We start from the raw sequence: 137,468 nt of genomic DNA, 5'->3' as shown, positions 1-137,468 counted from the left end.
TCCTTTGTCTTTCTTTTAAAATAATATCGAAGTTTGTTTTCGCAGCTAAATACATTACGAAGATATATATAACAAAAATCTATGTTGGTGCATCTCTGTTTATCTTTGATGTAATAATGTCAGTTCCGTTAACCAGATAAGTTGTTTAAGTTTTATCTATTACAGATTTGTTCAAATATTCTGAACTTATTTAACTTTGTACTCATCTCCAACTTATTTTTAATGCACCATCGATTTCGAGGACAGAAGCGCTATTAATTCAACTAGTAATTCTTTTCTGTATCCTTGACTTGTAAGCATAGCACAGTGGAAGTAGGGACGTTTTTAGGTTTGAAAGAGTTGGTTTCAAATCTGGTGTAGTGAAAGAATGAAGCCTCGGATTTTCAACTGAACATAAGTTAGCCACTCTTATACGAAGGCAGACGAAGTTTCTTTCTCGAAGTTCGGTTTTTTTTCTCCTTGCGAAGTATACAGATTGGTCTGAGATCGAATTCAGTAACACTGAAGATTATGATTAATGACCCTATGATTATCCAAAAACTGGTTTTTAAGAACCACATTGCTCTGAATTGCACATCAATACTCAATGTCGAATACACAGAAGAAGAAGAAGAAATGACTTTGGCTATATGTACTTCACTGTGTATATTTTAATAACCAGGTATATTCAGTGAGTAAGATTTAAGTATTCTCTCCCTCCCCCAGCTAATAGGCACGTTAATTTTTTACTTATTCTAATGGCATGATCACAGTGTCATCCCAAGATAAAGCAGATCTGCTGCACTAACGAAACCAGCAGATAGCTCCAAAATTAAAAAGAACAGTTCATTTTATTTCCTGCAGTCGTTCAACAAAAAGAAAGAAACAAGAAGAATTTTGAGTAATTGGACAAACAAGCCATTGGATATTGGTGGTATATTTCCTGTTGTGCTAAAAACTTTTGCTCCAGAATTAATACCCATTTTTTATTGAGTTTTAAATTTTTTCCTTCTCGACTGGCTCTGCCCTACAGCATGGTAACAATATTCAGTCTATTCGAAAAATAAAATGACAAAAATTAGCCAACAAAGTATTGTCCCTGTTCTTAGTTCAGGTCTCTCAAAAATAATGGAGTTCATCAACAGTCAGCAACTTTGCTATCTGGAGCTAAGCACACCAGCCAATTATTGACAAGCAATATGGTTCCTAATCAGCAGTAGCCTATTTCATCATCCCACAATCCACATTTAATAGACATGGAAAGGTTTTGTAGAAACTGATATGGTAAATTTTGATGCTTTCAGGGCATTCGATTGAGTATGGCGCAGAAGCTAGCTTATCAAATTACCATCGTGCGGTGTTCTTTTTCTCTTTGCAATTGGGTCGAGTTTCTCTCTCTCGTCCAGAGAGAGAAACTCGACCAGTAATTGATACTCTTTACTGCTCTCTCCTTCCAGTACCCAAATATTCTTTCACTAACCTCCAATCCTATCTATTCCATACAATTCTTTGCTGATAACAGTACATTTTATATTCCTCTTCTTATCAGAAAGCTTGTGGAGCACAATAATTAAAAGCTTCAAGGTCTTCTTCTTGCTCATGGTAATACCTCGATCTTTAAACACAGAATTCTCTTCCTGGGCTAACTTACATCTCCTGTCTTTCCTAGCACAACCAAATGTCAGCAGTAAATTCATCCTACTAAAATAGTCTTCTTCAATTCAAGGCATTACTTTATGCATGTACAAATGCTGACGGTGTATTACTATACATATGTTTTATACTTAAAACATAAATATGCCAAATCTTAGAATACCTTCCTCACTTTTGAAGTGGTGTCAAACCTTCTTACTGTTGCTTGATGCTATCAGTCCAATTAGTCAATGACCTCCACCATAATCCTACTCCTTTATCCAAGAGTGTATGGTTATGAGCAGCTACTTATCGAACTACAAACTTACAGAATGAACCAACTTCTCTTCCAAATCTTTCATTCAATCCACTTCTCTTTCTTAAAACATCCACTCTCACTATCTCTTCAAAGACATTCAGCTATTGTACTGTAATGTATTCATTAACAACAGAAGTCACAAAGTACTTTATAGATTTCATCTGATTATATTCGTCATATTTTGTGTTCATTTCCTTCATAATCTAGATATAATCACATGGAGCAAAAGCATAAAAAAACACTTAAATCAACATTTATAATTACATAGGTGAGGATAGAATTGAAAAGTCTCTCTCTCTCTAAAAATTAGTAAGATCTAATTTAAAAATTTGACGATTTTGACGATTGAGTTTGAGTGGGCAGTTCAAAGTCTGCACTGGTAGTCAATCAGTAATAGCTGACTCCCAAGACTTTTACTAAATTTAAGCGGCATTCAGCCAAGAAACGGCAAACAATTGCTTCCAATTTGTTATTCCTAACCATAACACTATATTTGTTGTCTGAGAAATGTGGCTTCTGTGGTCTATTTTTTTTATTTTTAGTTTACGGGACAAAACACGTGTTTGAAAAAAACTCGATTATCCGTGCCAAGGATAATCTAACTCGGGATCCAGTTGAAGAAATGGCTTACAAAAAGTCAGCGATTAGAATTGAACTTAAATCGTTCTTCGAACGACCTAGTGCTATGGTCTCAAGTTTTACTTCCATTGAGCTACACAGACTTCCAAATGTAACGATAATCTTCAAATCCGGAAAGATCTAATCATAACAAAGCACTCCTCTCCAAATTTTTAATCACATTAATGTGATAAAATAAAGTTTTTATATTTTATTTTATCTCTTTACTTTTGCGAATATAAAACTTACAGCTTGCAAATCATAAAAAATTAGAACCGTATTACAGAAAATGCGAATAACTCGTAACATTTAGAGAATTTTTATAGACTTAAAAATGTCAGTTGGGTTCATGTTAGAACTAAGAAGCAACCTAATTTTTGAGTGCGCTGTGGAACACCTTCTTGCGCAAACTAGTGGCAATCCAGGGCCAACTGACTTAAGCAAGAAAAGCTACTTTACATCACATGACGATTTGATTGAACAACAGGAATCCAATTACGGTAAATCTTGAGTTGACAGACCTACCAACACGATCACTTTCCGTTTGTGGCTACTTTTCCATGAAATTGGTAGATATTCCACTGCTCCAAATCATACATTCTGCTAGCTCACTGTCTCTTTTAGGAGAAAGCAAGCTTTTCTGAGAATCAGGTGCTGTTTTACATTGCATTTCACGGCTCTGTCCATATGCCAATTCAATATCCTGTCTTAATTTTGGAATTTTCTGCAATACAGAAAGTTTATAGGAAACGTTTTCACATGAAATGTAAATGTTTTGAGAAGAAATTTGGAGATATTACGTACACTTCTCTTTAAGTCAAACGCTTTGTGTTGACGACACACACACAGTGCCGTAACGAGGGCGTGGCGAAAGAGGGACCAGCCACGGGGCAACTAGGTTTGGGGCTTAAAACGTAAAAAATAAAAATTAATACATAGATATAAAAGTCCGTTATTTTATATTGTATTTTTAAATTTCGGCAATACGCCGCTTTAGGCACACAAATTCTGCAACAAACCGCAACTAATTTTGATGGAGTTAATAGTAAGTATTTAACATATGGCATTTAGTAAAATTTAACTTGTTACTTTGAAATTTTTCAAAAGTTTGCCGTTTTTGGTTTAGGGGGTGCAAGTTAGACACGTGCCACAGGTCCCTCGTTACACACACACACAAATATTTTCTTTTCGATTATTAGATGCATGTTGCCAACCAAATACTGCAACTGAGAGAAACATAAACGAAAAAATTGAGCTCCGACTTACTGTTGAGCTTGTGAAATCTGCAGAAAGTACCGCATGCTACCTGTAGGTTTCAACAAAAAGTCAAGCAACAGTCAATTGTTATTTCACCTCCGATAACGAAAAATTTGATAACTATCCAGTGAGTCGAGTGAAAAACTAATTCAACATTTCTTTCTGTCCTTTTTTTTTTTTTTTTCAAAATCAGCTGGATAATGGATAATGTTATTGTATCTTATTATTTTTTCTTCATGATGAAGCCCACCGCATTTTTCGGAAACGTTTCTAATTATCTGAACTGTCACTGTCCCAACAGTTGGATTGGTCGGGATCTTTATCTTTGTCCACCTAAATCTTTCGTTGTTTAACCATTTAGATTGCCGGAGTTCGTATCTCATGAAAGCGTAAATGTTCTTGCGCAAAAGTTAATGACATGGAAGTAATTCATTTGAAGAATTGTGGGCGCTGTACACTACCACATTCGAAATGACTATCCAAAAATAAAGAGAACGCAGCAAATATTATTAAGATGCACGAAAATGCATAGCGAAACAGAAGGCAGTCATTTTGTGCTACTATTATAAGGGCTTTATAATTGCTCATGTCTTAAAATATGCTACTTTCTAATTCAAGGAAAATTTCAAAGACGATATTGAAACATTTTATCCTTTTATATACCATGTTTACCATATTTAATATTGTAATTCTGGCAACTCGTGAAGTATTCCCAGAAGCCTTCTGGAAATCTGCATATATGCGCGTGGGTGATTTTGAAACAGGTGTTTCTGATGTTCTGAGCATATTATTATTATTATTTTTAAAAAAAAAATTATTACATGATACCTCCAGGATGTCCAAAAGCTCATCGAGGGAGGTCACCTACTCTACTCCGTCTCCATCAGCTACAGTGAACCTCATTATATACACCAACGCCATCTACTGCCCACCACCACTCATATTTTTATAGACAATCACAAACATCCATGCCCAGGGCAGGATTAGAACCCGTAACCAGATAAGCAGGACAGCAATTACGTTAACCACTCGGCCAACCAGGCTGGCATATTATGAGTGATTGTAGTTTTTCAACCTTGTCGCTAAGTTACATATGGTGTTATTCTTTTATAAGTACGCCCGCAAACTTAGACCACTTAGTAGGTCTCTACTTGACGACTTGCCAAGAATAGTCGATTCATGCTGAAGGAGAGAGAGAAATGAAGGACGTACGAATTGGTCGCCAACACGCGAAATCATATAGATAACAGTTTCCAACTGTTATACAAGCAAAATCGTTACCGCTTTAAAAACTACAATGATCATAAAAGAGAAGTTAATTTTCCGACGTGTAATAAAAAACAACTCATCCCACAATACGGACTGATTACATTTATTATCGGAATGGATTTTCCTCCTGTTGACATGCGCAGAAGTGTCGAAGAGGCTCGTATCTGTGGGCGTGCTATAATGTTTACGAATAAACAAAGCATTAACTTTTAGGCTTTGTTAACCGTTTTATTTTTTTTTTTTTGGTAAATAACACAGTCGTTCTAAGCCGGGTGTGCAGTAAAACTGACTCTTATTACAAGAGTTATTAAGTTCGATATTTGACTTTTTGTAACTCTGAAACTAGTTCATAGTTCTTGGAAGTTTTTTCACTTGGCTATGTTACTAATTATATATTGGGTTTTATCCTTTATCCAAGTGTAAGTGTAAGCAACCAAAGTTTGCGCCTGAAGTACTGTACTTTCAGGACTGGGGCAACTCGAGGTAAAGGTGGTGTAAGTTCTCATCACTTGCCTTAGTATCTCCCATAATGCAAAGCACATCTCCTTACGGACAAGTATAATGCTATGCATTAAGGGAAGGGTTACTACCCAGACCGGTTTCGACCTTTATTGATTGACCTTTGTTGAATGAGACCTCAATAAAGTCCCAAACCGGTCTGGGTAGTGGCCTTTCCCTTAATGCATAGCTTTATACATGTCCGTACGGAGATGTGCTTTGCATTATGGGATATACTAAGGCAAGTGATGAGAACTTACACCACCTTTCCAACGAGTTGCCCCAGTCCTGAAAGTACTTCAGGTACAAAGTTTGTTTGCTTACACTTCGATAAAGGATAAAACCCAATATACAGTATAATTAGTAGTTCGTAGTTCATTATTGCCGATCTATCATTTTTCTTGGATGGAAGTATTTAGCACAACACCCTGCCAAACTTGAAACGTTCAATCTAGTTAATAAAAGAAAAATATAAGATGCCTTGAAAATAGCAAAAAACATTCAAATAATAATCAGAACGTTTTGTTTCTTTTTTATCTGCTCCACTCCTCTGACACAGTAATACAGGTTGCATTATTCAAGTGATTGCGACTAAATCTGAAGAATTCTTGTTTTCTACGCTGCTGAATTGATTTCTAACAGATTTTATTAAAACTCAGCACGATCTGACCAAATATATAAACACACACACACACACACACACACACACACACACACACACACACACACACACACACACACACACACACACACACACACACACACACACACACACACACACACACACACACACACATGCCTATCCGGTTTGTTTACGAACACGGTTTTAGCATATAGTCGAAAATCCATCCATTTATTTCAATACAATGTAGCATTAAAAGACGCTACGTTTTGAAAAAAAAAAAAAAGTGTCGAATAACAAGCCCTACCATCTCATTAAATGTTTTTATATTATTAATATACTAAGTCAGACATCCAAAAGTTCTAATTTTTAAAATAAAGATCTCTGCGTGTTTTTTCTTTTTCAGTTTAGTATGAAGTTTAATGATGTACTCTCCATACAAATTATTTTTTTAGAGGCAGCTGATACCATAATGGGAAAATCTCGCAGGATACTCAAACCTTGGATTGTAGAAGACATTTTACAACTATGCGATCGAAGGAGAACCTTAGAGTCCACTATAAACAAGGATAACGATAACAGAGATAAATATAAACAACTGAACCTGTAATAAGAAACGAAATCAAAACAGCTAAAACCAACTGAATCCTGAATGAATGTGGAAAGATAAAGAGAGGGCTACAAAGACACAACCTTAGAAGCGTTTTCCAAATGATAAGGAGATTAACAGGAAATCCTTCACTAACACAAATTGGTCGTGGATGAAAATGGAAAACTTTTGAGTGGAAAGGATGAAATCTTGCGGCGTTGGAATGATTACTCAGCTTACCTTTTCTGAAAAGACAGTAGCCTTAATAATCCAAGCCTTAAAGACCTAATACAATGGCATTGAATGAAGAATATTTCCCTATTTTAAAAGAAGGAGCAATTGGTTCTTTGAAAGTAGGTTTTCCCCTACTGAATCAACGCGTAAAGATTGGCGCACTTCTGTTCTGATTCCTAATCCTAAAAATGGAATAGTACGAAATGTAGTAATTATACAACTATCAGTTTAATCAGTCATCCGAGCACCATTTTCCCCAAAATCTTACTCTCTAGGATTGAGAGGAAAATGGAACTTATACTTTCAGAGAACCAAGAAAATTTCCTAAAAACAAAACTACAATAAATTATTTATTTACGCATTTCACTGGAGAAAAAAATATACTGAACATAATAAAATACTATGTCACAGTTTTATAGATGTGCAGAAGGCCTTCGATTCAGCATGGAGAATAGGGGACCAGTTCAGAGTAGATGATAAAATAATATGCCTAATTAAAACTCGTTACCGGAAATGTTAATAGAAATTAATGGCAACTCTAACAACCCTTTCAAATGGAAGTGGTGTGCCTCAAGGCTGCATACCTTTTAGCGTTTATTTGCAATATATAATAAACTTAGCATCGGAAAAGAGGTATTGGAATTACGGTTATTAGGGAAAAAAATCAATAATCTCAGGTTCGCCGATGGCATTGACTTAAATAGCAGAGAATGAACATCAGTCACAAGATTTAACAGAGAGAGTTTCTAAGGCAATTAGTGATTGTGGATTAACGATCAACATTCATAACATCCAAAAGGATGTATCCAGGCAAAAAGCCTATGAAAATTTCAGTTAGTGATAAAAAAAAATTGGAAATAAGTAGAAAGATTCACGTACTGGGGAAGCGTGCAACACGAAGATGGCCATTCTAAACATGACATTAAAGCACATTGCTAACGCAACTGTTAGGTAAAGTTGGAGTTTAATTTTTCTACTTATTTTCTTGCAAAATTAAAATTTTTCTTTAAAATGTAAATATTCGGATTAATTTTTTCACTACTGTACATTCAAAATATGAATCAAAATAATGATTCATAAGGCATGCGTATACGAGCTCTTTGTGTCTTGGTCGCAGCTTAAGACGATTAGATAAAAATAAAAATCATTAATTAAAAAAAAGGATTACTGCATGCATTCTGAGGGATTTACGTTCGTACGATATACCGTAGTGTTTCACATATATCAAAGAAAAACGATCAAATTTGAAGATGTGGAATGGGGGATTTTTATTTGGTTCCAAGGAACTGTACCTAGTGGCAATAGCGTGAGAAGCAAGACCAGACTTTTTGGATTGCAAAAATGTAATACACCTCGATGTTCTTTGATTCTAATAAAAGCAAAACAGACAAAATAGCAAAGATGGCATGGGGAGGGTACTTGATAGACACCCAGTAAGGAAAAAGTGGTAATGCATTCTTTGTAGATGGTAGGAAGGAAGAAATTATCGAGCTGGTGCGAAAGAAGCATATTAATTCAATTTAAAGAATCCTTGCTATTTGATCCGAGGTTCCTTTAAGGTAGGGTATTGAATTCTTTCCACATCTGACTATAGTCTGGTAGAAGGATGATCATTATCAATAATTTTTTGAATGGTAGTTTCGTTATATCCATTACACATCAGATTTCTTTGGAACCATACAAAGACTCTTCCATCAAGTTCAAATTTGATCGTCAGTAGTAGTCCGGTCACTATAAACCAAATCAAGATTAAGATAAGATAAGGATTCGTGCCGTGATTGATCGAACACTATGAATCAGATCACGATCAAGATAAGGATTCGTGACGTCATTGTTTGATAAGATCAGTGACATCATGAGTATGGAATGCTTGGAATTTCGCTGGAGGACACATCTGTCTGTGACATCACATTGTATGTTTTGGTTCACGTATGGAATTATGGGTAATGGTTAGAGATAAGATTGAGTATGGAATCATTTCCCAGGGTGACATCACTCTGGGAAATTGCATTGACGTCACACTGTGTCATTGATTCGAGTGTGGAATTTTGGGTGATGGTTAGAGTATGGAATCCTGGGTAATGGTTAGAATATGGAATTCTGAAAAGATTGAGATGTAGATAAGATAAGTAATGTCACATTGTGTGTTTCGTTCAAGTGTGGACTTATGGGTAATGGGTTTAGCATGGAATTCTGAGATCTGCTCTTCTGATCCCAGTTATTGATGCTGTCAAGTTTTGTTCGCTTGTGGCATTATGAGTAATGGTTTTAGCATGAAATTCTGGGTGATGTTTAGAGTATGGGATGTTTGGAATTTCCATGGGGGGGCCATTCATCATCGACATGAGTTGTGTCTTTGGTTCGAGTGTGGAAATATGGGTAATGGTCAGAGCATGGAATTCTGGGATGTAGTGGTATTTGTCAGTGACATGAGATGAGCTTTTTGTTCATGTGTGGCATTATGGGTAATGGATAAAGATTGGAATTCTGGGAGTATATTAGGCCAAGTGATGGGATCTTTGGCTCGATTGTGGAACTGTGAGAAAATACAGTATTTGTCAATAAATTGCAGTATACATTTTCTAAAATAATTAACTATAGGATATCAGTGGTGATCCCCAAACACACACACACACACACAGACACACCCACACTTTTTTTTCTCTCATTTTTTTCTTTTGTCAATAGGTTGTATTTAGACATTTTCTAAAATAATTATCTACTGGATATCATTAGTGTCCCCTCAAACACACACACACACACACACACGTCTTTTTTATTTCTTTCATGTTCATATTTTCTAAAATATTCCCCATTTACTGGATATCACTGGATATCCAGTAAATCCAATTAATTACTGGATATCGGTGGTATCCCTGCACCCCCATCAAACACACACACACACACACACACACACACACACACACACACACACACACACACACACACACACACACACACACACACACACACACACACACACACACACACACACACACACACACACACACACACACACACACACACACACACACACACACACACACGATCTGCAGCCTGAAAGAATGAACTGCATAAAATAAACTGAAAATGCAGTTCATTCTTGTTTCTCATACGTTTCTGTCCGTTTCCTTATTATTGCAACATTCACACTGTGGCTCATGGCTATATTTTCCGATGGTTGTGGATGTTCTCTACTTAGTGACATCATGGGAAGTAAATAAATTCATCGCTATCCTCTTCGGTTAATTTCACACTGTAGTGTGACACATTGCACAAAGACTTGGTAATTTATTTGCACTCGTAATGTTTTTTTTTCGCATTCAAAACTAAACAGAAATTAAGACTTTAAACTTAACAAGTGTCCGAGAGTAGAGTTACCATTTTTCTTGAAAACAATATGCTGCATCAATGTCAACCATAAAAAAGAAAATTGTAAAGAAACAAAATGTTTATCTTCAAATAAATATTTATCCATTTTAATTGTAAAATTCATATTTTCAGAGCAATGAAGTTTCTCTTTTTTAAAAAAAAAAGATTGTGTCATTTTTATCAGTTCAGAGAAATCTGAGCAATTCACATCTGAATTCACTTTTATTCGAAGAGACGTTTACAGTTTTACGTTAAAAGTCAGATTCGATCAGCAGACCAAACATTGTCATTCAGAAAAACAAACTCTTTCAACTGGCGTTGTTGATCATGGCAAGCAAGAAATTCATCAGCTTTTCAAAGTTTTGACATTCACAGCCATATTGTTTTCATCATTTGGAATACAGCAACCCGAAAATTCGGGTCACCCGATGTAGGCTTTGATATGCTTCTATTTTTATTTTTTTTATTTTTTAATATTTTTTTTTTGTTCAATCTGATTGCTTGTTTTTCTCTATTTTACTTTTAAATCTTGCAGTAGTATTTTATAACTGAAACTCCGCAAAGAGATTGCTATTTCAACAACTGAATTTTCGGAAGTAGAGAGATATATAATTAACAAATTTTGAGGATGCATCAACATCTGGCCACTGAAGCTCAAAAATCCCGACTTCATTGTATTCATGAAAACTGCTCTGCAGCTTTGAGCCTGCTTTCCCACATTTCTTAATAAGAAATACATTTCTCGTAAAAGTTCAAAATATGCTTTTCAAAATCTACTTTTGTATGTTTCATTCATTGACAAACAGAAACTGCTATTGCATGCAAAACTGTGGGAATGAACTTATTGTCCCTTCTGGTTATTAATTTTACGTTCGATTCCTTGTGCTTCAAAGCTACTTCTGTAGCTGAAATTTTAATTTATTTTATTTATTTATTTATTTTTATTTTTTTTCAAAATGTCGTATTTTTCTTTAGCATTAGTAAGCTTAACTAAAGGAAATGAGGCAACAAAAGCTTGGAATCTGCGTTAGCGTTTTCTTATTAGAAGCTTCTTTTGCCAGATTATTTCCACGTAATGTTAGCTGAAATATATTGGAGTGTTTGAATAAAATTGTACAGTTTTCTATGTGGAAGCAGTGAAATTTTTTAAATATAAGATCTTTTTTTTTTATGAGATATAAATGTGATACAAATTATGTAACTTGGTGTTAAAGGGCAACTAACATGCAGATTTCTCTGTCGGATGTTAGAAAACAGGAAACTATGATTTTATGCCACCTTTCATTATTTCCTTTTATTAATTATTGTTGAATAATTCATGACTTAAAAGTGATTAATGAAAACAACAACATTTTAATGATATCATTTTATTTAGTTAGAAACAAATTCAAGAAATCACTAGGGAATTAATAAGCAGGCAAGTACTAAACACAGTCATAATTGCAAGTGAACTGATATTGGTCAATGCCATAAAGAACCATGTTGGATTTTAATCTCCGGATTCAAACAACAAAATGGTGTAAGTAATAATAGTATTCACGATCTGAAATAATAAATAAATAAATGGTTAATTATCTAATTAATTATTATTTTATTATAATGTTAATTATTAATACAAAATATCCTAGATACAATTCTAATTTGGATTCAATGTCATTGGATGAAGGATATGGAGCAGGTTGAATGCTGTTTCGAGTATTTTCGAGAACCGTACGGTATCTCAGTATGTACTGGCCTGCTATTTGCGAAGTCATCATTGGATTATCCTGAAACGATGCGACACTTCATTCAGCGCTTTCAGTCCTCTCTTGTCCCTGCGAAGGTGTTCAAGACCGGCACCTTTATACTAACAGTGATGTTTTCACATACTGATACTAGGTAAAGGCGTAATTTATTACACATTTACCTGCTAAAAGAATTCTAATTTATATATAAATAAATAAAATAATATAATACTTATATTATTTTATTTATTTATATACAAATTAGCATTTTTTGTTTGTTTGTTTGTTTTTTTGTTTAGCCATTAGGAAAAAGAAAACCAGGACGTCCTCTTAAACGATTCAACGATGACTTCTAAAGCAGGAACAGGCCATGTTAGGCACATCAGCTTAAGCCCACACTTCAGCTTAAAAAGCCCACATAAAATTTTCCAGCTTTTTACATTCACTTCAAATCCAAGGTAAATCTACTCTCACGACAAACGACTTGTGAGACTGCGCAATGATGCACAGCGGGAAGTTCCCGAAGAATATGAAGAAAATTTAACCACTGATAGTCAGCCGAAAGAGATTTCACAGAAGCAATTTGAAAATATTTTTCGTGCAATCGAAGTTTTTAAGCAGCAATGCTTAGAGGCTGACCCCGGTGAAGAGAGAAGCAGTAAAATTTGCAGAAGAGTAGAAGAGGCAATAGGACCATACCGTCGGTTGTATGAAAAAAAGAAACAAAATGCCCGCCCGCATTAGCTCAATTCTTTGTTAAGTAGATTAATAAAATTTATATTCTGAATATGTTTTATTGTTTTTCAGCTTCATGGTTTTCCTTTAACTAGGCCCTGAGACATACCTTAATTCTTATATAAAAAATTAAGGTTCAAAAAAAAAAAAAAATTGAGGAACGAATTATACTTTTTCCCATAGGTTATTGTCTTCGATTAGTGCTTTTCGATTAATGCGCCTGTTTTAAAGAAGCATTAGGCGCACTAATCGAGGAATTGATGTATTGTGGCTTTTTACTTATCGTCTTTGACAGACTGTTTATTTGATAACAGACCACGGACTTCTCTTTATAAAATCGGGTTGAGTTAGCTGCGAGGCCTTTATTCCTTTTTTTTTTCTTCTTCTTCGTGATTTTCTCTAATTCTTTCCTTTCTTAAGTTTCTCAAAATAAGATAGCAGGAATATAAAAGTTTGTCTGCAACCCTGTCTGTTGAATGCCGATAAAAGAAGAGTACAAAGGCTACTTACACTTGTCATAAGAGGAAGATCCAAATTGAAGAAAGACGATGCCGTAAATGCGGGCTGGTTCTTTTCATCAAGGGATAACATGAATGTCATTATCTGAAATTGAAAATGCAAACGTAAATCAAATCATATTCATGAATTTTCCTGCTTTATTATTGTTGTTGTTATTTCGGCATTCTATTAGCCCTAAAGTGGTGACAGTATTCATACCTTTGCCACTCTGCAAACAAATATCTAATTGTGGATGTGTTTACCTTTTCTAGCCGCTTCTTTAGCCAGTTTATCCGCTGTCTCGTTTATTGCTACCCCAGCATGCGCGTTCACCCAACAGAACTTGATTTCCAACCTCTCAAGAGCGAGATTCCAAACCAGATTTCTTTTCTGTTCTATTAATGCTAGTTGGTTGTTTTGTCTTTTTATGCCGTCTACAGTGATTCTACTGTCATTGTAGATTGTTGCTGTTTTTCGATGAGAGGTATTCAGTTCTAATTCCCGGGGATACGCAAGTGAATGAACTCTAGCAAGTTGTTCTTCTTGGTTGTTAGAACAGAGAGGATGCAGTCTGGAGCAGGTTCTTGTATAATGGATTGTCTGTTATATGCAATGAAAGAACAACCAACGTTCCTTTCTGTTTTACTTCTGTCAGTGTATATACTGTATATGGAAATCTTAATATATGTTATCTTCGCTGAGTGAGACCACCTACTGTAGCGAAGCGCACGTTCGTAGCAATTTGGATGAATGTTAGAATTTTGTTATGTTTTCCGGAAGTGACTTCCTTCATACATAAGAGAGAATTCTTGTATTTTGAGGCAGCGCGGTGCTAGAGCTGCAAAATCGCAAGCTCCCTCAAAAGATATTGTCCTGTATCCTTTAATTCAGTATTTCCCAACGTTTTTTGGATAATGTCCCACCTCAACGCTTCAAAGATTTTGATCTCCCCCCTCGCAGACAATGGTGAGTTTTTGAGTATATCAGTAATGAGTGACGAATTCAACATCATTTTCTAATTGGTCCCCAAAATATTTAAATTTCCCTCCTGTGGGGCATACCTCCACGTCAAGAAACACTGCTTTAATTACACTTATGATTATAAAGTGTAATTAATTAGCCCTTATTAAGAAACCAGTAGTGCTTAAAAAAATAAACTTACCCCGGAGAAGAGGAGTCCTAAAATATAGCAGCAGTTCTTCCAGAAGATAAAGGAAATACCAGTGATCATTGATGCAAAGGACTGTGATTATAAAATAATACTATTTACTAAATATGAACACTTATACATAACTTGATATGAGAGGACTTCAAAATCTAGTCAAAATAGCAGAATTCACAAGCGAATCAAGAATATCATTGAGATGGCTTCATCCATTAATTGATGAAAGCTTCGACTCATCTCACTGCAGGTTGTCTAAACATTTAGCTATACTCTACAATCTATTATACGTGACTGGCACTTATCCCAATGCGCTCTAGTAATCACATAAAATCCTATTCCAAAAAAGGAAGATAGAAGTCTACCGTCAAGATACCGACATCACCGCCTCTCTAAAATGATGGAAAATATTCAAATTCTCCACTAAAGTTTACTCTTAGTTTACATCACTCACCAATGAACATGTGCGATAGAAAGGTCGGGCAAAACTTGTGCTGTCGCTCTTGACATTTCCAGGGCATTTGATCGTACTGGTATCGAGGCCTGCTGAACAAACTGCCATCCTTTGGTCTACCGCCACCTGCAATTGGGTTGCTCTCTTCAGCTGGTTGTTCACTGTATGTCATGGTGGATGACTACCTTTCTTCAAGCCTCACCACAATCCAGGTGTACCTCGAGGCTGAGTCCTATCATTTACGGTCTTTTTCCTGTACGTAAATGTCAAATTCTCAATCACCACTAATCCACTTTTGTTGGCGATAGCACTCTTCATACATGCTACTCGTTTTACAAACCGTGTGTAGACATCGCAAGCTTCAAGATCATCAGCAACCAGTACTTTAAACATTGCTCTACTTACTCCTTCAATGGAGCGAGGAGAACCTTTGTTTCGCCCAGAGCTGCCAAAACACAGTTCTGCATTTTCTATCGAAAAAGAGATCTCAGTTCCTCTTCCCATTATTCTCTGAAATACACAAATCACCAGAGAAGATTGGATCTCTCTGCTTGGACTGAAATTTTCTTCCGGCCTGTGTTGCCTGGCGCAAACATATCCCATCTATAGCTTCCTCAGCATCCAAAATAAAATTAAAAAAAAGAACTAGCTATCTCTTTCGTTCAAGACATACTGTTTTAATTTACACGCAACCAACTCTTAATTATATATAAATCCCAAATTCACACATTTAGAATACTGCTCACATTTTTGGGATAATGTGCCTACTAAAAGTTCGCTTAAAATCGATAACGCAGTCCAGAGGCTCATAAATGATCCTTCTCTTACAAATTCACTTGTACCTCCATCTCACGGACGCATTGTTTCAGCACTGTGCCTATTCTATGGATACTTCCATGGTCACTGCTCCAGCAAACTGCAACCTTCATTCCTTCACTTTCTGATGCACCTGTTAATACAAGAAGAGCAGCTCCCGAACACCCTTTACTGTGCACCTGCAAACACACCGAACCTGCTTCTCTTCCTCCTTCATTCCATCTAACTCCGTCGTCTGGAATAGTCTTCTGAAAGAAGTACTCCCAAACGACTACAACCTGTAACTCTTCAAATAAATGAATAAATAAAATGTCAATAAACTTCTTTGTCGGTCTTCACCTGCATCCCACATACGGCACTGATGTGCTAATAAGACTTTTAATTTCTCGAATATGGAATCAATATATATATTTAAAAAAATATTATTCAGATTGATAGACTCTACCACTTCATAATTAATAGCCCTGAACATTTTCTTTCCATGATAAAAGATAAGCACCTTAAAAAAGACGATGTCACAGAAATTTCGATGTTACATTTCCTTCTATCGTTCCCAATGAAGAAGTAATAGCACTACTGGAAGATAAATTCCGAGAAAAAATGTGGCACTCTTAAACACCCCAAATTCAGGTCGCCTTGTGTACAAGGACATTATCTACATTCAAAACCCAGACCTACCAATGGGAAATCCTCATTCTCCTGCTAGCAAACTTCTATTGTATATGAAACATTCTAAGAAAGGGCTATGGGAGCACTTATCCATTACGACCAAGAATCTGGAGAAAAAAAATCCACTGATGATGTTCTCTTTATATAGATTTATGGTAAAGACACTAATCAACAGTAACAAATATTTACATGCCCAATCTCTATATTATTAGTTTAGTCTCTCATTTATTCTCGCAAGCATCATTTTATTAAAAGACCATTTTAATAGGTTTGAAGCCGGTTGAGGTAGAGATGCGAGAGAAACAAACAGGTTTCAGTAAAGGGAAAGGTACAAGAGATCAGCTCCTTTGCCTTGGGCACCGGACTTGAAGGTTGCACTTGCGATTACAACACACTCTAGCGGTCTAAAACTATAAACACGTTTGTTACTTTTGGTCAAAGAACTGTCCTGAAAAAAATCAGTCTCATTACTTAACGGGCACACTGTTCCGTCATATAAGTTATATTCCTTAAAACATATAAATAGTATATATATATATGTGTGTGTGTGTGTGTGTGTGTGTGTGTGTGTGTGTGTAGAAAGTTTTTAACTTGGGTATATTATGTATTCAAGATACCAAGTAATTTTATATAAACTTGGTTTTTAATCCTATTTCCCAAGTGAGCAAACAGACAAGTAAGTCAAGTTTACGCCTGCACGCAGTGCAAGACTGAAGCAACTCATGGTGGTGGCACTCTAGATAACTCGTGGAAAAGGTGGATTAAGCTCTGATCACTTTCCTTATTTTTAGTATTTTTCCCTTAATGTAAAGCACGTCCCCTTGCGGAGATGTATGATGCTATGCATTAAAGGCAATGGTCACTACCCATACCTTTTTCGACCTTTATTGAGGTCTCGTCAGTGAGAGCCAGACCTGACAATGCTAAGGTTGAATTAATACACAGCTTATGAATTCTACCTAAACGAATTGTCAGAAGGTGCTTAGACCTTATTAAATAAAATCCCATGATGAGAGATAGATGTAGACAGTTTTTTAACTTGGGTATGGGTAGTGGTTCTTGCCTTTAATGCATAGCATCATACATCTCCGCAAGGGGATGTGCTTTACATTAAGGAAAAAATACTAAGGATAGTGATCAGAGCTTAAACCACCTTTACCACGAGTTGCCTAGAGTGGCACTACCATGAGTTGGTTCAGACTTGCACTATGTGCAGGCCCAAACTTGACTTACTTGTCTGTTTGCTCACTTGGGAAATAGGATTAAAATCCAAGTTTATATAAAATTACTTGGTCTCTTGAATATATATATATATATATATATAGATAGATAGAGAAAGTTTTTTACCTTGGATATAATATACGTTAAAGATACCAAGAGATTTTATATACTTGGTTTTAATCCTTTTTCCAAGTAAGCAAAACAAAGTTTTGGCGTGAAATATATTCACGTCTGAGCTACCTTGTATATAGAGGCTAATGACTTCATATCGCTTGCCTTAGTATCTATCCCATAAACCATAATGCAAAGCATACCCCTTTTCAAGCGTATATAATGCAATGCATAATGGGAAGGGCCATTACCAGACCGGTTTCGACGTTTATTGAGGTTTCTTCCTGGGAAAAGGATTAAAACCAGGTATATATAAAATTTCTTGGTATCTTTAACATGTGTGTGTGTGTGACAATATTTATTATATTTTGGCATATAGGAAAGTAAGCATTATGCTTATGTTCAAATATACTTTTTTATAACTGAAGTAGTATTAAAATTGTTGATCTTATGATCTTACAACCAAGAGAAAATGGAGAATATTGAAGGCTAGAGATAGCTGAACATTATTTTTAAGTTTTACTAAGTTAAATCGCTGAAAATTCTAAATTTAAATAACTTAAAAATTAGTTTCAAATCTGAGCTGTCCGTGTGTTTCAGTTTACAAACCTGAATGTGGTCTTCCACAGGCAAATTCTGAACAGCCAACTTTCCCAACAGTGAACGAGTTCTCCATGCCTAAGGAATAACAACGTTTGATTATAATGAAATAAACAAGAACATGATCAAGAGCGATGTAAAAAATATTCCATGTTTAACGAATTAACTAATATATTGAAAATATTTTTAAGAACATCAAAAATTTTGTTACACAAGTGCTAAATTTCATTGAAATATTTTTGGTGACATGTTCTTCTGTTTTTAGTGAGCAGATTGGATTTTAAAATACCTAACACACACACACACACACACACACACACACACACACACACACACACACACACACACACACACACACACACACACACACACACACACACACACACACACACACACACACACACACACACACACACACACACACACACACACACACACACACACACACACACAAACAAAAGCATTAGGACAGATTTTTAGCATTATGTATAAATATGCAAAGAATATTCTGTAGAGTATGACAGAGTCAACTGCATGACCTGATAGAAGAAGAAACGTTTATACAATAGTCACTATTGCTTCACTTCCAAGTCAGTAATCAAGTATTGCGCTACAAAGTTATGGATACTCCACTGAATGTCTATAGGTAATGGATGATTTTCATTGCTCGATGTGAGACGAAACTCTGCTTACGAGAGGACCGAACTGCTTTGAATACTATTATTTGATCTCCAGTCAGAGGTTCCGGATAATCTAATTCCTAGCTCATCCACAGCTAACGGACGTAAGTTTTCGCATTTTTGCATGTGAAATTGTCATGAAAAATAATAAATTCCCAAAATTTGTGAAAATTCCTAAAATTTTCGTAAAAGTCAGTATGCTTAAACTTACTGTTGGATAACTACTAACTTACAGTAATCAGGCTTTGAAATTCTTGAAAGGAAATTATATTCCGGTTTATATCTTCAATCCAAGACTCAACTAACAAAAACCTGAAGCATTATAGTCGTACAGGTAATCTACAGTAAAGACACTTCATCAGCAAGCTTTGTTCATGGAGTATAGCTTGGAGGTAAAGAATAAAAATAAGAATATAATTCCTTTTCAAGTATAATTTACTTTCTAACCAAACTAAAAAGAAAAAAAAGAAAAGAAAAGAAAAACTTGCTAAAATTAAATTCATTCACTTGCACATTAGTTTTGTACTATAAAAAATTATTATAAATACTATATTATTTAACACTTTCATTGCCAAGCTGAAAATTGGAATTTCGTGTGGTGGCCAAATTATTTTTATTTTTTTATTTAGTTAGCGGCGATAACGCGTGATCGGCCGTTTGGTGAGAACTCGCACTGCGCGATATCGCGTGATTGGCAATGAACGTGTTAACTAATATATTGATTGCAGATCGGTGTAAGTAGTATATAACATTCGAAAAAATCGTAACCAAATGAATATTGTTAAGTTAAATTTAAATCATTGAGATTTTATCATTGATAAAATAAAGCATAGCGTAAACTTTATCAGTGGCGTTGATCACGTGGAATAAAAAGTGTAACGTCAAAATGTGAAGATCATACTAAAATGTAAAGGGTAATTCTAGAAAAAAATAATCAGCGAATAGTATTCCTTTATGAATAATATTTCAGGTGATTTCTCCTGAAGTACAATATATATAATTTTCATCATATGAAGATCATTATTTTTGAAGGGTATCAACATTGACCTTTATTTCTACAATAAACAGAATTTATGCCAATACTTGTATATGTAGGTTTAGCAATAAATGATTTTTGAATAGTTGACTTACCCTATATTATACTTACCTCTTTCTGCATTTTAGCAATTACGATTGCAGGCATAAAAAGAAGCAAATACGATAGCCATATATACATTGCACTTCCCACAAGTAACCACATGGGTACATTAGTTCGAACCACTTGATAAGTACCCAGACAACATCCAATTGTGTCTCCCACACAAATATAAAGCAATGCGGGAGAGGTTGCTTTGCAATATTCATTAACGAGTTTGCAACAATCCAAATAGAGCAGACGAAGTTGGAAAATATTGTATGGATAATCGGAAGGCTCTGAGTTAGAGGTACACGCCGCTATGCAAGTCAAATGCTTAATTTCAGAATTAATGCGACGAAAGACAATCTGAAAATACTTTGAAAAAAATATCATCCAACTCGGAAAATAGATCCAGTCGGTTAAAAGTATACCGTACATTATGAACACTAATGCACCAAATATAAAAATTCGTAATGGACTGTTGAGAAAGTTAGGAAACGAGTGAGAAGATCGCAAGTGATTCGTCGTGTGTACTGATTCATAAATCATGGAGGGAAAAAGAGACAAATAAAGCCCTACAATTAGCATTGCATATATTTTCAGCTCCTTTCGATCAATAACCGTCAAGGAAGCTTGCTTCATATTCTTAGTGCATTCTTGCAAAAAATGCAGAAATCGTTTCTCTTTTACAAAACCAATCGTCCTGACCAAAAGTGAAGTCATTATTAAATATGCAACCGCGGCATAATAGACACCAAGAATCGTTTTGCGTTTTGGATCTTTTCGCAGAATGTTGCCTTTCTCGAATAACACTGCGTAACTTTGAACAGCTATAAAACAATACATTGATATCGCATATAGCATCTGAAAACTGCATCTTTTCACCTTCATTTGAAAGATATTGTTAGAACGAAGTCCACTTAGCGTGGAAATTCCCACCAGCAGGTGTACTGCCGAAATCATTCTAGAACCAGGAAGAATATTCTCGGGAGGGTCTTCCAAATTAATTATTTTGCCGGATTGCTGAAATACCTTCACCTTCGTACTACGATCACACTTGCTCATCTTAAATCGTCGAATTTAATAGGAAATAATATTCAGAAAGTGGAGAAAACACGAAGTGTATAACAAATGAATACAATGAAAGCTCAATAACTTTTAATTGGAAGAAAATTCAAACTACGATTCTGTTACTGGATCAGCGTGGAAAGCCGTGTGGTCACTACAAGAAGGTTTTTCCCGTGTTCCATGATTATATAACAGAACAATAAACTTGTTGCTAGGAGACACTATTACAGTATTATCGACTACAACAGCGACGTTCTGTGGGCAGTACTCTATAATCGTTTTCTCCCCCCCCTAATCAAATGTTATATCATTATTGAAATTTGAGGATGGTGATACATTAACAGTATTAAAAAAAGTTTTTTTGCAAAATAAAGAATATAATATGAACACTTGGGAATTTAATTTGGATCTCGCACAGAGGATTAGTTTTAAATGATGTTATGTTTTAGGACAATCTGGAAATGTGATTTTTATTTATTTATTTTTTTTGAAGTGGATATGTGTGGGAGAGCAGAATATCTCGTAATCTCTCTCTCACACACACACACACACACACACACACACACACACACACACACACACACACACACACACACACACACACACACACACACACACACACACACACACACACACACACACACACACACACACACACACACACACACACACACACACACACACACACACACACACACACACACACACACACACACACACACACACACACACACACACACACACACACACAGGAATTTTTTAAGAATAGAAATACTGCACCTTTAACATCAGAAAAGTCGTTAGGCTAATACCGCTCCTAGGCAAGCAATATTTTGCCGCGTGTAAATTAAAGGAATATGTAAAAATAAATAAATAATAAAGTAACGATAAGAATATTAACATAATATGATTTTAATAATCAAACAAATTATACTCAATAATAAAATAATAAACACAGAAGACAATGCAAGCAGCTTGCAAAACATTCCTGTCTGAATATATTATCAGAGCGATATTGTTATCATCATCATCATCATCAGACCTCCATGGAGTCAAGTATCTCATCGTGGGAGGTCCCACTATTACACACACACAGTACCTTAAATATAATTGCTGTCTCCGCATCCACAATACTCTCAGGTAATGCATTTCACTCCTCGCTTCTTTGCTCACACGCCCTTTATACAGCTTCCACAAATGACCTGTTTTCCCATTGTTCTTCCCCATTCATATTATCATACGAAGACATAAATAAAATTTCTATACAAAATACACAAATATTATTTTGTTCACGAGTGGTTATATTATACTGATTGCTTTATTAAACCAACTTAAATACTTAAAATAACACATCAATTAATAAAACAAAATATACCCAGATAAATATGTGAGGATTTCGGTTTTTGCATTGCCTTAGTTGCTTAGTGCAGTGCTTCCCAAACTTCTAGATGTCAGGGCCCCCTTTGCAAAAATTAAAATATTTCACGGCCCCCCCCCTCGAAAAAAAAATCGTAATAGAGAGATATATTATTATTATATTTATTGTATTTATATTCAATACAAAACACACACAGCGAATATCGCAAAAATCAAATGCATATATTACATTTTTTGCCTCTTACCGTTTGGTTCTGGAGACGATGCGGGCTGTTCTGGTAAAATATGAAATACTGTCCTTTTTTTTTTTTTTTTTTTGAGTCTGTTTCTGCTTCTTCTGATTGTTCGCGGGAATTTTTTTTTATTTTTTATCAGCCACTTATCCATCTCAGGGTTACATTTTTTAACGTAGAATAGATCAAATAATATCACCACTTAGCGATACTGGCACACCACAGACTGATAACATGAAATTAGTGAATATTACCTGAATAAGGGAACCCCCAAACCAGGAACATTTTTCTCTTTTGTGACTTTTCTCCCTTTACGGTAATTAAGCCTAACTCGAAACAGACAGCAAAGGCAGGTTATTAAAACGTGCATATGATCGGTGCGGTATTAACAAAAGATCGCGCAACCGAAAGATAAAAGCATAGCTGACAATTGAGTTGAAATGCTAACTCTCTTCAACCGAATTCCATATGTGAAACTGCCATAACATTCATTATATATATATATTACTTAGTTTTAACACTTTTACGAATTTTAGCACGTTCGGTTGAATTTTATTGCTGCCTTGGGAAATCGAACTCACACACACATCTAAGTAATAACAGTAGTTTTTAATTAGATACTGTGTTTGCCCATGCAACATGTGGTTTTGTTTCAGTCTATATATACAGCATAGTTTCTGTATGAGGGGACATGTGATTCATTAATTGGTGTGTTTTTATCCCAGTTGTCTCTAACTGCACTATTTGTTGAGAAATATATTACACAGACTCCTCATACCTTATTCACTGGCATAATAAAAGTACTTGTTTTTATTGCCTCTGCGGGAGTGCGTGTTGTTTACCACTGCAAGCGAGTTACTATTTCCCCACATGAACTTGTTTAAGCTTTTCTTTTTCATGTGTGAAGTATATGCGAATCTTTTATTGGTAACAGAAAACTAGCTCGGATGACAGTGATAATATAAAACGAGTTTTGATATGTATATAAAGTCAATATCAACAGTCTCTGATTAGGAACCCGTGATGAAAGAGACAGGAAGATTTGGAGCTTCCCTGGAGAGCATAACCACTGCTTTGAAATTAAACATATGAATTAGCAATATTTACTAACGGCTGGAAGCAAAGTTTGTAAACCAACACCAATGTGTGAATTTTTCCATTAAAATATAAAAAATAGCAAAAAAAGAAATAATAAAATAATAAAAGTTAAATACGTTTGTTTTAAAATAAAAAAATCTACTTAGTCTTAAAACATTTTAAATTTGTTTTCATTATTTCACGGCCCCCCTCAACAAAACCTACGGCCCCCAAGGGGGCCGCGGCTCACAGTTTGGGAAGCGCTGGCTTAGTGGATGCGACGACACTGTTTGGAGGGTACTTCAATAGTTTTGCTTTTTAGCACTTTAAATGTTTAGTTGACGTACCTTTTTCTTTCCTTCCCCATCAAGCCTGTTCATGATGATCATGTAGATTTTTGAAAAATACAAATCAATTATACATAAAACGAAATAGAAAATATAAAAACAATATAAACCTACTAGTTTCACCACAAATACTTGTGGCTTCTTCTTGGTTACAAGGAACAAAAAATACAATAAATAACTAACGTAAACCACAACATTTCTAAAATACATAAAAACACTTGGGAACAGTTGCAATATATAAGTTGAAAAGAACCACGTTGAAGAGATCTGCAAGAGTTTGCTATTGTGTGCAGAAGATGTTCTAGCTGAAAAGTTAAAGTTTGACATGTAGGAAGATGTAATGAGCGATTTCAAAATTTAAATTTAAGGTTCGAGTTGTCTTCTCTGGTGTTACTGATGTAACACCAGAGAAGATGTTCTTTATAAACCCAAGGATGTTTGTAGAAATAGCTGTGGTTCTTTAGGCGAGTGTAATAAACCTCATCAATGTGGGATCTCTTGCGATAAGTCTTTTGACTTCGTGGAGACACAATAATAATAATAATAATAATAATAATAATAATTTTTTTAAAACATTTTATTATGTCTCAGTATAAATTACATACAATAATAATATTTACAATATTTACAATAAGGATTATACAGAATTTTTGAATTTAGAATATACATAATAATAACAATAATAATAATAATAATAATAATAATAATAATAAAAATTTATTTATTTTATTTATTTATTTATTATTATTTTTTTTTATGTCTCAGATGAATTGCATACATAGTTGCTGTAGTAATTATATATATATAATATTTATAACGTATTACAAGTGTGTATAACAGATACTTGCAAGTTAGTAATTTTCTTCCTCGAAGCTTAGCTGAGCTTATCTGAGGAAGATAATAGATGACAGAGGGTGGTGGTTTCATGGTTGTGTTCCTATACTGGTCACAAGCCAGGTGCTGATTTTACTGTTTGTTGGTACGTGCTTGGAAGACTTCGACTGCTATTACAGTTTAACTTTTTTTTTCTTTTTTTTTGTGCAAATAGGGTTGGATTTAGACATGGTGTGTTTGTTTCTTTGTGTTCTTGTAGTGATAGTTTTTGAGAGTGGGGTTGTCATAGGTTTGTGTGTGTGTGCATGTGTGGTGGGGGAGAGAGAAACAGGAATTGCTCTAATTTTCATTCTTGCTATAATATTTATATAGTGCCTGTTTCAGCTCTCTGTATGTTCCTAGGTTTCTGTTGTTGAACGCCAGTTTGTTTATCATGTCAGGTAAGTAGAAGTTTCGGGTGGCTTTGCCATTCTGATTGTTGTACTTATATGTTATGTAGTTTGTTGACTGTGGTCTTGTTATTTGATATGTTGTTCTGGTTACTCTATATGTTGGGCTGTAGTAGTGTTTTAACATGACTGTGTAGTAGCAGAAATGTTTCACCTTAAATATTTTGTGTTTTGTCCGTGCTTCCTGCATAAGAGTGGGTTGTTCCCAGAATATCAGTTTTATCATTTTATCTTGCAACCATTGTAGCCTGTTAAGTCTGTAGTCTGCGCAGAATGCGTATGATGTGATTGCATATCTTAAAATGTTTTCACATAATGCTTTATAGATTAGTATTTTTATGTGGGTTGGGGCAATGTCTTTAATCTGTATAGTTTGCTTGCCATTATCCTAAGCTTGGTTGTAGGTAGTTTGTATGGCTATTCCAACTTTGATCAGCATCGAAGGGAAGTCCAAGGTAGCGTGTTGTTTTCACCTGTGTGATGGGTGTGATTTTAGGTTCTGCACTTTGTGTATAATAATAATAAAAATAATAATAATTTTTTTTATTGTTCTTTCAAATATTTACATATGTACAATGATCATCTATTCAGTATATTATTTTACAAGGTTCAGCACTTTGTGCTACATATAATGAGATTTAAATAGTAATAATGATAACAGTTTTTTTTTATATAACAGTCATAATAATAATTTACAATTATATTGTTCAGAGTTACATAAGTTGTATAATATTACATGTTGTGGTTTACTATTATTTTTTTTTCAAGTTTGAAAAGGTGTGATTATACAACAGTATTTACACATATGCAATCTGAATATTATGTGTCCTTATTTTCACAAACATATGGTGTAAACTCATGATTTACTTTTAAAATATTTTTTTTTTTACATTGCATACATTTGTCACAGTTATTATATACATTACATACATTTGTTACAATTATTATATACATTACATTCATTTGTTTACATATGGTACATTACTTACATTTGTTTACATATGGTACATTACTTACATTTGTTTACATATGGTACATTACTTACATTTGTTTACATATGGTACATTACTTACATTTGTTTACATGTGATATTTACATTACGTACATTGGTTTACATATAATACATACATTGGTTTTCTTGTGATACATACATTACATGCATTTGGTTACATATGATACATCTTGGATGAGAACTAATTTTTTTTTCCTTTCATCCTCGAAGCTTAAATGTAAGCTTATCTGAGGATGACACCAGTTGGTTATTATGTATTGTTTTTTTTTTGCTGTGTTAGGATGCTACGGAATCTATGATTGAGAAATTCGCGCGCGCGCGCACTCACACGCACACGCACACAAACACGCCCACCCACCCACCCACAATAATTTGGAATGTACTGATGCGCCACTGAACTGGAAGCCTGAGCGAATATATTCTGTTTCATTAAGTTCGTATGGTATTTTGGGTGCGTGTTTCTTGTTCGTAGTATGTCCTTAGAGCTCTTTTCAGGCTATTGCAGTTTGTAAGGTTTCTGTATTCAAAAGGTAATTTGTTTATCATGTCTGGGATGTAGAAGTTTCGCGTGGCCTTTCCGTAGTGATTATTGTATTTATATGTGATATAATTAGTAGTCTGTGGTCTTGTTATACGGTATGTATTTCTAACTGTCCTGTAGTTGGCATCGAAATAATGTTTCAGCAAGGCTGCATAGTGACATAAATGTTTTGCTGTCAGTATTTTGTGTTCTGCCATTGCAATGTTTATAAGGTCGTGATTTTCTCTTTGTTCCCAAAAGATCAGTTTTGTCATTTTGTACTGTAGCGACATTAATCTATTTAATTTGTTGGGTGCACAGAAAGCATATGTTGTTATAGCGTATCTTAGTATATTTTGGCATAGTGCTTTGTATATTAGTGTTTTTAGGCGTATGAGAACTATGTCTTTTAATCTGTAGAGTTTGCCACTTATTGTTCGGAGTTTGTTGTGTAGATGTTTTATATGGCTATTCCAGTTCATATCTGCATCGAGGTAAATTCCAAGGTATCGTATTGTTTCAACCTGAGTGATTGTAGTGGTTTTGCTGTTCTGTGTGTTTTTTGTGTTGGAAAGTGGATGTTAGATAGTTATATATTTGTTATCAACTGGTCGAGTCAGTGGATTTCTGAATATTATTAATTTTGTCTTTTCTGAGTTTAGGTGTACGGAGTTTTTCGTGAGCCAGTCTATGATCAGATTTATACCATGTTGCATATTTGTTTGGGCTATGCTTGCGTTATTATGGATGGATATTATTGCTGTATCGTCTGCGTACTGGAATATCTTACCTTTGAGTGGTAACTGATTAATATCGTGAGTGTAAATGTTGAATAGAGTTGGGGAGAGTACAGCTCTCTGTGGCACTCCACAGGTTACTGGTAGCTCTCTGCTTCGGTTTGATCCGATACGTGTGATATGCTTTCTATTTTGGAGGTAGTTTGTAAACCACCTGTGAAGAGGCCCGTCTATTCCAACGTGCCTCAGCTTTTCTAACAAGGTTTGATGTGTAAGTGTATCGAATGCTTTGGTTAGATCTATAAAGACTACCATGGCTATTTTGTTTTTGTCTAAGGCGGTATTAATTACCTCTGTAAAGTCTTCCAAGAGAGATGTTGTTCCCTTATTTTTCTGAAAACCATATTGTTTTTGGGGATAATATTAAAGATCTCAGTGTATGGTGTGAGTTTCTTCAGTATGATCCGCTCCATAATTTGATTGATAATTGGTACTGTTGCTATAGGTTTGTAATTGCTGATTAAATTTCTTTTTCCTTGTTTGTATATGGGTGTAATTATGGCGGTCTTTAGCATACTTGGTATCTGTCCTGTTTTAAATATTTTATTTATTAATTTTAGTAGGATAGGACTTAAACTAGTTGCATGTTGCTTTATATCTTTAGGTCTGATACCATCTATTCCTGGGCCTTTGTTTGGTTTGATTTGATGTATTGCTGAGAGAAGTTCTGCTTCTTTTATGGTTGGGAACCATAATGTCTGTTTTGATCGCGGTCCAAATGGAGGGTCTCGTTTTGTGATTGGGGGAATATTTCTGTGAAGTTCTTGGATGGAGTCTGCAAAGTATTGGTTAAAGTCATTTGCTAGTTGTTGGATAGGTTTTGCGTCTTTCATGAAGCTGTGTTTTATGGTTTCGGAGGCAGTGGTGTTGTGAACAGAATCTAGCATCTCATTAATCAGATGCCAGGTTTGTTTCATGTTGTTTTGTGCGGAGGTTAGTTTGTCTCTGTAGTAGCTTCTTTTTGCATTTCTGATTTGTGTTGTAAGGCGATTCCTTGTTATCTTATATTCAGTTTTTCAGGTTGTGTTATTTGGATATCGCTTTAATTCTTTCCATAAAGCGTCCTTTCTGTGTATTTCTAGGATTAAGTTTTGTGTTATCCAAGGATTTTGTGTTGTTTTTGATCGAATTCGGACTTTCTTTTTAGCTTTCTTATATATTTCCTCCAGTGTGAGTTTAATGTTGTTGTATAAGATATCTGCTGAATCTGATGCCAGGTGTTCCCAGTCTGTTTTTCTTATTTCGTGGTTGACTATTTCTTCGTTTATTATTGTTTTCTGTCGTTTTCTTCTGTGGGACATTGCATGGGTACTGTCTTGGTGTGCAGGTTTAAAGCGGTGAAGTAATGGTCTGCTACTTTGCACTTTATGACCGATGCAGTGTAACTATTTGGTGATGCTCGGACTTTTATATGGTCTAGACAGGAGGCAGTGATAATATTTCCGAATATTTCTTCTCTAGTACATGATGTTATTGTTGGTATTAGATTGTACATGGATAGTGTGTCTAGGTATTGTACAGTCTTGTTCTGGTTTTCATTTGCAATATTTATGTTTATGTCGCCAATTATCATTAGGTGTTTGGTTGAGCATATTTCTTGGCTTGAAAGCCAGCAATTGAGTTCGTGTAAGAATTTTACCATGTTTAGGTTTGGTGGCCTGTAAATAGCATTTAGTATTATGGGATGCTGTATATTCGTGGTATTAATGATTTCGAGGCAGAGGGTTTCAGCATGCTCAAACTGATAGGCCATTTCTTTTGCTATTAATTTTTGTTTCATAAATATTAGTATTCCACCCCCTCTTCTTGTTTGGCGGCATGATCTATGTTGTTGGAAGCCTGGAATTTGGAAAGCAGTCGTTTCGTCATTAGTTATGGATACTTCTGTAAGAATTAATATATCAATAATATCAGTGTAATTCCTCAGATAAGCCTGTAATAATAACCAATGTTTTCAGATGCTTCTGATGTTAATATGCAAGATTGAGAGACCTCTCGCTTGTACTGTGTTTTGTTTCCATGCATCAAGAGATTCGAAAGTACAATTACTGATGTATTCTGGTGTAATTACATCTATCTGATGGTTCACATTCATTATTGTTGTGTTGAGATCTTCTTATTGAACTAAGTTAGAGTATTTTGTTTCACTCTGGCAACCTGTCTATATCTTCCGAGCTTTTTATTTGTATAGACTTTGAAGTCTGTGACTTTCTCAAGAATATTTTCCCGTCTTTGATCCATAAAAATTGATACTTTTTTTTTGTTTTTTCCTTTCTTGCTTGGTACAAAAGATTCTGATTGAAAGGTGTTAAATATTCAGATAGAAAGATTGGCGTATTATCTTGCGATGCATTTAAATCCTTGACTACTAGTTTTTTCAGTCTGCTGGCTTTTATGAGATTGTCTCTTGTAGCCTTGCTTGTCAGACGAACTATGACTGGTGCCGGTCGTAGCGAACTTTGTTTTCTGTTCTTCCTGGGAAACCGATTTATGGTCTGAATATCATTATGCTATAAGGGGATGTCATTTGCATGGCCTAACTTTAAAACTACGTCTCTGAGATTTTCTGTGGATTTGGTTTCTGGAAGACCGTTTATGACAAGGTCTTCTTTATGTTGTTGTTGGTTTAAAACTTCGTATTGTTGTTTGAGGGAATTAAATTCTTGGCGGAGTTCCGATGTGTCTTTTATCAATTTGTGCTGCCTCTCAGTTAATGCGTTAATGCTGGTTTTAATGTCTTTTACCGTTTGTAAGACTTCTTCGACTTTTGAATTATTAAATTTAACAAACTCTTCATATTCGCTAATTTTTTTTGTTATTTCTTTATTCTGTTTATCAAATAGTTCTTGGACAAGATCTACCAAGCTGGCTTTTATATTTTCTAAACCTTTTTCTAGTAATAAATTAACGGAACTCAAATTATAAGACTCACCGGTGTTTTGTTGTCTGTTCAGTTCATCGTCCGATTCTGCCTCCGGCGTAATCAGTTGCGTCGTAGGTGGTGGCGTTTCTTTGTTCTCTCTACAGTTTAGGCACTTCCATTCTTCTCGTTTGGAATTGGATATGCGTTGCCAGGTTGTTTCAGAAAGTCCGGAACATGTAAAGTGAAGATTCCTATGGCATTTCCTGCAGGTTATATATCCGTCGGACGGCAATTCCTTCTGACACTTGTTGCACTTCATGACTCTCCTTTCTTCCTCTGGACAGCTGCAAAGATGGCTACGTCCTTTGTTCTGTACTCGTTAGCAACCGCGGTGTACGCTTCAATTTTTTTCGCACACAATCGTTTTTTGGATTCCACTTGGCCGATTTCGATGAATTATATGTCACTGTCTTCAGCGTGACAAGCAGAGTTTCTTTATGGCACTTTTAAATTAAAAACAGAAGTTAGAACCACATTAAAATAATAATAATAATAATAATAATAATAATAATAATAATAATAATAATAATAATAATAATAATAATAATAATAATAATAATTATTATTATTATTATTATTATTATTATTATTATTATTATTATTATTATTATTATTATTCAAGAGAAATATATAAAAGCGATTTCAGCTGACGAATACTATAAATTCTTAGGAATATTAGAAGCCAATGATATTCTCCACTCGAAAGTTAAACAACAAACAGCATCAGAATACATCAAAAGAGTTAGAAATATTCTGAAAACAAAACTAAATAAATTAAACATAATTAGGGCAATTCATTCTTGGGCTACACCAGTGATCCGATACACAGCTGGCACAATGATGCCAGCAAAACTAGACAAACAGGACAAACTAGACCGCAAAACTAGAAAACTAATGACAATGCATCATGCATTACATCAACGAAGATGTTGACCGGTTTTACCTACCGAAGAGAATAGGTGGACGGGGTCTGCTGCAAGTGAGACAGACTGTGGAAGAAGAAGAAAATCGGTTTAAGAAATTACATGCAAAATAGATCTGAGCCAATGCTTCAAACATTTACACAGGAGGGCCTTCTAAAAGCAACAGGAAACAAATCCGATTACAAAAAGGAACAACAAAATATCCGATATGTGCGCTGGAAAAATAAACCCTTGCATGGCCAATTTCTTCCAGATACTGAGGACAAAATTGATGTGAACAAGACATGGCAATGGCTACAACACGGATACATTAAAAATGAAACACAAGGATTTATTCTAGCAGCTCAAGAACAGGCATTACAAACTAATGCAATCAAAGCAAGAATTTTCAACATCAATAATAACAGCAAATGCAGATTATGCGATCAGAAAGATGAGACTCAAGTACATCTAATCGGTGCTGGCAGCAAAATAGCTCAAACTGACTATAAATACCGCCATGATCAAGTGGTCAAAATAGTTCATTGGCATGTATGCAAAAAATATGACTTTCCTACTTCTGATAACTGGTGGCAGCATAAAATAGAGACTATATTGGAAAACGAAGCAGCAAAAATTCTCTGGGACTTTAGAATACAAACTGAATGGCATTTGGAACACAATAGACCTGACATCACAATTATGGAAAATCGACAGGTTTCGATTTTCGATATTGCAGTACCCAGTGATAACAACATCAACAACAAAGAACTGGAAAAAATTACTAAATATCGAGATCTGGCAATAGAAGTTGGCCGACTGTAGCTTAAACACATTAAAGTCATTCCAATAGTTATCGGTGCACTTGGCGCAACTTCAAAGAAGCTATCCAACTATTTACAGCAATTAAAAATCAATGAAGTGACCCCATGACCTACAAAAAACAGCATTACTTGGAACAGTCCATATTTTACGACGCTACCTGATGGACTATTCTTAGATTCTTGGGTAGAATCTGAATTGTTCTGAATCATCAGTCAAATTTTTATTTATATGATATCTTGTTTTGACTGTGTATCAAATATGTGAATAATAATAATAATAATAATAATAATAATAATAATAATAATAATAATAATAATAAAAAATCAGCTAACGCCTTTTTATTCCCGTATATACGGGAGTAGGCGAGGCCCTTTAGCCCTATCTAACTTTTGGAGACTGAGTGGGCAGTTCAATCTCCACTGGTACCCAATCAGAGACAGATGGCCCAAGGCTATCATTAATTAAGCGGTACGCAGTGAAGAGAGACGGCTCAAATGTGCCGCCATCTCGTGGTCTCTAACCCTAACACAATATATTTAATGTCTGAAATAATGTGGGTTCTACGGTCGATTTTCTTGAGTCTACAGGACGAAAAACCCGCGTTTCCGGGAGGAAAAACCTGCTTGCCCGTGCCAGAGATCGACTAACTCGGGAACCGGTCGAAAAAAGGCTTAGAAAAATTTCCTCTAGTCGCCGACTAGACTCGAAACCAAGACTTCCTTCGTGCGGCCTAGCGCGATGGTGTGCAAACGCCACATCCACTGAGCTACACAGGCTCAAGGCACAGGCTGATGATGATGATGATGATGATGATGATGATGATGATGATGATGATGATGATGATGATGATGATGATGATGATGATGATGATGATGATGATGATGATGATGACTTGAAGGTCACTCATATCTCGGAAGATTTGAAGAGACTAGCAATCATCAACGGAAATATATCAATATAAGGGATGGAAACTGCAGTTCTGTTGGCTGTTTTAGCCCTAACATTGAGAGACTGAGAAGCAGTGAATTCAATTTTTATTTAATTCGGATACACAGAAAGTTTCGTTAAAATGTGAAAATCGATATTTTCTTTTTCTTATAATTCAAGATTCACACAAACATCAATTTGTTATATTGTATGATTATTATTTTCATTTTGAAGCTTAGAGGAATTGGCAATAGGTCTCTCTAAGATAGACTTAAGTTCAAGTCTAGCAACTGATTGGAGGAACTTTTTCAAGGCCATTCGACGACTTGTTCCAGAGTTAGTTAATCTCTTCTGGTATGGGCAGTTCGGTTTCTCTCACGGAAACTATGGTTTTTCGTCCCGTAAATTCATGAAAATCGACCGTAGAACCCACATTATTTCAGACAGTAATATATCCTGTTAGGGTTAGGTACCAAGAAATGCAGTACTTGTTTGCTAGTCTCTTCATTGGTTGCCGCGTATAATTAGTAATAGTCATAGACCAGCCATCTCTGATTGGCTAGTGGTGGAGATTAAAATTATTATTTCATTATTATTTATTTTTTTGTAGAAAGTAAATTTTCGAAGAAAATTTGCTTAGTGTTGAAGGATTTTTAATAGAAGATAAATAAACAAATCATCTGATATCTTTTTAAACATAGTTTAATAGCTTCTGTTATATTCTAATGTTTTAAAAACGTCATCGTCAATATGGATAAAATCGATCACTCCTCTACACTTCGCATCCATCATATATTTCAATGTAATATCAATAATATATTTTTAATATGCACTTCACATCCATGGTAATCTGGACGTATATATATACATCTTGGCCAGTTAGGTGGTTAATTCAACTTTTTTTCCAATCTTTGAAGTGTCTGATTTCAAATGTCACTATTCAGTAAATTTTAAACAAAATCAGACTTGCTCTTCAGTTTTAACAAAAAAAAAAAATTAGCAAACCCCTTTTTATTCTCATATAGGGAGTAGGCGAGGCCATTTTAGTCCTTGCTAACTTTTGGAAACTGAGTGGGCAGTTGAATCTCCATGGTAGCCAATCCGAGATAGCTTGCCCAAGGCCTATCAATAATTAAGCAGCAGACAGTGAAGAGACGGCTAACAAGTGCCGCCATCTCGTGGTACTTAACTCTAACACAATATTTTTGATGTGTGAAAAGAGTATGGGTTTTACGGTCGATTTTTTTGAGTTTACAGGATGAAAAAACGCGAGTTTCCAGGAGAGTCTTGCCCATGTCAGAGATCAACTAATTCGGGAACTGGTCGAAAAATGGCTTAGAAAAAGTTCCCCTAGTCAGGGACTCATGCTCTTTCTTCAGGCGGTTTAGCACTGAGGAGTGCAAACACCACTTCACTAACTTACAGAAAAATATGCTAACCCTTAAATTCCCCAAAAGCAGTTGGTGAGAGTGTTTTACTAACTTTTGAAAATTGGGAACTAGCCAAACTCCACCCTTAGCCAATCACAAATAGCTGATCCAAGACTATTAGTGATTTCAACTGTCATTCAGGGTGGAGAGTACAGCAAACTACCATCATCATGGTTCACTAAATATAACACTATATAATATTGTCTGAAATAGTGAACTTTTTCATCAATTTTCTTCAGTTGGATATTAAAAATCAGATTTCTGGAGAAATACTTGAAAAAATTGTCAAAGAAACACCTTGAAAAAAAAAGGTCTGCTAGTTGATGATTAGAACTGACTGGAATTTCTCACAGCCTTTCTTTGAGTGTGGGTTTGCATTCACAGTGGCTTACCACTATGAATGTAAACGCCATTTGCACAGGCCACAGAGGCTTGATAATTTCAACATTGATACTTTAATAAATCAATAAATCCCAGGGCTTCAAATCTTGTAGAAATGATGTTTGCATTGATTGCGATAGGCTATTCAAAGAAAGAAGGCTCTAATTCGATTCTAGTCGTCAAGTAGAAACGCTTTATCGTAAGCCTCTCTTCATGCCTTTCTGCGTTAGTCGATCTCTAGTACAGCAAGTGAGTCTTTTCTTCAGGAATCTGTGGGTTTTTATCCCATAAACTGAAAGAAATCAACTGGACAGTTCACACTATTTCAAACAATTTATAGCATTAGGGCCCACGACATGGTGGCAGTTGTCCACGTACTCTCCCTCCTAGATGCTAGTTAAAATGAAGATGATTTTGGACAAACTATTCTGTGATTAGCTACAGGTGGACACTAGCTGACCACTAGTCTTAAAGCTTCAGGTCTGAATGGCCTCATTTACTTCCATAGTCCTTGGATTTCTGAAGAAGGTTCATTATAGGTTCAATACTAGGTTGCTAACAAGACTAATTTTTCTAGGCTTTTCTTCATCCAATTTTCCAAAGTCAATATTTGGCATAGGTAAGTAGGATTCTTCTCCCAAGAAACCCTGGTTTTTAACTAGGCAGCCCAAAATCGACCTATAACTATTTAGAAACAAAACAGAAGTGATTGGATTTATTATCATTATTATTATTATGGTGTCTGCATGGAAGATAGCCTGTGTAGCTGAGTGGATGTGGCGTTTGCATACCACGGCGCTTGACCGCACGAAGGAAGGCTTGGTCTCGAGTCTAGTCGGTGACCAGAGGAAATTTTTCTAAGCCTTTTTTCGACCGGTTCCCGAGTTAGTCGATCTCTGGCACGGGCAAACGGGTTTTTCGTCCCGTAAACTCAAGAAAATCGACCGTAGAACCCACATTATTTTCAGACATTAAATATATTGGGTTAGGGTTAGGGACCACGAGATGGCGGCACATTTGAGCCGTCTCTCTTCACTGTGTACCACTTAATTAGTGATAGCCTTGGGCCATCTATCTCTGATTGGTACCAGTGGAGATTGAACTGCCCACTCAGTCTCCAAAAGTTAGATAGGGCTAAATGGCCTTGCCAACTCCCGTATACGGGAATAAAAACGCGTTAGCTGAATTTTTTTTTGTCTCCATGGAGTCAAATGCTTATCGCAGGAGACCCTATATTGATGCACCAACCATTATTCCCACAATACCTATCATACTTCTTAAATTCATTAAGAGACAAAGCATTGACAACCACCTCTGGCAACACATTCCACCCTTTCACAACCCTCAAAGGAAAAAAATCTAGTCCTAACACCCTTGTTAACTACACTCTTACATAATCTCCAAGGATGGCACCTCATTCTCTCCCTTCCTGCAATGGTCTTAAAATGTCATCAGTATCAATTTGTAAAACCCCTATAATAATTTATATCCCTCTATCATATCTCCTCTCCTACGTCTATCGGCTAGTTTTTGATGCGCATAGATCTTGAATCTATCCTCATAGGGAACATCCAACAGAAGTGCAACAATCTTTGTAACTCGCCTCTGAATCCTCTCCACCATTTCTTCATCACCATGGAATCCAGGTGATCAGATCTGTGAGCAATAGTCCAAATGCGGTCATATTAATGCCTTATAATGTGGAAAAATAACTTCCTTATCCCTGCTTGTTAGTGCGTTCTTCAACAACCATGTAATTTGATGTTATGTTTTGGCAATCTTTTCAACATGCCCTTTAAGCTTAAGTTGTCTGTCCACAATAACTCCCAAGTACCTTGCCTCATCAACTTCTTGCAGTTCATTTCCGTTAATATAGTAAACAGCATGTGATCTCATCCTGCCAAAGTGCATTATCTTACACTTAGCCATGTTAATCTGACAGCCTTTTATCTTATTCCATACAGTCAGTCTATTTAAGTCATCCTGCAAGATATCTACATCATCTGAATTGACTATCGCTCTTCCTAATTTTGCATCATCAGCAAACAAGTGGATATTTCCTTTCAAAGTATTCCCAATATCATTGATGTACAAATAGAGGACCAAGCACTGATCCCTGAGGTACATCACTAATCTCCTGGACTCAGCTCCTCCATAAACCACTCTTTGGTATCTATCCACCAGCCACCCTCTAATCCAAATCACCAACTGCTCTAATTTAAGCAACAGAGTTCTATGTGGAATTCTGTCAAATGCCTTTGCCAAGTCCAGCAGTATGACTGAGTAAGGATTTCCTTTTTCTAACTCCACTGTTACTTTATCATAGAAAGTAAGCAAGTTCCTGAGGCAAGACCCTTCACAAAACTATGTTGCTCTTTTATAACGTATCATATTGCTGTCCACACAGTCATGAATTTTAATTTTTACCAATTTCTTCAAAACCTTAAGCACCACTCCATATATACATATATTGATTGGTCTATAATTTGGAGCCTCCCTTATGCAGTGGCATTATTTCAAACTCTTTCCACTCTATTGGTACTATCGGAACTGAGGCTTAAATTAAAACAGCCTGGTTAGAGGAGGTGATAATTCTCTTGCACATTCTCGTAACTCATGGGGGATATGCCATCTAACCCAATGCCAGTGTCAGCATTAAATTTTTGTAATATATTAAACACCTCTATTTAGTCTATCTCTAGACTCTCATCAGTCAATGACACATTTGACACTGCAATATCACAACCAAGATGGTAAACTTTTGCAAAATAATCACTAAGCAACTCAACTATTTCATTTGCTTCTGTTATTTTCCTACCATCAATACTTTTTAAAGTAATCTTTCCATGGTTATTTTCTTTTACTTGTCACATACTCCTTAGGGTTTCTTTTGGATTCACCAGCTAGCTTCCTCTCATAATTAGCTTTGGCTTTCCTTACCACACAGGTTACTCTCTTTGCCTGTACCTTGTACTGCTCATGGGAATGCTGATCTCCTTTTTCTTTATACTTCCTTCACAACCTTTTCTTTATCTGCAACTCCTGCTTAATATTATTCATCCATCTTATTCCTACTTGATTTCTCCTTCTGACTCTGGGAATACTCCTTGACAATCTACCATGCACCATCAACATTTCTACACTTCAAATTCTCATCCATAGCACTGCTGAAAGTTGACTTCTCAGCTTGTCATAATCAGCAGCCTTGTAATTCCACATATACACCTTCTTTATAGAATATTCAGCACATCTGACAATCTCCCAAGTCAAGACATGATCGCTTTCCACAAGTGGAAACAGTGTAACTAAATTACTTATTGATATGTTCTCTGATGTTATGTAAAACTCGAAGTAGCTTGGATATACCAAAGCGCTTTACATCGATTTTTACAGAGGTCAAGTCTCATGAGATTGTTACAAAAATAACCTTGTATGTCTATATATTTTATGCTAAATATTAATGTAAATAACATTATGGGAATTGACTGTACTTACCGCTTTAACAAAAATTTCCAGAATGTCAAAAACAAAGGCAATGCTTTGCCACCGGAACTTTGTATAATAGTTCTATATAAGGGCGTAAGAAAGTTGTTTACGATGTAAGTGTATAAGAAAGTTGTTTGTGAGCTCTGCATATAAACACCTTCAAAGTCAGTTTCTAAGAGTTTTCAACAACGTTCAAACAAGTTTCCGATGCCCGACAAGATAGGATTAAAGGAGTGCACGGTGGAGAAGAAAGAATGGGGCAGTCTTAATAGAAGATCAAGGAGTGAGTGCCAAATTCTTCGGGGGTTAAAACACTTCTTGCAAGGTCCCGGAGAACGCGAGAAAAGGGACTGAGGTGAAAGTCGGCAGTTAGAACCAGAGAGGCGGGCAGTCAGAGACAGAGAAGTCGGCAGTTAGAGTCATTAGTAGTTAAAGGCAGAAATATCGGCAGTAGGATTCCGATGACCAGACGTTATGGAGAAGAATGAGAATAACAAGAGAACAGCTGATGTAAATACTCGAGGCAGTTTCGGTCAGATGTCATTGCAGCGGGAGATCTACCGAAGCTTTTCGAGTACCACAAAATTGCAGTCCAAAGCCCACGAATTTCCCAACGAGATGCCGCTGAAGCAAGACAGTCCAGAAGGAAGCCTAACATTGCACTAAAGCATAAGGACTTTAGTGCAAGGCCTTTGGATGAGTGTGCAACACAGAGCCTCTGTAAGTTTGTTCCATTTTCTGTTGTACATTCCTTTTGTAATCTAGGAGATATATGTTATAGATTGACTGATAAGAAATAGTAATAAGAAGTGTCTATAAGAGAGTCCTCTAATTTGTTATTAATTGAAATATTACTATTACTATTATTACGGGCAACTCCAGGGAGTCATTAGACTCATCGAGGGAGGCCCCAAATCATATTCATCACAACTATTCGACATTCATACAGTATCTATCATACCTCATCTTAAACTCATTCAGTCACAGCATCCACCACAGACTCAGGGACCGCATTCCACTCATTCACTACTCTAAAAGTAAAGAACCCAGCTCTAACACCTTTACTAACCACACTTTTGCCCAGTTTCCATGGATGTCCCCTAGTCCTCCCATAACCAGCCCTGTTCTCAAAAATATCTTCTGAATTAATTTTATAGAAACCCTTCAGTAATTTGAATGTCTCAATCATATCTCCCATCCTCCGCCTATCAACCAATTTTTGCAACCCACAAATCCTCAACCTGTTCTCATACGGTTCATTCCACAGACCTGCTCATCTTGGTCACTTGCCTCTGGATCCTCTCCACCTCCTCCCCATCAAGAAGAAACCTAGGTAACCAAATCTGAGCACAGTAGTCGAGATGGGGTCTTATCAAGGCTCGATACAGAGGAACAATAACCTGCTTGTCTCTACTTGTCAACGTATTCTTCAGCAACCAAGTGATTTGATGAGCTGATTTGGCCACTTTTGCAATGTGTACCCTAAATTTCAATTCCTTATCCACCAACACTCCTAAATCTCGTGCCTCATCAATTTCCTGGAGCACGGTTCCACCAATGCAGTAAACTACCACCAATCTTTTCACCCCAAAATGCATAACCTTACATTTTGCCACATTAAATTGACATCCATTCTCCTTAGCCCAGACCTCCAATCTATCCAAATCATCCTGCAAAATTTTGACGTCATCTGCATTCACTATTGCCCTACCCAACTTCGCATCATCTGCAAACAAATGAATTGTTCCTCTCAGATCCTTTCCTATATCATTTATGAACTGAGCTATGCCAAGTTATCTCAATTTATGAATATAAATTGAGATAACTTGGCATAGCTAGCTAACCTCTTTGAGAGTAAATTAGTTTCAATAATTTGATTTAATAAGGAGAAGTAATTGAGTAATTATATTGTATAGTTATTTAGTATTGAAAAGGGAGTTTGTTTCTTTATGCTAAAAGTCTAACGGATAGGTAGAGAGAGAGAGCGAGAGTAACCTCCCTATCGTTTAATTAATGTACTTTGTTATTAATGTAAATAAATGTGTTTTTTTTAAATGTCAATAGAGTGCCACCTGATCTTTTAATTTGCAATGCACTGTTCCTAAATAAACTCGGGCTTGTGAGCGGGAAACAGCTAAGGCATTAAAAGTGTAGTTTAAGTACTTCAGAACCACAACAGTTTATGTAAACTTTATTGAAGAAATTTATGCTAGTAAGAGAGATCTACCGAACGCATTACTGAGCCGGCAAAGGTTGGTCGATTGGTAGAGCCTCTGCTACTAATGGCTCAGTTAAGTAAGTTTGAGCATGGTTAGTAGTTGAAAGGTGGCCAATCGTTCGATGCTGTTGGCATGCTCTCCCTCGATGAGTCTTTGGACTCCCTGGAGGTGTCAAATAATAATAATAATAATAATAATAATTATGCCGATATAGAAATACTGGTGGTGCAGTCTTAACAAATAATTTTCCAGTGTTCATAGGCATACGACCGGTAAATGCGAAAAGTGGATAAACATAGTATGCAATAGAATATGGAAGAAAGGTTACGAAAGCAAAAAGTGCACTGCTAATTAGAATAAAGATTTAACAATAGCGCGGTAACCAAACAGGCTTATAATATAGGTGAAAAGCTTTCATTACAAAGGCGCAGCCAACAGCCCTTCGTTAGTTATGATCAGATCTAACACTCTCGAATCTCATGTCCCTTCCATTAGATGCTGTCTCAGGTAGTTATCTGATAACTGTATAAACTCCATTTCCTTTGTTCCTTGTGACCATTCCTTCTCCCAATTTATGTCCCCAAAAAAGCAAACCCCCCCCCTTCCCCAAGATTAAATTCCGAGTGTGCTACTGGCTAGTATGCCAGTTTGAAAGAGGAAAAATTCTGCCTATTGCAGATATGATTTGTACTGGGATCCCTAACAAAGCACACGATGCATGCAAAAGCTACTCAGTCACCAAAGATGTGCGTGTCTTCAATGATAAATCTCTAGACTCCATGGAGATACCATATTATTATTACTATTACTATTATTAGGGTGACTCCAGAGAGTCCTTAGACTCATCGAGGGAGGCCCTAAACATCATGTCCACACAACTATACGAATTCTCACAGTATCTATCATACCTTGCCTTGAACTCACTCACCGTCATAGCACCCACAACAGACTTGGGCAGCTTATTCCACTCATTTACTACTCTAAAAGTAAAGAACCCAGCTCTAACACCCCTGCTAACCACACTCTTGCCCAGCTTCCATAGGTGTCCCCTAGTTCTCCCACCACCAGTCCTGATCTGAAAAATATCCTCTGAATTAATCCTATAGAAACCCTTTAGCATGATAATGAAAAAGGAAATAAAAGGGAAGATATGATTGAATGTCTCAATCATATCTTCCCTTTTCCGCCTATCAACTAATTTCTGCAACCCACAAATCTTCAACCTGTTCTCATATGGTTCATTCCATAGACCTGCTATTATCTTAGTCACTCGCCTCTGGATCCTCTCCACCTCCTCCCCATCAAGAAGGAACCTAGGTGACCAAATCTGGGCACAGTAGTCGAGATGAGGTCTTATCAAGGCTTGGTACAGAGGTACAATAACTTGCTAGTCTCTGCTCATCAAGGTATTTTTCAATAACCAAGTGAGTTGATGAGCTGATTTAGCTAATTTTGCAATGTGCACCCTAAACTTCATCTCCCTATCCACTAACGCTCCCAAGTCCCTGCCCTCATCAATCTCCTGGAGTACAGTTCCACCAATGTGGTATACTGCTGTTAATCTTTTCACCCCAAAATGCATAACCTTACATTTTGTCACATTAAATTGACACCCATTCTCCTTAGCCCAGAACTACAATCTATCCAAGTCGTCCTGAAAGCTTTTGACATCTTCTGCATTCACTATTGCCCTAACCAACTTTGCATCATCAGCGAACAAATGAACTGTTCCTCTTAGTATCACTGTAAACCCATTACCCTTATCCAGTTCAGCCGTCACTATGTTATAAAACTTGAGCAAGTTACTGAAGCATGATCTACTCTTCACAAAGCCATGCTGTACCCCATACAGTATCTCATTTTCATCAATCCATTCCTGTATTTTTCCCTTGACTACTTCCTCCAACACCTTGACGACGACTCCTGATATGCTGATCGGTCAGTAATTTGCAACCATAGTCTTGGATCCTCTTTTATGCAGTGGAACTATTTTCCCCTCTTTCCACACCTTCGGGACTAAACCAGACCCGAGACTCAGATTAAACAACATGGTCATGGGCACTGATAATTCTTTAGCTGCTTCACGCAAGACCCGTACCGGTATACCACCCAATCCCACAGATGTATTCACATTAAGGTTTCTGTAATAGACTATTCTCCTCCACTTCATTCATCACAATTCCCGTATAAACTAATGGTTCCTTCATTTTTTCAATGTCACCACCTGGATGATATACTTTTGCAAAGTGCATAATAATAATAATAATATTTTTTTTACAAAGGTTAATATTAATACCCATTAAATTTGTTTGATTTAATGGTCAAGATCCTGAATTATCCATCCAATATCATAATACAATATTCAAAACACAACTGAAGGACATGTGGAAAATGATGGTACATCTCTAGCATGTGAAGAAGCTATAAATTGAGTAATTGAGTGGAAAAGATGTGGATGACTGTATAACAGCAAGAATGTAGACAATATTATTTAGTGATGCATCTATTGAAAATGCTCTTATCTTTCCATGTGAAAAAATTATTTTATGAAATTATTTATTAAGAAATAGTTCACATGTTCAGTTCAAGAACTCTTTATTAGCTGATAATTCTAAATAATAAGCAGTAAAGAACATAAATTATTCTAAAACTGTTGATTTACAATTTATAGCACAATAATCAAACCATCAACTCAAATTGCACTTGGGATACACAGATACTTCCACTGTGTGAACTTAATCTCTTTCTTTGTTTAAAGTTTCTTTCATGTCCATGTACATTTTTGCTAATGATTATATCTATATTATGATGAATTTGCTGTGTTTAAGAAGAACTGGAGCAACGGAAAGTTTACAGTCCTGCAATTTTAGTACTCCCTGAGGTTTACAAAATAACTTCATATGGGAAATGTAAATTTTTTTAAGATGAAATGTTCTTTAATTATTAAAACTGAATTTGCTAAATATCTATCTTTAGTGTCTAAGTAACATCAAGGTCTGTTCTGCTTCAAAGAGATTTATGATCAACAGGAACTCTTAAGGAATTGAAATACTGTAACATTCACACAGCTGACTGACATTATTGTAAACTCTTTTACTATAAAAAATACAAAAAAATCCCTGTCAAAGCTTCCATAGCATCAAAAGCATTCTAAAGAAAATTCACTATAGCAAACTTTTCACTATAATAGAATTATTCCTTTAGTTCCTGTGAACTCTTTGTAGGAATCGATTAGCTTAAAGTAACATTTGACGGTTTCCTTATCCCATGATGTAGCTTAATGTAATATCTTGTAAGAATGCAGTATCAAAATTGCAAAAATGTCATTCTGAAAATTCATGCATTTATTAAAATATCATACAAACCAAGTAACATCTCTCTGAGAAATGTTCGCTCCCCCATATCCCATGTGATTCACTGGAAAGCTCCATTCAGAAATTTCCTTGTTAAAGATATGAATAATTAATGATTAAAATTCTGAAATTGATTTGCTACAAATGGTAGTAAGTTTGAATGGTAATAATTTCTCATTAATTAAATCTTTTGTGAATTTTAAAATGTGAAATCCGAGGATATTCCAGAGGAAAATTGCCCAATATTCAGAGTTCACCTTCAAGCTTTTGTATTGGTTATCATATTTGCATGAACTTTTATGTGATTTTTAAGAGTTGAAACTTCTGAATATGATTTACCACAAGTCTCACAGGTTGCAGGCTTCTCCTTAGCATGAACAATTATGACTCTTAAGAGATTTAATATGGGAATATGATTTTCCACAGGTTTCACATTTGAAAGGCTTCCCACTGATGTGAACTTTTATGTGACTTTTAAGATTTGAAATGTGTGCATATGACTTCCCACAAATCTCACACGTAAAGGCCTTTTCACTGGCATGAACTGTTAAGTGGTTTTTAAGAGTTGACGGCTGTGAAAACGATTTACCACAAGTTTCACAAGTAAAAGGCTTCTCATTGGTATGAACTCTTATGTGAGTTTTTAAATTTGAAACTTTTGAAAATGACTTACCACAAGTTCCACAGGTAAAAGGTTTCTCATTGTTATGAACTGATATGTGGCTTTTGAGAGTTGATAGGCGTGAAAATGATTTACCACACGTCTCACAGGTGAAAGGTTTCTCATTAGTGTGAACCCGTAGGTGGATATTACGAGTTGAAAGTTGTGTAAATGTTTTACCACAAGTTTCACAGGCAAAAGGCTTAGAATTCGAGTGAGCTCTTATGTGGGTGTTAAGAGTTGAAAGACGTGAAAATAATTTACCACAAGTTTCGCAAATAAAAGATTTCTCATTTGTGTGAACTGTTTTGTGGGTATTTAGATTTCCAATTTGTGAAAATGATTTTCCACAAGTGCCACAGATAAATGGCTTCTCACTGGTATGAATTCTGATGTGCGTTTTAAGATCACATGAGTGCAAAAACGATTTGCAACAAATTTCACAAGTAAATGCTTTCTCATTGGTGTGAACTCTTAGGTGATTTTTAAGATCATAAGAAGATGCAAATGATTTATGACAAATTTCACAGGTAAAAGATTTCATGGGAGTGTGAAGTCTCGAGTGTTTTTTAAGATGTGCAATGTGTGGAAATAATTTACCGCAAATTTCACAATTAAAAGGCTTCTCATTCGTGTGAACTGCTGCTATGTGCATTTTAAGGTCCCGAGAGTCTGAATATGATTTGCCACATATTCCACAAACAAAAGGTTTCTCATTTGTATGAACTCTTAAGTGTCTTTTAAGATTAAAAGAGCGTAAAAATGATTTACCACAAGTCTCACAGGTGAAAGGTTTCTCATTAGTGTGAATCCGTAGGTGGATATTACGAGTTGAAAGTTGTGTAAATGTTTTACCGCAAGTTTCACAGGCAAAAGGCTTAGCATTCGAGTGAGTTGTTATGTGAGTGTTAAGAGTTGAAAAAAGTGAAAATAATTTACCACATGTTTCGCAAATAAAAGATTTCTCATTTGTGTGAACTGTTTTGTGGGTATTTAGATTTCCAATTTGTGAAAATGATTTTCCACAAGTGCCACAGATAAATGGCTTCTCATTAGTATGAATTCTGATGTGTGTTTTAAGGTCACGTGAGTACAAAAACGATTTGCCACAAATTTCACAAGTAAATGCTTTCCCATTAGTATGAACTCTTAGGTGATTTTCAAGATCATAAGAAGATGCAAATGATTTATAACAAATTTCACAGGTAAAAGATTTCATGGCAGCGTGAAGTTTTGAGTGTTTTTTAAGATGTGCAATGTGTGGAAATAATTCACCGCAAATTTCACAATTAAAAGGCTTCTCATTCGTGTGAACAGCTGCTGTATGCATTTTAAGGTCACGAGAGTTTGAATATGATTTGCCACATATTCCACAAACAAAAGGTTTCTCATTTGTATGAAAAAAAAGGTTTCTCATTTGTCTTTTAAGATTAAAAGAGTGCAAAAATGATATACCACAAAATTCACAATTAAAAGATTTCACATTACCATGAATTCTTTTATGTCTTCCAAGATGTGCAATGTCTGAAAATGTTTTAGCACAAATTTCACAGGTAAGACTTTTCTCAATAGTACACTGTAACGTATGTTCCTTTAAAAATTTGACATAATCAAATGGCATATTAGACATTTCACAGATTAATTCTGACTTATTAGGTTGATAGCCTTTCATATTTCTACTCTTTTTCTGTAGTTATTTCTTTCAGTAAAGATTTGTCCTTCCCATTTATTTTCCGTTCGTTTTATAACATTTATCTTTTACCAGAAGATTCATAGTTCATGAGAAATATTTTACAATGAAAACTGATTAATGATGAATTTCTTTGGCTCTACCAATGAACAGCTGAAATAAACAAAAACAAATTAAGTGTCCTGAATTATTATATTCTTATAAATTATACAATTTTTTTAAATAAAATATCATAATACTGTTTCAAGACAAGAACAGCTATTTTATGTGAAATGAATCCCACATATACATATTGTAAAACAAGAGTAAGAGTATGCTCTTGTTTTACAATATGTAAAATATATATATTTGCTTGGTAAGCTTATATATATTTTTGCTTGGTAAGCAAATATATATATATAAGCTTACCAAGTAAGCTTATATATATATATTTGTGCACATCTCTGAAAGACTAAAAACATAATCTTCTGCAAAACAATTTTTTAAGAAAACAAGCACTAATAAAAAGTAAACTTTGCATTCACCATCTTTTATTTATTTTTTTATTGTTCAGTGACCAATGTAGTCTCCTGTGGAAATGGCATTTACAAAAGTAGTGCTAGGCCTGCCACTCAAAGAAAGATGTTCTAGGTTCAATTCTAGTCGCCATACTAGAAGAACTTTTTCTAACCATTTCTTCGACTGGTTCCTCAGTTAGTCTATCTCTGGCATAGTCAAAAAGTTCCCTCCTCACCCAGAAACTCAGGTTTATCACGAGTTTCTGGGTGCGGGTATTCATCTAGGACCTTGCAGTCCTAGATGAATACTTCAGCAAGTTTCATGCTTCCACCTGAACAATAACCAGGCTAACAAAGAACTCATTGTCTACCTCAACCACAAACTGCCACACTACAACTGATTCCCGAAATATCTGGGCATCACTCTAGATAGAACACTATCTTTTAAACCACATCTCATTAACACAGCATCCAAGCATTTTGGATGCTGTGTTAATGAGATGAAAACAAGAAACAATATACTGCAAAAGCTATGTAGAACAACTTGGGGTGCCTCAACAACAATGCTTCGCTGCACTGTTCTTGGCCTCGTTTACTCTACAGCTGAATACTGCTCACCTGTATGGCTGAACAGCGCCCATGTGTATTTGGTTGATGCCCAGTTTAACATCACTATGCGACTTATTTCTGGAACTGTAAAATCAACCCCAACCTACTGGCTCCCAGTGCTAAGCAACATCCCGCCTCCACACATCCGCAGATCCAACTTTCTTCTACATGAATACAACAAAATCATGGAAATCCAAAATCTTCCAATCCATGAAGACATCCCACCCCTAGATATAAACAGGCTAAAGTCAAGGCACCCTCCAGTCTTAACAGCAAAAAACCTTGCAGAGACAAGTTTCAACATGAAGGAGAAGTGGAAAGAGTCCTAGTGTAACACTTCAACAGGGATCTTCCATGAATTAGTGGACCCAACACAGATACTCTCGGGTTTTGACCTACCTGGGAAAACTTGGTCTGCCCTTAACCAAATCCGCACCAACCATGGCAGATGTGCAGACCACCTTTACAAATGGGGCATGATTGCCTCACCCAGGTGTGACTGTGGATCACCCCGCCAGACAATTAATCATATTACAGCAGAAAGTGTCCAACGTGCATACATTGGAAACCTGTCAGACTTCATCCATGCTACACCAAGTGCAGTCGACTGGATAATCAACCTAGACATTCAGTTGCAGGCTATTCTTGATTCTTGATTGTCTCTTTTATGACTGTATTATGTCTTATTATTGTACATGTCTATTATTATGTCATATATATTAAGGATTAATGTAATGTAACTTTTCATGTGTGAGCCATATGCTAAATAAATTTTACGTATAAAGCACATGATTTCGAGTGTTGGTGACCAGTTCATACATCACCTTATTTCTTTCTCCCCTTCAACATGAATTGACTCTTCTTGGCAGTCTGCCAACAACAGCTCTCTAAAGTGTGGGCATACTATACTAACATAGAAAAAAAAAAAAAGTTACACCAAAAACTTACAAAATGTTTTAAATGATATAATAACACTATAACACTGAAAGAATTAAAGGACAACCTAAGTAAAATAAAAAATTATAAATTAGTAGGCAAAGATGGGATAAATGCCTAATTGTAATAAATCTGCTCGAAAAAATGCGATTATTAATTAAAAATAAAATATACACAAATGGACAAATACAAATGGAATGGAATAGAAGTATAGCAATACCTGTTTTTTAAAGGGGAGGAGATGAAACAAAACCTGCTAATTACACAGGTATTAGCTTATTGAATACATGCTACAAAATATATAGTAAAATACTTAATGAAAATTTGAAAATATACAGTGAAAAATTATTACTAGAATGACAAAATGGATTTAGAAAAGGACACTACATAATGGATGCATCTTTTTGTTTAAGACTCCTTATAGAGAAAACAAGACAATTTAATTTACAAAAAAAACTCATATTTTGTTTATAGATTATGAAAAAGCATTTGACAAAGTAAAAAGGTATACAATGTTTGATATATTACAAAGAATAAATATAACTAATATTTAAAAAAAAAAAATCAGCTAACACCTTTTTATTCCCATATTGGGAGTAGGCGAGGCCGTTTAGCCCTATCTAACTTTTGGTGACTGAGTGGGTAGTTCAATCTCCCTGTCAGCCAATCAGAGATAGCTGGCCCAGGGCTATCACTAATTAAGTGGCACGCAGTGAAGAGAGAGACAGCTCAACATGTGCCACCATCACATGGTTCCTAACCCTAACACAACATATTTAATGTCTGAAATAATGTAGGTTCTACGGTCGAATTTCTTGAGTCTACGGGAGGAAAAAACCCGCTTGCCCGTGCCATGCAATATTGAATATATACAAAGATAATGAAATAAAAATAATGAAAAAATGTCTGAAATACAATCTATAAACCAAGGAGTAAGACATGGATACCCTCTGTCTCCAACACCTTTTAATATTTATACTAATGAAATATTATGGCAGTGGAACATTTTAAATAATCCAGGTATAGAAATTTCTTGAAATAACAAAATAAATACACTGTTATTTGCAGATGATCTGGTAATAATATCAGATAAGGATCAGATAATTTACAGAGAGCAATATTATTATTATTATTCAGGCCTCCATGGAGTCAAAAGACTCATCATGGGAGGTCCTTCCTAAGAAACACAAAGTCTATCAAGACTCATCGAGGGGAGGTCCCCCCCCCTGAGAAACACAAAGTCTCTCACACCACACCTTAAACTCATTGACCGTTCTCGCTCTCACCACTACATTGGGCAATGCATTCCATGGTTCAAAGAAACCACTCCTCACCCTCTTGAAAACAGTTTCCTTTCGTGACTTCCAGGGATGGCCTTCATCACTCTTACCTGCTGTTCAACCCTGTAACCACCTCTCAACAGTTTAAAAGTCTCAATGATTTCACCTCTCCTTCCTCTATCCACCAAACTCTGCAGTCCACATTCCCTCTGCCGATCCTCATAACTAACATGGTACAGTCCTGAAACCATCTTTGTTATCTGCCTTTGTACCCTTTCTACAGTTAATTTATCCCCTTCAAATCCTGGGGACAAAATCTGAGAACAATAGTCTAAGTGTGGTCTGATCAGAGACTTATACAACAGAATGATAACCCTTTTATCTCTGCAGGTCAGTGTCCTTCTCATTATTGCAGCAATCCTCTGTGTTACCTTCACCACCTTTTCAATATGTCCCCTAAATTTCAAGTTTCTATCAATCATCAACCCCAGATCTCTTGTCTCCCCTACTTCCTCTAGTAAAACTCCTCACATAGAGTATGCAGCGTCCCATCGATGTTTCCCAAACCTCTAGACCTTACATTTTGCTGCATTAAACCGATACCATCATTCATTTGCCCATCTATCTAGCTTATTCAAATCCTCTTGCAGGGCTACCACATCTGCACTATTACTAATAATCCATCCCAGCTTCGCATCATCTGCAAACAACTGAATATCTCCTTGCAATCCACTGACAATGTCATTGATATAAAGGTTAAACAATATACTTCCCAGTACTGAGCCCTGTGGGACCCCACTTGTAACCCTCTGCCTCCTTGAAACTGCCCCACCATACACAACTCTCTGATACCTATCGGACAGCCAATTTTGAATCCAGTTGACCAGTCTGACATCCAGAACCATGTGCTGCAACTTAAATATCAGCTTATCATGTGGAACCCTGTCAAATGCTTTCGCTAAGTCTAAGAAAATGGCAGTATATGCCTTTCCCTCATCTAATGCTCTTGTAATTTTATTATAAAAGGCTGGCATATTGCTAAAACAAGAGCGCCCCTTCACAAATCCATGTTGACTCTCACGGACAACACCACCATCCTCATCTGCCCAATGCTGTATATCATCCCTCACTACTTTCTCCAAGATCTTAACAACAACTGATGACAGGCCTATAACTGGTCTATAATTAGACACTTCCAGTCTGCTACCACCCTTATGCAATGGAACTATCTTACCTTCCTTCCATTCAATCTATAATATATAAATAAACATTATATTAGAGCAGTTTGGAATAAAAAATATCCATAAATAAAACTAGAACAAAAAGGTTGGTCGATTGGTAGAGCCTCTGCTACTAATGGCTCGGAAAAAGTTAAGAAAGTTTGAGCGCAGTTAGTAGTCGGAAGTGGACAAGTTGTTCGATGCTGTTGGCACACTCTCCCTCGATGAGTCGTTGGACTCCATGGAGGTGTCTAATAATAATAATAATAATAATAATAATAAACCGAGAACACAACACTACGGACATAGGATATACCAGGGCATAGGACTGGCCACCTTATCCTGAAAACGGTTCGAGGTCAGATGATTAATAAACCCTTGACACTGCAAGGTAAAAGAGGGAAAATGGAAGATGAATGTAATAGAACAGGAGAAAAAGACATAAAATTAAAAACTTTAAAATTCTTAGAGATTATAGGCCTAATAAACAGCACGAGCACAATCCAAATATTGTACAAAAAAGAAACACTTGAAAATATACAGTACTTGAACAGTGCCTACATTATTATACAACAGCGAAATTTGTGCAACAAACAAACAAGATAAACAAAGAATCAAAACAAGCGAAATGAAATTCATGAGAAGAACAGAAAAATACACATTATTAGACCAAAAAAAAAAAAGAAGAACAAAGATATTTTACAAGAACTAAAAATAAAATTAATAAAAGAAAAAGTAAACAATTACAAACAAAATTGAATGGAATAAATTAAAGATATCAAGAAATTATATACTTAGTTTAATCCTTTATCCAAGTGTAAGCAAACAAGTTTGCACCTTAACTATTTTCAGGACTGGGGCAACTCATATATAGATGCTTATGACTTGACATCACTTGCCTTAGTATCCCATAATGCAAAGCACATATCCTTACTATGTATAACGCTATGCATTCATTACGGGAAGGGCCATCATGCAGCAAATAACTAGAGAAAATGACAGACAAATTACAAAGGATGGAAGGCAGACCATATAAAATGCCAATTTTCTAAGCATTCCTCTGTACTGAACCCTCTCCAATACTTTGGTAGAAATGTAAAATACAGCAGCACAGCTTACCAAACCTTCCCATTGCTTGTGTCTTGAGGTGGGTGATGTAGGTGAGAAGTTCTTACTGGTGTTCACTGATCATTTGATAGTTCTCCAAGTGAAGTGAAGAAGAATAGACCGTTGATTAACTTCTCCATTATTTTAGAGTACCAAGATAAGTGCAATGAGTTGGTTGTCTATGCAGAAATTGGAAAGGAAAATGATGCTAGGAGGTCAGCTTTATGTTTAGGTGTTGATGCAATATTGTCATCTGGTTAGAGAGGGGTAGGAACAATGATGGACAGAAACAGCACTCGATGGTGGCAGCCACAGCTCAGTTTGCTAATGGCTTATCACCAAGTCCTTCCTCCAACAGTTAAGGACTATAGCACAGCATGCTGCAGGATATTGAGGTATGCAGTGCTTATGGCATGTATACATCCCGACTGCAAGATGTGGCAGATGAGAGATCGGGGAGTGCATATATGTGGAAAATGCAGAAAGTGAGAAGAACTTAGTGATTTAGACATTAGTATAAAGGACCTCAGCAACGTTAAGTCAGAAACAGGAGAATACTGACCAAAAGAGATGAGTAGCGTGATCAAGGGTGAGGATAATAAGCAGAATGAGAATGAAAGAATAAAAATTGTGAGCATGGTCAGTTTCAAACATCGTGAAGTTTTTGAAGATGGTGTTAATTGGGAGGATGAATGGTGAGCAAGAGCAGGCAGCTTGCAAAGAGACATACATGCACTGAAAGAAGTGGAATGTCTCAGGAATGAGTTCAGAAGCATGAAAGAAGAAATGAGGCGACCGGAAACAATGAATGCAAAGCAAATCAGAATAGATTAGTGAGAGAGAGAATTATGGGAATGATAGAAGAGGAAAGAATAGAACAAGTAAAAGAGAGGGAATGAGAAAAATGTGAGGAGTGCTAGAACCACAGATGGAGAGATGATAGGACAACAGTTAAGTAGGAGAACAAAGAATGAGAGTGTTAGAGGGGGAGAAAGAGAGAGAGAGAGATGCAGGTGAACAAGGAAGAAGCAGAGTGGTAAGAAGTGTAATGTATGGAGACTCGATAAACCATGGTGTGCAAGATAGAATGCCTGAGGAGTGTTTGCCTGGAGGAAAGATAGACAGTGCGACTTTGGCAAATAAGCAAGGTGACAGGGTGGATGAGATGATTGTGATGGTGGGCACGAATGACTTGAGTGGCAAGAGATCTGAGGTTCATGCTTAGATTGTAATGAAGAAGACAGAAAGAGGGAAGAACAGTGTGTATGTTGCTCTGGTATGGTAATGCAGAGCTGCAGAGGAGAGCATCAATAATGAATGGCATAAAAACCAGAATGTGTTGAAAGAGAGGCTTGGAATATGTGGATGCTTGGAGGGCATTTGAGGACAGAGAGGAACTGTATGAGAGAGAGAGGGATGGCTTGCATTTGAATGAGGAAAGACCTAGGCATCTTGAGAAAATGATGTTATCTAAACAAGTCAGTGTCAATGCAGGGAAACTAGAATTATCAGGGTAGATGGTAGCAGAGGTGGCCTCTTGTGGGAACAGGTGCTTGGGAGAAGTGGAAATACACTGGGTAATGCTGAATCCAGTGGAGTCTGGAGAAGATAATGATAGGTAGAAACAGTGACAATGCCTTGATTTTTTTATACTAATGCCAGGAGTATCCAGATAAAGGAGATGATGGTGCTGACAGAATCAGCCTGTCCAGAGATTATTTGGATCTCTGAGATGTAGTTAATAAAAGATGATATACTGACAGGAATAGAATTAGCAGGGTATAGCATTTTTCAACAGGATAGGAAGGGTAAATGCAGTGGTGGAGTATTGCTTATGACAAGTGTTGACTTATGTCCTCTCAAAGTGGAGTATTTGGAAGGCAATGGCACTAACTGTTTTGAAAGCATGTGTTGTGAGGTAGAAGTGGACAGGACAGGATATTTAGTGGAGGTGTTGCTACAAGCCAGGGAGCACAGAGGGTGAAGAGCAGGAGATGTTTAGGCAGTTGAGTTTGGCAAGTGCAAGAAGAAGGATTGTTATGGGAGATTTTAACTACAGCAGTATAAATTGGGAAGATGAAACTGCATGTAGTAATAAGGGAATACAATTTCTGAAATTCTTGAGGGACAAATGTCTTAAGCAACATGTAGTAGAAGGAACATGAGGTTCAAGACTTTTACATTTAATCATAGCATCAGAAGAGCTGATTATAACTGAGATGGCATCTCTGCCTGCAGTTGGAGAGAGAGACTACGTGGTTTTGACTTGAAGGATAAATAGACATGCAGGAGTATCAAAGAGAAAGGAATTTATGTCGAATTATAAGGCAGGTGATTAAAATAGACTTAAACATCATCTTAGGGCAGGTCCATGAAGGGAGGAATTGGAAGGGCAAGATATCATTAGTGCTGGGGAACTTGTGAAGGAATCTTTATTAGCAGCAATAGCAAGCTGTATACCGCAAGTGAAGAAGGAGACAATTTGGAATAAAGTGGATAATATCAAACGGGAACTGCAAGTAAAAAGAAGGTTATGGAAGAGATATAAGGAGAGGGATGGAGAGCAGATGCATGAAGAATATAAAACTCAGGTCATGAGAGTGGCTAGTATGGAAAGGAAGGAGACAAAACTGGAATATAAAAAGAGATTAGCCCTGAGCTCTAAAGGAAGTCCTAAGGAATTTTTTCACTCTGTGACCAGTAGGAGAGGATCATGGAAGAATGATATTGTTGGATAAAAATGGGAATACAGTGACTGACACATTGAATGAACATTTGGTGTAGTTGCGGTTAGTTGGTGGATTGAGTGATGGAGACTCTACAGAGACCTGTAGAGTAGGTGACCTCCCTCGATGAGTCTGTGAACTCCCTAGAGGTGTCAGATAATAATAATAATATTTCATCCAGGAGAAGTAGGTTTTCCATGATTTATTTTAATAGTATTAACAACACCAAACAATTTTACCAAAGAGATGTTTTATTTACTGCTTATATTTCACTGAATTTCAACCGAGCATCATCAGAGCAAAACACACTTGTACACGCGACAGTGAGTGAGTGAAACAATACAATTGCAATGGAGAAAAGATCTAAAGTCCTATTTTGGCACCCTCTGACAGAAAAAAAAAAAAAAAAAAGCTATGCAGGAGTTTCTCTTAGGATAACAGTCTCCCACATTTTTGGCAAATTGATGCAACCATATTTGTTAAGGTTGGAGGAATTCTTCAAAGCCATTGCTGATTCAAAAAATAATCTTTCAGATCTGTAACGACTCCTAAATATCACATTTGTTTTCTTCCATTTAATCCTGTGTGAAGGAGTCTCCAAAGCATGGTCTGCCAATCCTGACTTGCCATAGTAATAGTAGGGAATGTATTTTTCATGTTCTTCCAAGCAGATGTTAACTGATCTTCCTGTTTGCCCATAATAGGCCAAGTCACAGTCACAGGGAGCGTCATACACTCCTGGGTGTGCTAAAGGGTGAAGTTTATCCTTAGGCAAGCAGATCACAGTTGCTTGCCTAAAGATAAAGTGGTGCAAAGCCCATGTTTCATCAATACTTAGGCCTATGAATAACCGTCAACACCAAAGCTTATCTGTTAGATAGAAGTAGGTGTTAATACTAAAGGGCAGGTTTGAAGTTTAGAAGTGCAATATGAAGACATCCAATTCACTCTGGATGTCAATAAAGCAATGGGACTATGAGAGAATTTGCTACAGAACTGACAACTCTGTTGACCTGGCTTTTCAATAAAAGTCTGGCCATGTGAAAGGTATCCGAAAGGTATCTGAGTGGAAGAAGGATAAGATGGTGCCACTGAGTAAGTGTGGTAGCAGACTGGAAGTGTCAGACTATAGACAAGTTTGTATTTCATCACTAGTTGTTAAGATCTTGGAGAAATTAGTGAGGGATCATTTACAACATTGGGCAAATGAGGGTAATGTTATCTGTGAGGGTCACCATGGATTTGTTAGACACTCTTGTTTTAGTAATATTATTATTATTATTAATACCCAAGACCCCATGGAGTCAAAGACTCATCTGGGAGGTCCTTTTATCATACACACAACTCATCATACCGTGCTTTAAACACATTCAAATTCTCTGCAGAGAACACACTCTCAGGCAAGGTATTCCAATCATTCACAATTCTGCATGCAAGAAACCTGCTTCTCACTTTACTGCTCACACCCTCTTTATACAGTTTCCAGGGACAGGGGCATGCCGGCCAAATGTGCAATGTGTGCGATGCACACAGGCACCAGGATAGTAAAGGCACCAAAGATTTGGTATGATATTTTAAATAAAGTGAATTTTGTCAGTCTTCATACTGCAGTCTTCATCTATGAATCTCCAACTTACTTTAGATGCATTGAATGATCTAAATCAATTTTTAAATGATTATAGGTCTGATGAAACTTTCAAAGAAATTCAAGGGTGAATGCTGGTCTTGAAATTCACGCTTGCTCTTGTTATCGTTCATGGAGTGAGAGGCATGATTGAAGTCTGATTAGTGGAATAATGAATTACTGACCATTTAAAACTATATATTTAGAAATTTATGTACATTTAATCATACAAATACAACATTTATTTTACAAAGGATATTCTATCTTTTTCAATTTAGCTAGTTGAATACAAATTCTAACCTATGGTTCTTCTTTATTAACTGGTCAATAACATCGTCATCAAAAGTTGGTTGTAACTTAATTTTCCCAAGCAACCACACACACTTGTAAAGGCTGGCTGAAGCTCACTGGCTAGAGCTACGTTGACTGCGTGTGGCCTTGTGTTTAAGATGACGTGAAGGGAGCGGAAATGGCTATGCACGTGCATGAAATCACAGTGCTGCAGCGAGAACCTGGAAGCTCCTACAACCGAGCAAGCCAAGGTAGCTTTGACTAGACAAGCAAGCATTGGCCTTCGATACACAATACAAAGCTCAATTATTACCACGCAAGCTTAAGACATCTTCTGTTCTACAAAAATAAAAGTGAAATGCTTTAAATGTATGCATTTATTAACAAATAAATATTACTTTCTCAATTAATGTTGAGAAAGTATAGCAACAAGTATAGCAAGCATGGAGAATTCGCCATTGAAGAAATTGAAGAAAGATAAAATTAACTGGGGCAAAATTTGATCTGAATCTGTATTTCATAGTAGTAGCCCACTAAGGTGACATAAAAAGACAATACAATTTGATTACGAACATGAAAATATAGTAGATCCTGAAATTTCATTTAAAGTAATTTTTTTTCTCTGCATAATAGATAGAATATTACAATCTTTGAAGGAAAGATTTACTTTATTAAAAGAACATATGTCCTTTCAGATTTTGTATTTGTTAAGTACTTCACGAAACAAAGAATATTTATTATCTTGTTGTAAAAAGTTACGACAAAAATTAACACATGAGTATATCATTCAGAGATTGATGTAGACGATTTATGCAAAGAAATTTTACACTGTCAACCATTTATTTCTAATTTTAAAACCGAGATATATCAGATAATTCAGTATATTTATTCAAATGACTTCATCACAGTTTATCCAAACTTTACAATTGCTCTTTGGATTCTTTTGTCATTACCGGTATCTGTAGCATCTGCAATACGGTCTTTTTCTAAACTTAAAATGATTAAAAAATATTTGCACTCCACAATAGTACAAGACAGACTTTCAAATCTTGCCATTATATCAATAGAGTCAGATATTTTGGATCAACTTGATATACATGATATTATTAGAAAATTTTCATTAATGAAAACTAGAAAAGTTCAATTCACTAAGTGATTTTTCTTTCTGTTTAAATATTTATTTAACTATTTCTTTACCCAATAATGTTTAATATGTTCCTATTTTATATACTTATAAGTTACTATTATTTATTTATCTTATTACTTATTTACTTTATTTTTTTTTCAAATTATTTTTGTTGCTTTTGTACCCTTCTTGTATGTTTATTGTATTTTATACATTTTTTTTTTTTTTTTTTTTGCAATTTCTGCTTTTTGTTCAATAAACTTATAATTAATATATTTTGTATTTCATTTTAACTCACTGATACGTTTTTATAAAGTGATTTTTTATTGGGGGAAGGGGTATAGGGACACCAACTAAAGTTTTGCACACAGGTGCCGGACACTACTGGTGCGCCCCTATCCAGGGATGACCTCTGATTCTCCCCGAATCTCTCACTGTTTTCTGTAGAACCTCTCCAACACACTAACAATCCTTTACTAACTTGTAGGTCTCTATCATATCTCCCCTTTTCCTCCATTAAACTAGACTCTGTAAATTGCATCTTCTCAATCTTTCCTCATATGCGATAGTCCAGAGGTCAGAAACTACCTTAGTCAGTTGCCTTTGGACCCTTTCCAACATCTCTTCGTCCTTTTGAAAACCAGGTGACCAAATCTAGGCACAGTAGACCATGTGTGGCCTAATCAAAGCCTTATACAATGGAACAAGAATCTCCCTACACTTACAAGTCAGTGTCCTTGGCATCATTCCCAGAAGTCTTTGTGTTGTCTTCACAATTTTGGCAATGTGTCCCCTAAATTTCAGATCCTTATCTATTGCACCAAGATCTCCTATTTCCTCCACCTCCAACAATATATCCCCACCAAGCATAAATTCTGCTTCACATCTTTGTTTCCTAAATTTTAAAACCTTACATTTTGCAACATTGAACTCGCATCCACATTCCTGTGCCTAATCATTAAATTTATTCAAGTCTTCTTGTAAGGCCATGACATCTTCTCTACTCTTCATAGCTTGTCCCAACTTCGCATCATCTGCAAACAACTGAATATCTCTATCCAAAACTTCGCCAATATCATTAATATACAAGTTAAACAGCAATGACCCTAAAACAGACCCCTGAAGCAAACCACTAGTGACCTTCCTTTTCTGGGATATTGCTTCCCCATACACAAGTTGCTGATACCTATCAGATAGCAGTCTCTGATCTAATGCACTAATCTAATATCCAACCCCATCTGCTCTAGTTTGACTACCAACTTATCATGTAGTAATCTATCAAAAGCATTTGCGAAATCTAAGTATATTATTATTGTGTATCCTCCTCAGTCCAAGGAAGCAGTCACCTTATTATAATAAGTAAGTAGATTACTAAAACATAACCTCCCTTTAGCAAATCCATGCTGTCCATCACAGATAACACCATTGTTGCCAACCCAATTCTGGATCCTAGTTCTCACAAGCTTCTCCAACAACTTAACCACAACACCTGACACACAGATAGGCCTATAATTTGTTGCTTGAGTTCTATCACCTCCCTTATGAAGTGGCACAATCTTGCCCTCCTTTCACTACTTAGGAACTCGACCCAGTGCAAGACTCATATTAAAAAAATATGTCAAGCCAGATGTCAACTCCATGGCACATTCCTTTAGAATACTGGTTACATATTATCAAGTCCCACAGCCTTATTAACATCTAGTTTGCTCAACTCCCCATACACGTCTTGCTTACTTACAGTCAGTCTCTCCTCCCCATCATCAACTGCTCTCTATCTTTCTATGAAGTCACATTCACAAGATGGAAAGACCTTTACGAATTGCTCATTAAGTATCTCCACTATATCTTCCTCAACAGCTGTCTTTATACCATTTTCTCCAATCAACGTCATCGTTCCATAATCATTCTTTTTTTGCTGGCTACATATCGAAAGAATTCCCTAGGATTCTATTTGGCTTCATTAGCTAACTGCTGTTCATATCTCACTTTTGCTACCCTTACCAACCAAGTCACCCACTTTGCCTGGACTTTGTAATCCTCATATGATTGCCTTTTGTAATAAAGTGAGAAGAGCAATTGATGAGGAAAAGACATATTTTGCCACTGTTTTGTATTTTAAAAAAGGGTACCAAATGACAAACAATACTACATGATTTGCAATATGTTAGCTGAATTTCAGGTTTCTATTTATCATCACCCTCAGATATTTAAGTTGCAACACATGGCTTTAGAACTCGGGTTAGTGATCTAGTTTCAGTATTGGCTATCTGATAGGTATAAGAGAATTGTGTAGGGGGGGGAGCATTATCAAGGAGGCAAAAGCTTACAAGTGGAGTACCACAGGCAGGGGAAGCTCATGCATAAGCACTGCGGAACTGCAGCACCCCCAATTTTTCTCGATATAAAAATATATTTATTAATTTATTTATATTTGCTTGTAATAATTAATTTTATAATCAACAATCCTATACAAATCTCTATTTTGTATAAAAAATAATAAAAATCCATCTTGTAGCACTTAGGAGGGCAAAGGACTTTAGCAGCACTGTGTTTACCACAGTATCATATTGCTAGAATTTGCTATGAGCGCAACCATATGCACGTCATAGTGAGATGCGAGCTATTAGCGTAATGTGGCACCATTCATCGTGCAGTTCCACTGTTCTTTATATGCAGTTTGCGCCAGTAGTAGCGTGCTCGTAGTGTTTATCATGTTTACTCAGTCTCTTTAAATATTTGGACATTACAATTAAAGACATAACATTTGCTATAGTTTTTATTTTAGAACATTATTTGGGTTATGATAATGTATTTTATTTTTAAGTAATTTTGAATTATACCAAACTGTATAATTTTATCAATAATAAACAATATTTTTTCATGTTTAATTTTCTTTAAAATTTTTACCATAATTTTGATATTTTATCCAAACATGTATACATGTACTTACAGTGTGTATATATATTTTGAAAGTTGCAGCACCCCATGATTTCAAGCCACAAACCACCACTGCTTGGGATAATATTTAGGGGCTCCACGGACTCCATGAAGTTGCCTATATGATAATAATAATAATAATAATGTATTTGTAAGATTCACATCTTCTTATTCTATAAATAAAAGAAAAGAAATGTAGACCTACACATAAAGAAACTACAGGAGGTGTATATGTTTCCTTGTAGTACATCAAAGAGCTATTGCATTAATTTCAGTTTAAATCTTTCTTCAAATTTTCAAACCCTAAAAATTAATCTAAGGTAGCTTTTATTCCCAAGCTAAACATTAAGAATATTAGCAAACAAACTCTTGTTCTTATCATGGTCATAGGCAAAATGGCTTTATTTGTTTTCGTGCAATCGCTTTCTTGGTCTTTCAACTATTCATTTTCCATTTCTTTTGTACAGTACTAGTATTACTTCCAAACTTCAATAAAGTTCAAAGACTCATCATGGGAGGTCAAATACTCATAGACCACAATAACTATCATACCTTGCCTTCAAGGCATTCATTGTTGAAACACTCACCACACACTCCACTAATGCATTCCATTCATTCACCACTTGCCATGAATAAATTTAAAAAAATCTCATTTTCACTTCTTTATCACATGGCCTTTGTTGCAGTTTTCAGGATGGCTTCTTGTTCCCCATTTCCCTATGCAAGAATTCTCCTGCAGCCATCTGATAGACTCCTCTAACCAACTTAGTTGGGTGTACCAAACAGTTGTGATAATCACACCATGAAGGAATTGAGGTAGAACCATGCAGTTTACACATTATTCTATATATTCAGCAGTGTTGTAACAAGTACTATACACGTGTTACAATGCTGCTGCATCATTTGTAATCCTCTGAGGAAAAAAGTCTTTCCCTTGTTGTACAAACCAGTCCTCATCTGCATATATGACTTCATTGTCTGTGGTAAATTTTTCCTTTCAAGCGTTTCTTTAAATTTGGGAATAAGAAAGAGCCAGATGGGCTAGGTCTGGTGAATAGTGGGTGAGGCAGATATTGAAAGCCCAAGTTGTGTATTGTCTGTTGAGTTTTATGAGTAGAGTGAGTAGGTTTTGCGTGGTTCTGCAAAAGCAACAGGCCTCTGCTCAGTTTCTCATGCCATTCATTTTTCTTTCGTTACTTCCTTCAGTTCCTTCAGAGCTGTAAATAAACTGCTGCTATAACAGTTTTACTTTTTTTTTTTTGAAGTACTTGTTAAGGATTACACCATCCATATCCCAAAAAACAATGACAAGAGCTGACTTTTGGTTCAAAACTTGGCCGTGAAGAACCTTTGTGTCTCAACTCCATTTACTGTTGTTTGGTCTCTCAGTCATAGTAATGAAGCTGTGTTTCAACAGTCACAATACAAGCCAAAAAATTTGCATCCTTGTGACGACAGTATATGTTCTCTCTTTTGGTCAGCATTCAAACATTTGGGGACCTACTTCACTGAAAGCTTCTGCAAGTCCAGATGTTGGTGGATAATGACCCAAACTTGTTCCCTGGATATCCTGAGAGTTTTTGCAATGTTTTTGGCTAGTATTCATCTATTATCAAGAATCATGGTGTGCACCGTATTGATGTTTTCAGGTGTGATTACTGTGGAAGGTCTTCTGATCTGGAAGTGTCTGTTGTCTTAGGAAGCCCAGTTTTAAACTCAACCATCCGCTGGCAACTGTTGGATATGCTGGGTCACAGTTCCCTAAAGTTTCACACAAAGTTTGGTGAATCTCATTGCAGAATTTTCTTGCAGCACGAAAAATTCGATGATGGCCTGCACCTGTGTGTCTTCGAAATTTTTTCTCTTTACGAGGCCTTGATAAGATCTCACTTGGACTACTGTGCAGAGGTCTGGTCTCCTGGTTTCCATGGTGATTCTGATACAGTGGAGAGAGTGCAAAGGTGAGTGTCAAAAATGACATCAGGATTGTGGAATACAGATTATGAAGACAGATTGAGATTTTGTAGACTACAGACACTAGCAAACAGGGGAACGGGGGGGGGATATGATTGTGACTTATAAACTTCTGAAAGAGTTATACAGAATTACAGCAGATGAAATTATTCATATTATGGAGGGTGGAGAAAGGACGTGTTCCCAACTTCCATGGATGGCCTCACGTCCTTTCTCCACCCTCCATAATATGAATAATTTCATCTGCTGTAATTCTGTATAACTCTTTCAGAAGTTTATAAGTCACAATCATGACTCAACTCTGCATGATTTGCAGAGTTGAGCTAATAAGGAGGTGGGAGGGAGAAAGTGGATATGCAGACATTAGGGAGGCAGTTGAGTGTAAGAATGTGTATTATACATGCCCGAGCTAGTACGGAGGGACAAATCGGAATGGGATAGTAAGTATAAGGCATCAAGATAGGGGTGGGACTAACGGGCTTCTGCATTTCACGTATACTAATTCTAAGAGTATTAGGAACAAGAAGGAAGAATTTTTGGCCTTGACTGGCTCTTCCTGGCCACAGGTTATTGGCATTAGTGAAACATGGCTGACAGAAGATAATATAGCTAGTGGGATAGAATGTGAAGGGTATAGTGTGTTCAGGAGGGAAAGAGAGAATAAAATGGTGGAGAGATGTGTTATTGATGATAGCTGATGAACTGCAACCAAGGAGAATAGATGTTGAACTACAGGATAGTGAAAAAGAGCGCATTTTAAGCTATTTTGTGTGAGATTGAGACTAGCAGAACAAATTATATAGCTGGGTGCTGCTATAGACCAAGTGATGGAATAGATGGTGGAGATAGTATGCATGAGCAAATAGATGCAATGAGTGGAAGGAGGGTAATTATTATGGGGGATTTCAACTATGGTAACATTGATTGGAAGGAGGAGAGAACACATGGGAACAAGGAATTGGATTTTATGCAGTTATTAAGGGATAACTATCTGAGACAGCATGTAATAGAAAACACTAGGGGTTCGAGACTAGTAACTGCATCTGAGAAATTGACTGTAATGAATATGACCATGTTGCCACCAACTGGTGAGAGTGATCATAAGGTTGACCTGGGAGGTGGTGGCAAAATGTGTGGAATTTTCAATTAAGACAGGGTACATGTAGAATTACTGGGCTGGTAAGTATGACAAGCTTAGGAGATTGCTTGGTTCAGTGCCATGGCATGTAAAACTGCAAGGGCTGGATGTTGTAGTGCATGGGAGGTGGTTAAGGAGCGTTTGCGGGAGGTAATGGCTGACTGTATTTACTTGATTTACTTGATTTGTACTTGATTTACTATTCAAACTCTATACCTAGAGTCCGAATAGTAAATCAAGTAGTGGTTAAATGGATGAATAACACCATTAAGCTTGAGCTGCAAAAAAAGAAACAACTGTGGAGGGAATTTAAGGAGAAAGGTGACCTGAAGGCACACAAACAGTATAAAGCGCAGACCAGAAGGGTAATGAGTATCGTAAGAAAAGCGAAGGAGGATTATGAAAGGGAATTAGCTATGCAAGCTAAAGAGAATCCCAAACAGTTTTTTCAATATGCTGCAAGTAAAAGAAAAAATGTATACGGCAGAATGATTTTAAGGAATGCCAATGGTAGGGAGGTAACTGAATCAGTTGATATAGTGCAATTACCGAGCAAACACTTTGCAAGAATATATCATCCAGGTGGTGATATTGCAGGAATGACGGAACCAATAGCTTATACGGGAATTGTGGTGAATGAAGTGGAGGTGAATAATCTATTACAAAACCTTAATGTGAATACATCTGTGGGATTGGATGGCATACCAGATCGGGTCTTACGTGAAGAAGCTAAAGAATTGTCAGTGTCCTTCACCATTATATTTAATTTGAGTCTCGGGTCTGGGTTAATCCCAAGGGGGTGGAAAGAGGGGAAAATAGTTCCACTGCATAAAGGAGGTTCCAAGACTGCTGTTGCAAATTACCGACTGATCAGTGTATCAGGAGTCATTGTCAAGGTCTTGGAGAAAGTAGTCAAGAGAAATAAATCCAGGAATGGATATATGGTAACGGGATACTGTATGGGGAACAGCATGGTTTTGTGAAGAGTAGATCATGCCTCACTAACTTTCTCACGTTTTATAACACAGTGACGGCTAAACTGGATAAGGGTAATGGGTTTACAGTGATACTGCTGAACCTTGCTAAGGCCTTTGACAGGATACCACAAGGAATTCTAATCAGCAAACTGCAGTATATGGGGATGGATATAGGGTTGGTGAGATGGATAGGAGGGTGGTTGATGGAGAGATATCAGAAAGTAGTTTATTCAAGAGTAGAGTCCAAAAGACGGCCTGCGACTAGTGGTGTGCTGCAGGGTTCTGTTCTTGGACCACTACTATTTAATTTATTCATTAACGATATAGGAAAGGATCGGAGAGGAACTGTTCATTTGTTTGCTGATGATGCAAAGTTGGATTAAGAAATAGTGAATGCACATGATGTCAAAATTTTGCATTATGATTTGGATAGATTGGAGGACTGGGCTAAGGAGAATGGATGTCAATTCAATGTGGCAAAATGTAAGGTTATGCATTTTGGGGTGAAAAGATTAGCAGCAGTATACCACATTGGTGGAACTGTACTCCAGGAGATTGACAAGGCCAGGGATTTGGGAGTGTTGGTAGACAGAGAGTTAAAGTTTAGAGGGCACATTGCAAAAGTGGCTAAATCAGCTCATCAAATCACTTGGTTCCTGAAGAATACTTTGACGAGCAGAGACAAGCAAGTTACTGTCTGTATCGAGCCTTGATAAGACCCCATCTTGACTACTGTGAACAGATCTCGGCACCAGGATTTGTTATTAATGGGAGGAGCTGTAGAAGATCTAGAGGCAAGTGACCAAGATGATAGCCGGTCTATGGAATGAACCTTATGAGAACAGGTTGAAGATTTGTGGGTTGCAGAAATTGGTTGATAGGCGGAAAAGGGGTGATATGATTGAGACATTCAAATTACTGAAGGATTTCTATAAGATTAATTCAGAGGATATTTTTGAGAACAGGACTGGTGGTGGGAGGACTAGAGGACATCAATGGAAACTGGGCAAGAGTGTAGTTAGCAAGGGTGTTAGAGCTAGTTTTTTTACTTGGAGAGTGTTGAATGAGTGGAATAGGCTGCCAGTCTGTTGTGGGTGCCATGACTGTGAATGAGTTCAAGGCAAAGTATGATAGATACTGTGTGAATGTTGAATAGTTGTTCTTGACATGATATTTAGGGCCTCCCTCGATGAGTCTCAAGACTCCTTGGAGTTGCCCATAATAATAATAATTGCCTTAATAATAATTTCTTCAAAACCGCCAACATGTCTTCTCATAGATCCTCCAAGAAAAAGAACAAATTATTACAATTTGATGAAACATGGATGTTAAAGCGTTTTAAGATATGCTCTTCTTGTGGTTATATCAGTTGCTTTAATGTTTATCATTACTTTTCAGCCCCTCACCATCTCCCTTGTATTTTATTATTATTGTATGGGCACCTCTGTGGAGTCTGAAGACTTATTGTGGGAGACTCGAACTATCCACAAAATCTATCATACCTATCCTTGAATCCATTAAAAGACAAAGCACTCATAACTGACTCTGGAAACAAATTCCACTCATTTATCTCCAAGCAAAAAATCTAATTCTCACACCCCTACTAACCACACCTTTATTCAACTCTGAGTAATGACTCCCTTATTCTGGCCCCACCAGCTAAGTGCTGAAACATTTTCCCCTGCATCAATCCTATAAAATTGTTTAAGCAACTTATATGTTTCTATCATATCCCCTCTTTTTCTCCTATCAATCAACTTCTGCAATCCACATATCCTCAATCCATCTTCATAGGTAAGATTCCACAAACCACTCACAATCTTGGTCACTTGCCTCTGAATCATCACCACTGTGTCATCATCCCCAAGAAACCTAGGAGACCAGATTTGAGTACAGTAATCTAGATGTGGATGTATCAAGGCCTTACAAGTAGGAATAACAACTTCCTGATCTCTAATTGTTAACGTGTTCTTCAATAGCAATTGTCCTCTAATCTGTTTATCCCAAAATGCATAACTTTACATTTCTTCACATTAAACGTAAATCTGTTATCTTTTGCCCATACTGACAGCCTATTTAAATTGTCATGCAAGCTCTCCAATGTGCCATGATTAACTCAACCTAATTTTGCATCATCAGCAAACAACTGAATATTTCATTTCAAGTTATTTCCTATATTATTTATGTACAAATTAAAAAGCAATAGCCCCAGCACTGAACCTTGTGGCACACCACAAATCACCTGTTTTTGCCTTGATTCTACCTCTTCATATACCACTTTTTGGTATCTGTCCAGCAGCCACCCTCTTATCTGCTTAATCGAGCCTTATAAGACCCCATCTGGACTACTGTGCCCAGTTATAGGCACCAGGGTTTCTTCGTGGTGAGGAAGTGGAGAGGATCCAGAGACGAGTGACCAAGATGATAGGTCTGTGGAATGAACCTTATGAGAATAGGTTGAAGATTTGTGGGTTGCAGAGATTGGACGATAGGCGAAGGAGGGGTGATATGATTGAGACATTCAAATTACTGAGGAGTTTCTATAGGATTGATCCAGAAGATATTTTTGAAAATATGACTGGTGGTGGGAGGACTAGGGGCCATGCATTGAATCTGGGCAAGAGCGTGGTTGACAAGGGAGTTAGAGCTAGGTTTTTTGCTTGGAGAGTGGTGAATGAGTGGAATAAGCTTCCAGAGTCTGTTGTGGGTGCTATGACCGTGAATGAGTTCAAGACAAGGTATGATAGATACTGTGTCAATGTCTAATAGTTGTTCTTGACATGATGTTAGGGCCTCCCTCGATGAGTCTGTCGACTCCTTGGAGTTGCCCGGAACAATAATAATAATAATAATAATAACCAATGTCACATCCAACCCCATTTGTTCTAATTTGTGTAATAGAGTTCCATGTGGTATTCTGTCAAATGACTTTGCAAAATCCAGCAGAATAATCTTATAGCCATTTCCTTTATCTAACTATGCTGTTACTCTATTATAAAAAGATAGTAAATTACTAAGGCATGACTGACCGTCACATAATGGGAATGTCATTTCAGCACTGGTAAGTGTAAAGTTGTTCACTTTGGCCAGAGAATACAGAATGGGTTTTCTCCTCCTACTTACCAAGCACTGCAGATTACATTCCAGAGTCCTAAGATAGGCTTAGTTATTTTCCTCTGAACTCTGTAATGCTTCCTTATTGTCAGTTCTTGGCTAAATCCAAGCCAATATGCACAGAAATCAAATGATGCCTAATTAGTACATTTAAAGTAGAACTATTACCTACTTCTCTGTACTTGAACTGTAAGAGTTACTCGGCAATTTTCTGAGTAACCCTTACAACTTTCATGATGTATCCCCTGAACTTCAGTTCACTATCCACAAAGCTCCTTAAATCCCTAGTGTCCTCCACCTCCCGAAGCAGAGTTTCTCCAATAAGATAAACCTCATTCTGTCTTCTATGGCCAATGCGCACAACTTTACACCTACCAATGCTGAAATAACATTCCCATTCTTCTGCCCAAAGCACCAAACTATTGAAACACATTCAGGTTTATATTTTGTAACATACTGCACTTCCTAATTTAGCATCAACAAACAACTGAATATCTTCTCTCACATCCTGAACTCTATCATTGATATATATATATATATATATATATTCAAGATACCAAGTAATATTATATAAACTTGGTTTTTAATCCTATTTCCCAAGTAAGCAAACAGACAAGTATGTCAAGTTTGCGCCTGCACGTAGTGCAAGACTGAGGCAACTCCTGCAGGTAGTGCAGGACTGGGCAACTCGTGGTAAAGGTGGATTAAGCTCCGATCACTTTCCTTAGTATTTTTCTCCTAATGAAAAGCACATCCACTTGCGGAGATGTATGATGCTATGCATTAAAGGCAGGGGTCACTACCCAGACCAGTTTCGAACTTTATTGAGGTCTCGTCATTGGGAGCCAGACCTGAAATACGAAGGTTGAAGTGATGCAGAGCTTATATGAATTTTACCTAAACATGTTGTCACAAGGTGCTTTGACCTTATTAAATAAAATCTCAGGATGAGAGATAGATGTAGAAAGTTTCTAACTTGGATATATTATGTATTCAAGATACCAAGTAATCTGCATCACTTCAACCTTCGTATTTCAGGTCTGGCTCCCAATGACGATATTTCAATAAAGTTTGAAACCGGTCTGGGTAGTGACCCCTGCCTTAATGCATAGCATCATGCATCTCTGCAAAAATACTAAGCATCACATGCTTAGTATTTTTTCCCTAATGCTTTGCATTAGGGAAAAAATACTAAGGAAAGTGATCAGATCTTAATCCACCTTTACCACGAGTTGCCCGGTCCTGCACTACCTGCAGGAGTTGCCTCTGTCTTGCACTAAGTGCAGGTGCAAACTTGACATACTTGTCTGTTTGCTTACTTGGTAAATAGGATTAAAAACCAAGTTTATATAAAATTACTTGGTATCTAGAATACATAATATATACAAGTTAAAAACTTTCTACATATATATATCGAAATTAAACAACAGTAGTCCCAGCACAGAACCCTGTGGTAGCTTACTCTTCACCTCCCTTTTTCATAATGCTACACCATTATACACAACATGTTGGCTCCTATGAGTCAACAATTCCAGTAACCAAGCTAACAACTGACTATCCAACTCCATTCTGCTTAATTTCAATAGTAGTTTTCATCTGATACTCTATCAAATTCTTTAGCATAGTCCAGATAAATCACCTTATAAGCAGCTCCTCTGTCCAATACAACATCCTATTATCAAATGTAACGAAGTTACTAAAGCAAGGTCTCCCCCTTAGCAAACCTATAATGTTCTCACTCAAAAAACTTCCACTCTCATCAATCCAGATTTGTATTCTGTCTCTAACTAGCCTCTAACACTTTCATTATTACATTTGATATACACACTGACATATAGTTTGACACTACTGACTTGCATTCTCCCTTAGGCAGTAGCACTATTTTTCCTTCTTTCCACTCTTCTAGGACTGTTCCTTTGCTAGACTTCTGCTGAACAACCAAGTCAAGGGCACTGCCAGCTCTTCTGCACATTTCTAATATACATGGTGATATCCCATGTATATTAAATCAGGTTACTTAATTTTCTAAAGATTTCCCATTCTTCAACTGGCAATCTTCTGTCCTTCCTGCTGTTGTCAATGCTATTCTGAATGCTCCTATATGAAATACCACTGAATATTTTCACTTTGTCTATATAAGATGTGACTCATGTCATCTCCAGCAACAAATGTCAGTTTTCCATATTCACAACTTCTTTTAAAAGCAACATAATTGCAGAATTCACTGGAATCTTGCTTTACTGCTTCAACCAAATATCAAAATATGACTTCTACATTACTTCAACCTTAGTATCACCTCTGGGTCTGGCTCCCACTGATGAGATCTCAATAAAGGTCGAAACTTGTCTGGATAGTGACTCTTCCCAATGCATAGCATTATACATGTCTGCAAGGATATGTGTTTTGCATTATGGGTGTGAAGTCATTAGCTTCTATATACAAGTTGCTTCAGTCCTAAAAATACTTCAGATGCACTGAAAATAATTTGTTTGCTTACACTTGGATAAAGGATTAAACCAAATATATAATTTCTTGGTATCTTTAATTTATAGTATAGCCAAGCGGAAAAACTTCCAATAACTTTCTCCCCTTCAATTGATCAAGCCACTGCACACCATCAATCTGTTTCCTTAATTTATACAATGGTATAATCTTTGATGGACAGCATGGATTTGCTAAAGGGAGGTCATGTTTTAGTAATCTACTTACTTATTACAATAAAGTGACTGCATCCTTGGACAGAGGAGAAGGATACACAGTAATATACTTGGATTTCACAATGGCTTTTGATAGAGTACCTCATGATAAGTTGACAGTCAAACTAGAGCAGATGGAGTTGGATATTAGATTAGTGCATTGGATTGAAGACTGGCTATCTGATAGGTATCAACAAGTTGTGTATGGGGGTGCAATATCCAGGAAAAGGAAAGTCACTAGTGGAGTGCCTCAGGGGTCTGTTTTAGGGCCATTACTATTTAACTTGTATATTAATGATATTGGCAAAGATTTGGATGGAGATATTCAGTTGTTTACAGATGATGCAAAGTTGGGACGAACCACAAAGAGTAGTGAAGATGTTGTGGCCTTGCAAGAAGACTTGAATAAATTGAGTGATTGGGCAAGCAAATGGGGATGTGAGTTCAATGTTGCAAAATGTAAGGTTTTAAAATTTGGAAAACAAAGATGGGATGTAGAATTTATGCTTGGTGAGAATATATCATTGGAGGTAGAGAAAATAAGAGATCTGGGGGTGATAGTGGATAAGGATCTAAAATTTAGGGGACACATCGCCAAAATTGTGAAGACAACACAAAGACTTCTGGGAATGATGCGGAGGAAACTGACGTGTAGAAGTAGGGAGATTCTTGTTCCATTGTATAAGGCTTTGATTAGGCCACACATGGACTATTGTGCCCAGATTTGGTCACCGGGATTTCAGAAGGATGAAGACATGTTGGAAAGGGTCCAAAGGCGACTGACTAAGGTAGTTTCTGACCTCTGGAATGTTGAGTATGAGGAAAGATTGAAAAGATGTAATTTGCAGAGTCTGGTGGAGAGAAGGAAGAGGGGAGATATGATAGAGACCTACAAGTTGGTAAGGGGTTGTTATAAGATCAATGGTGGAGAAGTTCTACAGAGAATAGTGGGAGATCAGGGGAGAACCAGGTCATCCCTGGAAACTGTATAAAGAGGGTGTGAGAGGCAGGTTTTTTTCGTTCAGGGTTGCGAATGATTGGAATGCCTTGCCTGAGAGTGTGGTGTCTGCAAGGAGTTTGAGTGTGTTTAAGACATGGTATGATGAGATGTGTGTGTGATAATAGGACCTCCCAGATGAGTCTTTGACTCCATGAGGTCTTGGGAAATAATAAAAAAAAAAAAAATTTATCATGGTTGCACCTATCTGAAATTTCACACATTTGTTAGAAGTTTTTTCAGTTGTTTATACCATAAATTAAAGATACCAAGAAATTATGTACTTAGTTTAATCCTTTATCCAAGTGTAAGTTTGTGCCTGAAGTATTTTCATGACTTGGGCAACTCGTATATGGAAGCTTATGACTTCACATCGCTTGCCTTGGTATTCCATAATGCAAAGCACATATGCTTGCAGACATGTATAATGCTATGCATTATGAGAAAATCACTACCCAGACTGGTTTCAACCTTTATTGAGGTCTCATCAGTGGGAGTCAGACCCAGAGGTGATACTAAGGTTGAAGTAATGCAGAAGTCACATTTTCATATACAAATAGCCAAAAGGTGTCACACCTTATTATTAAAATACTCTGGATTATATAATTTCTTTTGTTCACTGAAACTTGTACCTGCCTTTCCACTCCCCAATTGGCTCCCTGATCACCCTCCTCAATTTAGTAGTATGCAATTGTATAAATGATTTTGATGTTCTATTTTTGTTTATATTTATTTGTAATAATTTACCCGTTTTATATTCAGGAAGCATAAAATTTCTTAATTTGTTTCACAGTACCACATGGTATATCCAGCGTTTTTTTTTGGGGGGGGGGATTTCAAATGCACTTCAGTTTGTTTTATATCTCTTTTTTTATGATCCATGTTTCATTTTGATACAATAAAGGTGTTTTAGGCATATTATATAGTCTTATTCTAGTACATTTTCTACTACAATTCTTGATGAGTTTGGGTTAAATATATTATTTATTATGCCATTTACTTTTTAACAAAATTTGATATTTTAATGTTTACATCTTTTGTAAATGAATTACTATTTTACTTATTACTGGGTTTTCTTCAGCAAAAACCATTATATTTAATTTCTTAGATATTCTCATTATTATAACAGAAGTAACCTCTGTGGTTGTCAGCATGGGTATGTTAAAGGGAGATCATGTTTGTCCTTCCCATGATGCATAGCATTATACATGTCCATGAGGATATGAGCAGTGCATTATGGGATATTAAGGCAATTGATGTAAAGTCATTAGCCTCTATATACAAGTAGCCAAGTTGTGAAGTGACTTCATGTGCAAACTTGGTTTACTTACACCTGGATAGAAGATGAAACAAATAATATAATTTCTTGGCATCTTTAATTTATGGAGATCATGTTTTACTAAGTTACTATGTACTATAACAAGTGGTACACTTATTACTTATTACAAATCATTACACTTGTAATGCAAAAGCTTTTGATTGACTGCCACATGACAAGCTGTTAAATAAATTGAAACAGATAGGATTGGATAACAGACTTCTGAGTTGATTGGTGACAGAGTTATATATGAAGGTGCAGTATCCTGAAAGAGGAAGGTCACTAATGGTGTGCCACAGGGATCAATTTTGGGACCATTGTTGTTCATTTTGTAATTAACGATATTGGGATAAGTTTAACTAGTGATATGCAGCTGTTTGAAGACGATGCAAAATTGGGGAGAGTAATGCAGAGTCAAGCAGATGTTATGGCCTTAGAGGAAAACTTGAATAGATTGCATGAATAGGCAGTGGAACTATCCATTCAATGTTGCAAAGTGCAAGGTTTTGAAATTTGGTAAGTAACAATGGGATGCAAAGTATACACTTGGTGGAGAAACTTTAAAGGAGGTAAACATGATGAGAGATCTGGGAGTGGTGGTGGTGGACAAGCACTTGAAATTCAGAGGTCATATTGCACAAGTTGTGAAGACTTCACTAATTTATAATAAATGCCATTGGTGAAGTCTTCACAACTGGTCCTCCACATCACTTGTGAAATGATGTGGAGGACCCTGACATGCAGAAATAAAGAGGTTATGATGCCACTGTATAAGGCTTTATATGGATTATTCTGACAGATTTGGTCACTGAGTTTTCATGGTGATGAGGATGTTAGAAAGAGTTCAGGGAAGAATCACAAAGGTAGTCAGTAGTCTTTGGAATACGAGGGCAGACTGAGAGAATGTAAATTGCAAAGCCCTGTAAATAGGAGGAGGAGAAGGGGAGATATAATTGAGACAAGTTAGTCAGGGTGTCAATATGGAAGAAATTTTTTATAGAATGGGAGGGAGGATAGAACAAGAGGCCATTCCTGGAAACTGGATAAGGAGGGTATGAGCGGAGGAGTGAAGCAAAGTTTCTTTACATGGAGAGTGGTTGATGAGTGAAATGCACTGCCCAAGTGTATTGTGAATGTAGAGACATAAATCAGTTTATGGCATGGTTGGATGAGCTTTGTGGGTGATAATGTGTATCGCCCATGATTAGTCTCTGACTCAATGGAGAGCAAATGTTAATAATAATAATAACATTCTGAGATCTCCTTTGATGATTTTATTGATCTTTGTCAATTGTTCTTCTGATGAAGCTAATACAATTTGCTCATCTGCAAATACTAATCATTATTACATGACATCTTCAAGGAGCCCAAGAATGTATCATTGGAGAGCACTGTACTTCAACAACCTGCTGTCTATACTACATAATTCCCCATCTACATATAGCACCAGTATCAACCATCTACATATATAATAATGCGTATATCTTTGTTTGTGGGTTTATTTGTATTTCATGAATTCTGCTATTTAAAAATTGTATTTTATATGTTCTAATTTTTAATATATATATATATATATATATTAAAAACTGGAGTACATCCCTGTCCTTATTCTCTTTCATACGTCTTCCCAGTTTGATTTTTGTTTGAATTTTATTGCTATTTCCTGTATTTATTTATTGAATATATACATTCAATATATACAATATATTCAAGGGTTAGTTTAGTATATTGAAGGCAGTTAATTATTATTATATTACATTTTGAGGGGAAGGTATAGACAATGTAATATTTTGTGACAAGATGTGATCAGGGAGTATACTAAACTATGTCCTATCATACAGGCTAAAAAGCATTTTGTTAATTTAAAGTTTTGAGATTAAAAATTTAACACTAACACATCTCAAAAAAGCTCAGAAATCATTTAAAAAATTTCTGAATAAAAAAAGAATCCTAAATAAACTAATTTACCTAAATATGGCAGTATAGATGATATCATTATTAGTCATTAATGAAGTTTCAACACTAGAGGATGAAATTTATCTGAATATTTTAGAAGTAAAACTTCATAAGCATAATTCACAAAATTTTCCTTTTCTTTTTTGAAAATGTGATATAGGAGCAGGTTCAAGTTTGCTGGGGGACCTCAGTCAATGGCAAGCAACAAATTCTTTATCTAAAAATACTATATATATATATATATATATATATATAATTAATTAATTCGAAGCTCTTAGCAATATTAAAGGTTATTCACACAAATGATGTGTGAATAAGTATAGTTAACGATATCCCCCCCCCGCCGTTTAGACGCAGCTTAGTTCCTTATATTTTCCCCTTCAGTTCCCTAACCAGGAACCACAAAGAGCTACATTAAAAAAAAAAAAAAAAAAGTCAGCATGAATAACACTTAAAATTTTTATTTAACGAACTAAGCTGCATCTAAAAGGGGGGGGGGGGTTTCGTTAACTGTACTTATTCACACATCACATACTTCCATGTATATAGATGCATAATAGTTTATTCCGATTTTTCCAAAAAATCGATTTATATGTTACGATATATCAAGGTTTTGTCATAGCACAGCTGTTTTGTCATAGCACCTGCCTATACACACTTTAGTTTACGTATCTGATGAAGATGAATAAAATATTAAATTAATTCATGATTTTTGAAGCGATTTTTATTTTTCAATTTTGTTGATTAAAATTAATTTTTAAAAATAATCGCACAAGTAATTTACCAGCTTCAGATTATGTCCATACACGGCGTACTCGTTACAACAATGTATCCTACGAATATACTGAATCGATTCTGAGGCCGACCGTAGAATCGATTGTTTCCATTTAGTGCTTGCGGGTGTGCTGTTTCAGTGATGGGTCCAAAAAAATCAAAAATTTGGTTCTATTTCGATAAAAGCCATTATGGTGGGATATGCAGACTTTGTCAACGTGAAGTGAAATCAACTGGCAACACGACTAATTTTTTTAATCACATGAAACGCAACCATGGCTTCCAAGACATCAAGCAGGCGGACGTCAGCGTATCAATGGATACGTTACCAGTCCACGAGGATCAAAGTTTCTTACCACAGGGCAGCACAGCGGTAAGTTTTTTTTTATTTTATTATTATTTTTTAATTATTTTATCAGTAATCATACCAAAGAGCATGTTTAAAACAAAAGCCTGTTTAGATTATAGATCAGACCTGCATATTAAACGGTAATTCAATAATGCATTGGCTAATAACCTAATATATTTTTTCCTAACTTTTTTTTGACGGTTTACAGCTTTCGGCATCTGACGCTGCCCACCAATTGCCTGAAATGCAACATGGGGAGATCATTAAAATGGAAATAAGAGACAATCTTGATTTGGAAGAGGAGTCCAACTTCGTCCCTTTTATAGTAAGTGACACTCCAAATACATGGACCGATATATTTAACTTAAAAGTTTTGAGTGTCACGACATCTATTTTATTCGAAGAAAGAAAAAAAAACAAAAATAATAATAAATAACACTAGGTGTTGTTTCATTTGAATATTGATGTTCGTTAAATGTATGTAGTATAGAAATTGAAGGTGTTATTATCGAAAACAAAATATGAACACAACTTATTGCAGTCGAATGCTAAAAATATATGGCTATACAAACAAATACTGTACACGTATTTGCATAGATAGATATGCTGATATGCAGTAAAAATATAAATACCTGTACTGTTTGGGGAACTTGATTAGTATAGTCGCTCAACAGGTAGTAGATTAGAGAAGCCAGTAAATGGTTTGAGTTAAATTTTTATATCAGTATGTTTCCCAAAAATAAATAAAATAAGTGGGGCCTTATTTTATTTATTTTTCACGCCACTTAACACATATACCAGCCTGGCTGGCCGAGTGGTTAGCGTGTCCGCTCTCCAGTCAAGAGGCTGCGGATTCGGTTCGAATCCCGCCGTGGGCATGGATGGATGTTTGTGATTGTCTGTGGAAATACTAGTGGTGGTGGCCGGCGGTAGATGGCGTTGGTGTAGTTGCTGTCAGTTGGTGGATTGTGAGTGGTGGAAGATGTACAGTGGATTCGATGAGTCTTTAGATTCCCTGGAGGTGACAAATAATAATAATACTTGCATGTACGTGAATTATATAAGTAGATGTGTAAAAACCAGTAAAAATATCTGGTTTGTGTCTGGAAAACAAACCTGGATTAATCAGCAGCTCATTTTCTGAGGTTCAATAACTGTTTCTCAAGGATCGGTACTGGTTTCGCAGTCGGAAGAATGATGTTACATGCGCTTCGGTTTTGTTGAAAAGATCGTGCTTACTCCCGTAGAACAGGCAAACCGGCCAGAGACGGCACGCAAATAAAAATGTGTTTGTGAGATTGATTGTGAAGTAGCGTAGCTTTCCCTGGCCTTAGTGTGACGATTATATATTATATTATTTTCTATTATATGTTCAGATAATCAAGCGATCCAAACTTTTAATTAACTAAATAAAATTTATTTTATTTTATTTAGATGATTTATTGCCCATAAAAAGCATTGTGTAAACATATAGATATGCAAAATTAAAAGAGAGATATGTTATCGCAGATGAGAATTCTGTGATGGAACAAGTTATTCAGTTAATTAATAGTAATAGGGTATTGCGGAACAGTTATCATTGAGCTTGGCAGGACAAGGTTTTAATATCAGTGGTGTGAAATAAACAGCCGTCAAAAAAATCGTGATATCTTTTGGAGTAAATTAGAGAGTTTTATTTATTATTATTGTTTATATATATATATATATATATTTTTTTTTTTTTTTTTTTTTTTTCAGAATTCATTTTTACTCGGTTGGAATATTATGAAAAAGTTTTAATGACTGATACCGAGAGATAAAAAGATGACAAGATATATTTGAAAATATACTACTAGTTTACTAGTTTAGTTGATTGATCAACGTCTTCAGGTATCACAATCAAAGAAGTATCTAATTTTTTATAGACTTAAAATTGTAATAACAGAACAAGTATAAAAAGACAGTAGCGTGTTTGAAAACAAAATGCGAGTTTGAGTTCCAAACAAACGTATATTACGCTGTTGCGAGTGCGCCAGTACTGAACAGAAGCAACGTGTGCGTCAGAGAGATTAAAACTAAGGCTGTTGTTGATATGAGAGGAATCTAGAGAAATTTCCCTAGATTCGACAATCTCTCTCTCGAGTTCATCATAGCACACATGGATGTTAGAAGTTTGAGTCCAGTTCACAATGTGTTGGCGGCATTCGTCTGAGTTAGCTGAAAAGAGAACGTGGCTAGAGAGAGTGCTAGCTCTAGTCCTGTTATAGGAGATATCTCTACGGTGTTCATCCAAACGTAGAAAGATGGATTTAGCAGTCTGGCCATAGTATGGCTTTCCACAATCACATAAAATCTTGTACACGCCTGGAAACTGAGTTGGAAGATGTTTTTCTTTAGGTTTGCTAAGTATTGAAAGAAGTTTTGGAAGCATAGTGAAGCAAGTTTTGAAGTTAAACTTCTTGAGAATCTTTGCCAGTTTTGGTGAAAGAGAGCTGATGTAAGGCAAAGAGATGAAGGCTCTTGGGGAAGATGGATCTTCAGAAGTAGTTTAATGCCTGGGGGAAAGAAAAAAAAAACGTTTTTTTATGGCTTTCCACAATCACATAAAATCTTGTACACGCCTGGAAACTGAGTTGGAAGATGTTTTTCTTTAGGTTTGCTACGTATTGAAAGAAGTTTTGGAAGCATAGTGAAGCAAGTTTTGAAGTTAAACTTCTTGAGAATCTTTGCCAGTTTTGGTGAAAGAGAGCTGATGTAAGGCAAAGAGATGAAGGCTCTTGGGGAAGAGGGATCTTCAGAAGTAGTTTAGTGCCTGGGGGAAAGAAATTTGTCAATTTTCTTTGGACAGAAACCATTATTAATAAACGTTTTTTTAAGAAAAAGGAGTTCATTTTCAATTTTCATCTGGGAAAATGGTGTCAACAACCTCTATTTATTTTTAGACCACCTAAACAAGTGCCATGAAAAAATCTCTTTCACCTTCGAACTGGAATCAGATGACTGCCTCCCCTTTTTAGACCTGAAACTTACCAGATGTGCTGAGAGTATTAAAATTCATGCTTCCTCCCATCACTGTCCCCCACAAAAATGTGGTATTATTTCCACCTTAGCTCACCGAGCCAAATCATTACTTATAGAAGAAACAGAAATTGAAAATGAACTCCTTTTTCTTAAATAAAAAAGTTTCATTAATAATTGTTTCTCTCCAAAGAAAATTGACAAATTTCTTTCCCCCAGCTATTAAAAGACACTGAAAAAACATTGAGACACTCTAAAGCTATACAATTATAAAGCTATAATATTTGACTGTAAATTACAGTTATTATGAACTTGAGCTATAGTCCGTGTTAAAATTCTATTGTTGTACACTTGTGCGTGTGTGGAACCACGAGATCTCCATTATCTGATAGTATAGAGTTGAAAGAGTCAGGCAAATTATAGCTGAGATTATTGTTCATATGAGGAGGGTCCAAGGTGATTTCTTTTGACTCGACAATGCGGCGTTCTACCTCATCGTGGCAAATGTGTAGGTTTGAAGTTGTTGTCCAGTTTACTTCATGTTGGCGGCTTTCGTTGTTCGTGTTTATTGAAAACAGAACATGGCCTGATAGGGCAGTAGCTCTGGTTCTCTTGTAAGCAACGTCTCTCTGGTGTTCCTCGAGACGTAGGAGGATAGATTTCTCCGTTTGGCCATAGTAAGGTTTTCCGCACTCACATGTGACTTTGTATACACCTGGGAATTGTAGAAGGGGTTGTGAGATTGTTTGTACTTGCTGAAACTTGATCTTATTTTTGGAAGAGTCGAGAAGCACGTTTGTATGTTCAACTTCTTTAGGATTCTACTCAGTTTTTTGGATAGTATGCTGATATATGGCAAGGAGATATAACCTTTATTATTATAGCTTTAGAGTGTCTCAATGTTCTTTCACTGTCTTTTAAATAGCTTTCTATGTTCTTAACGCCTGATGAAATCGTTCCCGACGAAACATGTTGCGTTTCAAATAAATCTCAGTTTGTTATAATTCTCGGATTTTTAGTTAGTTTATATAAAAATGAACATATCCCAACATTTTAAAACATAGATTTAATTACTTAAAAAACCGAGATAACTTATAAAGATTTTAATGAGAATAATACAACTAGTTTCGGCTTGTAACAGCCTTCCTCAGGTATTCATAAAGGAAAAGAATAGTAATAAACATTGAAGTATCTAAAACAACTGGAAATTACAGGTAAAAATTGCCACACATAATTGATACATAAAAAACGATGTATTTTTTCAAGTTGTTCTAACAGGCGTGCCATTGGTTATTGCAAGTGTACGTGCAGGCCAATATTGAATAACTGCAGCATGGCTATCTGGGATGTTATAACTCAAATTGTTGTTTAAGTGGACAGGGTTCAGCAGGATTTCCCTTGATTCTACAATTTTTCTCTCAAACTCATCATCACAGCGAAAAATATTTTCTGATCTATCCCAGCAAACGGAGTGGCTTTGTTGATCATCATTAGGATTATTTGAAAAAAGACACAAAACGTTGTTTAGCTTTTTTGTTCAACACTAAAAGATCTTTAACTCAAAAACTTGAAGAAATTATGGATAATGTTAACTTACATGATTTTATCATTAACAGTGAAGCGCAAGCCACACGAATACAAAACAAGAATAAATATACTCTTATCAGGAAATTTAATAATCTAAAAAGGATACAAAACAGATCTGGTCATAGTGAAGCCCGTATTAATCCTGAAAAAGTTGTAGTGAACAAATCTCATATTTTAACGGATGCGGAAACGGATATTCTTAGCAAACGTCTCAATTTCATTCCCTCACCAAAATTTATCCCTAAAGAATCTCTTCTTACAAAAATAGAAATGGCAAGTTCACTCATTCCTAATCATTTGGCGAAACTTCTTCGTATTGAATCGATTTTCATTATCAATAATGCTAAACCTCCAACAGATAATATTTCTCTGGCTGAAAGACAAGCCCTAAAAAATCTAAAACAGAACAGTAACATTATGATTTTACCTGCGGATAAAGGCAATTCCACGGTCATCCTCAACTCTGAAGATTACCACAACAAAATGCTTCAATTACTTGAAGATAATTCGACATATTCAATTCTTCAGGAAGATCCTACAAGAGAATTACAAAACCGTACAAACAACTGGTTAAAGACTATGAACTTCCTCATAATGTTCGCCTCTCTTTACGCTCTCTACATCCGCTTATCCTACGCATCTATGGAGTTCCCAAAATTCATAAAGAAAACATCCCTCTTCGTCCAATTGTGGAAGGAATTGACTCACCTACGTATAAACTTTCCAAATATCTAGCAAAGTACCTCAAGTGTTTCTCCAATAAATCTTCATCTTTCATCAAAAACACCACAGATTTTGTTTCTCATATAAAAGATATTCCCATCAATGAAAATGACATTCTAACAAGTTTTGACATTACAGTATATCTTTATTTACTAACGTTCCTACAGAACGAGGTACTTACATTACTAAAGGACAAATTATCCAAAAAAATGTTTGCTTTATTAAAACATTGCATTCATTCTGCAATGTTTTAATTGCAGAATGAATGCAATTAAATGCAACAGAATGAATGCAGTAAGAAAGCCATATCTTACTTCTCATTTAAACCAAAAGTTTGGAAACGATATGTTGATGATATTTTTATTATTTGGAATCACGGGCATACATCTCTCATAGATTTTCTTCATCATCTAAACATCCAACATCCTAATACAAAATTTACTGCTGATCTAGAAAATAATATCTCCTTACCTTTCCTGGATGTCATGCTTACACGATGCTCTGGAAGATTAAAAATCTCTATATACAGAAAACCTACTCATACCAATAGATATCTGCATAATCTTTCTCATCATTTTCCACCACAAAAACTTGGAACTATATCTACCTTAGGACACAGAGCACGCTCTCTCTTGAATGAACCAGATGAACTACAAAAAGAAATAAATCACCTCACTCTTATCTTTAAACAAAATGGATACTCTGAAAAAACGATTAAGAAATTTCTTCTGGATCCTCCTAGGCAGTGCACAACAGAAACTATTAATTTTAAAGGCAGCATCTCCATTCCATAGCACAGTCTCTAAAAAATTACCTAAAGTCCTTTAAAAATATAATATCAGGACGTTCTTCACCACACTTCCTAAAATCCGTTCTCTAATTAGCCATCCAAAGCCTACTCATCACTACCTAAAATATCCAGGTGTATATAAATTATGGTGCGATTGCAATACCCCTTATTTTGGACAAACTAACAAATCTATTGAACAACGTATAGAAGAGCATAAGAGAGACATCTTCTTACATGGGGGGGGGGGGGGGTGGGGGGGGGGGGGGGTGGGGGGGGGGGGGGGTGGGGGGGGGGGGGGGTGGGGGGGGGGGGGGGTGGGGGGGGGGGGGGGTGGGGGGGGGGGGGGGTGGGGGGGGGGGGGGGTGGGGGGGGGGGGGGGTGGGGGGGGGGGGGGGTGGGGGGGGGGGGGGGTGGGGGGGGGGGGGGGTGGGGGGGGGGGGGGGTGGGGGGGGGGGGGGGTGGGGGGGGGGGGGGGTGGGGGGGGGGGGGGGTGGGGGGGGGGGGGGGTGGGGGGGGGGGGGGGTGGGGGGGGGGGGGGGTGGGGGGGGGGGGGGGTGGGGGGGGGGGGGGGTGGGGGGGGGGGGGGGTGGGGGGGGGGGGGGGTGGGGGGGGGGGGGGGTGGGGGGGGGGGGGGGTGGGGGGGGGGGGGGGTGGGGGGGGGGGGGGGTGGGGGGGGGGGGGGGTGGGGGGGGGGGGGGGTGGGGGGGGGGGGGGGTGGGGGGGGGGGGGGGTGGGAGATAGTTGGTTGGAGAAATATAATAAAAAAATAATTTTTTGGAAAAGAAAAAAAGGGTGGGGAAGAAGAGGAAATGAAGAAGTGAAATTGGATAGGGATAGATAGGTTAGATAGATAGATAGATAGATAGAACATTTTTTTTTACCTTGGGTATAATATACGTTAAAGATACCAAGTTATTTTATATGTATATAAATATAAACTTGGTTTTAATCCATTTCCCAAGTAAATAGCTTGGTATCTTTAACGTATATTATACCCAAGGTAAAAAAAAAAAAACTTTCTACGTCTATCTCTCATCCTGAGGTTTTTATTTAATAAGGTCAAAGCACCTTATGGTAACTTGTTTTGGTAAAATATTTATAAGCTCTGTATTACTTAATGGCTCCCACTGATGAGACCTCAATAAAGGTCGAAATCGGTCTAAGTAGTGGCCCCTTGCCTTTAATGCATAGCATCATACATCTCCTCAAGGAGATGTGCTTTGCATTAAGGGTAAATACGAAAAATAGTGATCAAAGCTTCTTCCACCTTTACCACGAGTTGCCTAAGACTTGCACTACTTGCAGGCGCAAACTTGACTTACTTGAGAAATGGATTAAAACTAAGTTTATATTTATATACATATAAAATAGCTTGGTATCTTTAACATATATATATATATACACACATATAAAATAGCTTGGTATCTTTAACATATATATACACATATAAAATAGCTTGGTATCTTTAACATATATATATATACACATATAAAATAGCTTGGTATCTTTAACATATATATAACCAACACGTAGTGCTAGGTCTCTTAGATTTAATATCATCAAAGGAACTAAAAATTAGTTATATCACTTCCTTAGAGCTACCGTTCGCTAGTGATAATTTTAATCCTACCCGGGGAAGTAACAAGCTGGAATTTCACTTGTTCATAGAAATGCGTTTCAAAACAAGACTAAAGTTGATTTGATGAATGATTAAAGATTAAGAAAATCGACCACAGGTCAGGCTGGTTTTCTGAGTGAATATCGTCGCCACTGTTTAACAGCGGTCTTTATTGTAAAAACCTATCGTATATTTATTACTTGGTGTAATTAACATAGCAGAAAGAAAAGAGACAGGAAAAAACTGTAAAATGAGTACGTTCAGCTACTGTTAGCTAGGAATGTTGGGACCAATGTAATTGAAGATACGCTTGCCACTCGGCCAACAAAAGTGGCAAATAGTTGATTTAAAAAATGATTTATATAATTGGAGTTATAATAGTTCATCATGGAAGTGGTATTGCGCCCTTAGCACTAGGCTGCCTCAAGAAAGCCATTCTCATTTCGAATGTAGTTGCTCACCGAAGGAATTTTTTCTAACTTTTTCTACGACATGTTCCTGATTTATTCTATCCTGGGCACTGGCCAGCGGGTTTGTTCTCCTGTAAACTCACGAAAATCGACTGTAAAATCCATCCTATTTCATGCAAATAATATACTGTTATAGTTAGGAACCACGAGATGGCGACACTTGTCTCCCTCTCTTTGACTGATGCCGTTTAATTCAGACTATCTATTTCTGATTGGCTAGCGGTGGAGGTTAAACTTCCCTTGTCTCTGAAAGTCAGAAGAGCGCTAAAACGGCCTCGCCTACACTTTATAGGGAATAAAATGCGTTAGCGGATTTTTTTTAATTAAATCGCATTTTTTTGGATTAAGGATGATTATTCTCTTATGTCTCTGAGCTCTGGGTATGTTGTTGTATAGCTGGTATTCAAACAATATTAGCAAATGTTGCTAATATCGTTTTGAATATCAATTAAGTGATGAGTTAATTTGTAATTAACTAGTAAAAACGTGTAATGGATATTATTATTAACTTTTATTATTAATGATAACTTTTGAAAGACAGCTATTACAAGACATGTAGCTCAAATGGACATTCAATAAAATAATTGATTAGATATAATATTAATTAGCACTGTTGATCATATTAACAATTTTATTGCATAAATGACCAGAATGTGATGAAGCGCAATTTAGGAAGATGATTTACTTCTTCCACGATGTTAGTGCCTGGGTAGCTCAGTGGTAGGCCGCCAACTAAGACCTGGATTCGATTCTGGTCGAGGAGCAGAGACACTATCTTAGCCTCTCTTCGACCAGTTCCTGTGAAAGTCGATATCTGGCACAGGCAAGCGGGATTTTTCATCACGTAAATTCAGGAAATTCGACAGTAGACCCACACTTTTCAGGCGGTAAATATAGTGTTAGAATTAGGGACCATTAGATGGCGGCGCTTATCAATCGCCTCTTCACATGCCGTTTATAATTAGGCCCAGCTATCTCTTATTGACTACCAGTGGAGATTGAACTTCCCCTCTGTCTCCAAAAGTTAGATATGGCTAAAATGGCCTCGCCTTGTCTTTATATGGGAATTAAAAGTCGTTAGTGATGTTTTTATTATTATTATTATTATTACATAACACATCCATGGAGTCCAAGGCTTAATCTCGTCACGGCACTAGACTCTACTTCACACAACCAACCATCAACACTACTTAATCTCCTATCTGCCGATTTTTCCTATATTCATGAAAAACTCAAATTTCAGGGAGAAAAAGACCCTGTTACCGCCGCAGGAGATTCGGCTAATTCGCATTGAATTGAAAAAAAAAAAAAAAATTCCTCTCATCACTACAAGAATCAAACTAAGCTCTTTTTCAATCGAATGGGCACAATGGTCTGTTGTTCTTCCAGTTTAACTGTAGCTTAGATCTTAGAGTTTGTGGTTGGTTTTACTCTGGGTGCTTCCATTTTCCTTCAAAAATGATATCCTGATGGTAGGATAAAATAATAATACTAGAGCAGGTCAAATGCATTCACTAGAACCTGGGACAGGTTTTCTAGTGAATGCATTACAGGGAATATCGAAAGCTCAAAAAGAAAGAATAAAGACCATACCTATTTGGCCTAATTTTTTTTTTTTTTATAGCCGCCAGTTAATTAGAAACGAAAACAATCTAAATAGGACACAAATTTCATGGAGTACCTAAACTTTTGTAAAAATAATTTCCTTAGTTAATTCAGAAATTATCGAATGTGATTATTTGATTTCATGTTTTGCAGACTCTTGTGTTATATACATATTGTATTTTACTTAATTTAAAATATTATTTATTTATTATTTTTTCCACATTTATACCGTTTGTGAATTTACTGGCATAGCATTGCCATAGCACTGGGCAGTTGGCAAGGGAGTGAATGTCACAAGGCTGCTAGCGACTGTATATTTTGCCAATTATGGAAACTGCCATACTAAAAACATGCATATAGCTACGAATGTGCGAAGGGTGCCAAAACATAGTTACGCTTCTTAGTAGTTTAGCCCATTATTGAACTCTAGGCTTTAGATAATGGGCTAACCCACCTGCAGTATAACGATTATCACCATGGTGGACTGAGGGTTAAATAATATGGAATCTCTAGAGAATAAACATAAAACCTTTTCGAACCATATCAGCTGAAAGATTGGTTACGAGTAACAGATTTATACCAGCTTTTAACTATGTATCTTATAAATATATCCTTTAATCCTTTTTTTATTCAGCAAAGGCAGGGCAGAACTCTTGACTCCTAACTTTTTGGATATCAGCAGGCAGCAAATCTCCACTCATATTTATCACCTGTCAATTCATGATTACCGACGATTCGGAGACTTCAGGGGAACAGATTACTCCGCAAAACTACCTCTATCTTGCATTCCTAAACCTAAGTATCATATTATAGTTTGAAATAGGGCGAGTTCTGCGGTCTATTTTTCTAAGTAGGAGGGTTGAGTTCCAGGGAGAAATAAAAAAGATGCACTCAGCACTTCATACAAAGAAACAAAAAAGCTCTTGCTCATTACCCTCTTGTGTAAATTCCAGGGATGACCCATTGTCCTCGTTCCTGTTTCGACCAATGACGTAGATTACCGATTCTCATAAGCAACGTTTTGCAGTACTGAAATCATTTTGTCATTCGTCTTTATAATCTCTAAACTGTCTTCGTTCCTTCCAAAGATTTTCCATAGCTTAATCAGCTTCGACGATCCCCCTTTCGTTTGAAAGACCTGAGTTGAATCCCGCTTAGGGAGAGAACAACCTTTATCAGGGTTTTTCAGTCAAAAGTGAATTAGGAGAAATCCTCCAGAAAATTCTAATTTTCCATTCCAGAACCCGGCAACCTAGCTAGAACACACACACCATTGACAGACAAAAAAAAAAACTGCTAGAGCAGTACGAGGTTTTATTCCTCTTCATGTCCTGCTAATCCTCGTTCCCATCTTTTGTTAGTGACTGATAAATTCTTATAAAAAATAAAATAAATTTCATAGAATAATAATATATAACACTTTTAAATAATATTGTAACAATATCAGTAATTTCAACTTTAATTTAAAAAAACAATTCGGTCCAAGAAAAAATAAAACGTTCCTCACCACACCCACCCGATGTACTCCCAGCCAGAGACGTAGCTAAGGGAGGCGGTCCGTCCCGGGCGCACTTGAACCTTTTTGAACGTTTGCAGTTAATTCTAAAATACAGTCTCGAGAACTCATTTCCAAATACAGTATTGTAATACTATTGCGAATTTTCCTCACATTTGCTGTAAGTGTTGCGAGTTGTGAGAGGCGTTTTTCTAAATAAAATTGATTAAGAATTACCTACATTACTATGAAATAGAATTCGCTAATATCATCGACGATTTTGCTAACAGAAAAGCAAGAAAAATAACATTTTTGAATGTTGAAATTAAGGTTTTACTTAAAAAATAAACATAGTTTTTTTTATTTATTTTCCTCCACGTCGTTTTGACTTTTTGTAGTATTTTGGTGTGTATTGAGAGGGGCGGCAAATCCAGGGATCTCCCAGGGAGGCAAAAGCTCTAGCTACACCACCGACTCCAGCCCCACTACACTTCTGCAGCCAGCAGTATACACGCAAATTACAGACCTCACGGCCTCCTAACCGAATTAAGCTATATAAACCACAATTTAGCTCGTTACATTACAAGCTGTTAATCTTAAATTTTACTCAGCAGAGAAGAGCCTCAAAGTGAATGTGGTGGTGGTTCATGTATGCTATAGTTCAACAGCAAAGGGGTAACAATCTGAAAGGTTGTGGCTAGGATTTACGTTATAGAGAACAAGGCTGAAAACAATTTCTGTTAATTGCAGCATTTGTCAAGCTCATCATAGCGTCTACATATGATTTCTGAGCTATCCTAGTTCACTGGATGTGGATTGGTTGTTGTTGTTGGGATTGACAGAGTTGATATGATTGGATACAACTGAGGCTGCTACCACAGGTGATATCTCTGAGATGTTCTTCGATACGAAGCTCAATTGGTTTTCTGTTTGTCCGTAATAAACCTCTCTCTTTCTCCAGTTTGACTGAGTTTTTGACTCCAGGAAAGATAATGTAATAATAATAAAAATAATAAAGGACAATTGCACTTGCCAAAGACGGAACATAGTTGAGTATTATATGCTTTGTATTGATTTTACTGGACAAGACAAGGATGGAAGTTTCGTTAGAGGAGTGAATGAAGTTCAGGTCTTATATTTCTTGAGAATTTTTGCTAACTTGGTGATAAAGTAGGTTTGCCAGACGTCCCGTATTTTACGTCGAATTTTGCTGTCTCGTAGAGACAGCCTAATGTCCCGTATTTTAATTTTATATTAAAATACGGGACATTAAATTATACGGTCATAAAATTTTACGGTCATAAAATTATAATTATGTTAAGCAATTATGATTTTCAATAGAGCCTGTGTAGCTCAGTGGATGTGGCGTTTGCACACCACCGCGCTAGGCCGCACGAAGGAAGTCTTGGTTTCGAGTCTAGTCGGCGACTAGAGGAAATTTTTCTAAGCCTTTTTTCGACCGGTTCCCGAGTTAGTCGATCTCTGGCACGGGCAAGCAGGTTTTTCCTCCCGGAAACTCGGGTTTTTCGTCCTGTAAACTCAAGAAAATCGACCGTAGAACCCACATTATTTCAGACATTAAATATATTGTGTTAGGGTTAGAGACCACGAGATGGCGGCACATTTGAGCCGTCTCTCTTCACTGCGTACCGCTTAATTAGTGATAGCCTTGGGCCATCTGTCTCTGATTGGGTACCAGTGGAGATTGAACTGCCCACTCAGTCTCCAAAAGTTAGATAGGGCTAAATGGCCTCGCCTACTCCCGTATACGGGAATAAAAAGGCGTTAGCGGATTTTTTTTTTTTTTTTTTTTTGATTGCAGCAGCAAATTTGTTCCTATAATATTTTCGGACTCACCAAAATTGTCCCGTATACGGAAAACAAATATGAGACATGGGTCACCCATGTCCCGTATTTGGTTTTCCAAAATCTGGCAACCCTATGGTAAAGGAGCTAATGAAAGAGAGAAATATTAACTTACACGTCATTAATATCAACACAGCGTGCAAGTGGATTAAATAAGTTTGAAAATAGTTTTCTTTAAGATCTGAACTTCCTTCATTCCTTTAACAAATTCGATCCTTACCCGGATCAGCCAAAACACAGAAGCCTAAAGTACCGAGGCGTGTACTTGAGTGTGTCTGCAATATTCCATATTATGGGCTAAGAGAGAAATCGACAGAGTTGATATGATCGGCCATAGGACTCACGTTATGTCACATAATATATGGCGTTGAAAATTTCTAAAGAAATCCTCCTTCCTTCTTGGATCAGATTGCTTCAAAACCAAGTTAATTATTCACATTTAACGTTAATGGATGCCATATGATTGTGGGAGCGAAGCCTTCTGCTAGAAAAAGTGGTAGGTCGCAGATGTCCTTTCTACACAGAATTAGCAGAACAATTACAAACACCCATGCCCATGTTGAGATTTGAACCCGCTGCCTCTTGGCTGAAGAGCAAATACGCGAACCTCTCAGCCAACTAAGCCATATTCAAATTCCATCAAAGCATCTTTATAAGTGATTTTCATCGAAGGTGAAAAGCCTGTCTCATACGAAGATCATCGTGTGTTTCATTCAGAAATCAGCTAGAGAATAGAATACACCAGTTTTAGTAGCTTCGGTTATAATTGGTAGCTTTTAGTAGCTTCGGCTATAATCACTGTGACAAGCACACCATGAGTGCTTGTCACTCCGATTGAAAACGTTTGTTTTAATCTTTGTTTCTTACGGTTTAGGTTTAGTGATTTTTTTTTATTTTATTCTGTTTTTTTATTATTATTATCTTTGTTAATGACGGGTTCATATTTGCCAGTAATGAAAGCAAAAAAAAAAAAAAAAGCATTATGAATAATTTACGTAATGATTTGGTGTACTTAAATTATACAACAGGCAATGAACATAATAAAATTATGTGCAAATTGTTAAAAAAAAGTATGTACATGCTTATAAATGTACATCATTAGAATATTTTGTTTTTATATATAATGATTACTTTGTAAAATAAGTTACAGATCTAAATTCTACCAAAACTTTTTTCCTTCCCATTCAGCAACTTCGTAATGAGGAAGAAATTATTACACCCATGCAGGCAAATGACACCGAACAAGTGATATGTAGAATCGAGTCTGTTGATCAAGAATCAAATTTAATGAACAAATTAACAAAACGCAGAGAGGACGCTTCTCTCGATACTGCAGTGAAAGTTTTAAATGAAATTTATGGTGTTGTAAAGGAAGAAAACGAATTTGATATTTTCGGAAGAAGTGTAGCTTCACAACTTAAACAGCTGCCTATGGAAGATGCGCTGGAGCTTCAGATTGAAATTCAAACAGCGATTGCAAAAAGACGATTGAAAGTACTTAGGGAACAAAGAGGTGATTATTCAACTTCTTCTGGTTCCATTAGTGCATCATATTCTTTTTCTAATCAACTAGCTATTGAAAATAGAGGCAGACATAGCAACCGCAAGGTGAATAGTACTTAATAAAATGGACTTAACTACTTGAAGCACGTCGTTTGTAAGCACATGTTTCTGGAAATAAAAGTGTTCTTTTGGCAGTTTCATTTCTCTGGAAAGCAGCTTTAACTTTTTCTAAACAGCAGTACAAATACTAGTACATTTGAGACAACAAATGTTTGGTCATTCTTTAAACTCCAAATTCGTTTTCTAATTTCGTGATATCAATACCATTTAATACTCTAGTTTGTACTACATATACCCAAAAAGTGTTCGTATGCAGTGTTATTATAAAGTACTCCTCAGGCATAGTTATTTTATGATGCGGTAGACTGTGTGTGTTGGTGGAGATATACATTCACAGGCAATAAGCATTGCCGTACAATAGTAACGTGAGTGGATGGGGATTCTGTTTTTGGCTTTTGATGAGAACGAACGTATTATTTTAGATTGCGCCTGATTATATTGCTTACAAGGTTTTTCACGAATCTCACATTACACTGGCACTGACACAGTTTGTTTCCTACTGTCTCCCCCTCTGCATGAAACATGCAAGAGGTCTGATGGCCGGCAGGCCCCACCTGCTATGAGGACCAGTGGTGAATTTATATGGTATTACAGGGAGGTAGGATTTCAATCTGTAGCCAAGTGGATTCATGACAGTCATTTTTCCTATTTTAGGACCGTTAGTTGTATTATATTTTTGCTGGTAGACACCTGAGTGTGTCTACAGGATTTGCTAGTGGACCCTCAAAAGTCCACAGGATCACCTGTAACCTGCTCGGGATACCTGAGCAATCTCTACGATTTCTCAACTATTGTTGTCATAGCAAAACCTCTGAATGAGGTCAAATTCGAGGAGGTATACAAGGAATTCCTCAGACTAGGAAAGCTGCTGAGTGACAACTGGCCAGGAAAAGTTAAGCTTTTTGACACATTCCCCCCCTCAGCAGTCACAGAAGACAAAATGGATGACATCAGCAAACATCCCATAACTCTGATGCAATCGGAATTTGCACACTCCCCAAGTATGGACGATGCTACATCTCAAGACAGCAGTTATCAGATCTTGGAAACGCATACAGAATTCCAAACGTTCAAAAAGAAGAAAATCTCCACCAATGCTGAAGAACCCAAAACAACAGGGATGGAAGAACTAAATGTGCCTAAAGAAAAGGTACCACCAGTCATCTTAAGGGATAAAGACAAATGGATTCCTGTCTCGTCAGCCCTCAGGGGACAAAACATCTTTCTCATGGGCCAAAAACTCAGATGAGGGAGTTAAAATACAACCCACTACTGTCTCTCGGATTACAGACAGATGACCAGATTTATGGACAATGCTAATATCCCATACCACACCTTCACTTTGCCCAGTGAAAAGAACCTGAAGGTGGTTCTACTTGGGGTTGCTGAAGGTATCACTCCTGAAGATGTGAGCACTGATCTCTCCAGACAGGGCCTATCCCTAGTGAGTAGGATGCTCAGATCAGATAAAAGACCAATGCCTTTGGTGCTGGTGGAAATCAGCAACACAGAAAGAAATCTATGATCTAATTGTAGTATGCAGACTCAAAATATCAACTGAGCCACTCAGGAAGAAGGCATGAGCTGGACAGTGTCATAGGTGCCAAAGGTTTGGGCACACCCAAAAATTATGTAAGACAGCCTACAGATGCTTGAAGTGCAGTGAGGGACACCAGACCATCACCTGCTCTAAGCCATGCACTACTTTTGTCTGCTGTGCAAACTGCAGAGGACCTCACCCTGCCAACTACAAGGGATTCCTTTTCAATCCAAAAAATCGAGGGTCAGCAATAGTCAATCTTGCTCCTCCTCGTAATGATACTATAAGCAACCTAGTGGGCCATCCCCCAGTTCGAACCACTTCACCTTCAACCACACAGGAAAGAATACAACCCAAAACCATGACCAAAACATATCCCGAGGCTGCACGCACTAAGTTGCCTACATCTCTCGAGCTAGAAAGTTCTAACCTAACATCAGTTTTAACTGCCTCACTTGCCACCATGCTGGAGGAATTCAGCAAGACAAGCCCTTCATCATCTTCCAGAAAGATGATTCCTTGAAAGCACTCAAACCATTATAACAGCCATCTGTCATGAGTAAAAAATTTAAACCCAAGTCGCTCATGATAGTGGCATGGAATGCGAATGGATTGATGAATAAGATCTTGGAGCTTCAAGAATTTGCGATTCGTCTCAGCGCTGATATCATCCTGATTGGTGAAATACACCTAAGACCAGCCAATAACCCTAAAATCTGTGGATACACTATGTACAGAAATGATAGAATTGGTGCAAGAGGGGGGAGGCACTGCCATATATATTAAGAGTTACCTGTATCATAATACAATAGACAATCCTCAAACCATAAACCTTGAGGTGACCGGGGTGGAGGTACATATCAGCAATGCTGGCAATCTCAAGATTTATGTTGCTTATATACCCCTGAGCATTGCTCTGCTAACAACTGATCTGGACTCCATACTTGGACAAAATGATTCCATAATAATAGCAGGAGACCTCAATTCAAAACACACAGCTTGGTACAGCTCTTCAATTAACTCGAAAGGCTACACACTTCAACTACGCCATGCTGAACTCTGCTGTGGTGATAGGTCCAACTGAGCCCACTCACTTCAGCCCATCAGGTAGCTCAGATGTGCTAGACATCATCATTTTTTAAAACATAAGATACCAATATAAATGAGAAACAGTTAACCAATTATCTTCTGACCACAGTCCCATAGTGCTTTATCTAGGTTCATCAGATCAATTCTCTCCTCCACACACATTCATACCTTGGGACAGGTTAGCCAAGGTTCTTCCGGATTATATTGGTCCAGTGCCAATATCAGTAAAAAGGAAGAGATTGACACAGCAGTAAATAACTTCACCATACAAATTCAGAAAGCAACAGAATCAGTCAAGCAATCCACTGTCTTCCATGCAACCAACTGTATCCCGGAGGAAATCATGTATCTAATCAGAGCAAAATATAGATCCAGAAAGAGATACCACAACACCATGACTCCACAAGACAAAACAATACTGAATAACCAAAATAGACAAGTACGTGAAGTTCTTCGAAAACACAGAAACCACCAGCGGGAATCCAAATTGGCTAACATCAAGACTGAAGATCACTCCGTCTAGAAATTCCTAAGAGCCATCTGCACCAAAAAGCAACTCATACCACCTATACAAACCAAGAAAGGGGACAGTTCACAAAGATGAAGAGAAAGCTGAAGCACTAATAGATAACCTTGAATCTCAGTGCAATCATTCTTATGAAAATTTCAATATTAACCTTATATACAAAATTCACTGGCACGTTACAACTTTACGACAGCACATTGCTAATTCTGAACACATCACTCCGACTACTCCGGCAGAAGTAATAAATATCGTCACTCACCTAAATAATAAAAAGGCTCCAGGACCTGATGGCATAACAAACCAAATAGTAAAACTACTTCCAAGAAAGGCCATAGTTCATCTCGTCAACATTACCAATGCCATTTTCAGATTCCAGCATTTTCCCACTGCGTGGAAAACAGCTACCATCATGCTACTGAAGAAGCCAAGAAAAAACCTTCATCTTCCTAAAAGCTATAGACCGATCAGCCTGCTGTCCAGTCTCAGAAAGGTAACAGAGAAAGTGATCTCACAAGACTCCAAGCAGAAACGGATAAGTTAGGAATTTTGCCTGATGATCAGTTTGGCTTCCACAAGGCCCATAGTACAGTTCAACAAGTACATAGGCTGGTAGAAATTATCACAAAAGGTTTCAATTGGAAAATCAGTACTGCTGCCATCTTCCTTGATGAACAGAAGGCATTTGACAAAGTGTGGCATCAAGGCCTTCTCTACAAACTGATAAGATTTAACTTGCCAATCAAGTTAATAAAAATATCCCACTCATACCTGAAAGACAGATATATGCAGGTCAGGGTCGGCGAAACGATTTCGTCCAGACACAGGGTCTTCGCAGGCGTACCTCAGAGCTCTCTCCTATTCTCAATCTACATAGCAGACATCCCTCTGAACCCGAGAACAACATTTACTGCACTATATGCAGATGATACTGCACTAATGGCAAGATCTCTGATCCCCAAACTGGCAACTAGAAGCTTCAGAACAGTATACATACATTAGAAAAATGATTGGCAGACTGGAGAATCCAAGTGAACCTCCCAGAAAAGCACAGCCAAACTGTCTACAAGGAAGAAAATCCATAGTACAGAGGACATTCATCTTCTGGCAAATTGAAGTCATATATATCGGAGTGATCCTGGATAGAAGACTCCTATTCAGCAATCATATACGACACATCACCTCAAAGACATCGAAAGTCATAGCACAGCTCTACCCTATGATTAACAGACAAAGTAAACTGGATACACAAACAAAGATAACAATTTATAAAATGGTAATAAAACCATTCATCACTTACATATCCCCTGCATGGAGCCGTACGGTGAATACAAATATTCTAAAACTACAGAGATTGCAGAACAAGTGCCTGAGAATGATCCTGGATGCCCCTTGGTTTATTAGAAACTCCCAGATCCACAGAGAAGTCAACATTCCTTACATCTCTTCCCTTCTTCTAGATCTATGAAGTTCTTTACCAAAACTAGCAACCACCCAAACCCGTTGATCAAGGAAGCTTCAGAATACAATGAAGCGGAAAGCTACAAATACAAAAGGCCTAAGTCAATTCTAAGTATAGCTGAACACAGCTAATTTCACTGCCCTCACTGGGCGAGCATGTGGCTCATAAACATTCCATTCAACGTTTTTTCATTTCAGACAAAGTGGAATACGAAAAGCAATTTTGCTTCACCCATCTAGCCAGAAATGTTATTCGTTATTCGTACCGTGAGTGGACTAAGGAGACACTACTCCAGCTTCCCTACCGACCTTGACTTGTGTAAAGTGAGGAAAACATGGATTTGAAGTGTATGATAGAAAATGTTGTCAGAAGGCTCATCGCAGAAGATTCCCACTAACCAATATTCACACACCTACCATATCTTGCCTTCAACTCATTCACTGTTAAGGTACTCATAACTGTGCCAACCTGTTCAAATCATTCATCACTCTCCAAGCAAAAATTTAATCCTCATACCTTTACTAACTATGCTCTTACACAACTTCCAGAGGTGGTTCCTCTTTCTCTATCTTTTATTAAAAATGCATGTTACTTTATTTATAGAACATTATTAGTAATTAAAAGTCTCTATCATATGCCCTCTTTTTCACCTGTCAACCAGACGTTACAACCCATACGACTTGAGTCTATACTCATAGAGGACAGCCCACAGGCCTTTCATCAACTTTATCACTAATATCTGAATTCTCTCCAGATCAGCAGATAGTGGATATCAGTCAAGATACGAGTGAATCACAGTCTCATAAAAAGAGATAATAACATCCTATCTTTACTAGTTAGTGTGTTCCTCATCATCCAAGCGATCATATGAGCTCATTAGCCAACTTTTACAAAATTATATATCCATATGCATGTAGGTAGACAGACATTAAACTAAACATATACAATAGATATTTTTATATTTCTAGTTTATTTATGATATATTTTGTTATTGCCAAGACAGAACGAGAGACGATCTTCTACACTGTAACATGATTTTTCGAAAAAAAAATTTCCCGTGTAAGCACGTGTGAATCATTTATTACACATAAATATCGTATCAGCCTTTAAAAGAAATATCACAACCCGTTTTATTTAGTGTTAGTTTTGCTTGGATGTGAAGATTATTTTTGTGAAAGAAGAGACAAATCATATATATACTTCCAAGTCTTTAAACAGTCAGTTTGTCCGAGAATTATTATTTATTCTTTATTCGTAATCCTTAAATTAATTTCACAGAATTACTATTATTATTATACGGTAACCTCCATGGAGTCCGAAGACTCATCGCAGGAAACCCAATCTATCCACACATTCTATCATACCTCTCCTTGAACCCGTTAACAGAAAAAGAACTCACAACTGATTCTAGCAACCCATTCAACACATTCACCATTATCCAAGCAAAAAAATCTAGTCCTCACACCCCTACTGACCACACCTTTATTCAACTTCCAGGGATGACCCCCCCCCCTTGTTCTGGTCCCTCTAGCGAAGTGCTGAAGCATTTCCCCTGCATCTATCCTATAAAATCCTTTAATCAACTTAAATATTTATATCATATTCCCTCTTTTTCTCCTATCAACCAACTTCTGAAATCCACACACATCTTCAGTCTCTCCTCATAGGGAACATTCCAAAGGCTCATCATCTTGGTCACTCGCTTCTGAATCCTCTCCACCGCTTCCTCATCCCCAAGAAACCCAGGGGACGAGACTTGAGCACAGTTATCCAGATGTGGGCATATTAAGGCCTTATAAAGAGAAATTACAACTTCCTTATCTCTACTTGTCCATGTTCTTTAATATCCAAATAATCTTATGGGCTATCATAGCAACCTTAGCAATATGTCCTCTAAACTTTAAATCTCTGTCTTCCACCACCCCTAAATCTATAGCTTCATCTATTTCCTGGAGTACAGTGTCATCAATGTGATACACAGCTTAAAATTTATTTATCTCAAAATGCATAACTTTACATTTCTCAACATTAAACATGATACCCATTATCTTTTGTCCATACTGACAGCCCTATTTAAATTGTCCTGCAAGCTCTCCATATAGTCTTGATTAACTATTACTCTGTCTAATTTCCCATTGGCAGCTTATATCAATTATGTATAAATTAAACAGCGATTTGGCCCGAGCACTGAACCTTGTGGCACACCACTAGTCACCTATTTTCCCCTCGATTCTGCCCCTCCATATACTACTTTTTGATATCTGTTGAGCATCCATCCTCTTATCCACTTAACCAGTGTCATATCCATCCCCATTTGTTCTAATCTGTGAATACATGTGCTTTCTACACTTGTCTGTTTTTTTTTTCTTTGTAGAGAAGAAACATTTGTACAGAGACAGATAACAGTCTCTGTACAAATGACGAAAATAATAAGACAGTTCAGGACAAGAATAATATAATTCTTAAACATATGCTTTAGAATTATACCATTATAGTAATATTCCAGTTTGTTTCTTTCTATTAGATCAAAGCGTTTTTGTAATCTATGAATGTGCAAAGGTTGGTTGATTGGTAGAGCCTCTGCTACTAATGGCTCAGTTAAGTAAGTTTGAGTGTGGTTAGTGGTTGGAAGAGGTCCAATCGTTCGATGCTGTTGGCACACTCTCCCTCGATGAGTCTTTTGACTCCCTGGAGGTGTCAAATAACAATAATAACGTGATGTGAGTATTTAGGCTGAATTATCTTTGCTTTTCAATCCGCTGTTATATCAGCAACCCTTTCTAAATCTAGTTTCTTCTGCTACTACTGCTGAATGTTTTTCTATACACTCATTTATTTTCTTGTAAATATTGCAGTATATATATATTTTTTGTATCAAGAATCTAATATACTTATTCCTTTGTAATTTGAACATATTGATTTATTCTTTTTTGAAAATAGGTACTATAATGCATTTTTCCCCCAGTCGTTTGAAGCTATTCCTGATTGCAGAATTTCGTGCAGATTTAATATTCTTATGTAGTTCCAAGCCTATTTAAATAATTTCATATTTATTCCATCTTTTTGTTCTTGTTTGTCTTTCATTTTCTTGACAACTAAAGGGAGTAAGCGAGACTGTTTGCCCTTACCTAACTTTTAGGAGACCGAGGGTGGAGGATTTGGTCTTTGCCATTAGCCAATCGCAGATAGCTAGCCTAAGACTATCACTAATTACGAACAGCAACCGGGAAGAGACAGCAAACAGTACCACCATCTAGTGGTCCCTAATACAATATATTTATTGTCTGATATAGTGTGGGTTTAACTACCGATTTTCTTGAAGGGATGAAAAACCCAAGTTTCTAGGAGAAAAAGACACTCTTTGCTCGTGCTAGAGATTGACAAATTCTGGAACCATTCGATGGAAGAGTAAACCAAAGTTCCTAGGGCCAGAAACTAGATTTAAACTGAGAACAGTTTTCTTCATGTGTGGCCTACTGTGGATATACCTCTTCATTTGATGTTACATTTTCTAATTTATTACTGTTACTTATTTAGGAATGCTAAAATCGTTGTTTCCATAAATTTTCATAAAAATTATTCCATTCTTTTACTTACGATATCCGTATTACCTTTTTTCTTTAATTTCTTTGTTCAGGTGCTTCAGGATTTTATGTGTTGATGATTGTCTTCTATGTTCTTTGACACTGTCATCTCACTTTTCTCTATGCAAGTCTCTAATTTTGTTTTTTAAATCTGTGGGATTCTTTCTTTTACAATTGAGTTTCTTTTCAGTTGCATCAGAAGGTGACATTTTAATGTAAGCTTTATTTTTCTCTTTCATTTTTTCCAGTATTTGTCCGTTTCTGATACCACTTTTCCAGTGCGATTTTCCCCCTTTTTTTTCGTATGCTGTCATTGGCTGCTTTCTATATCTATATATATAGGAAACTCATTTCAATAATAATACCCAATATTTAATTCATAACACCAATTCACAATTTGTTCGTTTTTGTTTCTCAGCATTCTCACATTCCACATATATAAAATAAAGTATGCAGTAACGTTTCTTTTTTACCATTAAAAATATTCAAATAAATATAAAATTAAAAGATTAATACTACTGAAATAAATGACTCTATAGCAATATACGAGTAATATAGCGAATGAGTTTCCTAGACACATACAGCTTGGAAAGAAGTCAACGAACAGCATGGTGTTCAACTTAATAATTTGTAGGACCTTCTTTAGCTGTGATGACTGCAGTAATCCTACTGGACATACTTTCCACAAGGCATACGATAGCAATGGGAATTTTGGACCATTCTTCCTGTAGTAGTCCTGGAGCATTTTAGGGTGGACGTTCTTCCTCCTCACCCAACACACCATTTCATTCCATAAATGTTCAGTAGGGTTGGCATGAGGACTTTGTGGAAGCCAGTCAAGAGTGGCAACATTCCTGTTCAAAAACCACAGTTACAGCATCAGCTTTATGACACGCCGCAGTCTTGCTCTGTGTGATAAGAGACAATGATCAGTTCAGTAGAAATGCTACAAAATAGGAAACTGCATTGTCCAGAATGATCAGATACCCCTCCGAGTTCAATTTTTGTGACAGAGGTTCGAGACCAAACAAGACCATACCATCACACAGCCACCTCCGAATTTTAGAGTTGGAGTTATGCATTTTGGTAACAGATGTTCACAGGACATCCACTACACCCATCCCTCTATTCAACAGAGCGCTCATAGCGTGACTCGTTACTCCATAACAGCTTTCCAAACGTCTACGTCCCATTGTACACACTTTTTGCACCACTGAAGACAATGCTGCATGTTAGAATAATTGGAGCTTGCATATTGCAGTCCTGCCATGGAATCTCATGTTATCAGCCTCGGTATGGGATGTTTTTGTGAAGATTCACGTTTTAGTCGATGCCCAGAACTCCGCATTAACTTGTTGGCCGAGGACCCTTTGGTCACATTCGGTGAGTGTCACATGTCGTCCACTGCAGATAGCACTTAACTCCCACATCCATTTCAGTATGGTATCACTGACAGTTGGTTTGGAATGGCCCAATTTGTCAACAATTTGACAAACAGATAAGCCTGCAATTTTTGGCATCCTATCACCTTTTCAAACTCCGTCAATTCCTCAGTTCCCTTCTCACAACCATTTCACCTGGACACCATAGCACTGCCTTGGGAGCATCATATTCCTCCAATTTACACCAGCTACAAACACATAACTAGTTACATGACACTCTTGCTCATGGGGGTGTCTGTAAATTCTTTCCAAGCAGTGTATGTATATTCACTAATGCATTTTTCTGCTAAAACTGAGATTCTTTTAAAGTATTAGTGTACATAAATTTTGTTCCAAAAATCAGTAATTGCAATTTAACATGATCTGCCATTTGGAACATGCGATATGTCTAAAACTGTGCATATTTCCACATCAAGAGAAGGCTATAATTTATGAGAAAAGAATAAGTTTTTGAAATATTTATTTTAATAAATGTTATTTGAAACATCATTTTTTCATTTAAAATAACCACTTTAACACTGAATTATATCTAAGGCAAGCTTTTGGGGAAAATAGCAGACTAATTTCCAGATTCTTTCGAATAAAATAAACAGACCTGAGAAAATTATCTTGTTCCATTCCACCGATATGAAAAATAAAATATTGCATGTCCAGTGATAAATAAGTTCACAGGTCTGTGATGCTCTGTGGAAACGATTCTTGCATCAGTAGTATCACTCGGCTGCTTGAAGAAAAATCATTGTAACTTTGCTTTAGGTCGCCGTTTAGAGAACTATTTCTAAGCCTCTCTCCTACTGGTCCCCAAATTAGTCGATGTCTAGCATTAAGCAAATAGGGTATTTTCTCCAGGAAACTTATGTTTTTAATTCAGCTACTCAAGAAAATTGACTGCTGAACTCACACTATTTCATACTCTAAAATATATATATATATATCTTGGTCAACAAGGAAAAAGCATGGCTGGCTGCCCTTTTCTCAGAAATTATAATGACTGGCAAACTACCAAATCTGTGGCAGGAAGCCAAAATAATTGCCATGCCCAAACCAGGGAAAGATCGAAATGATGTGTAACATCTACGACCTATCTCCTTGATTTGCTCCACCTTTAAGCTCTTTGAAAGAATTCTCCTTAAAAGAATTTCACTACTCATCGAAAGAGCACTCCCGATCGAAAAAGCAGGCTTACGGCCAGGAAGAAGTTGCTGTGACCAGGTCCTGGCAACACAGATTGAAGCAGGCTTCCAGAAGAAACTGAAATATTGAGCTGCTTTCATTGACCTAATATCAGCTTATGACACAATTTGGATCAGGGGCCTCCTCCTAAAACTAGGAAATATAATAAGGTGCAAAAAAACTTTCCAGCTTTTTGAATCCATTCTCTCCAACAGAAAGATCCAGATCCATATTGGCAGAAAAAAGAGCAGGCCCAGATTCCTTCACACTCTCCCTCAGATCTCTGTGTTATCCCCTTTACTTTTTAACATCTACGTGTACACTTACCACATACCAGCTCAAGCAAGTATATGTTTGCTGATGACCTAGCGATCCTAGCATCAATTCTACCTCCTTTGCCAGCCTGGAATCAACCTTGAACAGACCTGAACATCCTGGAAGAGTACTCCAAGCTAAATCGAACAAAAACTGTGTCCACAGTATTTCACCTGAACAATGCTGAGGCGAATCGACACCTCAACCTTTCTTTCTGTGGAAAAATGGTAGAACACAAGCCTCACCTGAAATACCTTGGAGTGAGCCTGGACAGAAGCCTAACCTATAAAAGGCACATCACCAACCTATCCAACAAAATTAAAATGAGAAACATCATTTCAAGGCTGGCTGGAACAACCTGTGGTTGTGGTACAGAAGTCCTAAGGTCATCTGCACTAGCCCTTGCATTCTCTGCAGCAGAATATTGTGCTCCTGTCTGGGAAAGAAATGCACACACTAACATAGACACCCAGCTAAACTCTACCATGCGCACAATTAGTGGGTCAGTGAGAAGCACCACTCTCTCCTGGCTGCCTGTCCTATCTAACATTGCTCCACCAAACATACGGAGAAGACAAGCCTTGAATAAAGAATTTAATAAAGCAATGAGCAACCCATTCCTTCCCCTGCACCAGACTCATAAATCCACCTAGTTTTCGCCTAAAATCTAGAAAGCCTCTCTCTCTCGTCTGTGGACAAACTCTCTTCAGCTGCTCTGCCATCAAAACCCGACATGTAGAGAGAATACTGGTCCAACAATCTCCCAACAAATGGCTTCCTGGTAGAAGATCCCTGTGCTCTGCAGCCTGGTTTTGCTCTTCCTAGGAAGATTTGGTCATCAATCAACAGGATCAGAACTAACCAGGGCAGATGTGGCTATCTACTACATAAATTGGGGGCTGTTAGACCACCCTTATTGTGATTGTTCTCCCATGGCTTAGTTGATTGCTCATATTGTGTACAATTTCACGGTGGTGGCCTACAGGACATCCACAAGGTGATGGATGAAGCCTTGGATTGGCTTTCCAGACTGGCCGTTGACCTGTAGTTGGTATGGTGGTTATGGAAGAAACAGAAGATCAATTCATTCATTTCACCATTTCACCACGAAAATGTTATTCTCATAGTTACTCTCATAGTCCTCGTCAAAGTATCAGCAGAACTCCTCCTGATGCTAGATGATGATGCAAAGTGAAATGGGTTTTCTCTAATGGATCAAGTACAAGTTACAACTGCTCTCTACCAAAACCTCAGATACAGCTACATTTGTATTGTGATGTGTTGGGAGAACATGCAGTCTTGTCATATTTGGTGCAGTAAGATGATAATTTTCCCTGGCTTGATTATAACAAATTACTTTTGCTTTTTTTAAAAACAAGAAGACTTGGAAAGCAGTTTGTGTCTTTTATGTAATGAACTTTTACATGTTAAGATTTTCATAGTTTGTTTCTGGATATTTGACTGTACATTTCACTTGCCAGTTTCACAAAGGTATATGCGTAAATAAATAAATTGTTGGAGGCCTGTGTAGCTCAGTGGAAGTGGTGCTTGCATCCTCTGCACTTGTTCGCTTGAAGTTAGACTTAAGTTCAAGTTTAGTCGCCGACTGGAAGAACTTTTTCTAGGCCTTTCTTTGACCGGTTCCTGAATTAGTCTATCTCTGGCACAGACAAACAGGTTTTTCCTCCCAGAAACTCAGGTTTTTCATCCATAAATTCAAGAAAATCGACCCTAGTGCCCACGTCATTTCAGACAGTAACATATCTTGTTAAGGTTAGGTACCAAGAGTGGCAGCACTTGTTTGCTAGCTTCTTCTGGTAGCTCTATAATTAGTGATAGACATGGGCCAGCTATCTCTGATTGGCTACCAGTGGAGATTGAGCTGCCCACACAGTCTCCAAAAGCTAGATAGAGTATAAAGACCTCGCCTTCTCCTTATAAGAGAATAAAAGGCATTAGCTGATTTTATATAGTGATAGGGAATGTAAGATGGCATCAACTGTCTGCTTCACCTTCTTTCCTAGATGCCAATTAAAATCACTGATATTCTTGGGCCAGCTATCTGCAATTTCTTAAGGGTTGACATTAGCCTTCCCAGTTTCCAAAAGTTAGGGAAAAATGGTCCTACTCACTTTGGTGAATAGTGTTAAGATTTTAGAAAATAAATTTATTGATTACTGGAAATTTCTACAAATGATCTAATGGCATATTAATTTGTAAAGCAGATTATTATTATTATCATCATCGTTTTATGGCCTCCCTTCTACACTCTGTGATTGGATTGCCAGTTTCCTCACTCATCGTTCATTGTGTGTCATGGTGGATGGTTTCCTCTCATCAGATTTCTGCATTAATGCTGAAGTGCCTCAGGATTCTGTGCTCTCACCCATGTTCTTCCTCCTTTATATCAATGACCTTTCTCTGACTTCAAATCCTACTTATAGCTTCACTGATGACAATACGCTTCATCATTCGATGAACCCCCCCCCCTGCAGTATCCTAAAATAGACACTGCAAGACTGTCCAAAATCAGTGACTTGAACACCGACCTCCTCAACATGCTGCAATGTGGTGAAGACCACTTAATACATTTCAATGCCAGAAACCCTCAAATCTGCCTTATTGCCTGCAAGAAAAATCCTTCATCTCCTCTCATTTTTTATAATGTTCCAGTTTCCTTTTAAGATAAACTTTCTCTTCTTGTCACATCCAGTTTATCATGGCAAAAACATATTACTCACATAACCTCCTTGGTGTTCTTTTCTGTTCTAAACATTACATCTCTTCCTCTCAACTCCTAGCACTATGTCTCAGCTCAACTTTGGAGTACTGTTACTACATTTGGGGGTGATGCACCCAAGATCTATTCTTGATGATATTCAGAAGACAGCAATCTGCTTAATAGATGCTCCTTCCCTCATGAACTCCTTTCTGTCACTACCATAGGTGGTCTGTTTCAGCGTTGTACCTTTTCTATAGGTATTTTCATGGGCATTTCTTCTCTGAATTGGCTGCTACCATTCCTCCACTTTTTTCTAATCATAGAGGAACTAGACCAGCCACTGGCCAACACCCATACACTGTCCAGCTTTGAACGTACCAAACTAACTTCTCATCAGCTTCCTTCATTCCATCTGCTTCTAATCTATGGAACAGTTCCCCCCATACTGTTTTTCCCAGAGTACCACCTCCCACTCTTCAAGAAACATATGAACAGGCTACATTTATCTCCTCAATCACTTTCCAACAAATAGCACTGCAATGTTATAGGTCTTGTGACCTTTCATGTGTGTGGTCTACATAAAAAAACAAAAAAGCTAACGCTCAAAACTAATATTATATATAAAATGTTTACTCCCATGTCAAGAAAATCAATCATGGAACCCACTCTATTTCAGACTAATAGTATACTGCATTCATATTTAGGGACCACAAGATGAACAGCATTTATCTGTCTCTCTTCGTCAGATGCTGTTTATAACTGGTGATGGTCTTAGGCCAACTATCTGATTGGCCACCTGTGGAGATTGACCTGCCTCTTCAATCTCCAAAATTGAAATACTGCTATAACCGACTTTCCTATTCCCTATAGGAATTAAAAGGTGTTAGAAGATTTTAGAAAACAGTAGACAGCAATAAGTTATTTGCAAGTTATTGATGGCAAGTTAAGTTAACATGAACTCTAAGAGAATACAGAGAAAAATGTATGAAAAGAAAATAAATATCAGAAAGATGGTAAAATATTCTGGAGGCAATTCAGAAAATGCTTAGAAATGGAAAAAAAGAATACTTTAAAAGAAATATAAGACAATAAAGGTGACATGAAAACTGCAGATGAAGATTTTCTAGACATCTGGAGTAATTCCTCTGAAGACTTAAATGAATCAAGCAGTGACTGAAAAGTGATAGAAAATATTCAAGAGGAAAGAGGAATGTAATTAGGAATGAGTATGAATTAGGACTGTACGAGTCTAAATCACTCATAATAATCACCCTTTCCCTGTTCACTAATTGCTTAAACATTTCTTCATCACCGCATTCCATATTCCCTAGCTTATGCAGCTAAATATCTCTTCCACTTCAACCTCCACTTCACAGCCTCAAAACCATTGCCACTATTTCCTCATTCATGCCTATTTTTTGTGGACATAATTCTGCTATCATCATCAGCAAATCCCCCCCCCCCTCCCAATGAGTGATTTAGACTGCATGAGTCTAAATCACTCATAATAATCACCCTTTCCCTGTTCACTAATTGCTTATACATTTCTTCATCACCACACTCCATATTCCCTAGCTTATGGTAACACCCAACTAAATATCTCTTCCACTTCAGCCTCAAAACCATTGCCACTATTTCCTCATTCATGTCTATTTTTTGTGGACATAATTCTCCTGCTATTATCATCAGCAATTTCCTCCCCCCAATACTCCCTTCTTGTCATTTCTATCCTCAGTAAAAACACTGTACTCTTCCATTTCTATTCCTGTTAGGATATCATCTTCAACCATGTTTCATTCATTCCAATGATTTGGGGGCAAATATACCGAGTCAGTGAAACAATTCTATCTCCCATATTTCTGATACTCCAGGTATTTGTAAATAAACACAACAATTCACTTTTAGGTCTATAACCAGTACTACCCAAGCCACTTGTTGGTTGCAATTTTCCCACCACACCTGCCCTTGTTCAATCATCTTTATTACCGCTTACCACATATATCCACTTAGTCTCAACTACCCCACTTGCATCCCCACCTATTCCATTTCTATACTGATCATCCCCATTCATGCATTCACTACTACTCCCAACATACAGGTGTCCATGAAGTACCCTGCTCATGCCATCTTTCCTATTTTGGGCAGACTGGTCATTCTACCTTGATTAGAACTGAAGAATATCAAAACAATATTACATTTTTAGAATTGACAAGTCTGACCCTACTTCTCATGCTATTGACATTAAGCACAGAGCTGTTCAGAGTCGGATAAAACTTCTTCACTCCAGCAAGTTGAAATTGACCAAACCTGAACTGATCAGACTGTATGCCAATATCCAAGTTTTAGGAAGTGATCACTATAATTGGTTCATAAGTTTTTTTTTAATCTACGCAAGTTACTACATTGTTCCTTCAGACTAATAGTATAATACCATATACTTAGCTATGACTGAAACACAAGCTATTATACTCATGATTTATGACTCATTAATTTCATTAATATTTTGATGTTTTTGAATAAATTCTATATAATTTTTGTTACAATCAGTTTCAACCTTTACCTTTAATTGAGGTCTCATCAGTGGGAGCCAGATCCAGAAGAGATGTATGGAATGTATATGACTTCTACATTTCTTCAACCTTCTATATCTTCTGGGACTGGCTCCCAGTGATGAGATCTCAATAAAGGTTGAAATGGATTTAGATGATAGCCCTTCTCATAATGTATAGTGCTACACACACACACACACACACACACACACACACACACACACACACACACACACACACACACACACAAAAGGATGTGTGCTTTGCATTATGAGATACTAAGGCAATTAATGCAAAATTTTAAAAAAATTAAAAATTAGATTTTTAATTTAATTTATAACCAAGTAAAAAAACAAACTTTTTATTACTTGATAAAAAAGCTTAAGACAGCATAACTATCCACAAACCACTGCATAAGAATCATTATTTGCATGCATCTTCCTTCCATTACAGACTACCAAAAAGGCCTGGGATGATATCAACATTAGAATTGAAGTCCTGCTGATTAAAAAAAAAAAAAAACAGCATTGAATAAAGAACTGCATTATTAACAATACTATACTATTTACTGAACAATGGCCACAAGAAGAATTAATGTAGGTACAACTGATAAGTTATTATGCAATTCCTGAACCCATTTCACATCATGACAGAGAATAAAAAATAGCCATCACCTTCTGAGATGTCAACCATTTACTTAATGACCAAACATTTTATGAAAATTCAAAATCAAAGCAACATCTGCACCATTCAAAAAAAATTGTTTGTTTGTTACTGCAAGGCTCAGTAAAGCTGAAGCATGGTGCAATAAAATAGAAGTCTACAGAGAATGGTGTGAATGTAATGACCACAAAACAGAAATCCATTAAACAACATAGGAAAGAACTTATACAGATTATAATCTACAAATGTATTAATGTTATGACCAATCTCATCATTCCTCATCTCAGAATTCTTCTCTTGTTGATTTCAGTGGCTTGAGCTGTGGGATAAATCTGAATCATTACATTTTTGAGGTCTCATCAGTGGGAGATAGATCCAGAAGAGATACCAAGGTTGAAGTAATGCAAAGGTGTATAAACTTATCATTAATATACTCTGGATGAAAGGAAAAATGTTGGGCATTTTTTCACTTGGTTATACTACAAATTATAGATGCCAAAAACCAAGAATATCATTTCTTGGCATCTTTAATTTATAGTATAACCGGGTGAAAAAAAATGTCAACACCGTTCAAACATTTCAACAATTTCAGCACAATTTTTAGCAAAGATTATTGGATTAATATCCCACAAATATTTGTGGAATATCACTGAATAAACATGACTTCCCAAATAATTAAATACAAGAGACAGAATTTTGTATTCAATAAACTTCACAGGTATCACTAGGGTCATTTTTCTTATTGCAGTTACATTTTATCAGTTCCACAAAAGATACTTTTCCCAGCAAAATTTAGGGTGATGCAGAGGATTCCAAACTTATAAATATCACTGAAAAATTAAATATGTAAACAGATAACAGACTATGCAAAGCTGTTATGGTGGAGTCAACTGAATAAATTTATATGGAATAAGAGAGAAATTAGCCAAAACACCAATATTAACTTATGTATCAGAAAGCTGGAGTAGAAGTAAAACAGTTAATCAAATATCATAGACCACATGTTTGAGAGATATTAGAAGAATATTAGGGGAGTGAATGGCAGAATAATATTAAAAATGAAGTTCCTTCCTAATATTAAAAATATTAGGAAGGAACTTGGTGTTGTTAGCAGAATGCAGGCACAGAGCTGATTTCAAGTACAGTTTGTTGCCAGGATCAAAGATCAGGTTGAAGCATAAGACCTGACAATATTAAATAAATCTGACAGATACCAGACTAATTTGGAGGAAAATTCTCCAGATATCATAATATCCTGTACACCCCTTCAGGGTACATATCAAGAATCTGATAATGGTGAAAACAAATTCCTCCATAGGTCAACTGGAAGGGCAATGTAGCACAAACACCTGAGTTCAATTCTTTTGACATGAGGAATCTTTGCATGAGCTTTATTAACTGAACATGAATTAGCCAATTTCATGGCAGTAACAGGGATTTTTTTTTCCTCTAAGAGAGAAGGAGAAAAAAAAAATCCCTGCTAACCTCCACATCTCTGAGTTTTTCTCTCACATACCAGCCAGAATAAACACATTAACATAAATATACATTTACAAGGTAAATGTATATTTCATACAGTGTGTAGATAAATCATGCAATTCTATGGAAGTCCATGTAATAATAATAAATAAATAAATTGTAGCAGACAAGAGAACTGAGCTCTGATCATGGCATTCTTTAGGACTAGATTTAAGGCAGTACATAGCCAAATGGGTTGAAGGTGATCTTAAAATGATAATTTCCCAAACTATGGATAAATTTGAGGAGTGTTTCACTGCTAATGAGAACTCCAAAAGTCATCTCTCTCAGTCTTGTAATGGCTTCTATGGAATCACAGTCTTCTTCCATTTAGTCACGTGAACAGAAGTATCTAATGCAAAGTCTGCAAGTGCCAGCTTACCAGAATGATGGCAGAATATGTATTTCTTATGTTCAGGGAAGATGGTAATAGTTTTTCTTCTACACCTATTGTAGACTGAGCTGGATGTGCCCAAGGCTTTGATACAATCTAGCCTTTGAAGATTATATGCACTTACCATATTATTATTATTCAGGACCACCTTGGAATCATGACTCATCATGAGAGGTCTATCTTAAAAAACACAAAGTTACCACACTATTTCATAAACTCATTTACCATTCATGGTCTCACTATCCTATCAGGGAATGCATTCCACAGTTCAGCCATCCTTCATGCCCCTGACCACTCCCATTCATAACTTTCCATAATGGCCCCTTATCCTTGCTTCTTACCCTTATTCTACCATATGAAAGAACTCCCCAATATCAACCCTGTAACAATTTAAATGTCTCAATCATATCACCTCTCCTTATTTTATCTACCAAATTCTGCATTCTGATAGTCTCAATCTATCCTTATAGCTAAAATTGTACAGCCCTGATATCAATTTTTCTTGCAATTATCAATTTCTTGAAATAATCAATTGTTACTTGCCTTTGCACCTTCTCCAAGATGAATTTATCCATTTCAAATCCAAACATGATCAGAGCTTTATACAATGGAATAACCATTCTTTTATTCTGGTCAGCATCCTTCTCAGTAATGCAGCAATCCTCTGGATTACCTTTAGCAATACACCCCAAAACTTCAAGTTTTTATTAATCATCATTCCCAAAGTCCCTGGCTTCCTCCACTTCCTCTAGGCCAGTTCCTCCAACAGAGTATGCAGCCTCCCACCAATGGATCCCAAAGGTTGATGAGGCTGCATTCTTAGATTACATACATTTTTGTAATGCTGTTTTAGTGGTTTGGAGATTTTCTTCTCCAAATGAAATGGTGGATTTTAAGGCAAAGAATCTGCATCAATTTTGCTTCAACCTCAAAAAAAAACTGCTACAGAAACCTCACCAAATACTTAAGCATTTGGTGAGATGTAGGTGACAGTAGTGCACATATAAATATGTGCACTACTGTCATTATATGTCAGCACTAATAGACTGGTGTGCATTGGACACTATCCACTTCACAGATGATATAGAAAAATACTATAATTGCCATTAGAAATCTGAGAAACTATTTCTACCATCAGTAGTGATGTTGATGCCAGAAATAGTTTCCCAAATCTTAAGTATTGCTGCATTTGCCCAAACTTTGGGAGGTGATTTTAAAGCCACCTTCAGCTGAACAGCTATTAATCCCCCAACTGGCCAGGACATCCAGCTAAATCTGGATACGATTTCTGTAACACCTATTGAATAACATGGATAAGAAGTGCAGTTCGGTCTCACTATTTATCCACCTCAGCCGGTAGGGGTGTTAACCATCTTAAATTCAGCCCTAGAGAGCACCATGCTAGGAGATTAATTCTTCTGATCATTTTCCAAAATTACTTGACTGTAGTGCCCTCCACGTTCTGTGATTGAAAGTCACTGATATGATGCTCATTTGTAATCGATCAAAAAATCTGCATCTTAATAAATTATCATAGTTTTTCTGTTCTACCACCACCGACTTAATATAAAAATAATTTACAACACCACTGACTTGATATGAAAATGATTTATTATAAATTCTGCAGATAATCTAAGCTTTGCTTTACAATTTGAAACTTATGAAAACCATTTACCACATGAGTCTCTATTTCAAAGGAAAAAATCAATTCAGATTGTTTTTTCATGTAGTCTTGCATGTATTTTAAGATTATGAGATAGTGAAAACAATTTACCACAAATTTCACAGAAAAAACGCTTCTCATTACTGTGCACTACTCTGTGTCTTTTAAGATTAAAAGATCGTGAAAATGATTTCCCACAAGTTTCACAAGCAAAAGGTTTCTCTTTGGTGTGCACTGTTTCATGTTCTTTAAGACCATAAGCATGTAAAAATGATTTCCCACATATCTGGCAGGAAAAAGGTTTCTCGTTAGTGTGAACTTTTTTGTGTTTTTTAAGAGCTGAACTTCGTGAAAATGTTTTACCACAAGTTTCACAGATAAAAGGTTTCTCATTAGTGTGAACTGTTGCACGATGTGTTTTCAGATTGTGAGATAGTGAAAATGAGTTACCACAAATTTCACAAGTATAATGTTTTTCATTTGTATGGATCCTTGAATGTGTTCTAAGATAATGAAGAAGTGAAAATGATTTACCACAAATTTCACAGGTAAAAGGCTTCTCATTAGTGTGGAGCCAAACATGTGTCTTAAGATTATGAGGAAGCGAGAACGATTTTCCACAAATTTCACAGCTGTAAGGTTTTTCGTTGGTGTGAATTATTATGTGAGCTTTAAGATGATGAGCTTGTGAAAATGATTTACCACAAATTTCACAAATAAATGGTTTCTCATTAGTGTGAACTATTGTGTGTGTTTTAAGATGATGAGCTTCTGAAAATGAATGACCACATATTTCACATCTAAAAGGTTTCTCATTCATATGGCACTTTGAATGTGTTTTAAGTTTATGAGGTACTGAAAATGATTTACCACAAACTTCACATGTAAAATTTTTCTCAGAATGAATTGTTTTGTGCATTTTAAGATTTTAAACTTAAAAAGGATATTATAAATTTTGCAGGTAACTGTACTTATTAATGTGAAATTTGTGTGGGTTTAATGATCAACAGTTTAAGAATAATTTACTACATATTTCACAAGTAAAACATTTGTCGTAGTATATTTTTCTGTATGTTACAATCAAAGACTTGTGAAAATGATTTACCACAAACTACATGTATTTTATAAAATAGGTATGTTTTAAAATAATTAACACAGTGAAATGCAATACCACCTACAAACTGCAAAATGAATGCAGTTCTCATTATTATCAACTAGGCTTTGCATTTTAAAATGAGAAATTCTTGAAAATGGTTTATCACAAGTGTTAACAGCTAAATTATGAAGAAATTTTACTACACATTTATGGTCCGTACTACCGTCAAATTTTGCATAGATTTAAGATGACACATAAGACCATGCAAATGAAGAGCAGTAAACGTTTTCACAATACAAAGCAAATTAGCTGCTTCGATGATTACAAATACAAGTGAATTTCACACATTAGACACAAACTTCATTATCCTACACATTTCTCATAAGAATTTGGCTTTTAATATTATTTTTATTGAAGACCCCTCACATCACTGTTGTGCTAAGTCAGAGACTTCAAAAGTATACAGGAAAATATTCTGAAGCAAAAGTTGTATGACACATTTTGTGGATTCCTTACTCTGTCTCTTTTAATGATGTTCTGCAAATGACACAAAACAAAAATCATTACTTCACAGTTATAACACATACAATTTCAGTGGTGAGTATAATATTATGTACAACCTGGAATTAAACATTTCTGTAACAAAACTGAATGCATCTAACTGTTATTATATATTACAAATAAGTTATCTGTATGAATATATTTTTTATCAAATTCAATTGGTGTATTTTTTTTTACTAATATTTTTAATGATAATCTGAACTATTCTTGGCAGATCAGATTGTCTGGATGTCAAAAGGAAATGAGGACACTTTGGGAAGGGCACAAAGGTGGATAATAAAAATAATAAGAGTCAGAATGCCATATCTGTATTTAAGTTTATTAGTTTTGGAAAGATACCAAGAGAAAAGCTGTTCGAAATGCTACCATTATAGTCAGCAAGACATTATACTGAGCAAAACACAGTTTATACTTAAGTTGTAAGTAGTCAGCAGTTAGAATTGGAGGAGGTACACTAAGCTGGTTTCAGTAAAATCAGATGTAAGACAAGAATGCATACTAGCTTCACTCATGTTTATCACCCATATGTCACATTATGAAGTGCCATTAAAGCTGATATCAAAACTGGAGTTCATCTCAGCTCTTCATGCATGTCATTCTTATATGTCTACATAAATCCAGTATCACTCTTCAGGATTCTTTATCTTTACTTAAACTTAATAAATGTTATAACAAATATGGCATGAAAAATCAATAAAACAAAACCAACTTCATTTTCAATGCCAAGTTTATAGAACAAATAAAATATTTCAGTTATTTAAAGACAATTTTTAGTGAAAATGGCAAATTATTATTATTATTATTATGTGACACCTCCAGAGAGTCCAAAGACACATCGAGGGATGGCACCTACTCTACAACTCTCTATCTCCACCACTCACAATCTACCAACTACAGCAAATTGCAACTATACCAACATCATCTACACCAATGCCATCTACTGGCCTCCACCGCCACTAGTATTTTCACAGACAATCACAAACATTCATGTCCACAACAGAAATCGAACTCGCAGCCTTTTGGCTGGAGAGTGGATATGCTAACCACTCAGCCTACCAGGCCAGCAACATTTCATTTTGAAATTAAATACAAAATAGATGATAGAATAAGGAAAGTTTGTATGGTAGAAAGTCAAATGAATAAATTTATATAGAATAAGAAATAAACTGACCAAAAAACAAAACTAACAGCAGACTTGATCGGAAAAGTTGGATTAGAAATAAAACTGCTAATTAGGGCAAGAAACCACAGATATGGGAGTTCTGAGAAAAATTACAGGAATGAAAAGCATTAGTGACAGAATAAACATCAAGGATGTTTGGAGCAGATGGCCACAAAAATAAAAGAGGGAGGGGATTAAAGGTTACCAAAATAAGTGGTTGCCACCATGGTGGCAGGAATAAGATACTAACACAGTCAGAGAACCAAAATATATGATTTAACAATACTGAAGTCCTGACAAATATGAGACTAATCTGAAGGAAAATTGTTGACAAAGATGCTCATGATAGAGTAGAATGCGTCAGCTATGTGAATAAATTCAGGAAATCTACAGAGTTAAATAAACCCTCATTTATTATTTATTGCATGCCTAAATTGGATGTCAGTATGTTTAATCACCTAAGTGAGTTTTCTGATTTCTATAATTCCCATTCTAACATGTAGTGCAGGTGACACTACTCAAATTTATGGAATAATTTTTCCATAAATTTGAGTTTTCCATAATTTTGAACCATTAATGGAATAAATGAAGCCAGAGGAATAAACTACATTATAATTCTTTGTGATTCTAAGTTCATTCCTTGTGTTGTTTTTATTCCATTAAACATTCAGCAGGAGCTCTAAATAGACCCGAGCCTAAATACAAGACACCATAGTGACCCACTACCCCCCCACCCACACACACACATTTGGGAGTGCAGCAGTCTGTTCTGTAAGCTAGCTACTACCACACATGATTGCATGGGACTAATCCTTACAAATCAGCAGCCAGCAAATAATCTCTACTTATTCTACCAGATCACTCCTCAAGAGAGAGAGAGACAGAGGTTATTATTATCTGACCTCCATGGAGTTAAGGTACTCACCACAAGCAGTCTATACTCTCTCATACCAAAAGATTGAGCCCTGTCTCAAACCATTCACAGTTTCTACACTCATCACACTTTCAGGCAATGCATTCCATTCACCAATTATTCTCCACACAAAGAACCTGCTTCTCACTACCTGCTCACATCCTTCTTATACAGCTTCCACAGATGGTCTCGAGTTCTACCCTTGTCTCTCCTTACTCTAAGAAATATCTTCTCCACATTAATCTAGTAACCCCCTCATCAACTCATATGCCTGAATCATATCCCTCTTCTTCTCCTATTCATAAGGCTCTGTAAGTTGCATTCCCTCAATCTCTCCTTGTATCTGACATTACATTGACCTGACACTAACTTAGTAAACATTCTCTGGACCTTTTCCACTACATCCCCCCCTGAAAACCAGGATACCAAATCTGTGCACAGATTTGGTATTCTGGTTTTCAGGGGGATGTAGTATCCTAGGAAACCACAACTTATTTCTCCCTGCATGTCAATGTCCACTTCATTATTGCCATAATCCATTGGGGTGTTTTTATTACAATTTTAGCAATGTGATCCATAAAGTTCGAGTCTCTGTCCACCATCACTCTCAGATCTCTCATCTCCCCCACCACCTTCAAAATTTCTCCAGTAGCTGCGTCCCAACCTTACCTACCAAATTTCATGAACTTGTAACATTAAAGCTCCAATCATTTACCTACTCATATAGTATATTCAGATCCTCCTCTGAGGCCACATCTGCTCTACTTCTCATAGCCCTTCTCAACTTTGCATCATCGTCAAACAGCTTCACATCTCCAGTTAAGCCAGTCCCAATGCCATTAACATACAAGTCAAACAATAATGGTTCCAAAACAGATCACTGTGGCACTGCACTAGTAACTTTCCTCTTTTAGGATACCATTCCTCCATATACAACCTACTGATACTCACTGTTCAATAGCCAGGCAGCTATCCAACTTACTAATCTGTTATCTACTCCCATAGCCCTTCTCAACTTTGCATCATTGTCAAACAGCACATCTCCAGTTAAGCCGGTCCTAATGTCATTAACATACAAGTCATAATGGTTCCAAAACAGATCACTGTGGCACTGCACTAGTAACTTTTCCTTTTAGGATACCATTTCTCCATATACAACCTACTGATACTCATTGTTCAATAGCCAACCAGCTATCCAACTTACTACTCTGTTATCTACTTCTATCTGTTTCAGTTTAGCTATCAGCTTGTCAGAGGCATTTGAAAAATCCAAGGACACCACTATACATGCATTTCCTACATGACCTACCCCTAACAAACCCATACTGGCCATCAAAAAATACTACTATTATCAACCTACTTCTGAATCCTAGTCCTCACCAACTTCTCTAATGTCTTAACAATCCCAGATATACACAGATTAGTTAGCCTTAGTCTTATTCCTACCGCCCCCCCCCCCCTTTGTGAAGTGAAATAACTTTTCCCACCTTCCATTCCTTGGAACTGGCTCTGTTGTAAGACTCATGTTAAATAATTGAACCAAAGTGCCATTAATTCCATAGGGCATTCCCTCAAGACATGGCAATATACTGTCAAATCCTACTGCCTTATTAACATCAAATTTACTTGTTAAAGATACCAAGCTATTTTAAACCTGGTTTTACTCCATTTCCCAAGTAAGCAAATAGACAAACAAGTCAAGTTTGCACCTGCAAGTCTAGCTGATCCTGCAAGTAGTGCAAGACCAAGGCAACTCATGGTAAAAATAGAATAAGCTCTGATCACTAATCTTAATATTTACCCTTAATGCAAAGCACATCTCCTGGAAGAGATGTATGATGCTTTGTATTAAAGGCAAGGGGGGGGCCACTACCCAGACCGGTTTCGACCTTTATTGAGGTCTCATCATTGGGAGCCAGGCTAGAAATACCAAGATTTTAGTAATACAGAGCTTATAAGTATTTTACCAGGACAAGTTACCATAAGGTGGAGATATAAATGTAGGAAGTATTTTACCTTGGGTATAATAAATGTTAAAGATACCAAGCTATTTTAAACCTGGTTTACTCCATTTCCCAAGTAAGCAAACAGACAAACAAGTCAAGTTTGTGCCTGCAAGTGTTGCAAGTCTAGCTGATAAGCTCTGATCTAGAATCTAGATCAGAATAAGCTCTGATCTAGAATCTAGATCAGAGCTTATTCTATTTTTACCATGAGTTGCCTTGGTCTTGCACTAGTTGCAGGATCAGCTAGACTTGCAACACTTGCAGGCGCAAACTTGACTTGTTTGTCTGTTTGCTTACTTGGGAAATGGAGTAAACCAGGTTTAAAATAGCTTGGTATCTTTAACATTTATTATTTATTCCCCAGATAGCTAGCCTTATCAGTTTCCTGCAGTCCAGTTCTATCAACATAGCGAACAGCTGGTAACTTTTTCATCCCAAAATACATAACTATATACCAACATAAAACATTGACAATTGTTCTACTTTGCTCATAATGTCAATCTATTTAAATCATCCTGCAAGTTCTGTACATCACTGTCATTAACTATATCTCTACCCAGTTTTTCATCATCAGTAACAACAACTTAATATTTACCCTCAGATTATTTCCTAAATCATTAATGTACAGCGCTCTCTAGCACACTAGCAGTGTGCTGCAGAGCTCTCCATCAGTCACTCTAGCCAAAACCATGCCATCCACATCAACAATTCATATCCATCCCCATTTGCTTTACCTTACATAATAGGGTTGCATGTATTATGCTACAAGAAACTCAAGAGGCAAGGGATCTTGGTGTATTGGTGGATAAGAATTTAAAATTCAAAGGTCACATAGCAAAAGTTGCAAATACAACTCAGAGGATAATTGCTATGTTGAAGCGAACCTTGACATGTAAGGATAAGGAAGTAATTTTGCCTCTTTATAAGGCTTTGATACGACCACACTTGGATTATTGTGCGCAGATTTGGTCTCCTGGGTTCCAAGGGGATAAAGAAGCTGTGGAAAGGGTGCAAAGAAGCGTTACAAAGATTATATCTGGATTATGGGATTTAGATTATGAGGACAGATTGCGAGCATGTGGATTACAGACTCTGGTTAACAGGGGAAAGAGGGGTGATATGATAGAGGTCTATAAACTTTTGAATGGGTGTTATAGCATTTCAAATGATGAAATTTTTCATTAAATGGAAGGCAGGTAGAGAACACGGGGCATCCATGGAAGTTAAGGTTGTTCTCGGTCAAGAAAGGGGTAAGAGCTAGGTTTTTCTCCTAGAGAGTAGTGAGTGAATCTACTGTAAATGAATTTAAGGGAAGGTATGATAGCTGAGTTGGGTAATTTACAGCCTCTCTCGATGAGTCCTTGACTCCCTGGAGGTCTTAGATAATAATTATCCTGACAAATGCTTTTGCAAAGTCTAGCATTATTACGGCATAATCATCTTGCGTTACCCAACTCGGATGTCACTTTACTATAAAAAATAAAAAAACAACAACAAGTGAGTAAATTACTGAGATATTAATTAACCTACCCTTGACAAAACCATGCTGTAGCATGCAGCATTTGTGAATTTTGTCTTTGACCAATTTCTCCAATACCCTGACCACCAGCCCTGAGTACATGATTGGTCAATAATTTGCTGCCTCAGTCCTGGAGCCTCCTTTGTGTAATAAAACTATTTTCTCCTCATTACATTCCCTTGGACCCACCCACTGATGAAACTTGCATTAAACAACCTGGTCAAAGGTCCTAGCACATTCTTGTAATACCACCACTTAACTCCATATCTATATTCACATCAAGGTTCTGTAATTTACCTTCAATTCATCTACCTCGATTTTCACATCCTATCACATTTTTTACTACAATACCTCCACTGAATGATAGACATTTGTAGAAAAAAATAGGGTTGAACTGCTAGAACACTTTACAATGGTCACTGCCCAATCATCCATTTTCATCAAAGTTATCATTATTATTACTTGAGACCTCCAGGGAGTCCAAAGGCTCATCGAGGGAGGGCACTCTACTTCGCTAAATGCATTTCACCCTCTCCACTATACTTAATTCTCCTACTATGACACTATTACCATCAACACCATTTCCTGCCCATCATCACCAACAACAGTATTTTTTGGCTGTAAATTGTATGTGTTCCGAAGGCCAATTTGTCTATCCATGGGATGAAAAACCTTAGTTTGCAGAAGAAAAAACCATGCTACCTCTGTATGAGATCAGATAACTCACCTTCAATCGAAAAAATTCCACATAAGGATTCCGCTCATCACAAAAGAATTGAACCCAGGTCTTTTCTGATCGAAGGGCACAACGTTCTGCTGTTCTTCCAATTGCACTATGGAGGCACATAATCCTACCACAGTCATTCCATTTTTTATTTGTACAGTCAATTTTGTGATAGCATTACTTCAAGCCGTCCTCTAAGTTTGTTGTAAGAATTACCAGCTCTGTAATTCTACAAATATCCCTTCTTAATTGAAAATTCTACACACTTTCTATGTGGCTATACATTCTTCATGTTGAAAAAGTTGTCAAAAACAAATGAGGGTGAGAATTCGGAAGAAGAAAGTACCTACTGCAATACCCATAGCGGTATTATAGCAGGTACTATTCACACAAACATCTCTTTTTCTCTCTCTCTCTCAAAATTCAATAGAAACTATTTCTAAGTCATTTGTTTCCTGATAAATGACAATTTAACATTAATATATTTACAGGCACTTAAAACTGAATACTCCCCCACCCCTCAGATAAGCAATCTTTTATTCTTCCTTAGGTTATTTTCTCCACCAAGCACGATGAAAGGGTAAAGTTGGGTAGTTCTGAATTATGGCCTAAGTAATTAAGGCTAAAGCGCTTGTATATTACGTTAACATCATGTGTTTCTGGTCTGTTCTCCTCTTTTGAGGAATAAAAAAATACGCATCATTTGTATCGGATCATAAAACTAGTCTCTGGTGTTGGTACAATAATTACTCCTTAAGTGGTTCTGTACATTTTTTTTTTTTTTTGGAGTCCCTACAAAAACTGTCTGCTCGTAAATATGATTGATCTCAATTATCAGCATTCTAAGGGAAGTCACTGTATGATTATTTTAATAATTAGTATTACTTAAAATGCTATTCATTTGATTAATTAACATGTACTCACGCGTACTGGAAACTCATACACTTGATGAATGACAAAGTCTAATTTAGTACTAGATTACTGCTCTCACCTGACCAACGTATTGTGCGGTTAATTTGAAACAATATAACATGTGATCAACTACAACTAAATATGAATGAAGCACCTACCAAAACGTTTCTAAAAAACAAGCTGTCATGTGACATAAACTGCACTTCCCAACTTTCAGCTTCTCACCGTTATTATGTAAAAAGTAGTACTAGCCAGACAGTTTTAGTAGCTCAGCATGCATTTCGTAAATTATCAGTATGCTCGAATATGTAAGCCTTTCAAAATTTCAGTGGGTTCTTAAAGCTAAGTTATTATAAATAGATTGGTAATAAGGGAGATTTCGTGAGGCAATTGCTTCTTTGCATAGGATTTAAAAACTATAGGGTTTTCCTGTCGAAGTTTCCGGACCAAAAAACTGGAATGCAAATAAGTAATTAATTGGCTGATCAATTCTTCACAAGCCGACGTTTCGCTAACTTGTGCTAGCATCATCACAGATTAATAAAAACAAAAGCATTGAACACAGAAAATGAAGGTATTTCATTTTCTTTGTTCCAGAAATCAGTGGCTTCCACACAGGCATGTAACTGCAGATACTGATCCTCTTGAATTTCCTGCGCATAGTTTAATAAGATATGAGTTGGGATCAATTTTCATTAAATGCTTCAGAACAGTCACGTGCGTTAAGAGCGACAATAGCACTTTTCTTTGAAATTTTTGTTGCTTATACTGTTGTTTATACTGAATAGAAAGATATAGCATATACCAAAATCCATGCGCGATCACACCATCAGTTCAGTTACAATTAAACAGATTCTGTAGAACTTGTCCAGCTTAGATAAACAGCCTCTCTGATTTGATCTGGGATCTGAGAATGACACCGTTTGTGAAGTAGTTCGTGAAAGGTCGAAACTAGTCTTGGTGGTGAGTAGTATGTATAAGTGTGTGTGTGTCAAATTTGTTTTCAAGAAAAAGCATATACACATGGTGGCCATTAAATTACAAACTTTTATTTAATACCGTGTTAGACCTCCTCTAGCCCAAATTAGCACGTTGTGGAATCTGTGACAAACCGCAAATGTGCTGTAATTCCGGCCAGAGGAGGTCCAACACGATATTAAATTTAAGTTTGTAATTCAGTAACAACATGAGACCACCTCTGGAATTGCATTTACAACATACAGGCGTCCAGCAAATAGTCCTTCAGCTAGTCACCTATTAGAAAAACAGAGCAAAGAGGACTTTGACCTGTTTTCCTAATATGTCCCATACATTCTCAATGGATTTCAGATCCAGGATTTGTGGTGGCCAGGGAAGATGGTGGAATTTGCTATCATGTTCGATGAACTACTGCTGAACAATTCTTGCTCGACGGACAGTAGCACTGTCTTCCATGAAATAACCGTCACTTGCTGGATAAAAAGAGAGCATTACAGGATGGACTTATCAGCAACGATGTTCAGATATTCCTAGAAGGACACCTGATCTTCAAGCAATATCAGGGGATCCATTCCATACCAACAGAACATGATCCATACCATGACAGACATAATTTTTAAGTGAGAGATGCAATGTGCTTAACATATGAAAAGGAAGTTGATGATACAACGACAATTATCATACTATGAGGCAGAATTTCTTAGTCGTGTGACCCACTTTCTTTTTAAGAAATTCAAACGGAGGGATATCCAAGGTGTTGAATCAATTGTAAAATAACTCAATTGCTGATCTGCAGTGGTACTGTGTGCAGCAACTACTGACGTATTTAATGAAGGCTGTTCCCAACCCATATCTTATTGAACCATGCGCAACTAATTCAAGAGGATCAGCATTGGCAGTTACATGAATGTATGGAAGTCACTGATTTTTGTAAAGGACTGGAAAGTTTGCAGTGTGCACCTGAAATAGCTTGTACCACAGAACAGAAACAAGACGAGATTTCTGAAGAAACAAAGAAAAATGAAACAAACTAATAATCCAGAGAACAAATTTGAACACTCTAAATTGTGCAAAACAATATTAGAAAATATCAAGGAGAAAATAAGAAAATACTATTGTCAATTAATACAAGAAGAATTGAAGACAATCATAGCCTCAAAAAATCGAAACAACTGATGAGCGGCAATTGTTGGTTGGCTTATTTTCAGTCCCAGTGTGCAATGTAATCAAAGGTGCAAATTATGAGATAGGAATATTACAAGAAATAGATATGCTTTTGCAAAAAAAAAGAATTGAAGAATTTTGCTCAATATTATATAAGGATGGCGAAGCAAATGACGAAGACAACGAATAAACTGAATGGTTTAATTCAGGGGTCGGCAACCTTTTCAGACTCGCGGGCCACATTCAACTTTTATTTTTAATAATCGGGCCGCAAGCGTTTAATTAAGAGAAAATAGTGAGTGACAAAAATACTTACGTTATCAATTTTTATTATGTCACTTTTAAAAAACATAGAAATATTTAAAGTATCATATATGAAACAAGCATGGAAATGAAACTCATTGGAAAATTATTATCACATAAAAACAAAGTAATATAGTTTATGCATCACCATTTATGTGTCTCCTTGCTTAATGTGACTTTTGTGATTGTTTTCCCTTAGCCAAATTATCTAGATCCACTTTATAACCTGAGGTGCAAATTCGAATCGAAGCATGTAAAGTTCATCAGTCAGGTCGAGAAGAAATTTATTTTTTCTAAAACTCATGGCAGAAAATGCTTATTCGCAACTGTATGTGCTTCCAAATGCGACTATCATCTTCTTTACGAAAGTGATTAATTCTTCAAATTTTTTTGGTAAGCGCTGATAAAATATTTGGATATATTCTAACGAAAATGCATTCTTCAATGTTTCATTGTGCTGTAATTCCAAAACTTCCATTCTGTAGTTGGTTAGTAATCTCATTTCGATGTTATTTTTATGAAAATATACAAATCTTGTGTTGTTGAAAATTCCGTTTGTAAATCTTCAATAATACCAAACAAAAGTTTCCTTTTAGTTTATCCCCTTATTTTCTAAAAGTTTCCTTTTGTTTGTATTTCCAATTTGCACACGTGGTATTACGAAGTATAGGTATAGAATTATTTTTAATTTATTCATATTATAAAATGTATTATTTAAATAAACATACGGGCCACATGCCATGTAAATATGGTTCAACCTTTTATGGAACATGAAAAGTTCAACCTTTTATGGATCGCCAAAATGCACGTTTGGGCCGCATGCGGCCCCCAGGTTACCGACCCCTGGTTTAAATACTACCCAGAAGGAGTTATGTAGAGTATCCAACACATTTAAAATGGAAAAGCTACAGGTGAGAAAGGCGTGTAACCCTATGAAAGTGGCATTTGCGCCCATAGTAAAGAAAGCAGTCCTCAGCTCGAATCTAATCCCCGAAAACAGGAAATGTTTCTAATCCTCTGTTCTACTGATTCTTCAGTTAGTGGATCTCTGGCACTGACAAGTGAGTGTTTTTTCCCGGAAATTCCAGTTTTTCGTCTTTTAAACTCAAGAAAATCGACCGTCGAACCCACACTATTTTACAAACAATAAATATGTTGTGTTAGAGTCTGAGGCCATGAGATGGCAACAGTGTCTGCTGTCGCTTCACTGGGTGCTATTTACAATTAGTGATGGTCTCTTGGCCAGCTATCTCTGATTGGCTATCGGTGGAGATTGAACTAACCACTGAGTCTCTAAAAAGTTAGGTTGGGCAAAACGTCCTCGCCTACTTCCTCTATGGGAATAAAAAGCGTCAGCGGATTCATTTTTATTTTGCATGTGAGGATGGAGTCATAGTTGAACTTCTAAACTTAGGCACTGAAATGATTTGCAGAATCTTGGCAAAAACTGCTTACACTGTGTGATGAAAAGCAATGTACAAAGACCATGAAAAACGTTACCAGTATTTTGATGCACAAAAAAAAATGGTAAGGTAGAATACCCAAACTATCGACCCGTCAGTTACTATCGGTGACTTGCAGTGTTTACTGAATTCTTAGCTCAGAGGCTTTGTTCAATTCTAGACCTTGCACATCCAAAAGAAAAGGCCAGCATATGGAGTACTCTGGATGTCAATAAAGCTGTGGGACTGGACAGGTTTTTTTTAAAATGTTGGCTGTAGATTCACTCAATGAAATCTCAAAAAAAAAACTGCTTTGATGAATGGACTCCTTTTGACAAAAGAAAAATTAAAACATTCATCAGCCACAGATTTTACTGTTTCTGAAGAGTTAATTAATTTAGAAAAATCTGGTAAAAATAATGAATAAATACTTCCAGTGTTTTTCTTGCGGGTGGGAATCCCTGTATGTATGTAAATAGAATAATAAATAACTGAAATTTTAATGTTACATTATTTTAAACACTAAAATGAGACTAAAAATTATATATGTTAAATTAATATACATGTGAAGTGCTAGAGTTACAATTGAGACTTCTATTATGATGATTGACAACTGCAGCTCTTGGAGTTGTCAATCATCATAACTCATAGATGACTACAGTGAGGTTAGTTTTGACTTTTTTTTCTTTTCATATTTGTTATACATGTGTTAATTTAGCGGTTTTTACATTGAGTTCATCTATGATAATAAGGTAACAATACCGTAAAATGTCCTAAATAGAGTGAATGAAACGAAAGCAAATAAAAATTTAGTACATTTTTTTTTTAGATCTAGTATCTTTTTCCTGCATAAGTTAGTACGAAATAAATTGTACATGTTTTGGTCATAAAGTAATAGTAATATAGTAATATATTACTATATAGTAATATAGTATATATACTATGTAAATATATTTACTTGTCTATGTAAATATATTTACATAGACAAGTAAATATATTGTCTATGTAACAATAAATCTTTACAAAATAAAGATTTATTGTTACATAGACCATATATTTACAACGTACTTAAGCTCTTACAAATTTCCTACCGGTTTCGCTAGTAACTGACCAGCTTTCTCAAGGCTTGCATAGTACAAAAAAGAGGTAAATGCAAAAAAGGTTTCAAAATACAAAGAACCGTTAGTACCTGTTAGGTAGCTAGGGTGACCCGTTCGCGTGACATAACTACTCAGCATCATGAACACGCGTTAGATGCAAACGCGTAATATGATTATTTGCGTACTGTAGCTCTGTCGAACTGAGGGAGTTAATTAGATTTTTCCAGGTATCGTTCAGAATGGCCCCTTGATTTCTGTTTAGGTTACTTCCTGTACGTAGTACAACTGCCGCTTCTTTAAATACTCGATGCCTGTAATCCTCGTCTACGTAGGGCATGGAGCTGTTATTCCAGTCTATAGTGTGGTTCGAAGTCGAAAAGTGATGTGCCAATCCTGAGGTGATCGTTCTGTTGTGATTAACATCGCCTATATGTTCTTTCTGTCTTATTTCCAGGCTTCTCGAAGTCGGTCCGATGTAGGAAAGACCGCACGTGCATGGAATATTATACACACCTGGATATTTATAAAATGGCACGCTGTCTCTAGGGGATCTTAGGACCTGTCTTATGCTATTTGTTGGTTTAAATACAACCCTGATGTTATGTGTCTTTAACAATCTTGCAATTTTTGTTGAAGTTGAATCTATAAAGGGGATGACTGCTGTTGAGATATGCTGGGCGACTGTTCTTTCTTGTTGGTTATCTTTGTATAGAAATTTGTTGATGACGTGTCTAGGATAACCATTTTGTGATAGAGTTGTAGCTATTTGAGACAGTTCTGTTTGAACTTCTTCCTCGTCAGAGATATATTTTCTAGCTCCATTTCTTAGCATGTTGATGATGCTGTGTTTTCTGTGACCTATGATGGTTAGAAGAGTAATATAGATATCTTCTAGTGTCCATTGGTTTTTTGTTAAAATGATTTTTAACAAAACAATTTTTTTTTCTATATTACTCTTCTAACCATCATAGGTCACAGAAACACAGCATCATCCACACGCTAAGAAATCGAGCTAGAAAATATATCTCTGACGAGGAAGAAGTTCAAACAGAACTGTCTCAAATAGCTACAACTCTATCACAAAATGATTATTCTAGACACATCATCAACAAATTTCTATACAAAGATAACCAACAAGAAAGAACAGTCGCCCAGCATATCTCAACAGCAGTCATCCCCTTTATAGGTTCAACTTCAACAAAAATTGCAAGATTGTTAAAGACACATAACATTAGGGTTGTATTTAAACCAACAAACAGCATAAGACAGGTCCTAAGATCCCCTAAAGACAGTGTGCCATTTTATAAATATCCAGGTGTGTATAATATTCCATGCACGTGCGGTCTTTCCTACATCGGACAGACTTCGAGAAGCCTGGAAATAAGACAGAAAGAACATATAGGCGATGTTAATCACAACAGAACGATCACCTCAGGATTGGCACATCACTTTTCGACTTCGAACCACACTATAGACTGGAATAACAGCTCCATGCCCTACGTAGACGAGGATTACAGGCATCGAGTATTTAAAGAAGCGGCAGTTGTACTACGTACAGGAAGTAACCTAAACAGAAATCAAGGGGCCATTCTGAACGATACCTGGAAAAATCTAATTAACTCCCTCAGTTCGACAGAGCTACAGTACGCAAATAATCATATTACGCGTTTGCATCTAACGCGTGTTCATGATGCTGAGTAGTTATGTCACGCGAACGGGTAACCCTAGCTACCTAACAGGTACTAACGGTTCATTGTATTTTGAAACCTTTTTTGCATTTACCTCTTTTTTGTACTATGCAAGCCTTGAGAAAGCTGGTCAGTTACTAGCGAAACCGGTAGGCAATTTGTAAGAGCTTAAGTACGTTGTAAATATATGGTCTATGTAACAATAAATCTTTATTTAGTACGAAATATTTTTGCTGAGTGGTCACCCTGAGTAGAACGCCATATTCATCGATAATACAGTATAACTTTACTGTCGTTCTGTGACACAGTCCGTTGAGGATATGCACTTTATTATTATTATTGTTTTTATTTATTTTTTTTTCAAAGAGACTGCGTAACTCAGTAGAAGCGGTGTTTGCACTCCTCAGCACTGAACCGCTTGAAAATAGACTCAAGTTCAAGTCCTTTTCTAAGCCTTTTTTTTCCACTGATTCTCGAGTTAGTCAATCTCTGGTACAGGCAAGTTGCTTTTTTCTCCCGGAAATTCGGGTTTTTCCTCTCGTAAACTTCCCAAAACCCACACAATTTCAGACATTACAAATATTGTGTTAGGGTTAGAGACCACGAGATGGCAGCGCGTTAAGCCGTCTCTTCACTGCGGGCCGCTCTAATTAGTGATAGCCTTGGCTACCAGTGGAGACTGAACTGCCCACTCAGTCTCAGTCTCCAAAAGTTAGACAGGGCTAAAACGGCTCGTTTACTCCCTATACAGAAATAAATGGCATTGACTGCTTTTTTTCCCCAAGTCATTACCTTTATTATTCATACTTACTTATCTATGTTATATACATGTGTACATATCAGCATACAAATACTCACATAAGTTATACGCATCTAAAATTGTAATTTAATGGACAATGAAACTTTACAATTTTGTGTGTTATCTGCCATCCCCTCGTTTTTAATTCTTCTTGGTCTTGTGAACAATGGCTCTTCATCCTATTGGTAAATTGGATGAAGAGCCATTTACCAATAAATAATTTAAAACAAAAATAATTTACCAATTCAAATTGGTAAATTATTTTGTTCTAAACAACTGTTTAGCGAACATTGCCTCCAAGAAGCATTCTGCCTTTATAAGTCTAAGACCTTCTTATCGGTCATTCTAGCAGTCCATGAGATTCTTAATAATCTCCTCTACACCCATAATTCAAATGAATCAATTTGCTTTCTATCTTCTTAATAATCCAGCTTTGACATCCATACATCACTACTAGAAATACCATTGCTTTGACAATTCTAACTTTCGTGACCTTACTCACACTTTATCTTTCATAATTTTTGTGAGGTTTAACATCGCTTTTTTTCCCTATGACCATCCTTCTTTTGATTTCATCTTCATATTTACCATTTCTGATTCTGGACCCCAGTAAATCATAACTTTCAATGATTTCTATTTTCTCTCTCTCTCTCTCTATTATAAATTGCCAGAAGCCATCACTTTTGTTTTGCTGATGTTTAAATTACTTTGTTACTTTACATCTTAACCAATACAATTAACTGCACCAGATCTTCCTTAGTTACTGCTAAGAGGGTTGTATCATCTGTGTATCTTAAATTATTTATTTTCCTGTCACCAGTCTTAATTCCAGCTGGATCTCTGTCTAAATCAGCTACTTTTATAATATATTCACTATAAATATTTAAAAAATTGGGAAACAGTGTACAATACTGGCACACCCCTTTTTCCACTCGAACAATGTCTTTTTCTCAAAAGACTGTTTTTACTGTGAAGCTTCTTAGTTGTCAACCATCTCTCTTATCAAGAGAACTTGGTGTTTAGGTATTCCCATTGATCTCATTACAATGCACAGTCTGTTGTGCTCTATGCGATGAAAAGCTTTCTTATAATAAATAAAACAAATGAAATTCCCTTGTTCTTTCCATAATACATCTCAAGTTTTCTATTTGGTCCCTAGTTTCTCTATCTCTACTAAAGCCTGCCTGGTCTTCTGGCATTTCTCTATTCACATAAGGCTCCACCCTTTATTGGATCACTTTCAGCATAACTTAACTTGCATGTGAAATTAAACTGACAGTTCTATAATTACCACAATCTCTGGCATTTGATTTTTGTGGGAATTGCGACGAATACTGATGTTTTTCAAACTTTAGGCGAGTTAATTTTCTTAAAAACCTGTTTACAAATTTCAGTCAATATATTCACTACTTCACCTCAAGCTTCTCTCAATAATTAGACTGACACACCATCAGTTCCTGGATAATTTTCTTTTGACAGCTGTTCCATTACTGATATCACTTCATTTTTCATTATCATGGGTTCCCCAACAAATTCTCTGCTTTCAAATTCTCCTTCAATATTATTATCTTTCGTGTACAAATTCTTTACATACTCTTTCCATAATTTTTTCACTACTTCTTCTTCCATCAGACATTTACCTGAATTGAGTTTTACAACTCAAAATCTAGGGATAAGCTTCCATGCAACATGATTTATTTTTGTAAACAGATCTCTTGTTCTGCCCATAATATTGCTTCCTTCAATTTCCTTGCACCTTTCGTTTAGATGCTTTCCCTTATCTTTCCTAGCCTGTCTTTGGAAATCTGCACTCAGTTCTCTAACCCTTTCTTTGTTTCTCTGAAGATTCCTTTCTCTTCTTTCCTCAATTTCAGTAGCTTCTTCTGAAATCACTTCACTTTTGAAGTATTCTTTTGCTGCTTCTATGAATGCATTTTGTTTTTATCACAATTCTTCTAAATCTCTTCCTGTCTTCTAAAATTTTTAACTTCATTCCGACTTCTATTTTAAAATTTATAGGATCTATATCAAATCTGGTACTGTCCTTTGGTTTCTTCTTAGCCTTCAATTTCAATTTAACTTCAGCTAACAATAATGCAGCTAACAACATCTGTTCCAGGTAGTATTTTCGCTGCTTGGATAGCACTCCTACACCTTCTGCTGTCAAGAACATAATCTATCTGATTTCTGTATTCTCCATTAGGTGACGTCCATGTGTACAAATTTCTATTATTGGAAGTAAATGTTTGTAGTGAAGCAGCTGTTCTCAACACAAAACTCCAACATTTTTCTTCTAATTCATTCCTCAGTTCTAAACCAAATTTTCCAGTGATGCAGTGTACACTTCAGTATAAAATGTTTGTATATCTTTACTTTCACTTTTCATTACCTTTCAGACAAATTACATATTTTATAATATGTAAACATCAGTACCATAATTTCTTACGTTACAGTTTTCACTCTTAATGCCTTTATAATTTGCATAATGTGGAATTCGTATATCAGAATAATAATAATAACATTAATCGTTTGCCAATATAGTTTTGCACTTGCCGAGGGAGTCGCCACTTCTAGTTACCCTGGACGAAAATTAAAAACACGACAAATGTAATTGAAAAGCAAAAAAGGAAAGTGAACCAAATAGTGGTTCTAGTGGGTACTAATAATCTAATGGGTACTAAGTAGTAACAAATATAGAATGAGAGAAGATATGAAAGGTCTGTTGGAAGAAGCAAGAAAGAAATGTGAGAGAGTAAAAATTGTAGGTCTGCTACGCAGATATGATGGTACCGAGTAAAAAAGAAGGGGGCTGATAGTAAAGGATCGCAGGCTATGTAGAAGAAATGGATGTGAGTTTTTAGATGTACGGAGTGTGTTTAATGGCAGAAAAGACTTGTATAAGAATAATGGCCTGCACTTGAATTCATTTGCCATCAGGAGCTTGGAGAAATTACTTCTTAATATGAGACCTCTAATTCAGAGAGTCAGGGAAACTAGATCATCAAGGGAGGAATGGGGGAAATGTGTGTGAAAGTTCAGTTATGGTATGCAAACATGATAAAGATATCAATGACTTCGAACATGGTTATGGATATGGCGAAGGGGTGGGAAAATATGCTTTGGGTTCGGACCTTTTAAGTATTTCCGGGGAGGGAAAAAGAGGAAATTCTAGAACAACACCAAATAGATTACATATCTAATTATAAGAATAAGCTAGGTGATAATTTATTATGTCTATACTCAAATGCAAGGAGCATTAGAAACAAAGTGGTTGAGTTCGTTGCTTTATTGAATACGAAATGGCCTAAGATTGTTGGCATTAGTGAAACCTGGCTATCAGAACCAGATATGGTAAGTGGACCTACTATTTTTAGGAATAACAGAACAGTACCAGAGAAGGAGGAGTATTACTAATGATATGAGATGATATTAGAGTACTACTAATGATATCTCGTGTTTCTACACTAACTAAACTTAAGTCCAGTTAGGGTAGAAACACAAGAAAATAATGATGGTAACAATATTCGTGTAGCGGTGAGTTTGAGTCTATCTGGTGAGAAGTGGAAGTTAAGAGAATGAAATATATGGTGAGGTATTGATATAGACCTAGCGGCAGAGTTGCAGGAGACCAAGAAATGCATCGCCAATTTAGCATTATGGGTACCAAACTAATGATCATTATGGGTAACTTTAATTTTCCAAATATTGATTGGATTAGAAGAGAAATCTCATGATAAGAAAGAAGATGAATTTATTGAATTGTTACAAGACAACTTTCTCAAGCAGCATATGAAAGAAGGAACTCGAGGTGAAAGAGTGTTGGATTTGCACATATCTTCAGAAACGGTCTCTGTTAAGAATATGACTATTTTACCACCAATCAGTTATGGTTATCATGCAATGATATTTCTTGGAAAGTATATAATTGTATTGATGCTCCGATTAAAACAGGTTACATGCTGAACTATAAAGATGGATATTATGATGAACTTAGGAGAATACTATCTTTGGTCCCATGGTATTATTTACTGAATGGGAAAAATATCAGCAATCCATGGCAATCTTTGAAAAAGTGCTTACACGAGAATGTATCTGAATGTATTCCTAGTGTTTGAAGAATAAATAGATTGGAGCGAAATGGATGTGCAACCTTATAAATCAAGATCCACAAGACGATATGTAAAAAGAACATTGTGAGAATAATAGCGAGAGGAGTTATGAAATATATGACGCTCAAGACAGAAAAGTAATGAATATTGTGTGAAAAGCTAAATCAGAGTATGAAAAGAAATTGGCCATGCAACTTTATTGAATGCAGATGGTATTCGAGTGTCGGAAGATACTGCACGCCCACAGACGCGAGACCCCTTCGACACTTCTGCGCACGTCAAAAGAAGAAGAATCCATTCCGATATTAGGGTAATCAATGAGTTTCGTGGGATGATTTTTATTATTATACTTCGGAAAATTAGCTTTTCTTTTATGAAAATTCTAGTTCTTAAATTGGTAACTATTTTACTTGTACAACAGTTAGAAAATTTGCGTATAAAGCATGTGATTTCGCGTGTTGGTAACCAATTCGTATATCCTTTATTTCTTTTTCCCCTTCATCATGAATTGACTATTCTTGGCACAATGCCAAGGTTGGCTCTACGAAGTGTGGGCGTAGGCCCACATGGTGGACAGTGCTACTGCTTCGTTGGATGAAGATTTAGAGGTTCTCAAAAATGAGGTTGAAGAGATGCTGCATAACCTGGATAAGAATTTTTCTATAGGGACTGATGGAACATCCGTTTACTAAAGGAATGTTCAGCCGAATGGGCTACACTTTTACATGTGTGTATAATTTGAGTCAGCTCAGGAATGATAACTCAGGAAAGGTAGGAATGTATGACAGTTCCATTGTACAAGGAAGGTTCAAAAACTGATATGTCTAACTAATGACCTATCAGTGTCTCAGATGTGGTAGTGAAGATTTTAGAGAAGTTCGCAAGAACTTCATACAGAAATGGGTAGATAAACAAGCTATACTCTGTATATAGCAACATGAGTTTACTAAAGGAAGGTCATGCTTTAGCAATTTGCTTATATTTTATAGCAATATTAAGGCTGATTTGGATGAAGCGAATAGATACGCTCATGATAATGTCGGATTTTACTAAGGCATCTGTTTGGATATCACACGAAAGGCTGTTGCATAAACTGGAAAATATGGGATTGCGATACAATTCTTGACTTCGAACAGGGGGATGTTTACGAGATAGATATCAAAAAGTGGTATAGAGGGAGTGTGAATCAGCCAGATTTAAGATGACTAGTGGTGTACCTCAGGGCTCGGTCCTTGGGACATTATTGTTCAATCTGTGCATTAATGACATGAGGCAGGGGGGAGTTATCATCACATGTTCAATTGTTTGCCAATGATGCGAAGATAGGCAGGGCAAACAGGAATGCTTCTGATATTTAGCCTTTCATGCTAACATGGGGATCAGAATACATTATCTATGGAGACAACTTCAGTACTACATCTTTCTCTCATCCAGAGATTTTTATTTTTATAAGGTCAAAACATGCTGTGACAACTTTTATAGGTAAAATTTATAAGCCCTGCATTACTTCAACCTTGGCATCTCTGGGTCTGGCTCCCACTGAGGAGACCTCAATAAAGGTCGAAATCGGTCTGTATAGTAGCCCTTTCCTTTAGTCCATAGCATCATACATCTCTGCAAGGGGATGTGCTTTGCATTAGTGGTGATACTAAGGGAAAGTGATCAGAGCTTACTCTACCTTTACCATGAGTTGCCTCAAATCTGAACAGGTGTTCTAGTTCAGGTGGAAACCAGACTTACTTGTCTGTTTGCTTACTTGGGAGAGAGGATTAAAACTAAATTTATAAAATTGCTTGGTATCTTTGACATATATATACTGAAAAGGAGAGATAAAAAGCTTCACTTCGGCGATGCAAAATTATTAAAATTAAGTGAATTTCTCCTCCTCAGATTTTTATTTAATAAGGTTAAAACACCTTATGGTAACTTGTTCTGGTAAATTACTTATACGCTCTGTATTACTAAAATCTTGGTATTTCTAGCCTGGCTCCCACTTATGAGACCTCAATAAAGGTCAAAACCGGTCTGGGTAGTGGCCCCTTGACTTTAATACATAGCATCATACATCTCTTCCAGGAGATGGGCTATGCATTAAGGGTAAATATTAAGAATAGTGATCAGAGGTTATCCACCTTTTACCATGAGTTGCCTTTGTCTTGCACTACATGTGGGATCACCTAGACTTGCAATACCTGCAGGCGCAAACTTGATTTACTTGTCTGTTTGCTTACTTGGGAAATCGAGTAAAACGAGGCTTAAAATAGCTTGGTATCTTTAACATTTATTATACCCAAGGTAAAATACTTTCTATAAATGCTTGTGTATAATGTTGGGTATAATATATATATATATATATATATACATATTGCTGTTGCTGTTTTTCTTTTCTGAGTTTCATCTATTTTGTGTGCGTGAAGTGTGATCTGACTTGTTAGGAAACCAATATAGCCAAAATTTTAATATATAATTTTCTATAAATAATTTATAATTTTTGGCTATATTTACAATGCAGAACAGTGTTGACGATCTACCGAATGTCCAGTTTTCTGCCAGCGGTTTTGCATATTGCATGACTGTTGTTGATGGGGGCAAGCCTCGTCCACCTCTTCCAAACTTACCATTATAGTTACACCTTTGCGTATTTGAGAAATTCAAATATACCAATCAAATATTGCATTCTCCTTCATTGTTGTTTTCTAATATATCTTAAAAGAAACATATTGTCCCTCACAGTATGCAGATTTGATTACGGACACCTCCATAGAGTTCAAAGACTGATCACCGGAGACACAATCTATCATACCTCTCCTTGAACCCATTAATAAAGCACTCATAGCTGACTCCAGCAACCCACTCAAATGCAAAAAATCATTTGGTCCATACACCTCTACTAACAACACCTTTATTCAACTTCCAGGGGTGAAGCCTTCTTGTGGTCCCTCTAGCTAAGTGCTGAAACATTTCTCTTGCATCAATCCTACAGAACTTTTTAATCAACTTAAGCGTGTCTATCACATCCGCTCTTTTTCTCCTATCAACTAATTTCTGCTGTCCACGCACACCATCAGTCTATCCTCAGGGGGAGCACACCATAGGCAACTCACAATCTTGGTCACTTGCCTCTGAATCCTCTCCACTACTTCCTCATCCCCAAGAAACCCAGGGGCCAGACTTGAGCAGAGTAATCCAGTCTGTGAACATCAAGGCCTTATTATAAAGAAGACTAACAACTTTCTTGTATCTACTTGTTAATGTGTTCTTCAACAGACAAATATGTAATCTTTTAAGCAACCTTAGCAATATGTCTTGTAAACTTTAACTCTCGGTCTACCATCAGCCATAAATCTGTAGCCCCATCTATTTCCTAGAGTACAGTTCCATTAGTGCGGTACACAGCTTGTAACTTATTTATCCCAAAATGCATCACTTTACATTTCTCCACATTAAACTGATACCCATTATCTTTTGCCAGTATTGACAGCCTGTTTTAATCGTCCTGTCTACATCGCGTTGATTAACTATTACAAATAATTTCGCATCATCAGAAAATATATCTAAATGTTTTCTTTCAGTTTATTTTCTATATCATTTATGTATAAATTAAACAGCAATGTTTCTATCACTGAACCTTGCAGCACACCACTAGTCACCTATTTTCGCCTCGATTCTGCAGCTCCATATCACTTTTTGATACCTGTCCAGCAGCCATCCTCTTATCCGATTAACTTGTGTAATGCCCATCCCAATTTGTTCCAATTTTGCGTAACAGAGTTCCATTACGCTACAGTTATATGATGTCAATGGGGCATTATATCAAGCAATACTTGTCTTTATTTGAGTTGTAAGTCAGCGGTTAGAATTGAAAGAAGTACAGGAAGAGGGTTTAATGCTAAAACTGGTATGAGACAAGGATGTACATTATCCCCACTGTTATTCATTATCTATATGAATCGCATTATGAAGGAAAGTGGTATTAAACATGATATCAAAATTGGAGATGTTAATCTCAGCTCTTTGCTGTACGGACGATGTTATACTTCTAAATAAATTCACTACATGTCTGTAAGATCCCCTGACTAAATTGAATAACTGTTGTAATAGATATAGTATGAAGGTCAGCAATAAACAGAGAAAGACAATGAAAATAGGCAGAATCGTTGAAAATGTCAACTGCTTGATGAACGGAGAACCTGTGAAAAAAGTAACACATTTCAGCTTCTTAGGCACGATTTTTACTGAAGATGGTAAATTAAATATGGAAATAGACAACAGAATCAACAAATTTGGTATGGTAGGAAGTGAATTGAATAAATTCATATGGAGTAAGAGAGATATTAGTCGGAACACTAAATTAGCTGTATAAAAGAGAGTGTTCTAACTAGTTTTAACTTATGGATCTGAGAGCTGGGTCAGAAGTAAAACACTTGACCAAAGACTAGAGACCGCAGATATGAAAGTCCTGAGAAAGATTAGAGGCATGAATAGATGGCATCAATGGCAATATCATTTTAAAAACGAGGATATTAGGAAAGAACTTGACATTGTCAGCATCCAGGAATGCATTAGCAGAACTAATCTCAGATGGTATGGTCACTTAAACAGAATGGGTGAGGAAAGATTAGCAAAAAAAAGTGTTCACTGCAGGTTGGCAGGAAAACGACCCAGAAGAAGACCAAGATATAGGTGGATTGATACTGCAGAAAGTGCCTTAGACGATAGAAATATAAGATCTGATAATGTTGGAGTCTTGACAAGTAACAGACTGATCAGGAGGAAAATTGTAGATAGGAAGTTAGTAATGATGTAAATTTTTCATGTAGTACTATCATATCCTGTACACCCCTTGTGGGTACATGGCAGGAATTTGATGGTGAGGATGATGATGATGATGCATCCCTTGCTTAACGCGGTTTTGCTTAACACCGATTTGATTAACGCAGCGACATTAATTGCGACATTCCCTTTATATACGCGGCAAGAGTTTTAATTAACGCGCCTTTAAATTTAGCACGCAAAAACATGTGAGTCTCGAGGAGTGTGTCCTGGCCGAGAGAAAGAAAGTCGTAAGCATGATGACGTTGATGATAACGCACTTGGTTATCCAAACTCTCTTAATGATCTGTGTGAGAATCTGAAAGTTTTATTCTTTCCACTAAATACGACATCATTGGACATGTGCGTCATTGCAACTTTCAAAGGCAGTAGAAACAACAACAGGAGAAAATGCGATTATGCTTCAAGAATTTTG

The 137,468-nt window shown here is 36.6% G+C and overlaps 3 protein-coding genes across 9 annotated transcripts; 1 reads left to right on the top strand and 2 right to left on the bottom strand.

Annotated features, from left to right (window-relative positions):
- Nucleotides 1–43,561: 43,561 nt before the first annotated feature.
- LOC150099158 (uncharacterized) lies at nucleotides 43,562–120,757 on the bottom strand. Of its 5 annotated transcripts, XM_090403945.1 has the most exons (5): nucleotides 120,650–120,757; nucleotides 107,875–108,004; nucleotides 61,054–61,158; nucleotides 56,987–57,316; nucleotides 43,562–46,840 (listed from the first exon to the last, which is right to left on the bottom strand). In XM_090403945.1, exon 5 carries the CDS (start codon nucleotides 46,667–46,669, stop codon nucleotides 44,705–44,707), a length of 1,965 nt encoding a protein of 654 aa, XP_090260071.1. In that variant the 5' UTR covers nucleotides 46,670–46,840; nucleotides 56,987–57,316; nucleotides 61,054–61,158; nucleotides 107,875–108,004; nucleotides 120,650–120,757; the 3' UTR covers nucleotides 43,562–44,704. The 5 variants fall into 5 exon arrangements, with proteins under 5 accessions (XP_090260071.1, XP_090260072.1, XP_090260070.1 ...); XM_090403946.1 differs by lacking the exons at nucleotides 107,875–108,004; nucleotides 120,650–120,757 and adding an exon at nucleotides 76,522–76,643; XM_090403944.1 differs by lacking the exons at nucleotides 107,875–108,004; nucleotides 120,650–120,757 and adding an exon at nucleotides 75,995–76,121.
- On the top strand, nucleotides 76,127–91,187 carry LOC150099159 (uncharacterized). Of its 2 annotated transcripts, XM_090403951.1 has the most exons (3): nucleotides 76,127–76,357; nucleotides 76,542–76,658; nucleotides 90,673–91,187. In XM_090403951.1, exons 1-3 carry the CDS (start codon nucleotides 76,127–76,129, stop codon nucleotides 91,105–91,107), a joined length of 783 nt encoding a protein of 260 aa, XP_090260077.1. In that variant the 3' UTR covers nucleotides 91,108–91,187. The 2 variants fall into 2 exon arrangements, with proteins under 2 accessions (XP_090260077.1, XP_090260078.1); XM_090403952.1 differs by lacking the exon at nucleotides 76,542–76,658.
- LOC150099157 (uncharacterized) lies at nucleotides 111,681–121,061 on the bottom strand. Of its 2 annotated transcripts, none has more exons than XM_090403949.1 (2): nucleotides 120,796–121,061; nucleotides 111,681–113,377 (listed from the first exon to the last, which is right to left on the bottom strand). In XM_090403949.1, exon 2 carries the CDS (start codon nucleotides 112,661–112,663, stop codon nucleotides 111,791–111,793), a length of 873 nt encoding a protein of 290 aa, XP_090260075.1. In that variant the 5' UTR covers nucleotides 112,664–113,377; nucleotides 120,796–121,061; the 3' UTR covers nucleotides 111,681–111,790. The 2 variants fall into 2 exon arrangements, with proteins under 2 accessions (XP_090260075.1, XP_090260076.1); XM_090403950.1 differs by lacking the exon at nucleotides 120,796–121,061 and adding an exon at nucleotides 120,717–120,763.
- Between the last annotated feature and the right edge of the window lie 16,407 nt (nucleotides 121,062–137,468).

This window comes from Typopeltis vanoorti, chromosome 14 (assembly GCF_054136105.1).
Source record: "Typopeltis vanoorti isolate ZY-2024b chromosome 14, IOZ_Tvanoo_1.0, whole genome shotgun sequence".
NCBI classification, from domain to species: domain Eukaryota; kingdom Metazoa; phylum Arthropoda; class Arachnida; order Uropygi; family Thelyphonidae; genus Typopeltis; species Typopeltis vanoorti.
The sequence above is the reverse complement of the archived record's forward strand: the minus strand, read 5'-3'. Positions and strand labels throughout refer to the sequence as shown.

Excerpts from the sequence above, each read along its gene's own strand:
- LOC150099158 (XM_090403945.1), bottom strand. The coding sequence starts at position 46,669 with ATGAAAGGCTATCAACCTAATAAGTCAGAATTAATCTGTGAAATGTCT.
- LOC150099159 (XM_090403951.1), top strand. The coding sequence starts at position 76,127 with ATGGGTCCAAAAAAATCAAAAATTTGGTTCTATTTCGATAAAAGCCAT. Across the intron at positions 76,358-76,541 it reads TACCACAGGGCAGCACAGCG|CTTTCGGCATCTGACGCTGC; the intron begins GTAAGTTTTTTT and ends GACGGTTTACAG. Across the intron at positions 76,659-90,672 it reads CCAACTTCGTCCCTTTTATA|CAACTTCGTAATGAGGAAGA; the intron begins GTAAGTGACACT and ends CTTCCCATTCAG.
- LOC150099157 (XM_090403949.1), bottom strand. The coding sequence starts at position 112,663 with ATGCACAAAACAATTCATTCTGAGAAAAATTTTACATGTGAAGTTTGT.